Consider the following 121896-nt stretch of genomic DNA (forward strand, 5'->3'; position numbering starts at 1 on the left):
CCTATCTCTTCTTTGGTTCCCAAACTGAAAAATAAATGGGTATGGATTCAATCATGCAGAACCTCATTTGTTGGTAGGAGTCATCAAAGTTCAGTGGCTGTTTATGGGTCAATGATTCCAAGCCACCATTTTTTTCCCTACATACTACAATTGCCCTCTCCCACAAAGATGCTCCATTGAGGAGCCTTGCACATTCATTTCTCAACATGTGCATTTTTGCACATAAATGCAGGTTTTGCAGCAAATGATGTTTTGGGACTGTCTTTGTTAGACCAGTGTTGCTTTGGTGCTCGTATTTTTGCTGTTAACTTCTCCCCGGAGCACTGTTTGCAAATGGAAAGCTTGTTCTGATTTCTGAGAAAAAGTACTGAAAAACTGCATGGCCCATGGGTGAGGGAAGAGATTGTAAGAGAAGGAATAAACACATGGCACAGACAAATGTTGGCAATGAGCTTATGGAGCTGACATGGACACTGTGACCCTTCCATCTTCTCTGGTACCAGTTCCCTGTTGTCCATTTTCACAAATCCAGAATAATTACTAGAAGTTAAAACAAGTTAGTAAGATTCAAATGAGGAAATGGTGTTTTATGGGTAATAATCATGAACTCTGGTCATCAGCAGCAATCAGAATCACTTACAGAACTGTGTCTTTCTCCAGCTCCTCATCCATGGGCAGCGTGTGCGCCTCCGTGCCTTTGTGGCCAAGAAACCAAGCTGCAACAGGCTTGTAGCAGGGTGCATGGGGTGTAGAGAATGCTGTGCTGAACAGACCGCAGGAGCCATAAATGTGACCCATAAGGGCCTCCCTAAAGGACAGCTGTGTAAGTAAGAATTGGGGACTTCCTGGAGGTACCATCAATAAGGAAATATTCGACAAACTGGCAGCAACTTGTCACCTGAACAGGTAAAAATAGTATGGAAAACAGAAAATATCCTCAGATAGTAGGGATTATCAGCTCCTGTTGGGTATTTACCTGTAAGAAAGGAAAATAGTGAGGGGAAAGTAAAATTGTCTCTAGGAGAGTAGGGAACATCACCTGTAGGTTACCACAGGAGAAAAAGAGAAATCATCAGCATTTCTTGGCTACTACAAAAATAACTCACTTTCCATCCAAAGTTGAGTCTTTTTTCTCTGCGAACCTCCTCTGCTGCACAAAATTTTCTTTTTACCTTCAAGATTCTCTATACAAATCAAACTTTCACTCTGGCCCTGAGCTCCATCTTTGAGTTGAGACTTTGTTATCTTACTGGTCTCACTCCTGGGCTCACTTCTGTGGTCAGACCTCACTGACCTTTTTCTGGGGTCAGTCAGACATCACTTCTGGCATCTTTTTATTGGCACTTGGTACCTGCAGCAGTTTTGAGTATATATATATATATGTACACACACACAAATATAAGTAATCATTCATAAGTATATTTGCTACTTTACTACTTCTAAGTTTGTGGTAACCTGTAATATTGAGAGAGAAAGACAGAATTGCATTCCTGGTAATAATTCATGTTAGCTTGATACCTACTTGCTTCATTCATCTTAGCTGTGCTTGATAGTTGGAATTTGTAATAACCTGTGACAGAGAAATCTGAGAGAGCCTACGTGCCCTTGTGTATTACAGCAGCTTACAAACTCCCTGCTGTAATCTCCATAGAGGCTGGATAATCCTTTAGGTCATGACACCCCAAGGTGTCCACACCTGGAGCTGAGTCTGGCTCTTTCTGCTCCTTGCTGTGGTTGACTGCCTCAGCAAGTGGCAGCAGGCAGGCCTAATGGCCAACATGTCCTCTTTTGTTCCTCTTTTGTTCATGTTCCCCTTTTGCCTTTGCTGTCTGTAACTTCCCCCTCCATGGCAATAAAGAAGCAGAGCAGGGCACGCATCCCTGCTGTCCTGCCTTGTTTTATCTTGTGAGCTCTTTGTGCCACTTAGGACAACACCGTAAAGCACTCTATTGCAGATAAAATACGACTGCCTGATACCACTCCATCCCAGTCACAGCAGTCCCTGCTAACTGCCTTTCTGTGAACGTGGCATAAATTCAAGTCCTGAAAAGAGCTTAGGACTGAAGAATTTCTGGCCTGCTTGCAGCTTTGTGCATGTATTTCATGCCACCAGCTCAACGCAGCAGTCATGTGCATCATTCCCCGCTCCCTCCCCCGCTGCTGGGGTGTTAGGAGAAATAATTCTCACTCTGTGGCTGCGAAAGATAACACAAAAAGCTCAGGAACACATGAACCAGGCAACCCCCACCATCTCCATCCCACATACACTGACACTGTGCTGCAGGTTACCTGCAGTACCACCTGCCATATGGATCACTGCTCCATTTCCTAAGGATGCTTGCGGGCATGATTTACAAGAGGCAGGGATTGTTCTTGTTCTGCCTGTTCTCATCTATGCTCAAGTGTGTATCGGTGACGTTTTCATTTTTTTCTGCATGCTGGGCCGTGGAAGAAACAAGCTGTTTCCTGATTATAGGGATCTGAGCTACATGCATATTATTCTCTGTTACACAATGAGTTTGATTACTAACATTCTGGAAATTGCAGACTCCTCTTCTGGCAAAACCAATTCTTTTCTGTAATCTCACAGCATGAGCATGGCTGTCATCTGAAAATCATTTTCCCAGGATTGCATTTTATCATTTCGTGCTACGGTTTTCTTCCTCTCTTAAATCAGCTTTTATCTGTCTTTTTCACAAGATTTAGCCGGGTGCATGCTGGAAAGCCTCAACCAGGGCATCGGTCTGTTGCTCTCAGTATTAAGTATGTTCCTGTTAGCAACAACTGCTGTGACACGTGGGAGCCCTGACTCTGGACCAGGTTCCCACTGAACTTGTGACTCCAGAAAGTGATAAGCTACACTGTAGGAGTTTACAGCTGAAGTGTGTGTAATAGGTATATAGGAAACAAATGAATATAAGGATTATATGTAATATGGTAAAGGGGGAAACACAAATAAGACAGTTCTAGTGAACATGGCAGAGCGTGCTCTTGACGTAGGAGCAGCCAAATGGGTCAGGGTTGTAGAGGGAGAGATAACATTGCTTTGTAGAGGTGTGCAGCATGCTACCTTCAGATTTATTGACCTTTTTTGTGCCTGTGCTGTGCTAAATAGTGGAAAGAAGAGCACAGGTGGTACAGGGAGTTTTAAACCCCATAGGAAGTTCGGGAAAAAGGAGGTACTTGGATGAAGACAGCTGGTATCTGAGTAAAAGCTGCAGGATAATATTTAATAAAGTCCAATCTGGGGCCACCAGGTTCAAAAGAACCGTGGAGCATTCACAGATGGTCCAGCAGAGGATTACTAAGGTGATCAGGGTCTATAGCACACAGCCTAGGAGGAGAGTTCAAAGAGGCTAAGGGCTAAGTTACCCTTGCTTAAGGCAGCCTACCACTGCCTGAAGGGCTGCTGCAGAGACCTTTGGGCCAATCTCTTCTTGGCAATGCCAGGCAATAGAAGCAGGGACAACAGCCAGGAGTTGTGGCCTGTGACTTTTGGGTGGAACATAAAAACTTCACCAGGAGAGTAGTGCAACACTATCAGTGCAGTTCTGCAGAGAGGGGATTCCCTGATCCTTGGAGATTTTCAGCACTTGGCTAGACAGCATCAAGGTCTGGCTTTGGTACCAGTCCTGCTCTGAGCAAGAGGCTGGTCCAGAGGTCCCTACCAGCTAACACATCTAAAATTGCAGCCTTGTCTGAGTTTTCTATCTCTTCTCTCATACCTTTATTACTGAATAAATGAAGAGTAGGGACTGATCCCTGCTTCCATGGATGAGGGACACAGTCTCCTACCTCCCCTGTTTTGGACTTGTTTCTTCTGGAGCAGGCTAGCTGCTTATCTGTCACGTAGCACTGGACCCCATGTGTCATCTGGGTCCCATACAGTGCCTCTAAAACATACAACATGGTTACTGTTTGTGGAAGATTTTTGCAGTCCTAAGTGCATGCAGTAACATGAAGGCAGCATTGAAGCACATAGTGCTGTAGAGTGGCAAGGGGGCACGTGGAGCTATGTGAAAGCCTGCTAAAATGGTGTTGAAGGATTGTACAGGAAAATAGGAGACAAATAAAGTGCAGTCATGTCCATGGGCCCTTTAGGAAATGATCTTCCTTTGAACTGTCCATTAAACCATCCCCAGGCATCACCTGGGAAAGAGCTGGTTGCAGTTGTCCAGACCAGAGCCAGGAGGGAGCTGGTGGTAGAGCAGAGGGGTCATCAGAGAGCTTTTGTGCTGGAGCTCCCTCTGCTCTTCTGGAAAGACCTAGTATTTTAAACTTGCCCTAAGTATCTTTCCTTACTCATCTAAAGGGTCTGGCACCACCAGTGACATCTCTCTGGGTCGGCAGGACACTTTCTTAGGGCATAGGAAGAGGCAAGATGGCTCTCCATTACCTGTTGGAGGAGGTGTGGGAAGGGCAATGGAGGAGTATGAGCCAGACAAAAACATATCTGAGTGTCTGTGAAATTCAAACTTCAAGCTCCAGACTCTGCAACAGGCAGATCTGCCCTGGCAGAGAACCCAAATCTTCCACCTTCATTTCGTGATGAACCAAAGTCTGCTGCTCAGACGAGTTGTTTCCAGACACCTGCCTGTGCCAGCCAGGCCACCAGCCAACAGTAAACCCATGGAGCTGAGAGAAAACTCTTTCTTCTGACTGAGATTTGCCTCCAAGGGATGGAGGAGAAAATACAAGGATGTGTGGGTGGCAGGTAACACTTTTAGATGGAGAATTGGGATGCCGGAGTCTGCAGGACTGCCTGAAGTGAAGAAAAGCTTATAGGATGAGCAAGCTCTGGCAGCAGCTACAGACAGACAGGTGTAGGATAAACACTGGATTGAATTAAGGGGAGGAAATCTCTATCGATGAATGTGGGCTGATTTGTCTTCTGAGTAAAGCTGGGTCTCTGTGGGGACACAAGAAGAATACAGGGGAATGACAATACTTAGGGCTGTGCGACACCCGAGCATGCGTGGTGCAAGTAACAGATTTCTACGTCTGATTGCTGTGAATAAACACCTCTCTCATCAACCTGGTGTTATTTATTCCCTTTCAGGAAAGCAGGGTGAGAGAGAAGGGGAGATAGATAACAGATATTGGTATTCAGGAGCAGAGTGAGAATTTTAGTGCGTGCCTGCAAGTCAGGAGGCAAAACTCAATATAAATGCTAAGCATTGCATGCTCTTATGATGATGATTGCATAAATATGCATTGTGGCTGCTGGCGTGTGGAGTCTGTCTGATCATCCTAGTGCTTTGCCATAGTCTGGATGTACAAGAAAGAGCTGTCAGGAGCCAGTCAGAGACTCCCCCAGCAAGAGAAGCAGCCAAGGCTCGGATGGCTGCAATCTGGCGTTTCAACAGAGCTGAAGTCACATCTGGCTGAGATCTCTCAGTGCAGAGGATATTCCTCTCCCTCCTCATGCACTGGGAAATGAGAATCCAGGGCTTTTTCTCTATTCCCACTGGTGGTGGGGGAAAAAAGGGCTGGGCAAGGCTGGGGAAGTCAGCTGAAAGTCCTACCAGCAGAAGCTGTGGTTGGAGCTGATGGAGATGGGCTCTCCAGAGATGACTGTACAGCTCTACTTGGGCAGCTCCTCCAGTAGAAAGATTCAAGACAGACTTGCATCTATTCCTTCTGCTCTCCTTGACAACCTGCCCAAAGCTTTCCTTTGCTCAGCACAAGTGTGTGGCTGGTCCATTGGCTGCCCTCACACTTCTTGTAGTACCTGCCCAGAGGCCAGATCACCAAGTCAGCCCCAGCTCTAGGCTGGTTGTACAGTGCCAACAGTATGACAGCACTGATCTGAATTCATCCTTGAATGACACTATGTGGAATAAGTATTGATAATGAAGTGCTGCTTGTTCCTTTGCTTACCAGCAGTCTGTTCTTGACTATTACTGCTCAAGGAGCATTATCTATGCAGTAAATTATTGATGAATGCAGCTCTGTGGAAATACAAAACTGCTGTCTATCATTCTGCTGAATAAACAGTGGTACTTGGAGCACCTGCAGCAAACCATGTCTCCCTGATTCAAACAAAGGGAGGGGAAAAGTAGTCAGATGCTCTTCCCCTGGATGGCTGCAGAGGCATAGACGTACCTTGTTTCTCAAATCTATTAGATTTTACTAGGGACCACATACAATTTAAGAAGTGTAAAAAGTTCCCAGCAGATATTGGAATCCTTATCTTGCAATGAGAAGACAGGTGGGTTAGAACGAGGGTGCTCCCTTCAAGTTCAGTGTTGAATCCTCAACCTCTTCAATAGGCACAGGAAAGATTTTTGTTCAGGAGGGAGGTACAGATGGAGCCTCCTTTGTATAGAAACTGTACATTTGTTTAAGAAAACAATCTCATAGGAAAAGGCAAAAAGCATCTGCTAATTAATGCAAAGCTGCCCCTTCTAGAAGCATGCACTCCAGGCACCTAAATAATTCATTACACAGCATTACTGCCTGCGTGACTAATAGCGTTGTGGGTGATGCTTTTTTTTAACACTGCTTTCTTTTGTTACTCTGCAAAGCTGAGCAACGAAAGACTATGGAACATCTTCAGAGACTGAATTCTGCATTCCAGGTATGACTTTGTCAGGGAAATTGTTTTTTTTTCTCACCGTGGCACTGATTGGAAAGATGTATGCTTGTATCACCCACAAAAATGGACAGAATCACACGCTGATTGGAGAGAAATGCTGGAGCAGGAATAACTTTTTGTATGCATTGTGCATTGTGTTTCTATTTAATACTTCTATTTGGCATATTCTTCTCAGTGATCATTGTATCTGGTCAGCTTGGAGCCTAACTTAAGGTGTATTTAAGGTTTATATAATATCAGTCCTTCACTGACTCTGAAACGTGCATGTTTTACTGATGCCTTGGACTGACAGGCTCTAACAGCATCCTCAGAGCATGTTCTGAGCACAGGCAGCTCAGGCAAATCAGGAAGGTTGCTCTGGGGTCCTCAGACTCAACAGTGAGTACAAACACCCAGAGAGAGCCAAACTCAGCATTCCCAGTAACTGAGTGCACTAGGCAGGACTGGCTTAAGCAGTGCTACAGGCACCTGTGCTGCTCCAGCCCTCCTGGGCCATAGGGATGCCCGTAGTTGCTCCAGGCCGAGGTGGAGGGATGGAAGCTTTCTAGAGTGCCTGTCCAGCCTGTGAATGCTGGTGAAGTGTGCTTTTTGCTGATTGCAGATTGACTCTGTCAGTATGATTCCTGCTGTCTGGAGGAAGAAACAGCTTAGGACAAGGGAAGGAAATATGAGCTATGGTCAGGGATTGGAATCTCCACCTTCTTCAATAATAGGGAAAGAGGCAGTAGCTCTCAAAATGGAAAGATGTTTTCTGAGAGAGGAGGAAAGCTGGCACCCACCGAGAAGGAGAGGTGGCTGTAGGCTGGGCAGCCTGTGCAGAGGGGGATGTGGCACAGCAGAACAAGCAGTGCTATCTCTTTCTTCAGCACCCAAAGGGTTTGTAGTTAGGCAACAAATTCTTCTCTTGCTGCCTTGGGACTGGAGTCTTGGTACTGGGGGGTGCTTGCGGGGGTTCTGGGTGAGGGAGAGGGGATGATGTATCTGCCTCTATTCCTGGCTGTGCTCCAGCTTGGGATGGTCCAGCCCAGCCCAAGAGGGCTGCTCCTGCTTCTTGTCTGCCTCCAGTGCTGCTGGGATGAACCCCAAGTGCACCCTCAGCTCAAGGTGCCTGTTACAGGAAGCTGAGACCTGTGGTCCCATAGGACCCACAGCAAGAGCTCTCTGGATGGGTTTGCCTAGGCTTCACTATGATACATGGGAATTGCTGCCTTCCTTTCTGCACAATCCATTGCTCAGACGTACAGCAAGCACTGCTACCAACCTCCACCCTTTGCCATCCTCCCCTGCTCAGACAGGCTCCCAAACACATCACCCCTCCTGTCTAGACCAGTAACTGGATGACAAGCATGTCTATATCCAACTCGACAGCCAAAATCTTGATCCCCCTGCTCTGAGTGCCTTTCAGATAGACTGTCTCTATCAGAGAGGTGTGATGGAGGTTTCATCCTGGATGTGACCAGAGGGTTGCTTTTGGGTAGCCAAAAACATTGTCCCACATTTATACTTTGTACACACCAGATCCAAAATTTAACCAGATCCATAGCATTTTTAAAGCAGTTTGCCTTCCTTGTACAAACTTCTCACCAGCTGCAAACTGTGTTTGTCTCCACAATAGCTGTATTTCTAAGGAGCCTGAAATTACCATAATTTGTTTCCCAGTACAGAGAAAGCCCAGGGTTTATTTCCTGGCTTTTGTTTTCCTTCATTATTTAACAGCAAAGATGCCACTGTATCCAGATGACTGAACAGTAGCCAAGCAGATTTGCATTTTATTAAATAGTAGAGTTAGGCTGCAAACAGCACAAGAGAAGAAACTCAGCTGTCACAATTTCTCCAAGTCAGGTGACAGGATCCATCCCAAGGTGCCAATGCAGAGCTGGATTTCTGGACTGCTGGAATTGTAAACTCAGTGTGGATTTAAGAAAACCACTGTATTTCTAGATAAAATTGTCCAGAACTGTAGGCTCACATTAACATACTTATTATTCAGGGGGTTGAAGCTAGATGATCATTGTGATCCTTTTCAACTCAGGACATTCTATGTTTCTATAATTAATAAATGATCTTTAAGCAAATCAAATGGAATCTTTTTCAGCAATGTTACATTTCTTCTATTGTCAGGAGCTGGAAAATAAGGGCTACAATTCAATGGGTGTAGAGAAGCTTAAGCAGGTAATGGAGAAGTACTTGAATCTACATAACACAGTAAGTGAGCAACAGTGTTAAATGCCTGAAAAACAAGAGCCCAGTTTGTTAAAACCTGGTTCTGCTCTATGGATCTAATCCTGCGGGCAGGAGAGATATTCAACAGCCTCTGTGCTGTAGAAGCTGGTGGATTTATCCAGAAATCCTACACAGTAACATTCAAAAATATGTACAATGGAAAGGCTATAATTGAAGCATATTGTTTGTGTCCATAGGGGCCATTTTTTGTGATGGTGGAAAGATGGAAAGAAGGCTGTTTGCTTTGAGTGAAACAAGAACACGTTGAAAGACAGTTCATGAAAATAGACCAAGTTGAGAAAGAGGAATTCAGGGGGATGGCTTTGGGGATCTTTAACTTTCTTTTTCTTTAATCTGGAGAACTTAGTCAACCAGGAAGAGGAATAGGAACCACAGCTTTGGAAATCAATCAGTGGGTTTTAAGTTATGTGTCAGTGGGGTTTATGTTATGTGATACTGAGGCAGTATTAAATGACATTCAAACAAGTATTATATAGGTCCATGTTAATACACTTGATTGCAACAATCAGACTTTGTGAAGGCCAGAGGCAAAGGTCAACCTCACTGGAAGAAAAGATGATGTGAAATAATTGATTTGTCTGAGTTATATGGGGTAAGCAAAGAGTTCATCCTGAGTGAAGCACAGTGACTCTTAATTCTTCGTATCCTGAACGAAATGCAGTCTACACTGTGCTCAGCCTAAAGGAGATCTCATAAAGCTTGCCTTTAATCTCAGCAAGGTGTTTGAGTTCCTTAGAGGTGTCAGAGGTTAAACACTTATTGAGTTCAGGCTTGGCAGCAGCACCTTGTCATTCCATGGAATATGGGGACTGCATTGACCTCCCTTGCTGTTTAGAAGACCATTAAGAAGTCCAGCTTCTTACTTAGAGCCTGCAACGGTAAGCACTGGTGAGCATGGCTGCTTTTTTTACCAGTCCCCCTTCAGCATCAGCACACTGCTCTCCCTCTTTTCTGTGTCACTTTCCACACCATTGCACCTCTCTGGCCTTGACAGCAATAATAGACCTATATCATACTTCTTCCACAATCACCCAGTAGAAAATTGTATCGTTAAATAAGTTATTCTCTTTTTGTTATAATCTTAATTTTAATTAGCCACATCTTTAGTTTTATAGAAGAGGAGGCTGAGTGTAGTCAAGCACTGGGAGAAGCTGCCTAGGCAAATGGTAAATCCCTTATCTCTGGAGCTATTGAAGAGACATGCAGGTGTGGCACTAAGGGACATGATTTAGTGATGGGAGTCTCTAAGCCAGTTTGACAGTTGGATTTGATGATCTTGAAAGTCTTTTCTAATGTAAATGATTCTATGATTCCATTTTATGATATGCTTAGGTGCTTATTTAGCTTGAAGATGAACATAAATGGTACTGCAGGGTTGCATTACGGTGAGTGAACATGAAAGGCAGCTAATGATTGTTGAGAATCTGTCTCCAAAATATTTGGTACCTAGAAATGCTCGTTGCAACTGATTGACTACACATCTTAGCCAGGTGGCTCCCAAAATTCCTCATGCCTGGCCACTCACTCGTTTATCCTGCGGGTGATTATGGGGGAAATGTGTTACATCTCCTAGAGAGACAAATTGTTTTGATTTCAGAATATTACAGAAGCATCTTTCAACTAAGGCATAATACATATGTATACATTACACACAGTGTGGAGGTCAAACTCTTGCAATAAATTACTAGTCACACAGCCTGCTGAAGTGGTTTGATCCCAATCCCTGGGGCCATCTATGCAGTCTCAGGGAAGCCAACTAGAAATAAGTTTAATCCCACTCCTTTTCACTTTGTCAGGTGAAAAAGTAGGGTGGCACCCAATGTGATAAAATGTCCGTTAACCACTGAGTAAGGTACAGAACAGTTTGCTGTTGCAATAAAATATTTATAACTGCTCATGTTGTTAAAGGAAACATACACTTTTGTGCACCTTTTGTCATTAACAAGTCATTGTGAATGTTTCACACTTTATTGCCAGGTACTACTAAGATATACAGTGAGTACCAACAAAGGGCTGCACATTTTAAGTGGTCGTACTGCAAACAAAAGCAATTAAGCTTTTGGGAAGCTTAACATTGTTCATTTGTAAACAGGAGTAAAGGTGGGACCTTTGCCAAACAGGAGGTTAGCTAAGTGAGATGATAAATCAATCAACCTTGCAGTACAAGTCCTTGTGGAGCTACACTGAAGGGGACATTTCAGCAGACGCTTTAATGCAGCTGGGTTTTGGTGACAGATAAGGTTAAAAGAAACTAGGGTCTACCTGTACTTAGTGATGCTCTTGCTGACACAAATGCTGCCAAGAACACTGAAACACTGATTTATGATCTGAGTAGCGTCACCCCCAAAAGCTCGGGCAGCTCAAGCCATTTTCTTTCCAAGGTTCAGATGGGGCCATGCTTGAATGGCAGGTGTGTAATTCCCAACAACCCATGGGATTTGGCCTTCCTGTGAGTTAACCGTGCGTGGGACAGTTTGTGTCTTGCTTTGATGGCTGATACTGGCCCTGCTGGTTGTTTGAAAACCAATGGTTCGCACATATTTGTTGATTTTATTGGTACTCTGGGTTCTGCCTTTGCAAATTGCTGAGCAGCTTTGTGAAGCTGATGTGTGCCTTCAGCTCTCACTGCTGTAATCGCTGGTCCTTTGATAACGAGTATCTACAACATGAATTAGCCATCTGCTAAACACTGCCCCATTATGTTTGTGCCAAATCCCTGCATCCTTGTTTGTCCAAACCTGCCTTTGAGGCAGTTTCTTGGCTCTTTCTTTTGTTTTTAGGACTGTGTCCATATTTGGCTTATGTCCTCTGCGGGAGAATTCCCAAGGTAAGCATTTACGTTTCAAACACAGTGCAAAAACAGGTGAAAAGGTCTTTCGTGTTGCTCAGATTAAATGCTAATAAAAGTCTTGTGAATTGGCTTTCTTATCTTTTTTCCTGTACGGTTGGCAGGCTAAGTGATGCTCGTTGAACAGCCCAGCTCTGGTGAGGATCACCCATTCTATTGTTGCTCTGGTTTCTTTGTGTTCACCCTAAAACTGGAGGCATAACAGCTGCAGAGACATGCAACCAGATGAAAAATTTCCTTTTTCATGAGGAAGCCGACTTATGGTGCTTACTGTCTGTGCACGCTTCTTTGAGAAACCCTATGGCAGTACCTGGCCAGTTTAACTTGTTCCTCCACTGCCCACTGCCTTTTTTATGCTACTCACCAGCAGTGAGCTATAAAGCTCTCAGTTGCTTGTCACTTTTCTGAGAGCTGAAGGATTGGACTCAAAGCAAAACACGTCCCACGGTGTTGAGAGCTTTAGGATTTCAAATCCCTCTGCTTTTGGCTGTTTTCATGGAGTGTTTTCTCAAAATGCCGCTTTGCTGCCATCATAATCATTTGGGTTATTTTCTTTAAAATCGGAAGGTGGGAGGAGGAGGGGGAGTTTTATCATCTCCTTGGACAAGTTTCAAAATGCAACTAGCAGGAGCAGACTGTACGAGACAACTTACGCCTGGAAGAGGTTGCTGAGGCCCAGGGGAGTCTGTGCAAGCTGGGTTGATTCTCAGTGTGTGTTTATAGGAGGGATGCTTGAGACCTCTTCAGTCTGAACGAAAAGGGTGATAAGTGTAACAGAAAAGTACCTTGCTGAGTCTTTCCCAGCACCAGTGAAGAAGTGCTACCCATCATAGAATCACAGAATCATTTGGGTTGGACACTTAACTGGGCTGTTCTGTCAATCAGTGTGAAATATTTTGGAGGCAGATTCTCAACAAGCTTTAGCTGTCTTTCATGCTCACTTATCATCAATGGCTGGGGTGCATTCCAGTGCTATCATTTATGCCTAACTTCAAGTTGAATAAACACCCAAGTCTATCACTGAATCATGGAATCATAGAATATTTTAGGTTGGAAAAAGGTCTTCAAGATCATTAAGTCCAATCATCAACTTGACTTACTGAGTCCCACCTCTAAGCCATGCTTCTTAGTGCCATGTCCACACAACTCTTAAATACCTCCAGGGAGAGGAACTCCACCACTGTCCTGCACAGCCTGTTCCAATGCTTGACCACAGTCTCCACGAAGAAATTCTTCTTATTTTTCAATCTAAACCTCCCATGAAGCAATCTGAGACCATTTCTTCAAGTCCTATTACTTGTAACCTGAGAAAAGAAACCAACACTCCTCCTCATACCCTTCTTTTGGAAGGTTGGTGGAGAACCTGTAGAGAAGCATATTAGGGCTCTGTTCAGGTTGGTCACTGTTTCTCCAGGTCCCCAGGTCTCACTTAAAGACCCAAGGACAAAGTTTCTTGCACTATTGGGTAGATTGGTGCTCAGGCATCTCCTACACCTCTTGGGAGCTCTGAGGGTGCAGGTTGCCTTGAGGGACAGCCTGGAAAGCAGAGTCCTAATTTGTTGCAGAACCTCATTTGATGATCTTTTTTTCCCAGAACATGGGAACAGCTGCCTAAGGCTAAAAGTCTGCCAAGGGGTCATCTTGAGTGCACTGTTCTCTCTGCTGTTGTGACTTGAGTGGAGATTGAGTTATACGGGTAAAAAATAAAAATAAAATACATTCCTGAGCTGCACTGTCATTTGAGAAGCAGGGATGTGGGCAGGAGACTGAGGATGGGAGGCTCTGTCACACCTTTACAGCATCCGTGCCCATTGAAAGAGCTTAACTTGTTCTTATTTATTCAACTCTGTGTTTCCTTTCAACAGACACAAAAACAGAAAAGAAAATAGCTCTGGAGACTGCACCTTCCCGTGAGCACATCTTTTATTAAATTTCCTTCTCATTCTCTCATTCTTTGTAGTGGAATTATTATGGCTCCATTAGAACAGTGATTTCCACCTCCAGCCATGACTCGACAGCTTTAGTAATAGGTAACAATTTTGCTGATCTTTAAAACCAGCAGGAACTTTGTTCAAGATAACGTGCATCCAATCTACCCTCCCTGTTTCCAAGCCTGCAGCCATTCCATGTTGCTGCAGCTCCACCAGCAGTAGTGGCAGTAGCCTGGAGTTTGAACGTGTCCTTTGATGGTGGAAGCAGGAGCAGTATTCAATTTTTCATGTTTTTTTTTTCTCTCTTTGAAGGATTCCATATAGTACAAGCACAGCTAGGTTTTCTACAAGGGAGAGGGGGAGTTTAGAAACACATCAAGGCTGGGTTGAAAGGGCATTAGCACTGTTGTACTGGACTGGATTTCTGATTGCTCTGGCCAACACTGGCAGCTAACCCAGCTAAAAGGGTTGTGAGGAACCTGTGCTGCTCAGTGCCCTGCTCCTGTCAGCCAGACCTGCATCCTTGGCCATTCTCCAGCCACTTTATTTCTTCCTGACTGCATGCTGGCACTCGAAACTTCAAGAAATCACAGAAATATAGGAGCTTTGTCTCAAACTGCCAACTGGTTCTTTTTATCTCACTGGCAATTACGCAAGACAGAAATCTCAGAGTGATTAGTAACTGTATGATTTGTTCACATGTGAGTGATGTTGATGACAGCGTGAATCAAACAGTTTTCTAAATGATTTAGATGTGTACGTCTAGCCTTGGGCTGAGGAACCAGGGAATTCCTCTCGAAACCAATCTGCAAGAAAAAAACATGCATGTTCAGTTTGCTTTCTTTCCTGTGTCTGGGGCCATGGTGCAGGCATGGTGCAGCTCTTGTTAGCAAAAGCTCAGCAGATCCATGGCGCCATTTCAGGAAAGCACAAACAGCTGCTGAACACTGAGCTCAGTGGGAGCCATGCGGATGTGCTCCCTCGCTTTGATGGACTGAAGACACAGGAAGGTTTTTAAAATCTTTGGTCTTGGGAAGTCAATAGCAGAGCTCCTATTGATTTCAATGAGAAGAAAACCCTTCAAAGGGTAAGTAAATGACTATAATTCACCTCTACAGAGATCAGCAGCACTCTCACAAATTTGAAATGTGAGATGCTGAGCATCTCCAGCACTGCAGTGAGCTCTGTGGCACTTCGTCACGGTGTGCTTTATCACCAACACAGACCTTCCTCCTGCCTGTCTTCATCTGCCCCCAAGAGCAGAGCACGAGGAGTCACATCTCCTCCAGGTCACCTTGGGTTTCCATGGTGACTCTTTGAATACAACTGTCTTATCAATCGGAGCCTCTGTAACTTTCAGAAGCAACTATAAAATCTCTTCTAGTTTCTATAGCAACCATCTTTAAACCCATATATTTGCTTTCTCTTGTCTTAGCTGAATTGTTGGAAATAGAGAGAATTAACTGCTGGTGATATATTTCTTACATTCTTTTCCCTTAAGCTTTCATATACCATCAGCCAGAACAACACTTATGATGAGACTACAGTCCTTTTGTTTTACTTACTAAGGGATCCTCTTTGCTGCCTATGCAGAAGAATACCATGTCTTTTCAACCACCATTTTCATAAGGAATGTGCAAACTTGAAATCTGGAGAGTGTTTCCCTTCCAGTTCCAGCCCCCATGCCACTCTGTTCCCATGCGCTCAGAAGAACAAGTTGTGCTGCTTTGTTATCCTGGATCACTTCTCGTGAGGATGTGCCAGAGCAGTAAGCTCAGTGCAAAGTACAGTCATCACCTAACTGCAATGCTGTGACTTAGTCAAATATTATTATCTATACGATATGAGGAGTGTGCACAAGGTTAACGGCCCGTCTACACTGCAGGCCCAATAAATGTCAGAAAGGTTTGTGTTTTTTTTTCTTCCCCAGCCTAAATGTGGTAACTGCAGACAAAGCTGCTATCTCACGGTCTATGGTTTCATCCAGCAGATAGCAGGCAGACATAAAGCTATCCGAAATAGCTGACACTGACACAAAGACATCTACCACCTTCCTTCATCGTCTGACTATCAAATGCACTGCTACTAGGGTGGCACTTCTAGCATCCCACTGGAACATCATTTATTTTCTCCTGTTGGTTTTAATACCCTCTTCTCTTCCGGGTATGTAGCTGCACGTCCCAGCTGCACATCTTCCATGCAGCTGCTGCCAAGAACACAGTTTTCTTGTTTGTGCTGCTCCCTTTTCCACTGAACTGTGCCTGTCCAGGGCCCACTATGGTCTTTCCCTGAGATGAATGGCTCCAGTAGGAATGAAACTGGAGTTGTGGCTCCAGCACAGTCCTGCAGGGCAGGGCCAGGTCCTGCAGATGTGGCACTGGCTGTCCCCTCCTGTGACTCCCACTAGGGTCTGACCCAAGCAGCCTTGCACCCATCCAGATGCTAGACATCTGGAACCACATTCATTTAATAGGGCCTCGGGTACAAAAGCCCACTCAAACTCATCCTCTGGCCCTCAGTGTAACACTGCTGAGACAGCTGACGTCTCAGTGATGGTGACTTTTCCATGCTATTTCACAGGAAAAAAAGAGCAGAAACATGGGGACAGAAAGCTTGAACTCCTTTCCAGATTCCACATTTTCTGTGTCCTATTTTTCTTTCTGAAAGCAATTAAACTGTGGGATTTTGAAATAGGAAAGCACCTGTTGAAGCTCACCAATGCTTCTGGAGAAGTACCAATCAACTGTTTGACTTTTGATAGCAGTGGAACCAGGTTGCAATTAATGAATCTGTTACACTTCTGCAGGCGCACTGCTGAAGAATGCAGCAAAGAACTCAGTCTTTCAGTTTGGTAACAGGAGGCTGAAATGGACACCTGAAGACGGTCACAACAACAGGTATGCTCCAGAGGCAGGTAAGCAGTTTGCTAACTTCTGGAAGAAAGAGTGGAATGCATCTAAATTATACAATATTGGGTCATGCCCAGCACTGCGTAAGCCTTGTCCCACAGCCAGATGCACCTGGTGGGAGTTCACACTGTAGGGTTCCATGCTTTTCTGTGGGATGGTCCTCCCCTGAGACATCCCTGAAGGATTAGTCAGACTCGCACGCCTCAGGAATAAATGGGTACTGCAACTTCTGGAAGAAGAACTAAAATAAAGCTGAGCAGAGCTGCAGCATGGGACCAGGGGGCCACCTGCATGGCTGAGCAGGCCCAGACTGTCCATGAGGAGCATTGGTCCTGCCTTCTGGAAAGGGGACAGCTGGGAAGGGTCTGCCAGCTGAGTTCCTCATGTTCATCCCCTGCTCACCCGCAGAGCCCGGGGCTGCAGGAAGGTCTCTGCCCCACTCTGTAACACCAGGGACAACCTGGTGCCCCTGCATCTGAGAAGGGCAAGAGAAAATACCAGCAGCTGTCTTGCTCATGATAGGGTCCTGCAACAATCATGAGATCGATCAGATCTGGGCCGATGAGCTGGATGAAAACAGTATTTCCTGGATCATGGATTTCACTTATCTTAGCTGATTTATCTGTCTCCTTGCTTTCACACATGCACACAAATGCATGCAAGTCAGATGTGTCTCTGAAAATCAGGATATCTGTGGCAGTGTGTGCTACGTCACAGACCACAACCTTGCTGTTTGTGCAACAGCAGCCACAGAGCTCAGAGCCCATTGCACTGAAAGCAGAAACAAGAGACACATTGGAACAGGCTGTCCAGGGAGGTAGCAGGATCAGCATTCCTGGAGGTGCTCAGGAAAAGGGCAGGAGTGGTACTGAGTGACATGGTCTGGAACGACCACAGGTACTGGTTAACACAGCTAGAGAGAACGGCCTTGTAGAGCTGTTAGGGCTGGAATGATCAATCAATGAGTACGTGAACAAAAAGTGCTCTAGGAAGAACAGAAAATTATTTCCACAGCATCTGTCTGAGGAGAAGGGGCCACAGCTGAATGTTTGAACTGTGCGTAAACACTACATCTACGGTTGGAGATGTTGATAAATCAAATACATCCTGAGCAGGCCTGAGCTTCTTTTAGGCATAGTGGGGCTGTTCAGTGGGACAGAAGAATAAATGTGTACTCTGCAAGTAGAAAGACTGCACATAAGTGAGATGATTTATTTGCACAAAACAATATTGTTTTAAATGAAGCTCTGAACTCAATATTTTGATATTCATAAAGAATAAAACAGAAGTAATTTTACCACCACAGGAACACACTGTTTGGACTCAAAACCAACAATGGTTCCCAGGCTCCCCTTCTGAGCCCCAGGAGGTACCAGCAGGCATCTTCCCCACAAAAGGGGTTGTCAGCATAAAGCATTCATTTGCTGAAAACAAATAGACTGGCTCCAACAAACTGAAAAATGGTGGGAATGGGACTGAATCTGAAAGAAAAAGCTCATAACGAGTGTCTGGCCATTCTGGGATGCTTCTTCAGCCTGCCTTTTTTCCTAAAAGAAAATGAAAATACAGTTCATTTTATCTAAACTTGGAAATAAAAATCAGAAGCCTATTTTCTATTTGTAAAGTGACATCCCTGAGCAAGGAACACGTGCGTGAGGACAGTGAGGACAAACCTTCAGCTATGGCCAAACCAGCCCAGCCTTTTTTGCCTCTTTGGTCCAGGGCAGGCAGATGAGCTGAATCACACTTCGAAAGCACAACCCTCTTGGCAGAGCGATCCACTCAAGACTGCATTTCAGATGCATTATCAAACAAGAGCAGTAAGTTACAGCACAACAGATAAATATTTGATAAATGAGAGTTTTGTTTTAGGGTGTTAGTTGGAAAAATACCTCGGCTTTCCGAAGTCTGTGAAAGGAACATCAGAAAAATGCTGAGGAATATTTTGGCACTGCCATTTGTTTTTCAGCAGGCTCTTGCTGCCTATGGAGCCTATGCAGCAGGGTTGACCTGCAAGCTTGCCTGCTGGTGCTGGCACACAGTAGTACACAAGGAGTGAAGCATTTTCTCTGCTACAGACACGCACCCCCTTTTCAGGTTTCTCAGACCTCTGAGATGTCTGTGGAGCAGCTGGGATGATGTGTATGATGCAATTTACACCCATTTAAACTGCCTGTAGATATGCTATGGGTGTCTTCCCACACAAACTGTTTGAGGCACTCTGTTCATGCGTGCCTGAGCAAACGTGATAAGAGAAAATAAGGATTTTTAGGAGAAAATAAGGATTTAAACAAGCATGGTTCTGCTCCTGATTTGTGGCTGTGTATAACATAACCAATCTAATCAAAAATCCCCTCCTTTTCTCCATGTTAATCGCTTCTCTTCTCTTACATGTTCTCACCAGCTCATCCTTGGTTATGCTGTGGCTTCTGGTCAGCACAGCCCAGTTAGTCCCTGCGTAGTATTTCAAGTAAAACAATTTAATGGCCCATTAGCTAAATGCTGACAAGCCTACCTGGGATGCAGTAGGAGGTAAGGACCAAGCAAAATCTCAGTATTATCTCAGCTCAAAGGGACTCCTGCATTTTAGTGCAAGCAATTTACTGACATGGTAAATAGCTCAAACTGTGTGAAACCTACTTTAATGCTTTGTGGCATTAAAACGTTCCTGATGCAGGGATGTTACTTAGGTTTCAGTTGCTGGGTTTTGTGTCTGACCCCACAGAAAGCACTGCCTCTTTGCAATGTCACTAAGGGAAATAATTTTTAGTGACATGCTTTTGTGCATCAAATTCAGTAATACAGATCTATCCTCTCTATTGCTGCAAATAAGGGTCACTGGCAAGAACATAAGAAAGCCACATCATAAACAGTCTTACACAGTGCAATCTGAATGGTGTGAATATCCACAATGCACACAGGCCCACAGACAGCAGCTTTTCAGTGGAAACATGGTTACCGAATTATCAGGTCTGCTCACTGCTATGGCCCAGAGGTCACTGAAAATGGTTACTTCTCAAATCTCAACAACTGACATTGCTGATACCATTTTTACTCTAGACTCACCCAGCTACATCTTGTCCTACCCGGAGGTTCAGTTCCTGGCAACAAGCAGAGGGTTTCAGCATAAGCCATAGATGCAAAACGTTCCCAGCCGCTTCACAGAGTAGACAGAGTAGAAAGGTTCACTTTCCGAACATCCCTTGGGAGAATCCCTTTCCATCTCATTTCTCTGCAGGTCAATCCCAAGATGAGAGTCTGTATTCTGAGGTCTATCTTTAAAGCCACCCATCAGAGCTGGCAGTCTGGCACAGCGGTGTGAGAGACAGGCAGCATGAGATAGTGGTGCTGTGCCACGGTTCCTGGCAGAAGCCTGGGCACCCACCTGCTGCTCTGCTGTGGTAGATTCACAGTGAAACACAGAGGTTGCTGCCTTGCAGGATGGGTTCTGTAAACCCTAAATTATTTTGAACTTTCTTACTTTCTCATAAGCGCCTTACTATCTGAGAAGGAAGAATATGGTCAATCAACACTTAAAATTGACTTCCTTCAGCTAGAAGGACTAGAGACCAGATTTTAAAACTTCTCAAAATCTGAAAATGAGATGTTTTCCTCTGGGAAGCTTCAGCCAGCCAAGTTGAACACCCCATTGTCCCCAATGAAATGCTGATGTAGTCCCAAAGACAGCCCATTCACCTGGTGCTAGGAGGAGTACCTTGGGGCTACAGGTCATCCACTCAGACCAGAGACCCAGTGTTTAGAGGAAACCAGTGCTTAACTTTCATGCACAGGCAGAGGTTCTACTTTGTGCAGAATAAACAAAACAAACACGAATACACCTCTGGTTGAACATCAACAGATTAATACAGAATCATAGAATGAATCACAGAATGGCTTGGGTTGGAAGGAACCTCAAGGATCATCAAACTCCAACCCCCCTGCCGTGGTAGGGTGGGGGGGGAGGTTACATCTGGTAAGGCAGGACCCATTATCTATGCAGTACATATATCTGCTATTCCAGAGAGATCATCTCACTTTGACTTCATCGTTTTTGTGAAGCACATCCATCTAGAAAGCAAGATCTGTTATTTACTGCTTCTTTCACTTTTGCAACAGAACATCTCACTGAAGGGAAGACCCCCTGATCAAGTGTTAAAAGAGTACATTGAACGCTATTAGCAATGCCAGAAGAGTAAAAACAGTTTTAACAGTTGTAAAGATTTTGTATAATAAGAAATTTTAGAGAATGGTATAGCAAGTAAATATGAGAAGGCATATACAAAAATATTCTATCAAAAGGTTTTCAAAACCCTTCTGTACAGCAATCAAGTTTCCTTCCTTCAGATGGGAAAAAAGATTCAGATCTCTGCGATCACTAGCAGGCTAAGGCCAATAAATCTCAGTGCCAATAAGATTAACCTGATCAGCTAGCTACTCCTTGCACTGCTGAGTGTTGTTTCAGTACCCTGCAGCATGAAAGAAACCAAACACCCTCACCTCCCTGTTGCTGATGCTGAGATGAAAAAGGAAACAAGTGGCTTTCACATGTTTCTGGTAAAAGATCAATTGGAAAGCAAGATATTCACTAAATTAGAGGAAGGGAGAAGCAGAATATTTAAATCACTGATTTCTGCCTTCATTATCTTTTTTTCCCTACTTCAGACTAAAGCAGAAACAGCAAGTATTTAAATAAGCCATTTTAATCATTAGGGATCAACCGCTATTAGCTGCTGTGAAACGTGTTCCAGAAATCTGTGAAAAAACACATTTGTCTGTTCTCAGTACAGACTCCTTTTATAAAGGTTCATTAGAAGAAAAATAGAGCAGTACCTTCTCTAGAGGTAACAGAACGCATGATAATTCACTCCAGGGCCAGCAAAGCTGCTTTTTGTAGATCCAGGACTCAGAGTTCTGACAGAATTCTATTTAAAATGTCTTCACAAAGCATTTCTCTGATCAGGCTGTTTCCTGCTGTGGCATCCTACTGGTTTTGCAATGAAAGTTCTGGTATCTTAATGCTGCCAGAGCAACACCTTCCATTTCAGCAAGTAATGAACTAGCAGGCAGGAGCCTGTTAACCCTTGATGCTACCATTACACTGGCATCAGCAACACACTTCATCTTCCACACTTAAAGCTGGATTTTGAAATCTGACTACGTTTTTCTTTAGCTTTAGCAAAAGGATGGGGAAGAACCTAAGCGTTCCATTACGTAAGCTACCTACTGTACACAACCATCCAGCAGATCCTTATAGGTTAAAGATGTGCAGATAAGAGAAGGCTGTAACAGGGACCTGTGTTTTGATAATGCAGTTGCTTATTATCTGTGCTGAAAATTGGTCACTACCAGGTGAAGCTGCAGCATTGCTCCTGTTCCTGGCTGTGATTAGTCCTAGGGTCCAGCTAACAGTCCTCACTACAAGAAAAACGCTAGACATGAGCAAGACTGGCTGGCTCTAGAAAGTACCAGTCGTGTCCTGTGCTTCTATTCCCTCCTTCAGTAGCTCCAGTTTAAGAACAGGCCTCCCTTCCTCCTTTAGCTCTGTTGCTGCAGATAAAATGCTCCTGCTACACAAAGTCTTTTCAAAACCTACATGATTAGTGACACTGACCTTTCAGCACCCAGTATCATGTACTTACACATGGAGTCTGTGCTCCAATACACCAATACAGGTAGCATCTTTGGAATATGATTCCAAAAATAAAAACCCTTACCTCCCAACTTCAGGTGCCTGATTCCTTAACACAGTTGAGTCTGAAGCAGGATCCTCTGTGAATCTGTGATTACAGTTTTTAACTATGCTTATCGGGTAACGCTTTCAACTCCCTGCATAACTGTTCCCAAGAACACAGAGCCATTTAGGCTGGAAAAGACCTTCAAGATCACCAAGTCCAACGCCAACACAACCTCACAAGTGCCATCACTAAGCCACGCCGTTTCTACACTAAGTGTTGCCTTCTTTTTTTTAGAACTTGTGCAGGAACAGTCACAGCCTTCATTATCTGTCATCAACAGTGGAAAGGACAACATGTCACAAGTACCAAAAAACAGCTAAATCCCACAAGCCAGGAAATACCAGTAAAATGAACTTTATTTTAAAGCCCATTAAAAGGCTTCACAATAACACTAACAGAAATAGCATTTCCTTCATTTTAAGCACCCCACATGAAAAATGTATTGTTTAGCAAGAGACGAAACGTAAGCGTTCCTGCATGCTGCTAACACATTCCATCATCTTATTATCTGATAAATGCTTTGGACTGCAATAATCAAAAACCTTCGAACAGAAAAATTTATTCTGCAAAGTCCTTACGAACGGGACAGACACTGGCTTTACTGACATACCCAATCAGATGTCCAGATGAAAGAAAACTACCTTGGCATCTACAAATGCCTACGAAGGTCTCAAATACAACCTTTTGAAGGAGCAGTATATTTCAGAGCAAGTGCTTCTCTTCATCTTTAGTGATGCAAATGGTTAAATACTGCACAGAAGCTTAGTAGGAACTCACAATTCCACAGGAATCTGAAAGTTACCAAGGCAATTTTCCTTTTAGGATAGTCATGACCAACACTATTACTATTCTTTCCTCCCATAACACAACATATTCCAGACAAGTTTTAAGAAAAAATATAAATAGTTCCCAAAACAATGCATTCCCAATCCCGTGATCATGTACGACAGCAAAAATATCTTCTGTCATGGGATGAAATAACTTGCTGCAAGTGCAGTGGTTTAGTCCAAGTCCATGCTAACAGTGTTTTGATCACCTGGATGACATTCACCATTTTGTTGAGGCATGTCTGAATTTTTGTCATCTTCTCCCATGTCTTCAGTTTTATAATCGCCCTGTTCATCTAATGGGTTTTCTTCCTTAGGAGAGTCAACTTTTGGTTTTGGTTGTGTCACAATGGGCTCACAGATATTGTTCAACTCCTGAAAGAGAGAGGAGAAAAAGACGTGGTCAGAACAAGTGTCAAGGACAAATAAGCTTCACTAACATCAAGAGTCCTATGCCTAAAATGTTGTTTCAACCTGCTTCTTCATTTCCTGAGTCCAAAGTGATGAGTACACACTGTATTCTGAAATAAACTGATCTACTTCCTGAAGTTCTGTAAGCAAAAAAAAATTTTTTTAATTAATATGTGGCTGTGGTGTTTTCCCTTAAGACCACCTTGTACTTTCCAATAAAAACTCCAACTGCCTTTCAATATTAAGGTGACTGAAAGACATGTAAAACACCAATAGCTCCACAGAATTGTAAACAGCATAGCACAGCTCCTCTGCTTTCTGCTGAACCTCATTTAGTTTACAGTTTCTTACCCCCCTCTAAGAATATTGGAAAAGTAAGATGAAATATGAAAAGGAGTTTAGAGAAGAAGCAAACCAAGTCAGTCTGGCTCTCATTTTTTTTTTTTTTTTTTTTTTTTTAAAGTAATAGCCTCTAAAATTAATTTCTTTTGATATTTACCTGAAGCTTTGCCTTGATTTCAAAGGAACGCACAGCTGGATCCTGATCTAAGCTCTTCTTAGCCTGTGCACTCACAGCATTGTTCATCCACTCTATCACTTCGCTCACACACTTCTCTACTTTCATCATTTCCATTTCATCAATATGGATGTATTTTTCATCCTGCACAAATAAACTTTTTGTATTAGTTGATAAAGTCACAAAGTTGCATGAAGTTCCTGACAAGAATATCCCAATTTATCATCATCTTTACTAACTTTCAAAATAAATGGTTAGGCAAAGACTGAATCTGTTACAGCAAAAGATAAGAGAATGCAAAAATTGGAGTAAGTTTTCTGTTGTCCAATATTTAAATAGGAAATAGTTCACAGAAGGAACACAGACTTCACAAAGAAGTCTCCAAATAACACAATATTCTTAGCAAGGTTGCTTAAAACACCTTTCAGAAGAGCATTCCTTTAGATGCCACACAAGCAGTCAATTGTTAACAGAAGAAGGACCTGCACTACAACATGACCTGTGACTTAGGCTGAGAATTCAGAAGATGGATTCAATGTACTTGAAATATCTAATATCACTGAATGCAGTATGTTTAAGATTGTAGCAGTACTGAACAGTTTCAAGTCATAACGATATTCTCATAACGCAGAGCTTCAAATAGATACGATTTTCTCTTGTGAGCCTCAATCTCAAACTAAGTAATTTTGAGTGTTTTGAGCTGCCCTATTAAAACACTGAAGCTGATACCCAAGGACTAAGTTTACCAAAAGCAGGCATGCTGATCTAGAAAGTCATCTTTAAACAACAGTGCCAAAAAAGAAACGTTCATAGAAGTGCTGAATGCTTTAGTGAATCCTGAGTTACTTTTACAGTAAAGCTTCTCATCACTGCACAATATCCAGTTCTTCTGGGACTAAGAATAGAAGAGCACACCTCTGAAGAAACTAGATCACCTTTTAAAAGGTCAAGAATTAAACCACACAGTCTGACCTTCTGCCTTTTTGTCAAGTAATTATTATTTTTTTTTTTTTTTTTGCTTGAAAACATCCAGAAGTATCAAGCAACTAAAGATACAATGCACTGTGTGAGGTTTTGTTGACTACTGGGAAGCATTTGTGGTGTTAAATTTGTGACCTCTATAACAGTAGAGTATAACTCAAATATGGAACCTCTGCCAGCTGGTAGGCCTCAATGAAACCCTACCTGGTATTAAGCAAAAAACAGGTTCTTTGAGGCTACTTACTTTGTTCCTGAATTCCCCAGCTATTGCAGCATAATACTGGAGCCTGTGTCCCAGTTCTTCTAATAGCTTTGGTCGCTCCTCTGCTTCTTGATAGCGCATTTCAATCGGGGTACCTAATTTCTAGAGAAAGCAATTTCTGTGTGTTATACATTTCATTAATATTCATCAACGTTGTTTCTTGTGGTGCATTGGAAAGTTTGCTATTTGGGTTGTTTTGCATGCTAATGCACCTACCTTTAAATCCTCTAGTTTGTCTACGTACACCTGCTTAGCTTCGTCCTCGCCTTCTTCATACAGCCAGCCTTCTGTCTCTGTTAGGAGTGCAGAGAAGCCTTGCAGATCCTATGTGTCAATACAATTCAACATGTCAAACATCAAAACACGCTACAATTGATCGTGCTTCTCTTTAGTAATAGGGTACTGGTAAATACAAGACAAATCACATTTCTGTTGCAGCTTTCACCTAATTAAATCAACTAACTCACATCAGATTTTAACTGGGAGACGTGCGTCTACAACATTGGCAGCATCAGTAACTACTTGCCTGGATCTAGACCAACACTCAGGCTATGGTTTTAATTCATGTTTTTAGTTATGAATACAACACAGCTTCCCTTGCTATTCACAATCTTTATTTAGAAGCAAAACAGGATTTTGCTGTAAAAGGAGTCAAGGGAGTCAAGTCCTCAGGGATATGCACTACTTGCTAAACCTGAGAACTTCAGTTCTGCATCAGTATCAGTCATAAGCTGGAAACAGGCTAAAGGCTGGGCTTGCTCAGCCTGGAGAAGAGGATGTGGGAGACCCCTCACTGCAACCTTTCGGTATTTAAACAGGAGGGAAATCAGCTTTTTGCACAGGTACATATGACAAAACAAAGAGGAATGGTTTTAAATTAAAGGGAGGGAAATTTATATTAGACATCAGGAAGTTGTTTTTGTTTGTTTTTAACTGATTGGTGAGGTGCTGGAACAGGCTGCCCAGCGAGACTGTGGATGCCCCAACCCCTGAGGTGATTAAGGCCAGGCTGGATGCCTTGGGCAGCCTGATCTAGTACCTTCTTACCTAGTGGCTGGCAACCTTTCCTATGGCACAGATATTAAAGCCTGATAATCCTTGAGGCCCATCCAATCCAAACCATTCTATGATCATATACAAATGAATCTTAATCTATTCCTGCTTCCATGACAAGTATATGATGAGAAAAGTTAGACTAAGGAATACAGAATAGTTATTATCAGTGTTTTCAGGGAAGCTCCTGAACCTATAACCTACCTTTTCACAAACAAATTTCTCATATGGTCCAGACAATTTGTCCCTGAACTCATATACATATTCTTCCACTGCATTCTTTGCATCATTTCTTTCTTTTTCCAGTTTGTCTTGCATAATCATCTTACCCTGTGTGATCATGTAAAACATTTAATTAACACTTATGTTCAAACAAGTATTCTGTAAAGCACAGCTGCTATAAAACACAGAAGCAATATGAGCTACAGCTTCTGGCATTCTCAAAGCTGCAGTGGACTCACCTGAGAAGATGGTGCATCATTTTCTAGATTCTTATTCTACAGATCAGTGCTCTGATGTTATTGTTATAAACAGCACTTCAGCACAGTGCTTATTAGCATTCATCAGTTACATGTTAAAGTTGGAGTACAAACCCACTCAATTAGTTGAGTCTACACTCTAGGTTTATATAAAAGATCAGAGGTTGCTCTGAAAAGCAGAGCAATTGTTAATAACTGCAATGAAAAAAAGCAGTCCAAACCACACTAACTCACCTCTGTTTCAATATACATATTGAGGAGATCTTTTCCTAACTGCCAAACCAAGTTAGCTTCAATAGGCAGTTCCACATTCTTCACTTTTATCTTGGGTTTTTTGGCTTCTGGAGGCTGATCGCCTTTCTTTTCACTTGTCTAAGTTGGAGAGAAGAAAAATAAGATACATTCCTGACTGACGAATTAACGCTATGATAGAAACATCCATAGGGAAGAACGGAGATGGTGTTCTTGGAGAATCCTCAACATGTACTTGCAAGGCACCTGTCCTCTCAAGGAAGTCCGCCTGCTATCCTAGTCTGGCTACAGTATTTCACAGACAGTAGTGAGCAACAGGAAGGACGTTCCCCAGATTTATCATTTGCAGGTTTTCCAGAAGCACCCATCTATAGCTTAGCGCTTCACTGGTGATGCTGACAGCACCGAGATTTTAATCTAAAACAGTTTCTCATCTTACACAGATCAAAGAGCAAGCTACTAGCAATATCACACAGGCACATATTCCACACATTGATTATCTCCCTTTCAGTTTATAAATTCTCGACTCAAGCTTCTCTCAGCAGACCTAATGACTTTGGCCTCTAACAGTTGTTGAATAGATTGGAAATATCTCCTTTCCAAACAAATTAGCTGTACAACTCCACATAAAGAGAGGCAAGGGTAGAGAGACTTGCATCTAGCAGGAATTCTGCAAAATTTTTTATGAAAATCACCACAAGATACACAGATTATTTTTGACAATTAAAAAAAGGTACAAAAGTAGGAAAAAGGGTTTTGAGTACCAAGTTCTTCACTTTTCTCCTGGAATGTTAACAATTTTAAATGCCACCATCAGAGTATAACAATTTCAACAGAGTTAAAGGGTCACTCACTTTCTTGACATCTGGGATTTTGTTTTCTTCAGAGGGAGGTTCTGATGAAGGGGGAGACTGTGACGTTTGCTGACCATCAGTTTGTACCTGGGACTGTGTTCCAGCCTCACTGTTCTCTTGCTGGTTATTTTTCTGAAATGAAAGCCCAGGCACAAAGGATGTAGAAGGCATGTGCACTGGAATTTATTCGAAGTTATAGGGCACCACTTCTGACACACAATACTGTACCAAGTGCCCTACAAAGCATTCTGTGCACACGCAAACACACACGCTTTAACTAACTCTGTAAGAGTGCTACCAGTGCCAGGCTGGCAGCACAATACTCGCGTGTGTGCATTCCACCACCTTCTTTTACAAAAAGTGGCTTTGAATTTATCAAGTCATAGCTTTTTAAGGTTTTTTTTCTTCTTAAAAAAAAAAAAAATTAACAAAATCCACCATAAAAGTGCTGCATTATTCCCCATTGCTCCCCTTTCCTTCCATGCTGTAGAAAAGGATCCAATTTTCCCTTTCACAAGGTTTCAGAAGTTCTCTAATGCAGAGCATTAGGCACAATTCTTTTTGAGACTGAGAGCATGGAGGACTCCCAGTCTAAATCAAGTTCTCCTACCTGGAACACTGATAATTATGACTGTAAGCAATCCCACCCTCAAGGAAACCCACCTACTGCCACATCACATGATGCCTGATAATTGATTTTGAAATCCACACAATTTTTCAACATAATATTTATTTTCTCCTTTTCTTACAAAGGTATCTTACTAATAACTATGCACACCTCAAAATTAACCTCATTTTGCTTCCTTAGAAGGTACTTCTCTTCCCAAGTATGTACCAGCAGAACAGTTTCATCAGTAAGGATATTTACACACAAGAAAGGCCAACTCACATCACTTGAATTTTCAGCAGGCATCTGGTCCTGAGTTTCCAATTCAGTCTCAACACCGACATCCTCACTATCTTCACTTTTAACTGGTTCTACCATGGATGCAGTGGACACGCTGAAAATGCCATGAGTATTGACACGGACCTTCACTTTAACTTTAGACTTCTCTCCATCTTTCTGAGCTGCCACATTCTGGATAACATACCTACCTGAAGTCAAAAGAATCTATATTCACTGTGTGTAATAGACTAGGTAACATTACAGGACAGTAACACTATGGGACAGGAGAAATACTACCTTCTTTGATACAAGCACTTTCTAAATATTTGACCCTGCTAATAATATATGTGCTAACTGCATGATTCCCATATTAAATGAACACTGTGAAAAACAAAAGGGATGTTATTGTTCTACCAATCTTAGCTTCTAAATAGTGATGGAAAATGTTGATTTTCATCAGAGAGCAGATTCTCCTGTCACTAGTAACACAGAATCAATACAAAAAGTAAAAGCTCACTCTCCCTATGCTCGTGGTATCTGTGATACTATAATGGGATGAACAAAAACTAGAAAGATTTTGCCTAATTGAAATATTGTGGTGCATGCCTTTTTAGTTGTCCAACAGAGGAACAGGACTTCTAAAGGTGTAATAAAATAATAATGCAGTTTTGCCTTTCAGCTTCTAACATCCATATAAAGCCTGCCATTACCTTTCACTCTAGGGAGAACATATGAAGAGTGGGATTTCTGATACTCATTTAAGAGCAGGTATGTTTTTCTGCTCACTGCATGGTTCTGTGTACATCATCACAACAGTGACCTGGAGACCACTCTGCTTCCCTGATATTCTCACAGGCTGGATACACACATGCTCACATGCACTGCTTCATCAGTAGATCTGATCTTCCTGCATATCAGCTTTTATCAGCTTACTCTATAGGCCAAAGAATATAATCCCCTGCTGGGTAAATCCAATCATACTGAAGTTGTGATCTGCCCTCATTCAGTAGTCTCATCAGAACTCCTGACTCACTCATATGAGCTACTAACACTGTTCTGAGCAAAGACTTAATTGGTGAGTAAGCTGAAGCCAATCAGATTTTCAAAATCCATGCTTAGTTTGCTGCACAGAAGTTAGCCATCTCATTCGTTAAAGCCATAGAAATTTAACTGGCACAAATTGCATTACTGGCCTTTAAAGGCAGAGTCAACATGAAAGCAAGTCTGCTGTTTCTGTGACTACAAAATATTGTGCTGGTTTCTAAGAAATGGAATTTGAACTTTGTGACTTGCTGTGAACCAACCACAGAATTCACTTCAACACAGGGAAAGTTAACTCATTTTTTCTGTTGATAACGGGTACAGGTGACTTCATAGCATATGACATAGAAGCTGAAGCACTGGTAAATCAGATTGCAATGTTTTAGACCTATGTATTCTCCCAGTCATCTCAAGAATATTTATTAAGTTCATCTTTAACACGGCAATTCCAGTGTAACTCTCATCCAGGTATACAGTTAACCAACAGAACAGCTACACCATGAAATGCCTACCTGGTCAATAAATCAAGGGTAAGACAAAAAGAAAAAACCAACAAAAACAAAACAGAAAATAAATCATTTTTTTAGTAAGAGATTTTATCATTGCTTCCACCACCCTAAAAATACTGAGGTCTAAGTGCATAAGGATGCTTTAGTAGAAAAGAAAACATGGTAAGAAGTTCTCTCACAAAAATAGTCTCAATCTAGTTGTGGCTGTACTGTTACAGTTCCTTTCATTTCATCACTGGACTAAAACAACTTTTGAAGCTAATCAAATTTGGATTTTGTCCATCTATGGAATGAGATATTTGTTAACAACTGAGTCCTCCAGAGACTGAAAGCTACAGTAGTATAAATACTATTATTACAGAATTGATTTAAGACCAACACTGATATTAAACAATGTAAGACAGCAATATTTCCAGCACAATTACTTACCAATTTTTGACTCTGGATAGGGGACTCCATTAGGATCAGAATAAAAAGCTTCTAACTCAAATGGACCTTTCCTATAGAAGGTAAGAACTTTGGAGAAAGGTGCTGCATGATTTCTGCTGAATACCTCATGAACCCTACAATTAGAAGAAAACATCACTTAGCAGAATATAGAATCACTCAGGTTGGAAAAGACCTTAAAGATCATCAAGTCCAATATTTGAGGTGAAAGACTGATTTAGCATCAGAAATCTTCAAAGAAGCATCACTACGCATTGGCATATTTGCCCTCTTTAAAAATTCAAAGAGGCTTTGCAACCATACCACATAGATAGAATTACTGCTCTGTCCTGTAATCAGAAAAAATCCTAATCCTATTTTGAGTCTCAGAAGAAAAGTTCAGGTTTAGGTGGCAACTGGTGACAGACCATCAGTAGACTTCCAGCATTTGTTTTTCCTTCCAAAGTTTAGGGCTACTGTTGAGTCTGGAATTGCATAACTGAAATTATGATTTGCACCCTTCCTCACTTAGCCTCAAAAAGCAAATTACAGCCCCATTATTACCTTACTCATTTACCTTCTGTGGCTCATTTGAAAACCCGACACCGGATTATTATTCATTCCTTGATATGACAAAGACAGCCAGCTTTAATTATGTTCTTTGTCTAAGTTCTGTCTACTGTTACATGCCTGTCTGATTCTAATTCATTCTAATTCCCAACTTTTTTTTTTTTTTAAAAAAAAAACAACAACTCCCCTAACTACAGAAAGTTATTGTATCCCATCTACAAATTCCGTGTGAGAAAACAAAAGCTTCACCTAAAACATGAACCCACAGTTTGCTCTTGTAAGCCTGCGAGGGAACAAATAGGTTCTGCATTTCCATGAGATTAAAGACAAAAGAAAAATTTGAGCTGCAAAGAGCTTGTAGGGAAAAACAAAAAAACACACACACACACAAAAAAAAAACCAGGATGAAAAGTCCCCCCAGCACTCCAGACTCTCCAAAAGAGAATTTCAGACCTTTCAACATCCTAGAAAGGAAGAACAACTTCTTTCATGCATATCACCACTAATAACATAGGTCAGAGTCTTGAGGTGCTGCAATTGCAAGGAATTACTCTTAAGAAGCCCTAAGAGTTAAATCCTTGCTTCTGTTTTCAGCCAGATAAACAGTATCCATGCAAGTACACAATGTTTACATAGCGTACAACCTTCCTGCTGAAATAAGAATCTGGGTAGATGTCAGCAGAAACTAGCAACAGAAAAGCCAAAGAAGTGGTACTGGTACTTCCGGAACTTTTCTTGTTCACTTTATATTTCAAAACCTACCAAACAGATAAGAGTAATGCAAGACAACATTTGTTGGCAATTCAAAGTTATCTTTAAATTATTTTTATGTGTAAGGGTAATTATGACTAAAATCTTTAAACTCATGCCTTTACAACAGAATCTCCACCACCAACCCTCTCTGCTACATGATCTACAGACTTTCTGCATCAGAATGCCAAGATCCTACTTTAAATGCAACCCAGAACATTGCCCTTGAACTGAAAGGTCAAATGCTTCAGAGAACAGCAGTTTGAGCTACCTACCCTTCAGTGTCCTCTGCTTCAGTGTTCCACAACAGAGAGATTGGGAATGGTGTAGCATCTGTCACAGAGAATTCTCTCACTTTAAAAGCTGGAGAAAGAATTGCACACTAGAAGAAAAAACACACACTTTGCAGTTGCTTAACTACTCTGGTACTTGTCCCCGTGAAATTTAAACATCCGTAAACAAGAAAATGAGAACTGCAGTGACTAAAGTAGGTGAACTGCTTGATTTCAGTGCAGTGTAATAAGAAAAGAACTATACAAATATGTTCATATTGCTTGGGTTAGCACAACTTTCAGCATTATTCTTACTGCAGCTTGTGAAAAAGGCAGCAGTCTAAAGGAACAGTGGAAATGTAAAAGAACAGAAGCTCTGCATTACTTAGCCCTGAAAGAAGCCTTTGCTTTTTATGTCTTGCTTCTTCCCCTGCAGACAACTGACTGCCAGTAATGGAAAGCAATTGGTGAAATAGGATAAAGAAAAGTAAGTGAAATAAAAGAATGCACAGAGCAGAAAAGATGAGCAAATGAGTGGTTTGCCTGTAAAATGCAGTTCATTATGATCTGTAAAAACACCTTACGGATGGCAAGGGGGAAGGGAATAAAGTTAGTTTCATACTGACGTTAGAATCATACTTGATACCAGAAAATGCAAATATGTAGTGTTTTTGGCTCTTCCTTCATACATACTCTTGCACACTTTGTTGATAAAAACACTCCCAGCTTGTCTGTGATTATTAAATTTCTCTCATCAAATGGTTTGTTCTTCTGAAGAGTTGGCTGCTTAAGAACACACCCAACAGTTGGCACAATGGCATTTTAAACTACTGCACCAAAGAAGAGTCTGATTAGAAGACTCAGTGAACATGTTCTTTTGAATGCCTTTAAGGGAGCACTTCAGCTGTTTCTAAGGAAATGTAATTCTTCAGTTTTTCAAGTGCTGCCAGTACCGTACCTGCAGAGCACAGCCTCTAGCTATGGCTTCATCTGCATTCAGTGTTGTACTGACATCTTTGCCAAAGAATTTAGCAATCCTCTCTTTGACAGCAGGAATGCGGGTTGCTCCTCCAACAATCTCTACAGCAGTCACATCTTCCACTTTCAGTTGTGTTTGTTCCATTAACGAAAGCAGAGGCATCTCTATCCTTTGCAGCAGGTCAGCACACAATTCTTCAAACTGGGACCTAAGGAAAGAAGTGTGTTAAACCAAACCTGCCCATTACACCACTAAGATTTCATGGTTTGTTTTTTTTTCCTTAACTGATTCTGACTGGGTTTGTTAACTACGCTGTAAGGCAAAAAGCCTTAAATCTAAGTCCCTGTGAGTAGGCTGAATTGACAGCAGGAGACAAGGCAGTACACGAACAGCTGCATACAGATTTTTCTATGCTGCTATCAGGGTAGCACAGTAACATAAAGGTCCTGTTTGGGTAGGTGTTGTGTGTATGACTCTCAGCACAGGTTACAGATTAGAGAAAGCACTCATACTCCCTTTACAAAGAAGTTACTTTACCTGTAAATAACGGGAAAACAACCAACCACATGACCCACTCAGAAATTAAAGGACTGACTAGAAATGAAGCTGTGCCTGTGAGTACATTCCAGGCATAAATAAGTCACCATGGTACCATTTCTGTCCTTTCTTTCCTAATACCCACGGTTCAGTAAGAGCAACAGGGGAAAAAAAAATAAGACGCAACAATTCAAGTTTTCTTTTAAGAACAGTAGGAGATTTAGGTTACCTAAAATATGCTGCAGACCTAAATATATGCAAGCCAACCTCCCTGCCCTGCTTTGCAGGCATCAACCTGTGATTTTAAAACTGTGCCATTCTACAGAAAGAAACCAAGGTTCCTATATACACATTATTACACTGAAACACTGCTCTGGTAGCTGAGCATTGTATCTTAGCTTTAGTGGTTGTATTTCTAAGTTGGAATAACTATTCAACACCTGCACTTAAGTGTAGCACAGTTAAGTCTCAATTGAAATGGAAATAAACACTTGGTTATGCAGGTGCTTGGGGGCCATATATCTTAAGTATCTCCCATAGTGCTCACCTGTTCATTTTTCCAGATACATCAGTGTCATTCATGAAACACTCAATGTTTAGGGGAATGTCTGTGCTATTTGAACTCATTAGTTTCTTCAGCTTCTCACACTCCTGATACAGACGAAGAAGAGCTCGAACTTTTGATTTTGGATCCAGTTTGTACTTTGCTTTTATTTCTGCACAAAAGTAGTCTACTAGCTTTCCATCAAAGTTCCTTCCACCTAGGAAAGGGTCAAATGCTGTGCCCAGTACCTGGTTTGAAAGAACAAAATTATTCAGTCTAACACTCAACAGAAACCAAATAGAACAGAACTCATCCAATATTGGCAAGCCTTTGTTTCAAAAAAAGGTGGGGGACAAGCCAGCCTACAATTCTATGCACAGTCTTAGTATTTAAATCAGCCACATCTGTAAAATCAGCCACATCTTCCATTCTACAATGGAAGTAACTCTAAGTAAGTAGGTGACAAACCTGAGCATTCACAATTTTAATCCATCCACTTCACTTGGATGATAGTAGTTGCACTGTATACCTTACACTGATGCATTGCAAAGCCATCTCCAGTCTTTATCTAAAACCATACTAATGATGGATACTGAAAAATCTATACCTTCTATCTCTTTGCCACTTTCTATGTATGAGATTATTTCAGGATTTTAAAAATAAGACAGGTTTAAAGGCTAGCTTAGTGTCTCAAAGCCTTTTAATTTCAATTAATCTTAGTACCTTTAGCTTACTCTTGTTGAACGCGCAGGCAGATACTTGAAATGCAGAATGTCCCATATCAACAAATATGACTATTCGTGGCTTCTCTTCAGGAGCTGGAAGGTCTTGTTTATAAATTCCATAATTCAGAGCCACTGCATAAGCAAATATCAGATATCAGTGTAATCTCTATTGAGTCTCCATCTGTATGCCAACATGTCCTGTAAACATTAAGCTATAGGATCAAGAGCAACCAGACAAAACCACATATGCAAAGTCTTACCCACATGGAAGGTTGGATCCATTAACACATTGTAGGATCAGAGAAGCAAAAAACCTTCCTCAGTCATGTATATGCTCTATCCCTAAACGTGTAAGCATATGAGACCAAGAATCGATTAACCTGTTTTAAATACTGATCTATTTCAATCCATCTGTTTCTTAACAGTTCACCTTTTAGCTTCTCATAGTAATCAAGGATGCAGCATTTGAATTTACAAAGTAATATCTCCCAGGCATGAAGATTATATATGAGAATGCTATGAATGGTCAGAAGAGGCTATAAAATAGAAGAATTTCAATCTATGCACAGTACCAGGCAGGGACAGATTGCAAAGAGTACAACAGAAGCTAATGTGGCATGCAAGCATATGGTGGTCATGACAGAGGAAGAACATTACCGGTTTTGCTGCAGAATTCTGATCTGTAGCAGTGGCAGAGGTAGGTAGGAGTTTGATGCAATAATTGAAGAAAAACTGAATAGAGTTTCATCTACACAGTTACGTAGGAAAGTCTCCAATTTTGACGTGAGATAGAATACACAAGAACATGCATTTGTACATGATGAAGAAATCCCAAGCTGGAGGTCAGGCTACTGGTCAGATTATCAGGCAAGAGAATTATAGCATTAGCAAAGGTGCTAAGGAAGGCAGGAAACACATGCTCTCAAGAGCAATGTATTATAGTCACAGCGACAGCCTTATATTAGGAAGGAGGAGCTGGCATCCCTGGTCACAACAAAACTAAACTACCTAGAACAAGGACAGCTGGATTCCCACTGAGTTTTGAGATTTATGGATTCTAGTATCTAGTGAAGTTCCCCTACAGCTGGTGCGGGGTCTGGAGCACAGGGCTTATGAGGAGCGGCTGAAGGAGCTGGGATTGTTCAGTCTGGAGAAGAGGAGGCTCAGGGGAGACCTCACTGCTCTCTATAACTATGTGAAGGGAGGTTGCAGTGAGCTGGGGGTCGGCCTCTTCTCTTGTGATAGAGCTAGAGGTGACAGGACGAGAGGGAATGGCTTCAAGCTGCGCCAGGCAAGATTCAGGCTGGATGTTAGGAAATACTACTTTTCTGAAAGAGTGGTCAGGCTCTGGAATGGGCTGCCCGGGAGGTGGTGGAGTCACCCACCCTGGAGGTGTTCAAGGAACGTTTGCACATCGTGTTGTGTGACAGAGTTTAGCGAGAACTATTGGTGATAGTTGGATGGTTGGACTCTGTGATCTTGTAGGTCTTTTCCAACCTTGGTGTTTCTGTGATTCTGTGAGTAGGACTTCAATAAATCACAGCAGACTTTGTCCTTCATTAGAAAAAAAAAAACAAGCAAAATTTTCTTCTCTACCATACCTCAGAATTCCTTCTCCACAGATATTATCAAAGATCATAATATTTAAAACTAGAAAAAGCTGAACAGTACTTATTAGCCTTACAAGGTAAGAACAAGAAAATGAGAAATACTGTGTTACACTATATAGGAAAGCTGCTGGTGCTGCTAAGGAAATGGAAGGTTTGCATTTCTGTGAACAGTTCATCCTGTTGGTACAGTTTCTAAAGATCTGTACTTTACCATACAGAATATTTATCTGAAAATTGTTCTAGAAAAACATCTTGAAGGTACCACCTTACCAATACATGTTAAAGCTACTTAAATCCTTAATAAGCAATTCACTTAAAGGCATGAATCCAGGTGGATTTCACAGAAAACCCTTCTCAATTTATCTGACTAATGTGGGAAGAAGAAAGTTGATTGTTCTCTGGTACAATTCTTACCCACCTTTTCTCTCAGGAAACAAATGCTAATCATTAAGCCATTTAAAAACATGGAAAAATGCCCTCTCCCCAGATGCCAACAAGATGCATGAAGACTTGGGACATGAACACTTGAATCAAGAGACCAAAAGCTCTTGGTTGACTAATATGTTTTTAGAGCCTTGAAAACATTAGCAAAGAAGATCAATTGTCCAATTTTTCATTTTAAAACCACAAATATACTGACAAAAACTCTGAAATTAAGTGCTAACAATTAATCAGCAAATTTCCTTTAAGAGTGCCAGGAATTGTCTTCTCTTCCAGGACATCTGGATACTAAGAGAACAAGTAGTCCAGGCACATGTTGTAATGCCAAAGTACTCAGGGAGATATCTACCACTAAGGCTTCATCTCTTGCACACTTTAAGATAGAAGACATTAAAAAAGACTAAAATAAAGAAGTGTTTAGAACACTTGTTTAATGTCCTATTTTTTTTTAAAGCCAGCCCAGTTTCCCAGAGTAACTAGGTGCATCTGCTACCAGTACATAAAATTTGAAGAAACTGCTGTTTTACAAAACCTACCAGCTGTCATGTCATTCATTAATCTAAGACAGTTTAATCCAACAATCTGAGCTGCATCCAGAACCGATCTCCTTTCAGCATCAGTGAAAAATGATGGAACCTGAAGAAAGCAGGTGAGAGTAGGAAGTTAGCTTCAGAATATGAGACTACACGCCATCTATTTGAAAATGCTCACACAAGTTGCATCTATTCCTCATGTTTAAGGACAACATTCACTGCAAGCACTTTGTTGAACCAAGACTAAATATTCTACTTAGTCAAGCTGAGATGGAATTAAATGAGCATCAGTTATACAATCATACACTAGAAAGACGCAAATGTTATTTGTACACAAATTGTTAGGAACATGAATTACTGCTGCAAAATATGAGACTGGTTTTTAAGGAGAAAGAGACACAGAATAACCTCAGGCACCACTGGTAGATATTTACCAGCCAAGAAAGCAAAATAAAAATGCAGTGCTGCAATAGACGTGTGAGAGACACAAAGACAACAACGAAAAAGTTAATTAATTATCTGCTTTGGACAAAATTACTTTGGAGAAGAATTAGCAAGAGGTTCTGGAGGATTATGCTGTTGAAAATCTGCTGCAGATCTCTATCAGCTGCTTTGGACAGTGACCTGTGATATCCCTGCAGACTGAAACTAAATCATTAGAGGACATTAACTTTTCAGATTACTGAGTGGATAAACTCCTTTAAGGATAACAAACTAAAATATTTCTAGATACAACACGAGGTAGACCTGTTCCAAGAGTCAGTGAATGCACAGAGGCAGACGCCATTTTATATTTAGGCTTTGCAATGTAATGGTTTTTCTTGTTCTGTGGTCATTTTCTCGTGCAGTCATAAATTGAAAAATGAACTGAAGTTAATTAATTTCAGCTGCCAGATGGCAAATTCTGACAAATAAAGGTATCTTTAACAAGTAATTTAAGTGTTTAGTCATGGCATAAAATTATAGAATGGTACATATCTGGATCCCAAAGGTGTTCTTTGTGCCAGAGTTCAGACATTTCCCAAGAAAATGAGCTCATGCAGTGGCTCAGAGACTGAAATATGGAAGTGGCCCCGGGATTTCTTTAAGTCAGGAGCTTTGAAGTTAGTTAGGATTAATCCTTTTCTAAGTGCTTATCTGGTGTTTCTATTCATGTACAGTGAAAAAGAACAAAATGTCCTCAATAGCTGAAGTTTAAGGACAGTGTTCCTGTGCACTACAATTACTTACAGAAATAACACAGTCAGTTACTGGCTTTTTCAGGTTACTCTCTGCAGTCTCCTTCAATTTTGTCAACAACATCGCTGAAATCTGTTCTACACTGAAGATGTGCTCCTCATCCATGTACATGACCTGGATAGAAAGAAGCAGGAAAAGTAATTCCATTATATCAATGAAAAGAATTACTTACAGTTAATACGTTTTTTGGTACACTGTTCACTAACACTCTTTGAACCTTGACATGCTTAATTTGTTCTACAGTGAACTAGAATTTACAATTTCATTTGCCACAGAAGCAATAATCCCATTTTGAAATTAAGCACTGAGAACCATATGAACACTATGGACAAAAGTAACAGCTGACAGTTTACAACTTTGAGTGACTGAGTCTGAAACACAAATAAGACGTAGGCATATAGCATTACGTCAAAGCCAGTTGAAATAGCCCATTTCGTAATTGCTATCAACTACAGAAAAGTCCAGAATTACCTGCTATTTTCCCCTGACATTTTTATAAGCCTGCTAAACATTAGCAGTCTCTCTAGAGGGAAAGCTCAAACTACAATACAGATTATGCACATAAGCCAACTAAAAAGATACAGCTCAGAAAAAGTTCATTCTCATACTGTTTCCTTACCAAAAAGGGATTTTTGAATCACCAGTTTTCTGTGTAATAGCATAAATGCCAATGAAGTGAAGGAACACATTAAAATCGATTCTTAAAAGAGTAACTGATTTTCATCCGCAACATTTCATCAGGGAAAAAAATAAAAAATCAGAGCACTTTTGTTTTAGAAGAAAAACTGTTCTCTAACCAATTGTATGACATATTGAATCGATTACATTTTATTTTTACAGCAGTTAAATTGGAAAAAACATGACCAAAAAAATCTACTAATTTGTTCTGCAAACAGACTAAGAACAAATAAAAGATAAGTAACACTCTTCACTCGCTACTAGACTTCACTTACAGTAAAGCACTCCTACATGCACTTGAATTTCTGTCTGGAACGCATCTGTTATCACCAGTCACAGTCAGCACAACAAAAGGCACCCCCTCTTTTATAAAGCTTGACTTCTCTGTAAATCCCTTCATTACCAAAGCCTGATCTATGCCTAAAATTTGATAAATCAGTTCAAAGTATGAGAAAAGCATCAAGACACACCCTAACTAAGCTAGGGTCGTCACTACTGAAGCAGCAACAAGTGAATTTCACAAGCTTGGATATCAGTATTTTTGGTACAGGTCTGTAAATGAATTAACACTAAGGACACCTCTCGTAGGAAATGCTGACACTGCATAAGCAAACTACTGGTAGTGTAAGCAGGACTGGATCTGGAGTAGTTGTACAAGACGGGCAATTACTGTTGCAAACATCCTAGAAGACACCAGACAGTGCTCTAAAAACATGTCACTTATTTACAATCAAGGTTCTAATTTAGAGTTCATGCTACTTACTAGGCAGTATGTAACCAGGTGATTAGACTGTTACAGAGCATTCCACACAGGAGTGACAAAAAGGTTAATACTTAAAAGCAAATCCACACAACCTCCAGATCATCCTTGACTGTAATGTTTGACCTGGATGCACAATTTGGCAACAGAGAAGCTCAGACTTCAGCAATTATTGCAAACAAATGTTAATTTGATATTTAGTATGCATGACTTAAAAATGGAAGCTGGCTATTTGCACAAGGGCTCCTCTTCAACAGAATGGTTAAGGAAAACCTTTAGGCTACTTAAATGGAGCCTGAATTTTCTTGAGTAAAAGCTGAAACAAACTTTTCTGTGTAACTAGAAAATTGAAAATATCATGTTCCAAGCATACCTTTACTCCAACTCCACCATTCTTCATAGGAACCAAATCATAACTCAACTTTTCCTTTTCCTTCTGAACGAACGGATCATTAAATGCACGGCCATGGAATCTCTTGAAGTTAGATACTGTGTTATGGGCATGAGTGATTTGCTGTAAAGAAATACAAGACATTTACAAATCTATCCTTCATCAACCTGCAGTGTTCAGTGTTGCCCTGTATGCCCCAAGCATCAGTCACTATTCAATAAAACCGCTCATTTACTTGTCACATTTGTTACTATAATACCTGTAATTACTATCTGGTATTTTATAACAGCTCATCACTACAAAAAAAATTGGGTAAGAGAGCTACATGTCACAGAAGAGTATACATTAAGTACAGGCAGCACTATATGAGCATCTCTAAAACCTCCAAGCAATCAGGTGAGTAATATCACAGAATGGCCTGGGTTGGAAGGGACCACAAGGATCATGAATCTCCAACCCCCCTGCCACATGCAGGGACATCAACCTCCACATTTAATACTAGACCAGGCTGCCCAGGGCCCCATCCAACCTGGCCCTGAACACTTCCAGGGACGGGGCATCCACAACCTCTCTGGGCAGCCTGTTCCAGCACCTCACCACTCTCTCTGTAAAGAGCTTCCCCTGGTATCCAACCTAAATCTTCCCTCCCTCAACTTCAAACCATTTGCCCTTGTCCTGCCATAATATGATTTACAGTGCCTACTACTTTACTCATCTAATCTAGATGTGATTCAACTAATTAAAAGCTTCTTTTTCAGGTGTTTGCCAGGCCTGTAACTAGCACTCAATTCACCAGTAACCTCATCACCCCCAAGGCTTCACTTGAAGCACCACAATGAGCACGCACACACATACACACACCTGAATCTAGTTATCGGCATTCTAATCTAGTTATTGGCATTAGACTTCCCATTCATTTCAATACTTTTTCCCTGAGCTACTCTTAAAGAGGGCGAGCTGCCTCCTTGTGCTCACCTAGCAGTCACTCCAGTTCTTTACACCAGACCAAAAGGCACAAACAGCAGAGAGAAGCATGACATTACTTTGGTACCAGTTAGCTTGAAGTATATACTGAACTGCAGCACAAGAACCCCACAGAACCAAATGATCAAAGAGAAACATTATTAGGACTGCAATGCAGAACAGAAAGCAGACAGCTAGGCTATCCTAAAAGAGGTACAACAAGTATCTCAAAGTAGAATGAAACCTATCTGTTGGAGAGAAGCTGTGGAAGTAACTTTAGGCAGGCACCAACAGATTAAATGGTATTAAGTCAAATGATGAACATACTGAGGAACAACATGGAAGCAAAAATAATTTTTACGTAGCTGGCAGAGAAGCACAAACACTCTGGTGGCTTTTACGGCCTAATTTAGAATAACACTCACAGTCTCTTCCAAGGAACAATCTTCAGATATTTTTAGAGTAATTGTATGCCATTAGATCTGCAGCACATTTCAATATCTTCCTGCTTAGTCACAATTAAGGAAGCAGAGAATTATGGTCTGTTAACTAATAAACTGCTCTCATCTCCAGGCTACCAGGGTTACCTAAGGAAATAGACTCTCTGAAGATATACTCCAGCAGCAGCTCTCCAGGTCTCGAAGGACATCGACCCTGAGTACGATCATAAGCTCCTGCATACAGTCACATTGTTGACTGGTGAGTTTTTCACTTTATAAAAAAGTTCTTAATAAGTAACTTCAAATGAAACGGATGGTTGTACTCCTTCATTTAAGCATCTGCTACACTCTAAGGCACAGAAAACATAACTCAAGTTTTTCCACGTGAAGGAACTTCCACATCCAAGAAAGAAACAATGTGCCTGACGGGCAGTCAGCCAAAATGAACTGCCTCAGCAAGAGGAACAAATGCTCTGCATCTTTTAGCATTTAATGTACCACATGCTTTTCTTTTCTTGCAAAAACCATTCAGTTTCAACTGGTAGACAACCAAGCACAGAAGATGTAATATATCCACATAACCTAATGGTTGCTTCAAGTCATCTGAACTCACTGGCATTCATCCCAAACACAGTCCTTTAAACACAATTTCATACGTCACAATCTTTTTTCCTTTCAGCGTGCTTCAAGTTCTAGCATTTCATCAGCAAACAATACTAAGATACTCTCAAGAGCTTCCACATAGGATTTAGATCACTTCTATTTTGATAAATAACTCATTTTTGCACACAAGTGAATGTTGTTAGTTTCTGAATAAAAGCACATAGTAAGAAAACAAAAGAGATGCGAAAATGAAGTTTCTCTAAAGAAGGAACACAAATGCATGTAATGACTGTACTACTTCAAATATTAACCTTGAACCGAAGGAGTACATGTATTTGTGAATGTGTAAGCTATTCATATTCCCTCAGCTTCCAAAACTAAGGGAACTGTTACAGAGAAGGAAGTCTCTTCCAATGCGCTCTCCATGGAAACACACTGCAGTCCTTTCACCACAGATCTGCACAGCCCAGCAGAGCTGCAGGCTCCTCAGTCCCTTACCAGCTGTGGTTATGCAACAGATACAAGGCTTGACAATACCTGAGGATTTGTTTAACATCTATATTTAGCTATTCTGAAATGCTAAGAGGAGAGCTTAATTCTTGCGCATGAAAATACTACTTCAGTGAAGAAAACACTCAATGTTTCTTTATGTACCTATCAAACTGCTCAAGCAATAAAACCAAGTTATTTATACTATAAATGTTAAGCTTTTGAAAAATACACAGGCATTTATCTTCCAGCAAAAGCAAAGGCAGTGAGGTAGCTACACTGCTTTAGGAAACCTCAACTAACATTTCTCTTTCCCATCTAATTTTAAGCACCTCTACACAGCATTCAAACATTTTCCTTCAGATGCAGGAGAAAGCTATGGAGAAGCACCAAGAACACAAACCCGATGTTTAGGCCATCAAGAAAGGAGCGTGTTCTACTGGAAAATATCACCATTAAAGAAACAGCGAGCAGGGAAGTTCCAGCAGAACCACCCGCGTTCCTCCGAAAGCAGCGCAGCACTACAGCACATCATTTTTCTACCGTACAACACCCCGAGTTCAAAAGGACCCGTAGGGATCCTCCGACAGGTGTACCAACAACAGTTACCCGTTCCAACTCCAGCCCAGCGGCTCTCCACGCACCCCCGGCACCTGAGCCGCCGGGCCATCAGCCTCCCAATCACAGCCACCTATAAGGAACCCACCTGGTTTTTGGCCGAGACGCCGATAGCTCTGTTTTTGGAGCCGAACGAGACCACCGACCTGCAAAGCACAAGGGACTGCTGAGCGCGGCGTTGACGGCAGACTGCCCGCGTTCCAGCGGTGGCGGAGCTCCACCATCCCCCCCTCCAGCCCCGTTACCCTCCGCACAGCGTGGCCGTCCCGCTGGTACCGCCGCTCTCGGCCCCGAACTCCGAGCGGCAGACGCCCAGTTTCCATCCAAACCGCCCCGCTTCCGAGCTGCCTTTATTAAAGCCAGCTAAGTAATTTGAACGGCCGCACACCCCGAACCACGGAAAGGCGGCGGCCCCCCCGGAGCTCCCGCCCCGGTCCCCTCACTCACGGCGTGCAGCGGTCGCTGAACTCGTTGGCCACCGTCTCGATGCCGCCGGCCCGCGCCACTGCAATGTAGCAGCTCTGGAAACCCAAATCAAAGCCCACCACGGCCATGGCCGCCCCACCGCCGCGAACAGGCCCCCCCCCACCCGACCCACTGCCGGCACCACCGCCCCGGTCCCGCTGCCGGCGGATGGGCGCGCAGAGGCGGGCAGCCGGCGCCGCCGCTTTAAATATGACAATGAGGCGAAGTTTCCAGAAACTGCGGCAACCACTCACCGGCTCCACGTGCGGCTTCCGCTTCCGCCTTCGGCAGCGTTCTCGAACAATTCCGACCAATCAGCGGCGCCGGGGCCCCGTGACGTCAGCTGTTCTCATAGCGACTGCCGACGCCACCGACTCAGAAAGGAGAACGAGGAGAGGAGGCGGGAAAGGGGCGTGGCCACGCGGAAGGGGCGTGGCCAGATGTGAGAGGCGGGCGATAGGGAGCGCGGGCTGGGCGCGTTTCGCGGCTGTTGGGCGCGGCGGTTAATGGCTGTTGGGTGCGTGAGAGGAGAGCGTTTGTTGCTGCTCGCGTGGGTGCTGAGGCGCTGTTGTGCTGTGGGGGGCGCGAGCATTGGGCTGGCTCGGACTGGCGGGGGGAGGGCTGCCCTCGTTCCCATAACGGCGGTCCGCTGGGGTTTTAAGGGCATCACTAGGTGCGTTCCTGTGCTCGGCTCTCGGAGGGGTCTGTACCTTGCTGAGCCTGTATGTGTGGGAGAGGGGAAGAAAAGAGGTTGGCTGAAACAAAGTCCTTGTTGTAGCTCACTGGGAAGCTTATTTTTGTACAGCTGGGGATGCCTAATGATAGGTGTTTCCCCTCCTTGCTGCTAGAAAACTCTCAGGAATAGTCAAAAGTGGCAGAGCAGGTTAGGTGTGTGTGCTGCATCGCTTGCCCTGTTAAAAGAGGGTTTTATCTGTCTAGTGCCACGTCCTGCTGCAGATGAAGGTCTGCTATGTGCTGAGCTTGGGCTGTGTGTTCTGGGCGGGTCCCAGCCTCCAGCATTGCCCGTGGAAACACAGTGGGTATGCAGGTGAGATGTGTACTGTCAGCGTGCCTCCCTTACCTCCCTGTGCCAAAGGGAGAAGTGGGTGCATTCAGGGTTCTCAGTCCTCCTCTGTCAGAGGGGAAAGCAGTATTTTCACAGAATCACAGAATTGTAGGGGTTGGAAGGGACCTCCAGAGATCATCGAGTCCAACCCCCCCTGCCAAAGCAGGTTCCCTACACCAGGTCGCACAGGTAGGCATCCAGGCAGGTCTTGAACATCTCCAGAGAAGGAGATGTTTTGACCCTGCTTCCTTTCTGCTGTGCTGTAGCAACCTGTCTCTGCTGAAGATTTGCTTCCTAACGGAGTAATGCTCAGTTTTCTGTCAGGCCTCAGCCTTTCTTGAGTGTATTATTTGTGAGTTTTTTTTAGTCCACTAAAAATAATGCTTCTGTCAGAGGAGGTAGAGAGCTGAAAATCCTCTCGGGCTGTTTTGTGGCTGTTAGCTGAGGCTGTAATTTCTAACTTCAGAATAAGCTGACAGGATGGCCAAACCCCGAGTGCCTGTTCCTGATGCTGCTGCACTTGCTATTTTCAGCAAGAAGGTAGATTTCTTCAAAGTATTTCATTTGCTTAAATAACCTACTTTTTATTGGATAGCATGGAAATGCTGAAAACACTTCTGTCTTCCTCACAAATGTACTAATTCCTTGAATTTGTATGTTCTTGAATCCTGGATTGTACTTCTTTAGGGCTGGGTGAAAATCCAGTCATGTTATTAATAATTCATCTGTACATCAGCCACAGCCCTATCTGGCAAGAAGCTGTGTGCTAGTATTTTGAGTGATTGTTTTGAAAATCCTGCTGTGGTGAATGATAAACATACAGCATAACCACTAGTTTAAGCGTCGCCATAGATGAAAAAAGTAGATACCAAACATTCCTTTTGCTTTTTCATCCTTTGCTGTAAATTGTTTATCCTTGAAGAGAAATACGAAAATCTTGACTGTTTGCCCAGATTTGCAGCTGGTCTCTAAAGGGAGAAAAATGTTAAGCTCAACAGTGAATTTGGAAGTTGCTGGCACCATCTATCTATCCGATGGCTTAGCGCAGTGCTGTGTGGTGCAATAAGCGAGCTTCGGCTTCAGTGTGTTGGGATGCCAGTAAAAGAATGAAGTTTTTCTTGGCCTGGAGCAGAAGTGTGTATTGACACAGTCTTGGTATCTGTGCTGCTATAGAAGGGTGAGTGGTGCTGGGAAAGTAGGGGGGGATGTAAGAGGTGACCAAAACCTTAGTTCTTTCTTTTTCTTATGTGATTGTCTCCCCTTCCTACCTAGAGATAGTATGGGTTATGTAAGGACACTTTAACTGCCCTGGGGTAGGGGAGGATAATGCTGTAGTTAATTTTCTTTGGGGCTTACTTTTGTTGCAATGCTTGTGAGTTTAGGAACTGAGAATAACCAATGCTATGCCTTCTCTTTGTTAGATCAGCACTTGCTAAATGGCTGTGGGCTGGACGAGGAACATGCTTTACTGTTGTCCCCTGTTGTACCTCCAAAGCAAACTGGCATCGTAATGCTGCTGGAAGAGAAAGCTCCTGCTGTTGATATTATTGTTCAGTGAGACCTCGGACTCATACACATGGATACTCTGTCTGTATGTCAACCCTTGTGCTTTTGCAGTGTGCTAGCTTTTGCAGCTCGCTAGCAGACTATGGAAGTTGCTGACCAATGTTTTCATCTTTTAAAGGATGCCTTGCACAGACAGAATATTTTGGTAGGCTGATCAACATTCGTTTTACCTACGTAGATGCTTGGCTTATGGTAAGTGAGGTGAGTGGCTTGGTGAGTGTGGTATGTATTGTGGATTTTCCTTTGTTCCTCAGTTGTGTAGGTGCTCTTGTGGCTGTAACAGTTAAGGGTTTCTTTAAACATGTCCACACTCTAACTTGGAAAAAAACAATCTGGTCTTCATCAGCAGCGCAGACAATGTTTTAAAATAGTAGTTGATCAGGCCTTTAAAGAATTATTTTTGTATTCCATGCTGGATGTTCTGTGTTGTGGCATCTACCAGAACTAAAGGCACTGATGTGTGTTAAGAAACAGAATCTGATTTGGGAACAAGGTGATTTCATCTGTTACACAAGACCTAATGTTGGTAAACTTTCTTGTGTAGTTAGAATGACGTTACTGTATATACAAGGAATATTTCCATTATAAAGCATTACTCAAAGAAGACTAGCTAATGACCCTGTGGATGGCCAAAGTGCCACAGAACACAACACAGGAATCTGTTGAGTTCCTAGGATTTCTGCTGTGTTTCCAAGGGCCCAAAAAACTGAGGTGTACAAAGAGCAATGCCTTTACTGTCCCAGTACTGTTCCGTACATAATCTTCATATCTTAAATAAAACAGAAGACAGGAAAGGCCGTCCCAGCACAGGCAGGCAACATCTATACTTTCCACTAGAAGTAAAGAGGTATATCTGTATCATTTCTGTAGGGATTTCTTGTTTGTTTCACTTTCCATTTGTGGGCTGAGCTTGCCTCCAGCCCATGCTATTTCATTCTAATCTATTTGGAGGCTGCCTGCCCCAGCTTTACCATGGCTGTATCTGCAAGCAGTTGGCTCCTATGATAGTACTCAATGGACTTGCTGGTCAGTCTGAGCTTCTGCACCATTTCCATCTCTGTCCTTCAGAGAAGGCCTTTAATGCGAACCTGATGAGATGAGGGTTCTTTTCCTCTTGGGAGCAAAGTTGAGTTTTAAAAGGGTAAAGGTTACTTGAGATCATTACTTCTGCCAGAGACAAGCTGGTATTCCTATAAGGTCGTGGTTCTCCAGAAGTATGACATAGATACAGTAATTTCCCTTCCTGTACAATGCTGTGCTGCAGCTCTTTTTAACATTTCTTTTCATGTCACTGTGTTAATGGTGTTTGATATTCACTTTCATGTACATAAACACTTTGCAACTTGAGTGGAACAGATGAAAGTAATAAGTAAAATGCCGTGGGGATTTGCAAGCACATACATTTTCATATCAATATTACATTATAACATGAAATATATATGTATATTATTATATCATATACTCTGTACTAGGAAATGCCAAACATTAATTCAACTATATGAAGCAATAAGTAACCTATTATGCTTGTAAATAGCTAAGTGTTTTCATTTGGCCTTTTGCCTCTTCTGTATGTGAAGTATTCATGATAGTGTTCAGTTGCATTATCTTTGTTAATGCTTTGATCCACATACTTATGCTGGAGAAAGAAAGAATGAAGCAGATATGTCACCGAGGTGACAGTGTAATCAGCTTAAGGCACAGCCACCAATGGGTACTACCTTCTCAAGGCTGACAGCTGAGCTGCATTCCTCAGAGCATCCCTAGTGTGGGGAATATCCAATTCAAACAAAATGTCCAGCTTCTGGAGTAAGGTAAATAAACTTCACTGGAAACTCATGTGACTCCATGGCTCTGCCCACGTTTCAGCATACTTTAACACACAGCATAGCATGGATCCAAATCCCAGTGTAACCAAGGGGGTGATGCTTTATCTTCCTGACGCTCTGGGTGAGGTTTTAACACAAGAACAGCTTTATAGTCAGAATACACGGCTTTCTGTGATCTTTTCTTTTTCCCCTCAGTAAAACTTGGGTTAAAATGGAGCAGGCCTTTCTTCTGAGATCAATGTGAATGCTTTAAAACTGAAGTGATTGTAAATGTTTCATTTGATTGCTGGGAAACTACCATTAATGTCTCTTTGGATTTTTAAACAGTGAACCTAAAGAATGCAATGAAGGAGAAGGTAAATTAAAAGTTATAGTACCAAGGTTATTGTAAACTTTTCAGTCTTATTTATATATATATATAGATGTTTTTGTAGATATTTTCACTTATTCAACTGGATTGTCACAATGGAAAACGTGGAAACTTCAGGAAAAAGAACAATGAAACTATTTGCTTTGAACTTCAAACTTACTACAGTGTGGTAAGTGAATGCTTGAAGCTATACAATTGGGTTCAAAAGCATTCAAATAATAATAAGCCTTAAGTATTCATGAATCTCAAATACATTAACTTGAGTGATTGTCTGTTTGCATTGCCCTCATAATCTTTTATTTTCCTGTTGCTCGGACACAGTAAGTGTTTTGAGTGAGAGAGAAGATGATCAGATTATGGTGCAAAACAAATTTCATGTAGTGACCAGCTGCACATCACTAATGGGAAGGAGTGAAGTGTTGAACAGTTTTTATGTAAATACAGAAATGGATTGCATAAGCTCTCTTGTGTCTAAATGCAATTAATAAATGCTTTTGGAAATGTAAAAAAGATCGCAAAGCCAAGAGTCAGTGTGGATTGAAAACACCAAAGTTTCTGTCAACCACTCAGGAACTGAATGTTATTTCAAAAAATAGAAATGAAAGTGGATATAATGACAATTTGGGAGGGATGTTAATGAAGAAAAAGAAGCCAAGTTACTTACTTGATCTGATAGCAAACTATTACTACTTGATCTGATTGCAAACCATCTGGCAATATGCTGCCAAATCATTATGTATCCTTTGTATGACTCAGTGCTAATGAGCTGTGCAGGGATTATGCAGATTTCTTGTGCTTTTGGCTTTGGTAGAAGGTTTTAAAAATAACACTTGCAATATTAGTATGACATGTACTTGCTATGAATTTCTGACATTAATCCAAACTTTGTTTTTTCATTAGAAAATACCCCAACCACTTCAAAGGCAGTCCAAATTTTGATTTTTATGTGAACAAAAACAAGAAAACAGACAAATACCAGTATTCTTTATACTAACAAACAAAGTTAGTATAAGTAGTTAATTTTTCTGTTTTTTTAAGAGCTTACTGAACACATACTAAGTGGTGCAGAAGGGTAGATAACAAGGTACAACTACACTACAGTTTACAGTAAGCATGCTTGGAAAAAACATGTCTTTACTGCATCTGTAGTTAATCTTTCTGTGTAATAATCTTTCAAAGTGTGTGGGCATAGTACTGTGTGTGTCTACACTTAGACAAGTCCAACATTTTAATATATTTTTTTCCTAAGAATACACTATTAGATAGGCTATTTCTTTGCTGTCATTGTAACAAAGCATTGTAACAAATTTGTCATGAAGAAATGGACTACTGGAAGGTTTTCTTCCAGCATTTGTAGCATGTCTATGGCTATACTTAGAATATATACTTAGTCATATTCATAATGGCTAATTTATTCTATCTTAAGCATTCTATCACAGAAAACTGTTAGTATATTTCAAGAATCAACTCTTTGATAGGGTAGATAACAGCAGGACAAGGGGAAATGGTTTTAAGCTGAGGGAGGGAAGATTTAGGTTGGATGCCAGGGGGAAGTCCTTTACTATGAAAGTGGTGAGGTGCTGGAACAGGCTGCCCAGAGGGGTTGTGGAATGCCCCATGCCTGGAGGTGTTCAGGGCCAGGTTGGATGAGGCCCTGGGCAGCCTGGTCTAGTATTAAATGGGGAGGTTGGTGGCCCTGCATGTGGCAGGGGGGTTGGAGATTCATGATCCTTGAGGTCCCTTCCAACCTGGGCCATTCTGTGATTCATTGAATTTAAAACTTCAAATTGTCCTTATTTAAAAAATCCACTGAGTATTATGTATTGAAAGTTAAAAATCAGCACACTGAATAAATACTCTAACAGCTCTGACTGCTTTATTCCTCCATCAGAAAGATCTCGAAGGTGGTACATCCAGGACTTATGAAAATGATTTATTTATTTTTAATAGAATATGCTTGACTAAGAAATACTGAGTATATTCTGGACATCAAGAGGCTATCAAGGAGCTTCTTTATATGTTAAGTGAACAGAAGATTCAGTTATGAATCTGTGGTAAAGAGAAAGTAATAAATCCTTAGCTGTCAGAACGACTAGTAAGCATGAATGAAGTAATATTGGAGTTGGTCTCCTCTCACTGGTGACGGGTGATAGGATGAGGGGGAATGACCTCAAATTGCACCAGGGTAAGTTTAGGTTGGACATCAGGAAACAATTCTTTACGGAAGGGGTTGTGAAGCACTGGCATAGGCTGCCCGGGGAGGAGGTTGAGGTCACCATCCCTGGCTGTGTTTAAAAATCGCTTGGATGTGGTGCTCAGGGACGTGATTTAGCAGAGGGTTGTTAGGGTAGGATGGTTAGGTTGTGGTTGGACTTGATGATCTTTAAGTTCTTTTCCAACCTGAGCAATTGTATGATTTTGTGATTCTATTTGAAAAACTTCATCAGATCATCATACTAGAAATACAGATCTTAGAACAAGACTATTTCATATGATCTGGATGCTTATGTAAATATGATTTGTTACATGCAGTTTCTTGTATTTACTTTTACAGGTGATTTTTATGAAGATAGTTATGAAGATAGAGCAAAATTCAAAATGCAAGTGAGATGAATGCGTTTAACTCTCATTGATGATCTCCTGGTAGACTTTTCCAAAACAATAAACTCATCTGAATCTTTATAGTTATGGATGGCTGTCTTCCTTAAAATAAATAAATAATCCTTTGAGCATCGGTTGAATTCATGATTCAGTGGATGAAATATGGATTGTCATGCAAGAGATCTGATTTTCATAGTGTCACGTTAAAGTGCCTACAGTGTTTGGAACATGCTGAGAGATTCAAATTCTGTGAGCTCAAAAGGTGATGAAACTAAAGCAACAATGAACATAGGCAATGCTGGTGAATGGGTTTTGACAGCTTGTCTGACTCTACCCGAGCTATGCTAGTCTCATTTTACAGAGAATTCTAGCTGGGACAAAAGAAATATGAAATATTTGGCCCTTTCTGAAATTTACCACACTTACCAATCTTACTTGTAAGTCAGGCATGATGTACAGGAATGATTATTAGTAAGCATTTCGTAGTTTTGTTTGGTTTTCCCTTTCTCTCAAATCAGTAAACAACCTTGTCTATAGCTTGTGGACATTGGGGGGCACTATAGCCTCACTAAACAATTCAAATGCCTTCTATCTTAAATTTTGCTATGTTGGCTCAGCTTCTTTTCTCCGTGTAGTGTAACTATCTAAGGCAAGTGGAAAAACAAACAAACAAACGAAAAACCCAGAAGTAATAGCTATGTTTCTTTTCCTTCATTTATTTATTTTTGTTAGTAATTGTCTTGCTCTAAATAGCAGTGGATTTCTGACCAAGAACTGATGTTGCTTAGTTTAAGGAACTCTTTGTTTTGAGTGCTAATCTACAGATTCTCTGTGAATCTTTTTACAGCAAATGGGAAAATGTGCTTTGCATCCAATCTGTTTTTGTGTGTTTGTGTCCCAGCCATTTGTAATGAAGTTGTCCACTAATGTAAAAAGCACGTTTTAGACCTGTGTAGTTTATTCTCATTTACTTCAGTTTAAAATGATTTCTGAGTTAAGAAGTGTTTTTCCATTGGTGACATAGCTCACATGGATACTGCTATGTACTTCTGTGAATGAAAAATCTCCTCTAAGTAGTTTACTTTTTAGGACACAATTTAGTCTATCTAATTGGATTTTAATCTTCATGTTACAAAATTTATTACAGATTGGGAGATATTTGTATGTACACCACATTCAAGTTTAATGTATTACTGGTATAAGGTATACAAGTACCTCTTCTAGCTGCAGTATCTGTTTTTTTTTTTTTTTCCTTGGGTTAAATGTATTGTACAGAACAAAATATTCAAATTGTAGATAACTACAAGCATTTTTTATTAGTTTAATTTTGCCAATAGACAGATAATGCCTTTTGAAAACTGACTGGCCACATGGTTTTAACTAGTGTGGGACAGAATAAACAAATAAAAAGGAATACAACATTTGGATTAATCTTTTTTTTTTTTTTCTTCAGTTTATGGCTGTTTTTGAAACAAAAGTGCAGAACTAAGTTTTGCAGTTGTTTCAGAATGTCTAATAGCAGAGCAATGTCCAGTCAGTCTCCAAGCAGTGGCCACAATGGAAATCAGAACCACCTCCTCCTTTTCTTCCTCCAACCCAGATTTTTTTTGTGAAGAATGAGGTTACATGGTATGAAATATCTCCTTGGCCAGTTCAGGTCAGGGTTTGCAGCTGTGCTCCCTCCCAACTTCTTGCTCAGTGTTGGGATGTGCTGGGTGGAAGGATGGCAGCAGATGGGCTCCTATGAAGAAAGTTAACTCCATCCTGGCCAGACCCAGCACACCAAGTCTTTGTGGCTTTTTAGGTAAAATTCAACAAATCAGTTGTTTTCTGTACTCCAGTTACTGGGCTTGACTGTACATGTCATAGGAATTTTCTCATAAATTGTGATTTTTCTTTTGTATTTTTTGTAAATAGCGATTTATGTTAAGTCTTCTTACTACAGTTAAGCAGCATTGCATACTGGCAATGTCCACAAAACAATTTTTTTTTTTCCAGAGTCTTAATTGAGCTTTTTTTTTTTAATTAAATTTAGGACTGTATATTTTATTTCAGTAGGATTTTTTTTATGGTGTTGGCCTCAGTATTCTAAACATCCTTTGACTTTATCTCATCTTTGTCATTTATTTGATGGTGTTGTGCATAAGTGACCCTGCACTTGACATTCTGTGTTTTTTGTGCTTCAGTTCCACCTGGTTTTCTCAATCAAAAGCAGAATGATGTAGGTCTAAGTGAGCGGTTGCTCATGGACATAATCTAAAACAGCTTGAGGCTAAGCTGGTCTGCAGTAACTGTAGTTGCTCTGAAGTGACACCAGACTGTAATGGCTCCTAAGGGCCATTTCATAACTGAAAATTCCTGCAAGGAGTGCTCTGGTTCCTACTGTAAGTTTTGCTCAATAAGTCCCTTATCTGAGTAACTATCCCAGGCCTTGTTTCCCTTTACCTATGTCAGTAGGGTGACACAGATGCTCACCTTAAGTAAATATCAAGATGCAGAAGACCTTTCCAGGTTATTAAAACTATTTCTGTAGCAAAGAAGATGGTTTACTTATGTCAAGGGAAGATTATCAGGTGATGTAAGCCATCAGGATGTAGGTCATGGCTAGCAAACTTAGAATTGCCATGGAGACTTTCAAGGTGAGACTGAATCAGGCCCTGGGCAACCTGGTCTAGCTGTGGTGTGGAATTTTCCTTGCCACAACCTGTGACCACCTATTCTCTTGTGCACTTTTTGAGCAAAATCTCTAGATTTCCAACTAGGTAATTGCAGACAGCAATTAGTCTTACTTTAGTTTTCTTTTTCCCTTGTAGTTTGAACAAACTCTGTTACCTGACTTGCCTGATGCACAGTGTACTCCACGCCCTTAAGCAACTCAGCAGCCATCCATGGATTCACATTGCTTTATTAGCCTGTCTTAAGCTGGTAGGCCCCACATTATACAAAATGCTCTAGATGCTGCCTCCAAATAATGACTAGGGGTACTAATCACTTCTTTGGACCTGATGATTGCACCACTTATCAATGGAGCCTTTCGTACACTCAACCTTCATTACCACACGGAGGCACTGCTCATCATGTCTACAAGGACTCCCATGCCTCTTCCAGCTGAGCTCCGTGGCCAGTCAGACCCAGCCTTCTGGTATTAGATGAGGTTATTCTGACCCAGCTGCAGAATTCTGCATTTGTTTTTCTTGAACTACACAAGGCACTCCGTTTTAAAGCTTGTCTAAGGCCTCTTGAATGGCAGCTTTCTCTCCAGGGTTTTGACTGTTACCCAGCAAACTGAAGGTGCACCCCCTCAGGAATTGTTTGTGACTGGAAAGGCCAGCAGCTGCCTGTGTAGCCCAGAGTTATCAGTGTGAAGGTAACTGCTGTATTTTGTCATTTTATGTGATGCAGCTTCACATACCAGGGCAGAATGTAACACTAGGATGTCACTGTCAAAAGCGCTTCTGAGATCTATGAGGTTTGGACTCCTCCTGTTACCTTACTCTATGTGATAGTAATCCAAAGAAGTGCAGCCGGAATTTGTATTCTGCTAAGATCACCACATGATCTTACTCTACGTGAAAATACTCTACATGGGAAAATATTCCTGGCTGCTAATGATCATGGAAAAATTGTTCTTCTACACGCTGTTCCTCTGTATCAATCCAAGAAACTCAGCAGGTGTTTTAAACTGTATGTGCCAGAATGTTATGAGTGTGTCCGTTCCTATAGAATGACATTGGTACTTAAGTTACTCAACTGGAGATGAGATTCCTCTCAAGTATCATCTCTAGTGTCAAGTTCTTAAGATAAAAATGAAGTATTTATGGAACAGTGTAGCTGCAAAGGTCCATAAGAAAACCATGCCTAACCTAGTTACGCAAAATGTAAAATGCAGTGACTTACCTGCTAGCAAGTAAGCTTTTCCAACCCTGCTTGTTCTGTGGCATGATTATTGTGCACATCCAAGTTGGCTCATAGGAAAGTTATTTCAGTTAAAGAAACTAGCTCCTATATTCCTGCCATTCCTTGTGGTGATCTGAGCAGAATACAAACTCCTGCTGCATTTCTTTGGATTACTATCATTGAAAATCGTGAGATAGACAAACCCCAAAGTCTCTGGCATTATCATCTTGCAGGATGGATTTTTCCTGGACTTAAATCTACTTTGGATATTGCACGCTCTTTGGACATCTCTGGATGTTACTATGCCTGCTTGTCTGTCCTACTGCCAGGAAGTCTTATTATTCTTTTTTTTTGCTGCCATGTTGGAATGGCATAGCAACTCTTGACTTTGTTCCTGAACTGTCATAGTTGGCAGTGCAAAAGTAGTAAAGTAATACAAAAATATGTGGAAGACATCTGTGAAGAGCATGACATGTTGAGGCAGTAATCCCAGTAGCTAATGCAGTTTAGTCAATGCTTGAATGAATACCATTATTTACAGCCCATCAAAATAGCAGAAAAGTTGCTATAAGAATCAGAAGATATTATTTGACTATGTACTGCAACATTCCTTCAGCAATTCACCTTGTTTTCCCCTTTGCCACTACGACTTTGTGCACAGTGGAAACAGGAAGCAATTCTACTCTTTGTTTTCCTGAAGGAATACGAGAAGGGGCGTGTAGTCGATATGGCCACTAAGCTATTCAAAATAAATGGATGCATTCTGTTTCTACGTGGTTTTGCTCACTTAAATCCCCCAATGTTCAACTATATTTTTGCTCTTTCAATTGAAGAAGTAATATTTTTGTATATTAATAAAAAAAAAGATTATCAAGTAATTTAGGACTAATGTTTTCTATTTTCAATAGCTGTACTTCAGCAGGGAAAATACAGTGAGCTCAGATATGCTTGGTACAGGCAATTTTGTGTCAGATGGAAGCAGCAGGAGACAAAATAGGAAAGAGTATGAAGTCTGACAGTTCTGTTAGGCAAGCTGTTCATTTGACCAAAGGAGTGGGCAGTATGCCCATGGCATATAATCAAGGCTGAAAAGCTTCAGTCCTCTATACTTGCCTATGGAATTATTACCCTTGTTTCTCCTTGACTGTGTGCAATATAAAGACAGATGCATAAATCATCTTGCTCTCATCACCCAACAGTCTCAAGAAATCAAAATAATACATTTTCCCCACAATTTTAACATGACAGCAATTTGTCAGCAGATACAGATTCTTAAAGAGTTTATACTATAGCTCTTCAAAAATATTGGACTAAAATAATTTATAATTGAATCATCATGTCAATGTCTTATGGGATAAAAACATTTCAAATAGTTAGTTCTGAAGCTAAGTAAATTTCTAATTAAATTATTCAATTTAAAAAATAATCTTATGAAGTAAAACCAAAGGCAGCAGAGATTCCAAAAGTTGAGGGGTACAGGTGACTGTAGCCAACGTGGTGACTCTGGAGGAAGAATAAAAAAGCCACAGAGCACTTCTGAGGACATTCTGAAATACAGTTAGTTAAATTTAATGGCTGAAAAAATGTGCGAGAAAGATAAAGTACAAAATAATTTTAATATGTCTAACTTTATTTATGTGTATCTGATGTGATTTCTTTGAGATTTACGTTCTCCTCAGTTAATCTCAACGATGGGACAGCATCAGTGTTACAGTTGAGTTATTTACTGACATATGTAATGCTATCAGGAAGGAAAGCTTAGTGTTGCTCTGAACTTCTGTATTCCTTACCAGAACGTACATTATTTTCATCCCTTCTGAGATGGAAATTCCCAGCGGAGTGGTTACGAATAAACTGAGTTTATATGCACAGTAGAATTGAAGAAGAAGATTTATTTCTTCCTCCTCCCAACCCTGAACATAAAATTTAAAACATTGAAGTGATCTTCTTCTTAACAGTTGGATAATATTACAATTCATGTGTGACTTCTATTTTTGAGTGAGGGTATTAGTGAAATTTCTCTTCTACTTGTGAGAAACCAAAACATTGATAACATCTGGACAGAAGATTTTTTTCTTATTGTCTTGCTGAGCAGGAAAACATCAAAAAGTGGGAAGTATCACATTTAACCCAAATGCGGGCATGATTTCTGTGACAGGTATAAAGAAAACCAACAGAGAAAAAGGAATAGGAGAAAGGGCAGGAAACACTTCTGGAATTTATAAAGAAAAACAGTCAACTGAGATACACGTGATCTGCAGGAGGATTTACACATTTTATATATATTGTTATGGATTTAGAAATGGAAGGATGACTGAACACGTTCTTTTCCTAGTAATGAGCATGTGCATATAATCAGACAGAGAGACATCCCATGAAGGTGTCTGTTTCTTTTGCATAAGAATAATTATTCTTGAAGCCAGGCACTCAATCAGCAACAAGAAATTGTTCTGTAAGGCAAATAACGAATTGGATTTGCTCACTCTTGTGTCCTGTTTTCCCTTTCTCTTCAATATCCTGTAATATAAGGTGGATATGCAAATAGATTAAGCAAGTCTATTCCCCCAAGAAAGTCTGCCTGTTATATTTCTATTGATATATAAAGGGAAGTGTGATGTCTTCTGCTAAGTTACAGCGACATAGATGAACTTGCAGTGAGAGAACATTTATCACGGTGAAAAGTTTTCCATTCATCTTCAAAATCACTTCTCTGGCTTACTTAAGTTGCCCTATTGAATGCTTGATCTGTCAGAAAAGTAATGCAGTAAATGTAAAAGATACAGACTTTCTAGGAAAAGTTCAGGTTAGCTGTTGGGCTTACTGGTTTGAAAATAGAAAAGTTTATGGTTTACAAGTGAGATCAACATTTACTGAATAATTGGGTTGGTAGGAGGGGAGTGTGAGTGATGGAAATCTTCTGTATTTGATAGGAAAATGTGTATACACACACCTGACTGGAATTCATGACTGTAAGTACCCAGTATGAGAAATATTTCTTAGAATCATAATGTCCCAAGTTAGCACGGACCCAAGAAGATCACTGGGTCTGGCTCCTGGCTCCAAAAAGAACCACCCCAAATCCAATTTCTATGTTGTTCAAGCGCTCCCTGAGCTCTGGCAGCTCGGGGCTGTGCCCACTGCCCTGGGCAGCCCGTTCCATGCCCACCACCATCTGGTGAAAAACTTTTCCCTGACCCCCAGCTGCCCCTCCTGACGCTGCTCCATGTATCCTTGTTCCAGTCGCTGTCACCAGAGCGGAGATCAGCGCTGTCCCTCTGCTCCCTCTGAGGAGCTGTGTGCTGCCATGAGGTTTCCCCTCAGACTTCTCCCTAGAGGCACTGGGTGTCACACTCAAAATTGTGTTTGAAGGCAAAGAGAAACCATGCCTTACATGTAAGTGAAGCCAATCATTTCTTGTTTAGTATAAATGAAATGCAAATAATCTTATCATTATTATTACAAATCTGATTGTTACAGAAGGAGAAATAACACTGCTTGTTCTCTACTCCTTTTCCTACTGTTAAGCTCACCTTTCTGTTGCTCCTCTGGGTCTGAAGGCTGGCAGTTCCTTTCTGATGGGAGGCTTGTCCAGCAAGCTGTCAGCCTGTGGAGTTCTTCACAGGAATATGTTTGTGCTGGTGGCTTCTTTATCCTCACTCCACAATCCGCAGGGGGTCATTTTTTGTTTGTGAACAAGTTTCGATATTTTTTATCTTTCTTCATTGATCTGCAGCTGAACAAAGATAGGCAATTGTAAAATTGGTCTTGGGCACTTGTTCTATTAGGAAAGGCTGTCTCAGTGAAACAAAATGAAATAGCGGTGCAGGCAGGTCGAGAAAGTGCATGTGGAGCAATACTGACTGGCAGCAGCCCCAAGGCCTTGCATATTCGATATATGACTGGAGGTCTGTTCCTGGTGAGGACAGTGCAAGAGCCATCTTGTTACATGGATAATTATGAAATGGCTGCCTGAAGGTTTACAGAATCACAGTTGTAGGTGTCGGAAGGGACCTCTGGAGATCACCCAGCCCAGCCCAGCAGGTTCACTGCTGCAGGTTGCACAGGAAGGCATCCAGGTGGGTTTTCAATATCTCTGGAGAAGGAGACTCCACCACCTGCAGGCAGCCTGTTCCATCACTCTGCTCCTGTTTGGTAATGGCATGAGGTTTGTTTTAGAGATGTATCGGGCAACTTGCTAATTTGGACCATGATCCTCTATGAGTGCTGAATATCGTTTGATTGAGATTTAGATTTGTTAATGAGAGATGAAGCTAATAATAATTAAAAAAACATAAACATTTTGTTTAACAAACAAGCCTTTTTGGAGGATTTTCTATGGAAATTTTCCAGTTTCTTAATGTAGCACTAAGAATTAAAGACACCATGAACTGCTTTTGGTAACAGATGCTTGACGTTTGACGATGGCTATGGGAAGCTATACTTACTAGGAGGGGTTTAGGTTTCCGTGTCGGGTATTCAGCCCGTAACCCTGAACGGGGATTTGTTAGCGATTCGTTAGCGAGGCGGATCCACTGTAGCCCGCCAGAGGGCGCCGCGGCCGCACTCCGCCTCCCCTTCGCCTCCTCCCGGCGCTGGCGCCCGGTCCTGCCGGGCCCTGGTGGGGGTGGGAGGGGAGGAGGGAGCTGGCGGCGGTACCGCCACCCGCCGGAGGCCGCTCGCCCGCGCTCCTGCGGCAGAGGCGGGCAGCGGGCGCTCCGCGCCCCGCTCCTCCTCCCTCCGCCCCGAGCGGCTCGGCGGCCCTCGCCAAGATGTCTCGGGATCCCGGCCGCAGCCGCTGGCTCCTTTTGGCCGCTTGCGCCCACATCTTCTTCCTCCTCCCGCCGCTCCGCACCCGGGGTGAGTGTGCGGGGCCCTAGGCGGGACGGCGCGGCGGGGCGAAGGGAGGGAAGCCGGGGCGCGGAAGCGAGAAAGGGGCGCGGGACGCAGCCGGACGCGGGGGACATGGCGGAGTCGCGGCGGCTTCCTTGCCCCGTCGTCCCGCCCCGTGTGGAGGAGGTGCCCCTTCCCCTGAACTTTGTTGTGGGCCGGGCGTGGGAGCGGCACCCGTCTGCCCGTGCTACGGGTTGGCTTCGGAAGCGCCGCGGGGCCGCTCGTCCTCGTGTTGGAGATAGCGCCGAGAGCGGGCGGTGGGGGAACGCCGCGCGGTTCAGTGTCAACGTGAAGGAAAAATAAAGCTTCGTACCGGCACATCCGTTTTCCAGCAAAGTAAAGGGTGATGTTTGGCTTTTTGGCTGCAAAACATTTTTCGTTTTACCCACGCAGACTGAGTTTTGGAGTCCTGATACCTTATTGCTCTTCCTAACGCTGCATCTCACTCTTAGAGCAAGTAGTTTTGCTCCGGTGCTATAGCACACATAACTTCTGACTGTCAGAGGACAGCAGCTTCAATTTTCCCTGTGCATTTATGTATAGATGTGTTTTTTGTGGATACTTACAGCTAGAAGGCAGAAGTCTAACAGCTTGGATTCTTGCTTTAGTTGATCTTATTATAAAATCCATCCACCTGAAGCTTTTTTGTAGTGTCAGGGCTTTCCTCTGCTTTAAAAATACTTAATTTTCAAATTCTCCCTTTAATAAATACCATATGTTTTTCAGCTGGCAAATTTGCAAAACTATCAACTTTGTCCATGGAAAAGTAATAATTTGGACTGCATTTCACAGAAGAGAAGCAGCGTGTCTGTTAGCAGTTAAGCCGTTGTAGAAAATCCAGCTTGCAGGTGGCAGCTTGCAGAACGGGAAAATGTATTCAGATGATTTTGTTTGTATAGTATTCAGACAATTGGAAGGAATAGTGATGATGCCTTTTCTTTCACAGCTTTTCTTGGTCACCTTTTATAATGATACATGTGTATGCAGTGCTCACTGGCTTTTCAGTGGTTCACAGTGATGAATTCAGCTGCCTTCTTCATGAGCTTAAAGAAATACAGTAAAAAAACAAATTGAGTTGCTTTTATTTTATGAAAGGCTTCAGATGTGGATATTTGTTGCATCACCTCCTCTACTCCCTCCCCTTGCTTTCTCTCTAGTCTTCACTTTACCTGGCTCCATCAGGGTCTTTGATGTTGTTAAGGCAGCATCAATGAAGAAGTGTTACAAAAACTTGCATGTAAATGCACGTAGCTAATTTATTTTGCCTCCTAAGGCTCTTGTGCTGTCTAATTGTGGAAGATCCTATCTCTTTGACTAACAGTGGCAGTGCAGATTTTCTCTGGAATCATGTCAATTGGTAGACTTATGTTCTTTGAAAATTAAGGCATGGGGAAACCATGAACCCCCAAACAAAACAAAAATAGGCTTTTCATTAAATTATAATTTGAAGTGCAGGGAGAATGTTTTAAGTATTCTGTTTATTGAGCACAACATATTTGACTGCAGGTTGTTACTGTGATTTCTGTAGAATCATATAAATGGCCTGGGTTGAAAAGGACCACAATAATCATCTAGTTTCAACCCCCTGCTATGTGCAGGGTTGCCAACCACCAGACCAGGCTGCCCAGAGCCACATCCAGCCTGGCCTTGAATGCCTCCAGGGATGGAGCATCCACAACCTTCTTGGGCATCCTGTTCCAGTGGAACATTTGTTGTATAGAAGTCATAAAATCGTATCTCTGTAGCTCATTTAAGTCAACCCACAGCCTGGTGGGATGGTTGGAATGACTCTGGGTTCGGACAGACCTGAATCAAACCATCAAAGAGGAAGATGCCAGGCACGTGGTCTTTGTGCTGAAATGGATTTTGTCTATGGAATCAAAGGAAATAACTCCGTTTTTAACATCTTTTCCATATATAATCGTAGATACCTGAAAACTGCTTATGCTTAAAGGGGCACTGTGCTGAAAAAGGAGATTACTTCTGCATTTATAATATGATTTTGTAACATTATAGTTACACAATGTATTGCATTTTAGTGCTACAATACTTACTTGCACTTTCCTAGTTGTTGGCACATATTCCTGCAGTTCAGCTGCTGAACAACAAACGGTTGGATTTTTTCTTCCTTTCATCTTCCCCCCGCCCCCCATTATAGTGCCATAAACAAGTCTCCTAACTCACCAAAATTCCAGCTGAAGTAATGGGACAGTTGAGAACAGTAATTCGCAATTGAAGCTGCTTATATTTCATTCTCTGATTAAACTTCTAGTTTTTGTGGAAATTGATTCAGAAATGTTGTCCAGCTTTTTCAGTTGATTTTATCCCTACTTCCAAAGGAAATAAATATAAGATTGATGAAAAGAAAGAGCTTTAAAATCTGCCTAAAATTTCTTTGCTTTCTTACTTTGCCTCAGTTCATGAGCAACTGGCAGTTGACATGTTCAGCTTCTGGCTGCTTTTGCCAGTATGAATAGCTGTGTGTGCTAACAGACATCAGTGTGCACAGTGCATTAAATTGCCAAGTGAGAAATACAACCTTGCGATACTCAGTGTCTTGCTGATTTGTTTTGTTCTCCTCAGATAGCTTTGCTTGTGAGCAGTTGTACAGTTTATACCGTAGCCTTTTTCATTGCGGTGGTGGCCACAGAGTCTGAACTTTTACCAGGTAATCAGTTTCTTCTTGTTAATAGATTTTGTATGCTCTTGGATAAGTCAGTGGCCCACTTGAGGTTTGTCTTGCACCAACAAACTCAAAGGGATTGGAGGACGTTCTGACTTTGGCAGACAAACCTGCAGCTGCAGAGATTGGTGCCCTTCATAGGGAAGTCTGTGCTGAAAGAAATACCCGTTTTTCTGAACTAGTAGTGATATTTGGAAAAGTTACTGTTTTGTTGTGTTGTTTTGTTTTTTTTTTAACATGGCATCTCAAATCTCCCAGACATAGGTTGTCACTCCTTGTGCTTGTGTAATGTATGCAAAATGAGAAAACATGCTTTCCACAGTGTTTGCAGTTTGTGTGTTACACAAGTTAGTGTGGTACTGCCTGCATGCATGTAGTTGGGATTGGAAAGTGGGTGGATGGATTTGTCTTAGAGAGGGTCATTGACTCCTAGGCACTGTGTTTCCAGACTACCTGTGTTGGTAAGCATTACACCAGCTGGTCTTAAGAATCTTGTTTACACTTCACCCTTTTTCTAGTAAATCTCTGGAAGAGGATAGTTCTTTCCAGGCTGATAGATCAGATTGCGTAGCCAGAACACTTCATCTTGGTAGACTTGTTACCCCACAGGTGCTTACCTGTGTAGTTCTGAAGACTGCTTTGCTCATATTAAATTATATTGTGTGAGCATAATGGATTTGCTGATAAGGTTGTAGAGGGACTGTGGCAAACTCATTGCTAAATAAAATCATATGCTCTGCCAGAATGAAAAGTGTAGTTGCTGTTGAAGAATCCTGAGGCTTCATGGTGGCAGTCTGATCAGTGAATGGTTCCTCAGTAGTTTAAAAATAATCAGAACAGTTCTTGTCTCATCTTCAAAATGTATCAGCTTGGGAAAAAATTACATGTACTCTTACATTTAACATAAAAGATAAAGAATCGTTTCAATATGTTTATACATTGGAAAAGAGTGGGAAGCTGTGTGTCTGGAACCACTGAGAGTAAGAATAATGGCACATGGAGAAACGGAACCTTCATCACTGTCAGATTTCAGCTTAATAAATGGTATGTATCAGTGTTGACATTTCCTTATATGTAAGGACAGCTACAGCCAAAAACATTTTTAGCCAGGCTTATTCGTTCTGTTGCCCCTTCAACAGTACAGAAAGATGGATGTGGGAAGTGGTCCAGGACTGCTGGTTGATTTCCAAGGTTCACCTGCTGCAAGCTCAAGAGTGGTCCATTCCCACATACAGGGTGGCAGACAGAGATGGCAAGAAGCCCACATGGATGAGAAAGTTCCTGGTAAAACTCAAAAAGGAACTGTGCAAGAGGTAGAAATAAGGTCAGGTCACCATGGGAATATAGGGACGCTGTGTGTGCAGTGATTTGCTTAGGAAGGCAAAAGCCCAGCTGAAGGTGAAGGGTGTGGAAGACAAGAAGGGCTTCTACAGTGTATCCACAGCAAAAGTGACAATAGGGAAAAAGTGGGCTTGCTACTGAATGGGTGATGTGAAATGGTGAGAATGGGTGTGGAAGAGAATGAGGAACTCAAAATCTTCTTCTCCTTGGTCTCTACTGTTAAGACCTTCTGTTAGCAGTGCCAGGGCTGTGATAAAACTTGTGGGAGGGTCTGGAGCAAGGGAGACTTAAGGAGAAGTACCAGTTTAGGGGAATATATAAGCAAATGGAACATACAGAAATCATGGGGTGTGGTGGGAGGCATCTGCTAATGCTGACAGAGCTTGACATTCTCACTGCATGGCAGCTCTGGATAGATGGCCACTTCTTGACTAGAAGAGAGCAGATATCATGCTTGTCTTGAAGAAGGTCAAGAATCTGTGTTGCTTTAGTGAAAGGGATGGAGCAAATAATCCCAGGAACCATTTCCAAACACATGAAGGACAATAAGTTTTTTATTATTTATCTGTGTCCTAGGAAATACTGTTAGTAGATAATGTTAGTAGATAATGGACAGTCTATTCCAGTTTATCGTGCTTCGACTGGTGCAGTTGGACTGTGTGATCATTGGAGGTCCTCTCCAACCTCAGGTATTCAGTGGATCTGTGATGCAAAGATGAAGTTGGTTGTTAAAATAAGAAAAGGAACCTTTTCTTACAATTATGGGCTCTCAAAAAATAATAGGAATAGCTCTTTTTTTTCAGGGTTATCTGAATATTGTTTGTTCTGTTTCAAGGATAGAGGACATTAATATTTTATAAACTCTAGAAGCTGTGTGACATGGGTTATTTAATATTATGGTGAGAGGCAGCATCTCCTGTCAATCATGGCTGTTTCAGGTCTCTGTATGCCATGCCTCAGATATGTAATAAAACCTGAATGTTGTGAAAATTCTGCTTATGTGCAGCTCTGCAAATAAGCCAAATTTATGGGGTGATTATTCTTCATGCTAATATTGTGTAATCAGTACATTTCCCAAAATAAGGGTGTTTTGTTTTGTTCTTGTAATTCGGATTGTGTCTAGTAGAACATGTGGATCTGCTTTGTGTGAGGGAAGGTGATGACCATGCTGTCAGCAAGGGGTATAATAGTAAGATTGAAATATTTGCTGTGCCCTTTTGAAATAGAAGTACAAAATATTCCATGAATATTTTGACACACACAGCCCCTATTTGTACACTGTTTTCTTCTTCCTGGCTAGATGTTGTCTTGAAATTTGCCTGTGGTTAATGCAAGTCTACCATATTACACAACTCCAAGGTATTTAATGAAATTCAGTCCCCGGTTGGAAGAGCAGAGTCTTGTAGGTAACCAGAGATGGAGCATCACAGGCTTTGAACAACTTCTCCCTTTCCTATGTTTCTGTTTTGCAGTCTAAGGAATTGAGATTTGCTAGTAATTCACTTTGAAATCAGTTTCAAATGGTAAATAATTTAAAACTGCAGTGTAGCACTTTGTTTTAACGTGCTGTGTTTTTCTCAGTTTTTAAGATAATTATGTACTTGATCATGATTAATAGGACCTTTAGTTCCTTTCAAGTGATGGCGATTAGCGTTAATTTGCGTATCTTTAGTAAGTTTAAGAAAAAGAATCCTTATGAAGAATCTTAGGTTTTCTTATTTAAAATAGAATTACTGCTTTGCAAATGAGCAAACTGAGACAAATTGCTGAGACTGCATCAGCAGGAAAGGAACCAAAAAATTATAAAACCTTTTCTTACGATTTTTTGTCTAATGCAATCCAAAAATATATGCACAGGGTGGTGTCAGTATGAAAGGTTTTAGATGATACTAGGTTTGTGTAAATTAGCTCTTTTGGGTCTCTTTTAAATATTTGTTTGGATCTTGAGACATCAGCAGCTGAACTTGTTCAGAGAGAGCATTCAAGATGCAAAATAACCATCTTCAAATTTGACACAGTTTTACCTCAGTGATATCGTATCTGTGATTCCATTTTGATAATATGAACTTCAGCCTAAAGACAGAGGAATACAGATTCCTCCGTGTGACAGCACATTATGCTGGTGTTAGGTGAATGAATGACTGAACTGAACAGATGTGTTTTTTCTTTTTTTTTATATGGGATTTACCTAACCAAGATAAATTGGCTTCACATCAGAGTGACTTCTTTTCCTAACGATGCATAGGAATAGAATTGCCAGGTATTAAAAACACAGATTCTTACAGAATATTCATTAAGGTTATCATCAAAATAGTATCATTTAATGTAAAAATAATAATAATAATAACAATAATAATTTTGCTTCAGAGCTTTGTCACGTATGAAAACAAGCTCCTATAATTTGAAAAAAAATGTCTGCTTTTTCTTTCAGGTTTTGCGTTAAGTGCAGTTCTTGAAGATGCAGAAGATAAAGCTGAAGTACCAGTGCTGCAGGTAATAGATTTTAATTGCCAAAGCAGAAACATATTACAGCCGTTATAAATTCATCTATAAATGTGCAGAGCAAAAAAGTTTACATCCATGACATGGATTAGTTTGATCAGTAACTTCAGTGATATGAACTGCCGCTTGACATCCTTCTGGTGTGTCAGACTTCTTAAGATACTTTTTGTGGGACACACATTGTATATGTTACACTAGTCTTCCAGCACTGCTAGCATCTTATCTCATGGACTCTCAGTACTACTGGAATAAACTTACCACCTTTGATTCTTCCTGACATTGCGTTTTCTGATTTATGTTGACATTTTTGTTAAGATAATTAGGTTGTTTGTTTTTTATTTGTGATGATGTGGAACAGAATAATAATTGAGAAAAGTTATTTTGTTTTTCCAAGATCAGCAGAGGAGTCCATTAGAAAATTGTAGGTAAAAAAAAAAACACATCCAACCAAACTTTGCTGTTTTGTGTAGCTTCTACAGGCAGATAGTGCTGTTTCCTCTAACTAGAATCATTTTGAACACGTAACTGTTATTACTTCAGGGATGGTTTTCCTTTCTTCTCCATTTTTGTTAAATATGCTGTGCAGTGAAAGGAATATGGCTGTCCAATTGGCTGAATGACTTTTTGCTACCCATATTGCATCTTAAGTAAAGCTTGCATATGAAATTTTAGATTAATAGATTAGAAGAATGAATAGTCAGAAGTAGTCCTACTGTTCAGTTGAAGAGCTTAAGGGGAATTGTGTGTGCGTGCATTCCTTTAACAAGCTTCTACATACAAGTTTTTATATGTATAAAATACACATATGCACATGTGTACATTTGTAGCAGATGTGTGTATACATAAACAAGATTTAAAGAGGAAAAATCAGAAATAGTGGAACTAATAAAAAGTTAGAATCTAGAAAAGCCATTTAAATCTAGATTTGACCTAAATTTGATCTTGCATCAAATGCAATAGTAGTATGGTCAGGGATGTGTTTTTAAATTTGCTCTTAATGATGATTGCTGAATCTACAGTAGTTTACATGACTTAAAAAGATCCCCATTGCAAATTCATGATCTGCTATCATATATCTGAGAGCCTGGATAACGTAATCCTGTTTTCATTACTTACATGTTTCTCTCTGTGAAATGCCAATGCTTCTCATTCCAGTTTGAGAGGAGCTGCATACTAGGGAAAACGCATCTGGAAGGGTGAGAATTGTGAAAGTGACTTGGATTTCTACTGGTTGCCTCAATTCAACATTAAGGTGTAATTACCACTTGAATAAAATGTTAAGGGTGCTTAGGGTCTTTCAGTAGCATTTGGTGTCTAATGTGTGTCTGGCGTATAAATTTATGTAATTAATTATTTTAATGCTGACTCATTTGAATACATAGATTTCCGTGCTTAGAATGAAAGGCCTTTCTGAACCCAACTGCGAGGGATTGGATTGTTACTTTTTTATTTCAGAGTGGAATGTGTGTAAGTCCTATGTATAGTAAGTTTACCTCATGGCTTCCAGAGATGACCAGACTTTCAGTTTGCTCTGGCCTGGATTCTGTTGCTGTGTGTTGCTGAGGGAGCAATTTTTTTTTGTTTTTTTTTTTTTTCTCCTATGTCTTTTCTGGGAGGTAATCTGAGAAATTTACTTTGGTTTGTATGTTACCTTAGTTACTGCTCTGCTCATAGATTACAATGTGTATGTAGTTGCTTTTCTGATTATATATCAGTGTAAAATCAGATCTGGACAAAGGAAAAATCATCTGATGCAAGCAGAACTAAAAGGGTTAAATGGATTGGCATTAAAAAAAAAAAAAGAAAAAACAAGCTTCTAAACAGTAATTGTCACAAGGATAGGAAAACTTTATTAAGGCTTACTCCTGGAGAGTGCTAAGTACAATATTTCTCTATGTGAAGGACTCAAAACACTTGAACTAAGATAAATCTTAAGAACATCCTTATGCAATTAATAAAGACAGTTTTGGTTTCACATTCAGACGAACAGAAGCACTGAGGTGCTAGCAGGAAGGCACAGGAAGGCAATAAAAGGAGACTCTCCTTCCTACAATTTCTGTAGGAAGTGTAAAGCTATTTCTCTAGTCTGATATTTCTCCCCCAAGTCATCAGTTCTTAAACAATACGTTTCTACCCAGTGTTACTGAGAAGCTCAATGTACTCTAGAGATATTTTTTATGTCTTTGTTTCCCAGTTTCTGATACAAGGGCAATGCCAATGTTGCCAGTCCTTAAACACTATTAAAATTGTGTGACAAATGGACCAGTATGTAATGCCTGACCTGAGTAAATCCCAACCTTTTCATATTTACTGTTTTGACATAAATTGCTGTTTGGGTTTTTCTGAAGAGTGATGCTTCGATGGATGTTTGATAGTGCATCACACATGAGTAGAAGTGTTTTTTTATACACACATGTATATATTGTACAGTTTCTTATTCCAAACTTTGTGCTTTGATCACAAAAGATATATATATATACATATATAATTATGTGTATACACATATTATTTAATGTGTATATATATACACATTAAAAAAAAAAAGCTGAAATTGTTAGTGTTAAAAGCTCCAATATAAACTGAGTCATGGATAAGAGTTCTCTCACTATTTTTTTCTGCTTTTCCTCTTCTAGAAGTCTGAAAAACGTGGAACAGTGAGTAAAAGGAACAAGGGTAAGTAAAATTGTTTTGTGCAAACTTGTTCTAAGCCAGTACTGAAGTTCATGCATCCCATTTGTTTTTTCGGTCTGTTTTTAATGTGGCTGTCTTTTTTGTATAAATAAAATAAATAAAATTCAGCCATGCTTTGAAAAGTAACTGTGAACAGTGACTAAATGCTCAACAGCATTATTAGTGAGTTGCTGATTCCCAAATATGTTTTTCCTCACTTGCACAGCCTCATCAGACATATGCTTCTTGATCTGCATTTGTATTTGAAATTTTAGTGCAGTTAAGTTTATTTTCTCAAAATGTGCACTTGCACTATGAAATTCATGCATAACTTTGTGTAGTACACAGGTTTTTTAAAATCAATTTTCATGCTAAAAATGTGATATGAAACTGAGTGCTATGAAATCTGCCAGGTTCTCATGGTAATTGTAGTAACTGGAACCACTACAAATTACTTGTTACAACCAGAAGCAAGTTTTAAAGAAAGATGTCAAACACTAACAGCATTCTGAATAGTGAAATAAATTTGAACTGCAGTGGTACTTCTCACTCATGCAAGGTTGAACGCCTAGATGATCTTGTTTGATCACGTTTCTGTTGTAGCAGCTTCTGAGAATTTGGGAGTTCATTCTGACATCAAAGATGACCACCAGGAACATTTATCATGCTTGTACTGGAGTTGGTAATAGAACTCTTAATGGTACTGAGAAGTTTTGGGTTTTTTGGTTGGTTGGTTTTGTGTTGGACTTCTTTGGATTTGATTCCAAGCGGTGTCCCTAGTGCAGATAACTACATGGAAAATAATTAAATCCTTTATCCCAGTGATCTCCCATTTTACATTGAAAAGTCAGGGCCTTTTAATAGAAGGTTTTTTATTCTGTTTTTCAGATTGCCTTTCCTTATGTGGTGTCCGACAAAATCCCTTTCCTATTTCTCTATGCTCTTTTGTCTCTTTCGGTTAAATCTCATAGCACAGCCACACAGCCAGGTTGTTGCCGTTTGGTTCTCATTGTGGTTTTTTATCACTCCTTACAGACTTCTTCTGTCTCACTTCATAAAACATCCAGGGATGCATTGACAGGCTTTTTTTGTTTTGTTTTGTTTTTGCTTTTGCCATAACTTTTAATATAATCTGTGTTTTCACAGCTTTTTATGTAATGCCATTTCTTAGGAAACTTATACTTAAAAGGACTATAATAAAGCATTAGTGATGTATCTACTATCATCTGTGGTTTGTTGGTTTTTTTGTTGTGGTTGTTTCATTTTGTTTTGCTTAAAAGCAGACGAAGGTATTTTATGTATTAGGTAACAAATTTTAGGTATGTGTTGCAACAGTAGGTTGTGGAAGCAGACAATATTGGTAGTTTCAATTAAGGACAAATCTGTAAAGAGATGGAAAGAGAAGCAGCCAGTTATTTATCTTCCAGCATTTCCTAATGCAGTAGTTGTGCATGCTGGTAGGGTACGAGCAGCACTGTGTAAGTGAAGATTGTGCACTCTTCCCACATCATGTTTCTTATCATTGCTGTTGAAGACAATAAGCTGGACTTGATGGACTTGATGCATCATTACCTGTGTTCTCTATCTTTTTTAAATGGAGACCCTACCTCTTCCTAAGAGAGGTTTTTTTCTAATTTGTATGTTGTCAAGCAGTTCTGTGGATACTGTAAAATAAAAGGACTTGGGACATTGTTTTTTTTTTCTTGATGGTTCTTAACTTCTGTGATTTTTTCATTCATCTTTTTCAAACTGTTGTACAAGAAAATTCTGTTTTCTTATAAATAAGCTCTACCTTTTGTGCCAAGGAAGCAAAGTTACTATCTATAGTCTTCCTTTCAGAGATGTTAAAGGTCTTTGGAAATGTCCTTAGCCTAGACTTTGCAGACAAGTATCAAAATACTGATGTTTTAGTCACTGAGAAGACAAGTGTGTAATATGGTTGAACTTTGTGTTCTCATGGTCAGCATGTGATGCTGCTTTCTGGATTGGCTGGTGCTCCGTGAGCTTCTTGCACAGATGTGTTACAGCCCAACCATAAGACCACTGCCAGTGTTGCATCACCATTGCCACACCTTGGCAAAAAGTTTTGCCCATCAGATGGGCATATAGGTACTTCAGTGGTGGGTACATTTGACCCCAAGTGATAGCCTACATAGCTGACCAGCACTATTTTCAGTTTTTAGTGTATCTGAATAACAAAAGCAAGTCTGTTCTGGAGGTAAGACTATTTTGAGTAAGTGTAGCAATTACTCATCTGTCATATGCTGAAATGTGATAGTTGGATCCTGGGAGTAACACTTCTTGCTGAAAATTTTGCAGTTGCATGAGTTTAATATACATCATGATTTCTGAGAACATACATAACATTTTGTTGGTGTGTGTGGACAGAGTAGATAATTGAGCACATTTATTGAATACGTATCACTGTTTCAATAAAGTAGATGGCATTAGTATTGAAAATCAGTGGAGCTAATTACAGTATAGGGTCAAGACAGCGGAGTGGAAAGATCATTGGGTAAGCAGCATGTTGATTGGAACTACTGTACTGACTTCAGTTTCTTTGGGAACTCAAGGCAGCATTTAACTTGAGTGTTGGAACAGGCGTCCCGTTCACTGCAGGGAAGTTGGACTAGATGGCCCTCAGAGGTCCCTTCCAACTCTAAGAATTCTATGATTCTATGTTGCACAGAGTCAGTGCATACTCTAAAGTGCACGTTGCTGATAACGGGTTGTTAAAAGCTCGCTAACACTCCATTCCACTCAGCAATGAGATATAGCTATATTAAGACACAGAAGGTTTCAACCTTCCTGCTTCCTAATTTCGTTTTTTTTTCCTCTGTGAACTCAACCTGCTTTTCCAATCAGAGAGCATTTGAGATCATCAAAGATATTTTCCAGATATGGAAAAGCCTTAGGAAAACAAAAGAAGAAGACAATGAAATAAACCTAGTGCATCAGAGACTGCTGGTTACTAATCTTCCAAAAGACTCTGCTCTTTGTTTTGCTTGGTTGACTACTTCTCAACCTGAGAAACAATTTATGTGTACGATAAACAGTTTTAAATTATACATGCTTTCCACTGGTACTTTAATACTGTAATATATTTCCTCTTAGAAAAAGTGTCTGTAGAGAGGGAACTATTTCTGTGGGTTTCAAGCACTAATACAAAATTGGGTGTTAGATTACTCTTAGAAAGAATTCTGCTGTGGGATATCACAGCTGTTGAATGCACTGTAAGTGAAACTGAAGGTAATTAAGCTGTTTGCATATCTGTAAGTGTTCTGATACTACAGCAGTAATTGTATACTGTCTAGTTGTTGCTTTTTGTCTCGGGATATTCTTAATGTTCTACATGTAGATTTAACCCTTTGGCACTCAGTAGCATCAATTAAGTGTAATTTTAACTTTTGCACTGATTTTAATTTCTGCATAGGTAATTCAGTAGATTTAGTGCTAGTTAGTAATTGGTATTCATATGATTTTATTGTGAAGGTTTTTTTAAGTAGTTTATAGAGTGAGTCAGAGTATGAGGGAATGCTACACGGGCAAAAAAACCTGAAATCTAAGCGTAGCTGTATGTCAGTGCTTATGATGTCTGCACAATTTTATACTTTCAGTGTTTATCTTGGAGAATAAATTACTAAATGGAGTGAAAAAGATATTGAGGAAAAGCAGAAAAACATTTAGCTGACAACTTTGTGCTGTCATAGGTCTAACGTGGCTAATATTATTGTGTGCTTAAGTTTCTTTGTTGCTTCAGAGCTCATCCTCATGTCATGCTTTTTATAAGTTAATCTTTTAAAGGGACTGTTTTAGATTTGTGTGTGTGTGTTAAATGATGTCTTTTTACTATTTCATGAAATATTTGTGTAACTAAAGAAATTGCTTCCTTTATAATAAATTCCCCCACACATACCTGGGTTTTCAGTGCCCCAGGAGCAAAACTGAAAATAACTACTTTTATCTTGAAATCTTTTTATTTTCTGGTTCACAGAATTAAAAGAAATTATCTTTGTCATCCAGAGTCAAAGCAATTCCTTTCATTCCAAAAGAGCAGAAGATCTAAAAAGAGATATTTTAAAACAGACTGCAGATCTTGGAAAGGTACGTTTAGATTATACAGATTGTATTTCGTTATGTATGTTTCTTCTGTGTATTGGCAAAAGAAAGAAAGAAAAGCTTTTATATTTCACCCTTTTCTGACCTACTGTATTCCTGTTGTTGTCTTCTGTATGCTTGTATAAAAACTGTTTCAATGATTATTCGCTGATTTAATACCATAATTTATCACTAAATAATTTTAATTTGAACTATACATTTTTGTAGAAATTTTAAGGTGCTTTCTTTACGAAGTGAACAACATAATCACTTTGACAATACTTGGAATAATTTTTAGGTAAGCACATCATTTTACTAAGAGCAAATGAAGATGCTGTGATGTAGATCCTGTTAGAATTTTATTGCACATCTGTAGCATTGTGGCAGTAGAGCAGCAACATCACAGAATTGCAGGGGTTGGAAGGGACCTCTAGAGATCATCAAGTCCAACCCCCCTGCTAAAGCAAGCACCCTACTATAGGTTGCACAGTTGGGCATCCAGGCAGGTCTTGAATATCTCCATAGAAGGAGACCCCACAGCCTCTCTGGGCAGCCTGTTCCAGTGCTCCACCATCCTTACTGTAAAGAATTCTTCCCATATTGGTACGGAACTTCCTATGTTCAAGTTTCAGGCCATTGCTCCTTGTCTTCTCACTACACACCACTGAGAAGATCCTGGCCTCATCCATTTGCCTCCCACCTCCCTTTAGATATTTATAAACATTAATCAGATCTCCCCTGTCTCCCCTCAGACTTCTTTTCCCAAGGATGAACAGACCCAGGTTACTCAGCCTTTCCTCACATGGGAGATGCTCCAGGCCCTTTATAATGTTTGTGACCCTCCACTGGGCTCCTTCTTGGAGATCCCTGTCTTTTTTAAACTGGGAAGCCCAGAACTGGACACAATACTCCAGATGTGGCCTCACCAGGAAAGTAAAAAACAAGAATGTAAGAAAAAGATTTTTGAGAATGATGCTGTATAGTATTGAAAAGTAAAAATGAATAGCACTTACTTTCATATCAGCAATGGATGATGGGATGTATAAACTGCTTTACAGAAGCATGCAGTATTTTTACCATTAGACTTGCTTTTACCATTAGATTTGCTACACTTGAGCAAAATCATGTATTTTGTACCATTTCATAGAAATGTTTGAGATTTTGACTGGTTCTTTTGAACACATACCTGTGCAACCTGTTGTAGAGTACCTGCCTGTTTCTGAGTTCAACTACCACTGTAGAGATTATTAATATCAGTTTAAGTGGTACAAGTACATTCATAAATGTGGAAGTGTACATAGAACACCTCCACACTGCTTGAGGCGATGCCTGTGTCACTTATGTCTTCACTGAATTTTTGTTCATATTGTCTCTTCATACTTGTTTCCAGTTCAGAGTCTTTAAGTGTTTTGGCTAGGATAAGAACAGGTGACAAATGTTTGGAACATCCTATTGTTGTGTTATTGCTTATTTATTATCTATTATTCGATGTATAATCAGATGCCAGCTGGCCTGTGCCATTGGTCTGCACATCAGAAGTTCTGTTTCTTTGTTATCTGACAGGTTCGTGCTTCCAAAAGGTTCTATTTTTCTGTTTCCGGCTCTCTTTGACCATATCTGTTTGTAGCATCTGCCTCTATAACCTGGTGAAGCCTCTTGGTGCCTATCTCAGCTTTACTGTGCCTTTGAATCATGGCCACAATATCTGTTGTTGATTTGCCAATTGCTGTTGAGTATGGCTTTAACTGCTTTAAGAATCTGCTGCTTTTAATTGCCTAGGCTATACTGACAATAGCATTGCACTGTTTCAATGCACTGAAATATTTCCTTGCTTAAGTGTTGAGGAAGGGGAGGAAAAGAGACTGAATAGCTTGCTTGAATTTTAATATGTGTATTCACCATATTCCTGTCTGAAATGATCTGTCTCTAAATTGCTCTTTCTCACGTTTTGGTCGTCTGCAGGAAACAATTTTCAGAGGTTTTATAGAAGGTATCTTTTCTATGTTTCTTAATTTACCAGTGGGACATGCAGCCCTTTTATGGGTGGATTAATATTTTCTAAAGTTCTCACTAACTCTACTTCCACATCTGTTTTCAGATTCTTGGGAGAAGCTAAGTGAAGCTGTGTTGTCCAAAAATGTCCTTAAATATTTCTCTGTTCTGCAATACACTATGAGTTCGGACATCTGCATCTCACCTGAAAGAAATTCTAAATACTACAACATGGAAACAGTTTTCAGAGTTATTTCCATTTGCTTTGGGCTGTGTTAGTACTTTCCACATTTTATTCCTTGTTAAATGTGTTCCACAAATGAACAGGCATACTTTCCTACAGACCTGTGTCAAACTCTACAGCTAGAATATTTGAATGATTGTTGAGTATTGAAGTAGGTCTGAACTATTCAGTGTTTTACTTCTCTATAAAGCATAGTAAATCTGTGGTTATAAAATCTAATGGACGTAATTCCTGATCATTGCAACTTAGTTGTTTAATCTGTACATTTAGAAAATCAGCATATTTAGAAGAATATAGTCTTAATTTGCTTGAGACCTTTTAAAATAAATGCCATCAATGCAGTGCAATCTGTACTGCCTCTGTTGTTTCAACATACAGATTTCTTGCTCAAATTTTAGGTTCTATTCTGAAAAGCTTTGCTCTTGCTCTCCCTTCTTAATGGCTTCCCATCCCATGGAAGCTTATTCCAGCTGAGACTAGTCAGTCTTTTGAGATCTTGTAGTTTTAATGAGGTTTAATGGATTATATTTAAGTGAAGAGTTGTATTACATTCAGTCCTGCCCGGTAGAAAAATTTGTCCTTATGGGTAGGTTTTCCTCAATATCAACATGAATCTTGTTTTTATTAGAACAGATCTGTTTTATACATCTCTTCAAATTATTTTATTTCCCAATGTTATTAGATCAATTGTTTTATGGTTTGGTCAAGTGTTAGCATATAGATCCATTTCCTTCCTATGAATGGCTTCCAGCTGTAAGGATTTATCTATGTCAAGTAAACCCTTCACTGTCACAAAATGTACCTGTCACATTCATTCTTAGAATGTTTCTTATAGTTCTTCTAGTAAATATGTCCTTTTTTTTGTAAGAATTACGATACTCATTTGAACGTGGGGGCAAGACCTCTGAATATTGTTCAAAACTCAGTAATTACAAGAATGAAGTTAATTAGCTTTTTATATTGTCCAGTTCAAAAAGTCAGTTGCCACCTCTGCTAGCAAGTGTTAATGGAAGACTCCAGACTTCCTTTTGATCTTTGAAATGTGAAGCCCAGTCTAGTATAAAAATCTATTTAGTTAGAAATGGTTTATGTTTATAGCCTTCTTTTTGTGGATTGTAGATTAATAGGCAAACGTTTTGAACTTGATTTTATATATGTGTATTTTATATTTTATATTTTTATATTATGTATATTTTATATATTTTATATATATATTTTATATATTTGATTATTTATTTATGTGTGTATATATATATATATGTGATATATATATATATCCTCCCCCGGTTTCAGTGGTTTTTGTGAGTCTTCTCATGTCCTGGTAGTCTGAATAATGATATTCAAGTTTTCATCTACAAGATTGGAAACATGTTGATGTCAACGCATTTCATGGTAGAGAAAAACATAGACATATTTATAAACTCTACTGAGTTTATAAGTGAGTGTTTGAGTGACTGTTTTTCAGTTTGCTGCAGGAGACCTGTCTGTACTAGCATTTGAGGGAAATATTGTAGTGTTGTGACCATAAGGCAAATGAAACAAAACTTGATGTCTGCTGAATCAAGTAAATTCTTTTTGAATCACAAAAACCTCAGCAGACTTCTTATTAATTTTCTATTGCTGGAACTCTAGGCAGCATGCAAGCAATTTCCAACCTTGTAATAAGCATGCTGAAATTTACTCCAGTTACTGTTGAAGAATGGCTTTTTAAAATAAAATAAAAAAAAAGCAATGGCTACCATCATCTTTCCCACGTGAAAAGCTTGCAGTGATGATTATTGTTCCTTCAGATAAATATATTGTTGCAGAAATCTTTATTTTGATGACAAACTAGATGTAAAATAAGTCCTTATGCAATAAACTGCCTAAAATGTGTTTTCAGATACAAATATTTATTGCATCTGTTTTCCCAGACACTGAGTAGCTGGATGTAGCATGTGGGCACTCAGGAATCAGTGCTTTGGTTGTACATTTAAGTGCACTTGGCTGGCAGCAAAGTTGTGTTTTGAGGACTGCAATATAATATACAATAGGAAAATGAATAACATTACTTTCTGTCTCATTGAAGTTTTTTCTTCTCTGTGCCTTGCACCTCAAGTTATAGTCAGAAGCACTTTGCTTTAATTTGCAGTTGGTACCTTCTTGTGATTGGCTAAATGCTTCCATCTTTCCTTTAATATAAGACCATCTGAAGGCAGATGCATACACATCATTTTCCTCTTGATTTATGAAAACTGAGTACTGCTGTGGCCTTTTCCTGAACCCTTTGAAATGGCTTATAAAGTCTGAAGCAAGCCTGGTGCTTTTTCAAAATGGTAATCAGGCATCTGAGCATGGAACAGAAGTAGAGATGAGGATGATTTTTAATTTTTAGATTCAAGAATCAGAATTTATGTTTCCAGCTCTCTTGCTGATTTACTGTGAAAACTGAGCATGTCACTGGCATCCCTGTTACTGTAATTGTATAAGCAGTACTAAATTATTTTAAAGATGCATTTTATACTGTGATTTTATGTCATACGTGATTTTAAAGCAGGAGGCTGTGTCAGTGCTTTTAAATTGGTTGGAGACCTGACTCCTTTAGTCATGCATTGCTTAGTTTTTATTCAGCACTTGCAGCTGTAGTGTGTGGCAGCTGTTGCAGCCCTCAGTGTGCTGATACCACAGGTGACATTTGGCCATAAGTGTTCTGCACTTTATTTCAAGCCTCTAGGTATTCCCTTCATAGCATGATGTTTTATGATAAGGAGATGAGCATGATGTGTTCCTTAATTGATTACATGGGGTCTGTGCAAAATATTTTACTTCTAGCGTATTAGCTTCGTATCTAATAGAGAATTAGGAAATCATGAATTGTAAGAAGCATTTAGGTCACCTTGTTTCAAAACACTGAAAGTCATTTATTCTGCAGGCCCGCATGCTGGTAAAAGTAATGAAGAACCCAGTAGGCAATCCAGAATAGTTTTATTATTATTATTATTATTATTATTACTATTATTTTAAGATTAATTGGTGCTTCAGAAAAAGAAGTGTATATTATTTATGTTTAACAAGAGTATTTTTATTTTCGTTAAAGGAATTACCAACTGTGCTGCTTATTCATCAGATGGACAGGCATGAAGGTGCATGGACCATATTACCACTAATGAGAGAGTAAGTGTAATCAATGCTGGTTATTTTCAGATATTTTTAAGATTTTTTTTCCAAAAACAACAGTTTTTAGATCAGAGCTGCTAACTTCTCTTTTCACTTACTTGCTTCTTCTTCTTATTTTTTTTTCAAAGCAATTTTCTGTTAAGCTTCATTAAATCAAAGGAGTATGTTCTAGACATAATACCAGCTACCAAAGAAATAATATAATGTAACTGAACAACTACCTGCCTCAAATAGTTATGGGTTTTAAAATTATTAGAAAAATAAAGTAGTCAACAGAAAACCATTTTAAAATGTGTATATTTTCCTATTTGCTCACAGTGTAAGGTCTGTGAGAAGTATTTCAGAACCTTAGACTTTTCAGTACTTGACTGAATGAAGAGGATTTAAAAAAAAGGAAAAAAAAGGTAGTAAATAATATCTGTATTTAGTTTGTATCTTTTGTTGCTCACTGTGTTCCGAAGAGGTAAGACTCGTCTGCAGAGGAAAGATGTAGGTTTTAATGTATTTTTAGAAGCTTTTTTTCATCTTAGTATGGTTGGAGGACAGAATTTCAAATGTCTTTTCTTAGCATATGCAAATTGCTCTGAGGAAGACTTGCTGCATTTATGTGGTAGGAAGCTGCAAATAGTCAGGAAGCAATGACTTTTATTTCTGAAAGTTCTGAAGCTTCAGGGTGCTAAAAACTGAGCAGTTAGGGAAATTTAAACCTTGCATAAAAATTGCCTTTAAAAGCAATTTCAGTGATTCTGCAGCCTCTTGAGGTTTAGTTTAGTTAATATTATTGTTCCTCTGATGTGCCTTCATTGCATCAGATTGATAACAGGACAGGATTTTCACACCCTTCTCTTTTCTGCTTTCCATTGCTTTCTTTATGTGCAGAAATATGAAAATGGTGATTATGTAGTGGCCATGTTTAATGTATATATAAATTGTGAGAAGGTGCAGAAGGAGAATTGAAGTAAATTGAGAAACTGGAAGATGATGTTCCAACTATGTCATCTATTTTTTTTCCCTTTCTTAGCTCTTCTTTCAGTGACCTAATGTCTCCTCTTTTGAATTACGTCCCAGTGCAAAAGTTTACACGTATAGCTCTTAGAAGAGAGCAAAACCTAAAAGCAAAAATACAGATACTCTTCTGTGTGATAAAGTAAAAGAAATTTCATCAGGAATCGAAAAAAGAATCTTAATTGGAGGATTTTCATCTTAAAGAGAATTCTGGAATATCAAGTTTATTGTGTCTGTTTCTTATACCACTGTTGACAGAACAAACACATATGAGAAATACATTTGTGTTTTGTGGCTAATAACACCTAGATTTTTTTGACGTAAAGAAGAGAAAGAGGAGAGATTCAAGGGGGTCAACCCATTTTGCAAGTTCTATCTGTGCATCAAAGCCTTCAGTCTTTACTGGGCACTGAGTACTGTGAACATTTAAGAGTATGACGGTATTAGATGCTCATTCAGGTACTCGTTTGGCATGTTTTACAAGGAATCCCTTGGAAATGCTGAATTAAATAGGCTTTCCCAGTTGATGATAATTTATTTGTTGCCTGAATGACAGCGTTGCCCTGGACTTCAGTGGTGAGAAGACAATTATATGCTTTTGCAAACTGAAAGGATAAACGAATCATGTGTTCTTCTAATTATTATAGTTAAGCAAATTGAGTATCATAAACAGAAAGCAGTGAATAGCATTGCAAGACACAGAAGAAAGGTAGTTTTTGTTAAATTGTGGAAGAATTCAAACAGGATAGCAGATAAATAAAAGATGAGAATTTCCTGAAGGAGTAAGGAAATCAGTATCAAGATTAGTGTTGGCTTTGAGGAAGGTGGAGAATCCCTTCAATCTGTGTAGTATAACTGTATTAAAAGAGCTAATGAATGTCTTAAGTTGGGGACAGTTATGATCATATCAAGCAGTCATGACAAAGGATGTCATTAGGCAGTTTCAGGTTTGTTGCAGTGTTAGATGCCCAATAGCAAGGCTCCTTGGGAGATAGCTGAGGTACAGAGGGGATGGTAATTGGAACTGCTGTGTACATGCTTCTGAATTCATAGATGGCTGTACTAGTAGTGCATATACTTCTTTCTTTTTTTTTTTTTTGAGTAGGCATTCTTTATGTATGTCTGTTCCTTTCTTTCTAGAATAACTAGTGCTATAAAAATAGGTAGCAGCAGAGGCAGTATCTTTATCCATTCACTGCAGTGTTCAGGTATGTAATTCTACGTTAATAGTAACAGTTATGTGTGTGTAAATGAATATTTAATTGCAAAGTACTTATTTTTGAGGAATGGGGATTGAATCTATCATTCAATTCATAAGCCAGTAAAGCATAGTAAATGATAATTTCTTTTGTTAGTTTCTCTGTTGCCTACGGTAGGAACTCCTCATGGATTTTCTTCTGTGAAGAAGATACAAGAATACAAGTTGTAAAGCTGCTAGAAATACTTAGAAGATTTGACACCTCTAAGGTGAAGTAAAAAAGTAGATATTTAACTTTCTTTTAATGCGCTTTAATAGATTTTTAGATGAAACAGAGGGGAGGAATCATTTTACTTTTAAGTACAGAAATACGGAGTTCCATGTTATGAAACATTCTACACTGACAAGAATTTTTAAACACCGCTTTATGGCTTACAGCTCCAGGCATTGGAAAATACATGTCCAAACAGGTGCTGAGGCTGAGAGCGAGCAAGGTATTTAACATGCAGAACCATGAGAACGTGTATAGCTTTTGAAAAACTGCTAAAATTGAGCAGAAAAAAATAATGCCTTTGTGTGTATCCCAGAAATGATGTAGCAACAGTAAAAAGATGGATATAATCTACGCTGTGTTCTCCTCCCCTTTTCCTGTCATAATTTTTGATCATCATCAAGTAGAATGACTGTAACTAGTCTGTCTCTGATCTAATATGGTATCATATTTATTTGCGTTCTCCTTCTGAGCTGTATTAGTGGTGAGAGGAGAGAAAAACATACATGTTTGAAAAGGAAGAACAACAAAAGACTTACAGAACAAATGAAAAATGCAGTCACCAAGGCGCAAAGTAAATTTGATAAGCCAACTAATAAGAAAGCTGCTAATACTTAGAGTTCTCAATGCTCAGAAAAGAAAAAACATGTTAATGTCCTTTTGCCTGAAATAGAGGAAGCCAAAAGCTCTGAGAAATGTGCTTTGCTTCCTTATTGTTACTTTGACTGAGTATTGAACTCTGCTTCAGGTCTCAGTGTAGAATATTTGCTTCTATTTCAGGCTTATGACTTTATCATATCTTCATACAATTCTTTCCTAAAGTAGTAACAATAGTAATTGAAATATCTTTCTCTTTCTAAACACACAGTTTTCAAAATGACGTATTGAGTATTTTTAAGCTGTTGGAATATCCAGTTATTTCTGTTTCAGAAAACACCTAATTGATGTTTTCTGAACAGAAACAGAAGATCTGTTCTAAACGCTGTTCCGTGCCAGTTTTAATATCTCCTATGCAGTATGTGCAAATCCTTTTACAACAGCAAGTTATGTTTTACCCTGCTTTAAAATGAAAATAAAATGTTCTGCTTTTGTACAGAGCAGTGGTCATTTTAGTGTGACAGTCCGTAACCAATTCCTTATATAAAATAATATCCATTGTTTACATAACTTAAGATGAGCTAGACTAGGGTGAGCTCATTCATAATTCATTCTTCCATGTCAGCAGTCTGCATAATAAAAAGCTGGTATACATTAATCACAATAAAAGGTCCAAAAGGGGGTGTGTGAATAGCTGATGAATCTGCAGCTTTTCAGTCTCAATATGTAGAGTTTAGTAACAGAACTATTGAGAGTGATATGAATGTGAATGAAAATAGATGTGTTGAAGCACCATAAGAGAGCATGGAGGAATGGTAAGAGTACCTGTATTGATAACCAAGGACATTGCTAACTGCAATAAAGCTAATAAACGTTGAGGAATATCTGATTTACATAAAGACCACAAAGCCAGCACTCAGATGATGAGCTGTGTCTGAACACAAGGAAACACTTCTTAGTGTGAAGATAATGAAGCACAAGTTGAGCAGGGAATATGTGGATCCTCTTCCATGAGGATCTTAAAAAGCTGCTTGGATGTGGGCCTGGGCATCCTGCCCTGGGTGTCCCTGCCTGAGTAGAAGGCTCCCTTCCAACCTCAACTAATACTAAGGTGATACTAAGGCTCCACAGCCAATTGATTCAATCTGTGCTTTCATAATGAGAAGCAACAGCAAGGTTAAACCAAATTGTATTTGCCTCTCCTTTCATCCTAATGGAATGAGAAGCTGCAGCCCCAAAGGCATGCAGAATGATGGGCTGATGAGCAGCATGACTTAATAGGTATTGATAGTAAAATGTCTAAATAAGCAGTTTGTATTGGAGAATCTTATCAACTCAGAAGGCAGAGCAAGGATGTACAGGCTGAAATCACCTGTCTGCTGTCTTAGGCACAAGTCTTGGGCAGATGAATTTGGCACTGTTGTCATGGTGCTTGTGAGCAAGTAGATACAAGGTGGAATCATGTTGCTTTGCAACTAGTTATCTGGCTGTTAATAATCTGTACTGCAACAAATCCTTTTTTCTTCTTTAATCAACCTTTCCTGACTGTATGCAATTTGATTCCTCTCATTCCTTGTGTAAGTTACTTTATGAGTTCCTTAGCGTACAGTTGATTTCATCTTGTAAAGGCGTGTTCTGCGTATCAGTTTAGTAAATAAGCAATGTTGTGAGCAAACAAACCGAGCACTAAACTGGAATGCCTTCACTGTGTTTATTTGAGCCTTAATTTTGCTAGAAACTATACTCTGTGAAAGCCTGAGAAGGGTGTATGTGTGCATTTAATATGCTGTATTTTATATAGAGAGGAAAATAAGGTTATTTTGAAATTAATAAATTGTTATGATGTAACTGAATTAGAGTACTGAATTAGAGTAAAGATAAAGGATTTCACTTTGTAGCACAGCAGAATGACTGTCATGAAAACATTAATATTTATTACTTATTTCTGAAATCAAAGAGTGCTTGTGTTTTGAATGTTTCAAAATCTTCAGGACTCTGGAAGGTTTCAAAATTCTTTTGCATAAAAGCTTCTAAAGAATTACTTTGAATTTTTTCTAGGCAGTCACCTCTGTGCATAAAAAGTAATGTTTGCCTGTTCTCTTTCATCTCCCAACATTTTGTTTTTAAATCATTCCACTGAACACTACTGAATCCTTCCAGTGAAGGAATAAGAAAACAGGCTCTGTTAGGATTGAAGACATAAATGAAAGGAAGAGTAAATAAGAACCAGTTAGCATCTCCTACGAAACTGATTTTTAAAAACTAGTGGAAAAAGTCTTCATCCTTCTATTTTTCATCTATTGGATAGTGTCAGTTTAAATGTGGCTGTTTCTTCAACTGTTTCCTGAACAGCACCGAGCCTGAGGAAACATATGAGGATTATGGAAGCAAACAACATTTGTTGCCTTAAGAAGTAACTAGTCAAGTGCAAGCTATATTCAGTTTGGTTTTATTGAGACTAATTGATCAAAGTAGAGAAGGGAAGTGTGCAGAATCTGGGGGAAGGCACTCAATACCTCACACACACATGCATACATGTGCTAACCATGTTATACTTGCATTGGTCCCTTGGAAAGCCAGGATTCTTGTTAAGGATTGACTCTATTGTCTTCAACTCATAGCTGCTGTGTGGGGCCAAGCCACAGGCTGGGCACACCACAGGATCCTTGCAGAGATAGAGTTCTTGTAGCAGGCAGCATTCCATAGTTTTGGCTTGATGTATGTGGCAAGACTGGTATCCCCAGCAGCTCCTGTCTTTTTATTGCCTTCTAGACAGCCAGGTGGATGCTAGAATGTCCTGTAGGGCAGTCATGCCTATGTAGTCCTGCCAGTTGATTTTGGCTGGAGGAGTTTGCTGATGTATGCAGGCTTCCCTTGTCCTGTTTACTGTCAGTCATTCTTCCTCATTGGCTCTGGGGAATTACAAAATGTAGCGCAATTTAAATAGCAGGCATTTGTTTGGAGGTAGGAGAGTGGCTGCTGAGAAGGGGGATCCGATAGCTGTTAGACATTTTTGGTGAGGATGAATGTTGGGACTGTGCCTTTACTTGAACATTTTCCCTTTAGTCGCAATTCTGTATAAACTTTATTTGCTCTGTGTTAAGCTTGTGCTAGTGCTGGTTAGATATTTTTTGTTGTTGCTTACAGCAGCCAGTTTAAAGAAGGGGAAATATCAAATATGGTGGGAGTATGGAGAAAGAGAATCTTTTGTGAAAAGTTGTGCGCTTGAATGATTTAATATAGCCATTAGGGTGACTGAGTTATGTTTCATCAGTTGTACTCATAGGCATGAAAAGAAAATTTTAATACATATATTTATGCTCATAACAGTCCTTTTTTTGCAAAAATACAGAGCTGTATTTATTCTATATCCATTCCAACCAGAAATATTAGGAGAACTTATACTAATGCTAAAGAAATATTTTTTAAGTTTCTTAAATATTTTCAGATACGGCAGGATCAGTGGTAAATTCTTAAACACATTAAAAACTCTAATAAAGACAATACTTGGTGGGTTCTTTTTTTTTTTTTTGCTTTTTTTTTTTTTTTCTTTGCTTGTTTGTTTGTTTTTGTGGGGTTTTGTATTTTTTTTTTTTTTTTTTTTTTTTGGCTTTACAAATGCATACTGGAGAACATCTTAACTGTTTTGAAGATAAAGGTATTTAAATGTCTTTGCTTTTTAGGTTCCCTAGTAGAGAAGCATCTAGACAGATGGAAATTTGAAATGAATTTATAGGAAGTTTCTGAAAGCAGTGCAGTGCTTTTAACTGATCTGCCTGATCAGTAGTCAGTTTGTGTGGTCAAAGCCTGGAACAGATGGCACAGGGAGGCAGCTTGGTCTGGCTGACCCAGCTTGAGCAGGGTGACTGGACATGGTGACCTCTAGAGGTCCCTTTCAACCTCAACCATTCCGTGGTTCTAATTTGAACAGGTGGAATCCAGAGTGAAAATAGTGTGCTTCTGAACTTAGAGAACTGCTTTTAGTTTCATTTCTTATCAAGTACAATTTTTGTCTGTATTATTGTGAACTATGTACACCCCTTGTTTCTGTTTTCAGATTTGCGTTATTCAGAATGAGTGCAGTCATCATCTTTGCTAAAAGGATGCTGTAGATGAACAAAATTGTTTCATATGTTCCTTTACAGGAGTGGTTTTTAGGTAAAGCATTACATGATGAAGAATCTACAATAATTCACCACTATGCCTTTGCTGAAAATCCTACAGTCTTCAAATTTCCAGATTTTGCTGCTGGTTGGGCACTTAGTATTCCACTCATTAACAAGTAAGAATTGAATTTTTAATTACTTCTGAATTGTTTGTTTATAGCAATGAAGTTTAGAATTGATAGTTTTTCTAGAAGCTATTATTACTTTAATGTGTTATGATTTCAAACATAATACTTTCTTAATACTTTTATGTAAAAGATGTACGTATGCCTACAGTGTACAGGAAGGTAAATATGCCAGGTTAAATTCAGATTTTAATTTTGAGCTGTCTTTGATACTGATTGCAGCTGAAATCCACTGAAAACATTGTGCCAAACTGTTCTCATCTTTTGCAGATAAAACCTTTCTTCTTAGGCAGGAAATATGTGTCGAAATGTATGTGCTGAGAACTGATATTAACATCATCACTGTGTGCAAAAAAAAGAACAACACAAAAACAAACAAAAAGATTGGAAAAAGAAATACAAGTTGTTTTTTGAGGCAATATATGCAGAATATATCTTTTCTTTTCTTGTAAATAGCTGGTCAGAAGTACTGGCCACACTTTGCCACATACAGGAATGATTGATTTTTTTTTTTTTTTTATATGCTTTCTGAAGAGAGTAAATGTCTTCATCTTTAATTGTACAGGCTTGCAACTAAGTTGAAAAGTGAACCACTCAAGTCAGACTTTACAATAGATTTAAAACATGAGGTAAGCAGTGTTCTGTACTTCCAACGTAAGTAAAAAAGAAAAAAAGCTATGAAATCTATATATTTGAGTACTGATAAATTCATAATGAAAATAAGAGATTGCTAAAAATTTTGAATGCAGTAACATGTTTAGTTTCTTTCCCTTGCTTTAAGAATATAATAATATAATACTTTAAAATTATGTTTCAAGCATAGAAGAATTCATGATAAAACTGCATTTATAGCATGTATGGTTGTATACAGTGAGGTATCTTCAAAGATTTGTTTTGTAGAGAGGCAGAGTGGCTTCTAATTTGTAAAACACTGGCACAAATAATATCTCAGACAATGGCAAGCCTCATTTACTTTCTAAATCAGATTCTTAGAATTAGGTGTGATGAACTTGGGCTGAAGTAGCTTCAGGAGTCGAAACTGTGTCAACAATTGCAGTGTGATAGTTTAGAAATTTCATTGCCTTTGGCTGCTAATGGTTTTAAAAGGTAGCTACTGGAGAATAGATGAGTTGGCTGAAGGGAATATGAAAGGAAGGAAAAGGGATCTGAAAAAAGGTCATTGCTACCTTCTCTGCTGCTTTTTTGTATTTTCTGCCTTCAAAATGTTTGGGCAGCCCAGGGTTTAGTATTTGTCACCAGATTGAACCATGGAGCAAGAATAGGATGAGTCTGGAGTAAGATTGCTAATTTGGACCTGAAATGTTGAATTAGTGTAATTTTTTTATACTCTCCTAAAAGTCAGCTATAAATTTTGGCTCTGGCCCAGATGGAAAGAAAATTAAACTACTGTTGCTCTTCCAGATCTTTATAATAGTTAGAAGGCTTTTCAATTCCAACACAAATCTATACTGCATTTTATAGAGTATAAATCAGTAGCATATTTAAATGAATTTGATTTTGTGCCAATGCTGTTCTTTCATATAGTTTTCCCTCCTTGACTCATGTATTTCTCAAAAGCAATTGAACCCCACTCAACTTCCATTTTGTTATATGAAACAGCAATAAGCTGTTTCTTTCCTAAATTCAGTCCTTTCTTTCCTAAATTCAAGACTAAATTCACACTGTTAATCCTGTTTCTGTAACTTACCTCAGAGTCACTTGGATATTCCTAATATTCTAGTCTACTTCAGCACTCACAAAGCCTTTGCACATACTGTCATCAGAAAAAGTCATTAGCAGACTTTTCTTTTATGTGCCACACATTAATTCATGAAAAACAATTGATCACTTGGCTTGAAAAATTATTTCCATCCCCTTCTTATTCTGTTAACAGTTCTTTGCATATATTTCTTTTCAGATTTATTGCCGTTGATAACCTGCTTCAGCTCTGTAGTTATTCTTTCTGCAGACTCGCAGCTCCCTGGAGACAGTTCCATTCCCACTCATTTATTTTATAAATCACCATCTTCTCCTTCTTAAATCATTTTTATCTTGCTACAGCCTTCTTATATGAATCAAGATTGACTACAAATCAAAGAGTATAATCTGCGATCTTTAGTGATTGTGTATACTGTTTAAATTCATGAAGGATTATAAATGTTTTAAGACCTATTTTAGTTTGACAAGTCCCAATAATGTGCTCCTTTAGTCCTTGGTGTTTTACTGTGCATTGTGTCAGTTTTTTCACCCTGTTGCTTTCCTAAGTCCTTATTTCTTATATCCATAACATTTATATCCCTTTCCACTTTGCAAATATGGTCATGCTGTTGTTCATTTGCAGATTTCTTATTAGACATTTTGTAATTGCATGCATGGTATATGTCCTGATATTCAAAACTGGAAGCAAATAATAGATTTTTTTGGCATATGTAACATTAGATTTAATCTAGAGCTAAAACTGTCTTCAACTTTTTATTTTATGTATGTTTCCATTGGTTTAGGAGCAGTCTGTTATCTTGTTCAATAACCAAAAGGGCAGTCTATTCTTACTTCTGAAATATGATGGTTCCACACTAGTCTAAGGATTTTCATTCAAAAATGCATTATTCAGTGGGAAATTTTAGCATGTTATAAACTTTCATGAATAGTTAATATTAATTTACAATTCTTAAATGTTCTTTGTGCAGCAGAAGCATTGCTTTTTTGTTGGTTCACATGATAAATGTTCATTATGACTAGCTTAGGTTTGGATCAGTGGAATTACTGGAAGGTGTTTTTAAATCCTATCTCCTGTTGTTATGTAGTCTTCCAGCTACAAGATGGGATCTAGAACCATTTACATCCTGTAATGTGACTGTAGTGGGAAGGCAGAAAGATAACTTTGGAGATGTGGTAAACAGCAGGCAAGAAACATACACAAGTGTGTATGTGTTATGTGTTGTTTCCATGGTCCTCCTCTACTCCAGCCACCATTAATGGCTGAACTGCTACTTGTGCTTTCATCTTCTTCCATACAGAGGGGCCCATTCCTTTAGTACTCTGTCAAACTTACCTATAATGCTAAAGTTATATGCGTTTCCAAAGCATTACTAAAACAGCAAAGAGACAGACCACTTAACAATAGTGAAGCTTAGAGAAATAAGAATTTGCAAACTACAGGGCTGCCATTGACCTAGAGTGATTTAACAATTCACTGCCAACTGAGCACTGGTAGTTTACAGCTCCCAGTCATCTGCATCCCTTCAATTACAAGGAAGAATACAGTAATTTAAGTTGTAGAACTGTAAAGTAAAGGCTAGTAATTTGAACTGGTGATGATCTGAGTGCATTTGTATTATGGCAATTACAAGCAGCAACTTCTAAAAAAATCCATCAGTTACTTGCGCTAGTATGTTATTGTACCCTAGTTGTTTGCTATCCAAAACTTGTTAAATCTAGAAGCTTAATTCTCAAGAATATGATTTTGTTCTCAAACCTGCCTCTAGTGCAAGCTGCGCATGTAATGATCTGGCAGTTTTGTTTTATTCCTGCTAAGTTCCCAAAAAGCTGTGTGTAGGTTTTAGGGTTTGTTTGTTTGTTTTCTGAGGATGTTGAGTTTGCTGAACATGAGTCGTTAATGTGTCCTTGCTGCTAAGGAAGCTAACAGTATTTTTGACTGCATTAGGCAAAGCACTGCCAGCAGATCAAGGGAGATGATCCTTCCATTCTACTCAGTGTTGGTGAGGCTACTTCTAGAGCACAGTTCTGGGGCTTCCAGTGCAAGAGACCAGGACGTACTGGAAAGGGTCCAATGAAAGGCCACCAAGATGATGAAACTACTAGAACTCCTCTTCTGTGGGGAAAGGCTGAGAGAGCCGGGACTGCTCTGCTCTGAGGAGGCTCATAGTGATCTCAATTTCCATAAATACCTGAAGGAACAGCGTTAAGAGTCCAGAACAAGGCTCTTTTCAGTGTTAGTCTGGCTTAATGCCAGGATGAGGCAATAGGCACAAACTGACACGCAGGAAGTTCCCTCTGAACACCAGGAGACACTTGTGTCCTGTGCAAATGGCAGAGCACAGTTGCAGATTGCCAAGAGATGCTGTGGAGTTTCCTTCTTAGAGATATTCTAAAGCCCCCACCCTGCTGTGGGTGTCCTTGCTTGAGCAGGATGTTCCTTTTCCACCTCAGCCATCCTGTAACTCTGACTGTTGGTCAGACTGAGATCAGAAGTCTGTGTCTGGTTTGATGACATGGGCATGACCTGGGCACATCTGGACCATACATAATGCTCTTCTTAGCTTGCACCAAGTTCTTCCCAAACACTGGGCAGGAGGAAATATTTTACTCTCTTGATAACAACTTAATGACTGAAATGAGGATCTGCTTTCTAGCCACTACATTGCATGAGGATATTTAAAACCAATGATTTTTACTTCCCAAGTAGGCATAAAACAGTGAAAAGGAGATCATTTTCATTGTCTTTTCTGTGTGCTGGGTCTGGTCCCGTATTTCAGTGAAACACATACTTACTTTTCATGCAAGAATTATTGGGAATATTTGTAAAAAAAACATTGGAAACAGAAAGTAGAAACCAGGATGGATTTTTCCTGCCTTGAAGGAGACCCGTTACAGGGTAGAGTGGGGTTAGAGTCAAGCTCCATTTTGCTATGCTGTTAATTCCACAAATTTTAATTCTTGCACAGTAATTCAGTTTCATGAGGTAGTGTGGAGTGTCTTTCACTGAATATTTATGATTTGTTGGCATAGGGTCCCTTCTGAAAACTAAAAGCTGTAATTTTGGAATTAGTTAAGAGGAAGCAAACCGGGGTCCCAGAGTTCCTGCATTGTGAGCTCACGCAGCTCTCATACCACGTGGAGGATTTTTCCACATCCTTGACCTATTTTTGAGACTAAGAATTCAGAGTTGGGAGTGTACATCTGCAGGTCAGAAGCTTTGAATAGCCATACTTAATGAGGTGCTCTCTTCTGCCTTTCAGAAACTTCTTTTTCTTTTAGAAACTCTAACAAATTTTTGAACGGTTTTGTATGATGTGAAGTTATTCTTTTAAGTGGTCTGGGAGACACCCAGTCTGTAACTATTCTTTGTGTATTTTTAATCAGGTAAAGTTATAAGCAGTCCAAAAGATTTGCAATAGAAATGTTGAGCAAGTCTGTATAGACTGAAATATTATAAATTTTATTACTAATGAAATGAATGTAAACGCAAAGAGTTGCTTCGCCTTCTTCATACATCACTGATTCGATTCTTCCCCTTTCTCTGAACGTTTCTGCAGGGATTTTTTTGGTTCTTGAATTTAAAATGGACAAGAATCTAGTGTAGTGTAGAATACCCGTTACATTATCCTTCAATGTATTTTACATTTTCTGAGTTTCATTGCTGATTTCAAGCACTTTAAATTATCAGCAGAGAATGCATCTATTTTGGAAAGTTGAGAAGTGCTCCATATTCCTATGGAACTAGACCTACCTATTCCAAATCGTGAAAGTAGTTTGAAAAGAGCAATAAAGTTTAATTCAAAGGAAGGTGCAAATATTAATTCTACTTTTTCTTACAAAAGGAAAAGATTGGTTCTTTTGACATACTTGAATAAATGAAACTAACTAAATCCTTCAAAACTTGAGTATCTATAGAATTTCTGTTACAGCAAAAAATAATTAGATGTTAGCTGTGAGCAGAAGGTAAGGTATCCAGCTATTAAATCAACTAGGACACACATCATCTGAGTCATCTGATATTTTCCATTTTCTCTTTTGATTTTATCTTGTAGTATGATTTCTTTGCAAGCCTTGAGAATGCTAATCCAGTTTTCATTACTGATATAAATGTCTTCCATTTTGTTAGATTGCCCTGTATATTTGGCAGAAAGGGGATGGACCACATCTTACTCCAGTGCCTGAATTCTGTACAGGTGATGTGAACTCAGATAGGGTTGATCAGTGTGCAACAACATTCAGTAACTTTCTTCCACTTTGTGTAAGTACCTCATTTTAAATATCACTTGCTTAGTAAAGGAACAGTTCTTAATAAATTAGTAACATTGGTTTTAAAATATCTCAAACAGTGAAAGAATATTTTCTAATAAACAAAAAAAAAAGGTTTGTTGTGGTAGGTATTTATAGTTATTTTCAGACTTCTAGGGCACAGGATATTTCCTGACAAACAAATATCATATATACTTTAATTGGTCTTTTTACCACAGTGGTTGAGCAGCTTATGATCTCTAAAATAATTCTCTGTATATTTCTCTGGGATACTGAAGTACAGATTTTCTTTTTCCACAGATGGGAAATTTAATCTTGTTTAGGCTAAAGATAAAATGTAACACAGCATTAATATAAAGCCTATTGCTTCCATCTCTAGGAGAATGCATTTGTGATGTCATGGGTTAACTCATCAGAGGCGAATAAGTGTTCGATGATTCTAGGACAGCAAAGTTCTAGATTATCTGGTTTCCAAAAGGGAAACCAATAGGTTGATTAAACAATTTTATTTTAGAGATGAGGAAATTCAGATTTGTAGTGTGTAGACTTCAAGTTTCTTTTTATGAATATCAGAGAAGTGTTAAGTTTCTCATAGTGATTAGTTTAATTTCAAAGAAGTTAAGGAAACTTCTTTTTTCAGATGAATCATTCTTAATGCAACAGTTCATTGTCTTTTTCTAACAATAGGTGTTTAGTTCATGTTAGAATATTTTATCAATGAAAAAAGTTAATGTTATTTTAGGAATTTAAAACCAATTTTTGCCAAGAGACAAAAATTTAGTTTCAAATGCATTACTAATATCCTATTCTACTTGATATGCTGTACAATGAAAAGATATCTTCTGTTCTATTACATATATGGACATACCTATCCTATAAATTTGTTAAAGCCAGAGCCTGCAATTTCATTTTTGTTCTATCCAAATAGGGAGAGCCAGTAAAAAAGGAAGATGTCTTTGTTGCTGTAAAAACATGTCGGAAATTTCATGGAGACAGAAGTAAGTTGTTGGTTAGTCAAGTTAGTAGTTCTGTACAGTATAGTTTATGAAATTAATATTTAGAAAACAAGCTGATACGTGCTGTCTGTGCACCTCTTGGACCAAATATTTGCAAAATCCACTGGGAAGCACGAAAACTTCAGAGTTCCTCAGGTGGGTTGCAGAATGTTTAAGGCAAAGTTATTTGGTGTTTCATCGTTAGCGATTGGTTGACAATATTAAAATGGAGTATCTGAACTGAACATTTGCATAAACTTAGTTTATATGGTGGAAATTGGAGCTGTAGTGATATTAGCAATATTAATATTGCTACTCTTAACACCCTTCAGTGTGCTCCCCTGGATAGTCTGTTTAGTTCTGTTCCTTGTATTAGCAATGGCCCATGTGACTGCTTCAGAAATTAGAGCAAGCTGAAAGCTCTGTCCTCTGGTACTACCTTGTGTATTGCCCTTCACCCCAATAAAAGATAGTTTGTGCTCTTATATTGCTTTAATCACTTTTAGCAGTGATGAGAGCAGGCTTTTTATAGTGCTTGAAATAGGATATTTTCTTTCTTGTAAAAATCTGGTCAACATAATACTTTGTCAAAGTCTGGATCAGTAATCTGTCAAGTGTACAATGCTGTAGTGTTTAATTTGGAAATGGATGTTCTACAGCATAGTTAACATGATAATATGACCATGACATCCATGGCAAAAACAATAATCAAACAACCAACCAACTAGCAAAGCTCCACCAAATCAGTTCAGTGGGTTTTACCTTTTTTCTGAGAGACAAGGAAAATAAAGATATGGAGATACCCAGCTTCACATAATATATAATAAAGCTCAGCTTTATTATATATATGTTATATATATATAATATATATAATGTTATAATATGTATTTATATATATATATAAATATATATGTTATATATCAGTGTATATAACAGTTTGTGGACTTGGGATTTTCCTTTCCAGTTTAACAATATATATTCTGCCTACTTGGTGCCACCTTAACAGTCCATTCCAGTTAACTTCTAGACATTTTGTTAATAAAGAAATTGTAAATAGATTTATTTCCATTGATATATTTGAATTATGTGTGTCCTTGAATACTACAGGCATGTAATAGCATTGGCATACTTTGCTCATATGTTTAATTTAAAGTGACTATTATTATTAAAAAAAAAAAAAAAGGCTAATACTGGTACTATTTTGGTAGGGTGGGGGGGGGGGGGGGGAGATTGCCACATCTTATGTCAGAGGATAGGAAAAAGATTAAAGCTCCTTTTGTAACTAAATCCCTGTTTGCTAATGTGTCCGAAATGGTAGATTCTGCCATTTTACGATTTAGATGATTTTCCAAGTGTTGTTTTTTCCTTCAGGATAAGATTTATGTAGTTCTTTTCTTGGTGTTGTTACTGCACTTGGTGAAGGCCCTATTCCACTATTTTATACTAGTCTTTTGGAGATCTTCAGCAAGTAGCTTTTGACAGAACAAAATTGACTGTCCTGTAATTGGAGTTCACTGAAGACTTCTCCTTTCTGGATCCATGTTTAATTTCTTGTATTAATATTAATCTTGTATTAAACAAAACAAAACTAGAAAGTCAAAAAGAAAAATAAAGCTTCAAAAAGATAGCATAATAATCTTCCAAGAAGCAGCAGTTAAAGACTGAGGAAAATTCTTGAACTTTCCTCACAGTTTCCAGTGTTATGCAATAGAGGATAATCTTACTCAAGATTTTGAAAGATTAGTGGATGCCAGCTTCAGAGAGCTCCTTTTACCTGGTAAGTCATTTTTTATTGTATGCCAAAATCTACATTAGTGCAGCAGGAAGGTTTAGTATTTGATGTGCAAAAGCAGTTCAAGAATTGATTTCAGATAGAGCTCTCCCAACACATACAATGAATGGTAATATAGGAAGATTTCAGGGCAAGAACAGTGTTCTAAAAGTGGCACACTCAGATAAAGAGCTTGGAACTGACCTGTTAATCTCTCTGTAGTGTGGAGTTATGCCTGCCGTGTGATCATTAGTATTACTAGATAATAACTATTTGTATCAGTAGTTGGTCAGAAATTTTCAGATTTCTGTTCTTTGTTTAGAAAACGAGCTGTTAGAAATTGGAAATGATTGAGGGATTCAGTTTAGGCATTAGTCTGGATGGTGACATTTCCATTAAAACTAGGAAGGAAAAGAGAACAGTGCTTGAGCTTTTAGCTCCCTTATTAGGCCATTTAACTGTGGTGAGACTGAGGTCTCTGCTTCACTGAACTCTTTTTTCAGTCATGCAAACAAGGGGGGGGATTCCACCAAGGAAGCTGAGAGGCTCAATCTCCAGTAGTAAATAGTCCTTTGTATTTGTACTGAGGTTTAGTTCCTTGGCTGGGGAAGAGTAAAAATGCCCTTACAGGTGTGTTTCTGCTACCAGGTGAAGATTGGAAGCATGGTGTATTTCTGTGATACTTCTAATTTGGTGGCTTGGTTTCTGGAAACTTTCTGCTTTTGTTCTTGCAAGAAACAATTTTTTTGAAATGGAACTTTTTCACAAAATTCGAAAATCATTTCTTGCCAACTTGTTTTTTTATTCTAATTGGAAAAAAAAAAATTACATGGTATTTTCTGCCAATTAATGCATGATTATGCAGTATTTACATGATCTGATACAATTTTTAGTACACAGGAGAAGAAGAGTATTGTGAAATTCCTGAATTTGCACTTCAGAACTCCCCTGTAACATTGCATGAACATATTTTTTTGTACATAATTCCCTATGGATTTTTAATTCAAAAAATTGCTTGCAATTTTATGTAAAACCTTTGAAAGCAGTACTATCTACACATTGTTACAGAAGTAGAATTGCATTTTTCTTCCAAATTTACAACTTTTTCTATTAGTGAGTTGTGTTCTTACTACTCTATCCTACCAGGCACCCTTTAATTCATTTTAACCCAGCTGAGAGTTGATCAATCAGGAATCCTACATTTAACCCTTATGTGATGGGATTAGAGGGAAGCAAGCAACTAGGTGGGCAGCAGGCATTTAAGTGAAGAGCAGTTCCAGCAGGGGGCTAAAATCAGTTATTCACGGACATCAAAGTTAAATAGCAGCAAAAGGAATTCATGTAAATATTTCCTCCTAGTAGGAATATAATTTTTTGAGTGTGAGGAATAACTTAAATTTTACCTCTGAAAAACGTGTAGGATTTGGGTCTTTAGCAACCATAGATAACCATAGATATAGATATAGATAACGAGCTGCTGCTAATGAGATTTGGTGGGTGGTGTCAAAATGCACAGGGCAAAATGAACGAGGAGAACAAAATGCATGTTGTTTTAGAGTGGCTGCTCACCTTAGGCTTGCCCACTTCATTTTTAAAGTGAAAGAAAGATCATTGATATTAATCTGATCGTTTTCTTCCAAACATCCTGCAGGTGTGCCTACCATTCTGCTTGCTGGTGGGTTTTCTTTTTCTTTTAATGTTACTCATAATTTATTAACTTCAGAAAATACAATAGTTCTAGTTAGAAGGAACTTAGAAATTTCATCTAGTCCAACTGTCTGACCGTTTGGGGCTGACACTGTTGAAACATTTGTAGAGTAATCACTAGAATTCTGTATATCTACTTGAAGTATTTACGATATTCATGTCAAATGGCAAACTAATAAGAAAAGGATTGCTCTTATAGACAAGTGTTAAACAGTCCTCCTTTGAATAGAATCTCCAAGGGCTACAAGCTGATTGTGTGATATCAGAAATGTTCTTCTGTGAATGTGACTCTGGAGACAGGTGCTTTTGAGCATTAACATTGCATTGCTGACAAACACTGTGTATATGGCACGAGTGAGGCATTTCAAAAGATGCATTTGGTCTGTTCATGATTCAGAATATTTTGTATGCTGTGCAGTTGGATGTGTTGTTTCTAAAATGTAACGTTTTCAATAATGGAAGAGTGATTGATCTCTAACAGATGTGTGATACAAGTCCAACATAGCAAGGGTAAGAATAATGAATTCCATACTTTCGAATACAAATGTGAACATCACAGTCCTCAGTGTCATGTGAATGAAACTACAGACATATTTTACAGAAATTTTGTTATAGCATAGATAAAATTGTCCTGGCTGGCTTTCATGAAAATGTAAATCGGTTTCCTTAAATACTGTAGGAAAGAAAAAAGAGTGAATGTTTACAGCCATCATGCTGTACTTGAAACATTATTTTCATGACAGTGTGATTGAATGTGTCGGTTAACAGGGACATAAACATTTCAGTTCAGCAGTTACTTATATTTCAATGTCAACAACTGTTTTGCAGTACCAGTTGTAAAGCAGACTTGGGAAAGAGAAGCTGCACTTATTGAATACTACAGTGATTACAGAGACATCTCCATTCCTACTGTAGATTTAGGTGTACCGAATACTGAAAGAGGTAAGTTGTGACTTACCTCTTGTTGGCAGTTTGTCCCAAGTAACTGTGTAGAGGTTGTATGTTTTCAGGACAATGCATGTATTTCATGTATATTTATTTCAGTAACACTTTCCTGCATCTAAAACTAAAAGAATACTACTTTCACACAGGAAAAGGTTGGAGAGTACAGATCACCTATGATTATTGTATTTTTTGAGTAGAAAACTGAATACTTGTAAATATAATAAAAAGGCATGCAGATTTACTGAAAGAGACAGGAATTGGTGTTATGATGCTGGGCCTAAGATTAATTGCTGTAGTACGTCATGGATTTGTGACAGAAGGCCTCAGACCAAATGGTTACTGAATGTGAACTACTTTCTATATGGTATTCAAACATTGTATGCTTGTATCTAATATGCCTGTATTTAGGCACAAAAACTAAATGTTAACTTTGGAAGTTTTTTTCTTTCTTTATGACAAATGTGAGTTTAGAGTGCTCATTTGCTTTGTGTTCGAATAGAGAAAAAAAGGGCTGTGATATGATGGCTTCAGGTTTTTGGGTTTCTTCTTCCATTGCTTTTAGGCATATTGTATGACCTTTAAGCATTGTCGTGTAACTCTAGGACCTTTGGTCTACTGGCCTTCTGAACAAAGTAAACTGTTCTGAATTTGCTCCAGTATTGGTTTTGCATCTTTTGTGGAATGTTATACAGAAATCTTGGATTTAATTTTGTAAATACTTGTGTATCAGTCTGCATTAAGTTTGTATTTTCACAAAATTAGCAAAGCCAGGATTTCCTTATCTCTTAAGCAGCAAGTTAGTATTATTTTTTTTTTCCAAAATATTTTAACTGAAAGTAGCTTCAATTATAATATTTCATCCTTCCTTTTAATGCTTGTTTAGTAACCCTAGTATTGATAGCAATACACAATACTGATCTGTAATCTAGATGCTTAAAGACTGTTTTCAGTTGGATTTTTCTGAGGTGTAAAAAAGATTCCATATAAATCTGAAGTTGTTTTTTTTTATAATTTTAAATGTTTTTATAATGCTGCTCATTATAAAGACTTTTCACCTTTTAAAATCTACTAAAGGGTTTTACCTTTCAGTTTCACTGTAATCTTACATTGAGTGTTAAGATCTCTCTTTAGAGGAAGTTATCAGAACCTGAGCTGCAGCACAGTAGATCAATGCAGGCATGAATGGTGACGTGCAAGCAATAGACCTGATGCATTATGAAGTATTCAGGAAATATCTCAGAGTACTTTGCAGAAGGAATATCTATCATCATCTCTTCATTTTTTTTTAGTGTCAGAAATTAAGAGTAGCAGTTTGCCCTGAGTTGTCCAACAGGTTAATAGGGTAACTAGAATGTAGCTTGTTTTCCAGGTTTTCATTATTCAAAGACTGTTCATATTAAAGCGTGCTTCAAAATTTTGTTCTTGCATAGAAAGCAGTGACCATTTATGCAAACACCATTCAGTGTAATGAAGCAGATAATTTAAGCTTGTATCTCAGATATTTTTCTAGTCAATACCAAGATGTTTTAGTCCAGTGAGCACTCTTTTAATTCAGTAATGATTGACTTTTATGAAATGTCATGATATTTAAATGTATATGTTCTGTTATTCCTCTCCCTCTAGGTCACTGTGGGAAAACTTTTGCCATTTTGGAAAGGTATTTGAATCATAGCTCTCCCAGAACTCCATGGTTAGTCATAGTGGATGATGACACACTGATAAGGTACAAGTTACAGTATTTCAGGGATTACTGCTGTTGATGTTGGTAGGAATTTTAGCAATATTTGTCTCTTTTCCTGTATTTAAGATATACAGCTTTTTCATTTGTTATATTTAGCTTTATATAGTTTCCAGGAATAAAATTATCACTTTTTGCTCAGCATTCCTGGATTGATATTTTAAAAAGTGTAAACTTGTGATTTAATAAAAGCTATGCATAGTGTTACTATCTAATCCTGTAGTCTCAATATGATAAGGTCACCTGCTGTGATTCTTCAGCGTAGGCATGTATGAGTTGATTGGTTTTAGTAATTTGCAGTCCACTTTTTCAGCTTATGTTCCTTGCATAAAAGAGTCAGAAGGTTACATGGTCATTTGTGAGAGCCACCCAGGACTGTATTCAGGGACTTGACTTTGTTAGGAAATGGGATTCCATTTACCTGAAAACTGACACTGCAGTATAAGAAAAACAAGGCACGTTGATCAGCAATCAGGATCAGTGGTTCAAGGAATACTTCACATTAAATTGCAAAAAAAGGAGAATTTGGAAGAGGCTGTAACTGTACAAAAAGCAGTGTTTGTAATAATTAAAACTTGTTTTATTGTCTCCTGATGCCTGGGCTAAAATGATTATTTGCAAAGTTCTTATTATAATTTGAGGGGAAAAAAAAGTTACACGTTTTCTTCATGGGACTGAATTGAGAAAAACATATTTTAACTAATTGATTTAACTAATTGATTGATTTGAGCAAACGCAGCAGTCATATCTCATAGTAAATAGTCCATTGTAAATTTCTGTTTAAAAGTTTGTATCTCTGCTTTCTGTGGAATGTTTGGATTTTCTCCGATCATGTTTTTGCTGTTTACTAGAATACCATTTAGGCTAGCAGTGTCATTTTTGAAATAAATGTCTTTACAGTTCAATTTTTTTCTCTTTGATGGATTTTCCTCTTTCAGTATCTCCAGACTCCGAAAACTGCTCAGCTGCTATGACCCAAATGAACCAGTATTTCTTGGAGAGCGTTATGGTTACGGCTTGGGAACAGGAGGATATAGTTATATCACTGGAGGAGGAGGGTAATTCGTTTCAGCTCCTGCTGAGATCTACATTAGTTCCTGGTTTGAATGCTAATGTTTTGAATTACAGTACAAATCAGTTGCAGCAGAATCAGTAAAGTTTCCTAGTACAATTAAAAAGCAGTGATGCTCAAAGACCCAAATGTTTGTTACAATAAGTTGTGCAGCTCAGCAGGAACAGATTTGTAGAGCAAGACCCAAATGTTTGTTACAATAAGTTGTGCAGCTCAGCAGGAACAGATTTGTAGAGCAAAGTGGTTGGTGCTGAGGACCACGCATGTTTAAGGGGGTTTGTTTTGGTTTGATTGTTCCTGTGAACTTGTGTGCCCGTTACCAATTATCAGCACCACATGTTGTTTTGATGCACATCATGCTGCATTGATTCATCTGACAGAATTCATTCTGCGCACACACAGAACATCTGTGTGATTCAAAGTATTGTCAGCAGAGACTGCTGGGATGTTTCCCTAAAAGAGTTTGCTTCTGATCTGAACTGTGGTGGAGTTTAAGGAGAACCTAAAGAAGCGCATTGAATGATACAGATACAGCTCTTTTCTTGTTCTTTGTCTTTATCCAAGCATGGGTAAAAAGTAAAACCGTTGTTGATTTTTGAAATTCATGCAGTCATTTATGGAGAGATAAATGAGGAAGGAATCTTATATTCTTTCCTGGTAAAAAGTCTTCTAGAAAGTGCATTGTGGGTTAAGCTCATGCATGAGAAATATGGACCACTGTGATTGTGTGTAGAAATTGGTTTAAATTAACATTTATGTGGTATTTCAGTTTGGCTTGTATTACACTGAGAACCATTGTAAGAAGCATCTTGTGTGTCTAAAGCAAGTCGTGTCTTTTGCTTGCCCTTAGCATCATTTCATGTGAAAATTAATGGCTAAATAAGGAAGGACTGAATAAAATAAAAAATGAATTAAGCTCCCTAATTGTTTTGCTTAGTTCCATAAAATCTTGTTTAAATAGTGTATATTCTTGAGCTAAGAAATATACCTTGCATCTTGTTGGTCATAAAGTGAATGAACTCATGAAGCTGTGTAGCAGATTTGAAGCTTGAATTTCCGGAGTGTGATCTGTAATAGTTAGAGCACCCTGTACTGGACTAACTGAATGATGTAAAAAAACAGTCGTGGAATACTCTACAATATTCCCTCAGCTGCTGAATTTAAGACAGCATCATGCTTCTGGTCTATTGGAGGCTTATTTTAGTGATAATAACCTACAGGCTCCAGGCTCTTGTTAGATGAGCAAGAAAGAAAAAAGAAGCCTTTCATATAGCTTCAAGGAACATTTTTTCTTTATGGAGAGAACTCAGTATAGCAAAGGATTCAGGGAATGACAGTTGAGGTTTAGAGTTCTTCTTTTTTTGTTTATATGAGAGCTAACTAGAAAATATATTAGAATAAGATAGAAGCGAATATCCCTTTAAAATCCTGATGAAATGTAGGAGTAATTGTCAGTGGTAAAAAATGTAGGCTAGCTAAGTAATGGTTGGAATAGCAGCATAATTAGTTTTCATTATGTGGAGTAATTATCTTTCAGAAAATGCCTTTTGCATTACTTACCAGTAATGACAAATCCTCAAATTCCAGATAAGTTGCATTGGAGAGCTATGTGTTGTCTTGCAACTTTACATCAGTTAGCAACTTTTAATCATTTTAAGTCATTTTGTTACTTTAGTACTTATTGCACATTGCTTTTTGTTTGCTTTTTTTTGTTTTTTTTCTCCTCCTCAGGATGGTTTTCAGCAGAACAGCTGTTCAGAGGCTGCTTGCTAGTAAGTGCCGGTGTTACAGCATGGATGCACCTGATGATATGGTCCTGGGGATGTGTTTCAGTGGCTTAGGAATCCCTATAACACACAGCCCACTATTCCATCAGGTCAGAAAGTTGTTTTTACTAGTGCTTAAAACATGTTTTGTTTTTTTAATGGTATGCATAAAATAAGACTCATAAATATTACCAAGTGGACCAATGTGTAATAATCATAACAAAAATGCTGCTACAACAACTCACTTCTCTCTGGAACATTTGACCAGCAATTCAAAGCATGAATTATTACATGTACAGTAATTGTTTACAAGTTTATAGCAGTTCATAGGATATTTCATTTACTCTGTAACAGAGGTGAGCCCTTTGAAAAACAAATAGAATGAGATGCCACATGCTTTGAATACTTGTGGTATGTCATGGAATCATAGAATGGTTTGGGTTAGAAGGGACATTTAAGACCATCTAGTTCCAACCCCATGCTATAGGCAGGGACACCTCCCTCTAGACCAGGTTGCTCAAAGCCCCATCCAGCCTGGCCTTGAATGCTTCCAGGAAGGGGGTATGCACAGCCTAACTGGGAAAAAAAAAAAGCTCAGAAAACTAAACAAAACACAACACAGAAAATTTTTTTTCTTCAGGAAACAGAGACTTGATAGTGACATTTTTCAGGGAATTTATTTTCTCTGCTTACTCCAATCACAGAATCACAGAATGGCCCGGGTTGGAAGGGACCTCAAGGATCATGAATCTCCAACCCCCCCACCACATGCAGGGCCACCAACCTCCCCATTTAATAACAGACCAGGCTGCCCAGGTTCCCATCCAATCTGGCCTTGAACACCTCCAGGGACGGGGCATCCACAGCCTCTCTGGGCAGCCTGTTCCAGCACCTCACCACTCTGTAAAGAGCTTCCCCCTGGTATCCAACCTAAATCTTTTCTGCTTCAACTTAAAACCATTTCCCCTTGTCCTGCTGTTACCTGTCCTTTCAAAGAGTTGATTCCCCTCCTGTTTATAGGCTCCCTTTAGGTACTGGAATTTTTCTACTGATTCAGCATTTATTATTCTGAATCCACTTATTACTGAATCTATATGAATATATGTAGAAATGTTCCTCCAGCTGTTGCTTTGATGGCAGATTCAGAGGAATGGTACAAATATCTTCTGATAAGTTGATCTATGCCAACACAAGGGAAAAATAGGTCACAAATCACAATTTTCCTGTTAAGTGTATCTCCAGTTAGGGAGAATGGGATTGGAATAGATTTGAATCTGCTGTCAAGAATAGTTAACAATGTATCTGTAACATGACAATGGAAAACAGAATGCACCAAGTCCCAGTGAGGTATGCTGAGTCATGGAACAAATAAATAATTTTCTTTCCTCCCATGGTACAAGAGTGAAGAAGCACTTGTGATTTTTCCAAACTGTGTAAACCCTTCTTTTAAAAAATCAGCATTTAAGTCAATATAGTGCCGGATGTTTTTCAGATGTTCATCTTGCTTAAAATTTGGAAAGATTGGTGTAGTTAAATATAAACTAAGATTAAGTTGAAAGGCTGCTTGAAAATTAGTAGAGTACCGAGTAATTCAAAGCAGCTGCCAGGGTCAGAGAGGAAGTTAGGTAACTAAATTAGCAGTGTTCCCCACATTGACATTTTTTCCTGATTACATTTACTGTTTAGAGGAATGGGAAGACCAGGATGCTCCATTCAGAATTTTAATTCCCTGACCACATAAGAAGAAATATACTGATTTCTTTTTCTGCTTTATTTTATCATCACTTCTTTCAGCATAAATATGAAAGAAAGCAAGTAATGCATCTTAATCAGCAAAATTATAAAATAATTTGCTTGTGGAAGTTTGGGGGGTTTCCTGTACAGGGGTTTTATTTTATTTTTTCAAATGAGAGATTGAAAAACTAGAGCTCATCTCACAGATGTGTAGGAGTGGCACTTAAAGAACAAAACAAAGCACTTATTTGTAATCCTTAATAATGTGCACTTGATTACTGATTCACTTAGAAAGTGAAACCCTAGTGGTTTGCGGAGAATTACACTTGAATTGTAATTCATTTTTACCATCTCTTACAACAAATCCTAATTTAGTGTGCCTTTAACAAAGATGAAGTCTGAGAAAAGAACTCCAGTTTTGAGTTTTGAGTGTGCTGATTTCCACTGTTCTGTGACAAATATTGTTAAAGCAAAGAAGCCAGAACTGGATTTTTGTGGCAACTAGAAAATTATTTTGGGGGTCCTTCTTGGTCGTACAACTGGATTTCTTTTTTTAATAAACAGTCTGTGTGTTAAAAACACATACTCAGATTTCTTAATGTCAGCATTTTCTTTACTGATTTTGTGCCTGGAGCGTATAGGAAAGGGCTGGAAGAATGCTGCCCATAGAATTCATTACTTGAGCCATCAAGAGGCTGAAATGTACAGTATTCAGTCAGTTATGAGCTTAGGCATCAAATCATTGATTCAGTGTCCTAATCACCCAATTTTCTTCTTTTGTCTTGTACCTAAAGAAAAAATGAATGCATCTTCCCACATATTAAAAAATATTTACTAACACGAAGTGCTTCCTGAATAAAGTTCTGAATGTCTTTAGTGCATTTCTCTAAAAAAAAAAAAGTTATTTTACCACAGATCACTGCAGAGCGGGCTTTTTTTATATAGAGATGCACTTACATGCCATTAAATTGTCAGATGAGATGAAACATGCTTGGCACATTAGAATTGAGCTGCATCATGAGAGTTTGTTGTAATTCAGTCTCTTCTGATACAACCCAATAAAGAATAATGCAGTTTTCTGGCACCATAATATTTCTTGCCTTTAGTAGTCTTTCCCTGTCATAAAACTGCATACATTCCAGCAGCTGTATTTGGGATCCTACAGTCACAGTGCCAGGGTTAGCATCTCTCAGGAGGAGAAGAAAGACAATACTGCATACAATGATTTTCTTATTATTGGACACAAACAGTGCTGCTCACTGCTTGCATTCATAGGTGGTGGCCATTTCACCCTGAGAAATAGGACACAGTTAATTCCAGTGTGCTTCATAGCATGACGACTGCAGTGCACAAGATCTAAACTAATGCCTATAATTTTGCAGAATGATATAAAATAACCTCTGTTGTTACCCTGTATGTTTTTATATTTGTTGTGATACAGAGGCCACTGAATGGCGGTACTCTCTGATTATATACTTCTTCCTTAGAAGCTTGTGGTAGCAAGAGTAATGGGAGGATGTTGGACTAGATGATCTTGTAGGTCCTTTCCAACCTTGAGATTCTATGATTCCTTGTTGAGTACAAATGGCTTTGGTTTGTTCTTCCTTCTTAGGCACGGCCAATGGACTACCCCAAAGACTACCTTTCTCACCAGATTCCAGTGTCATTTCACAAACACTGGAATATTGATCCAGTGAAGGTGTATTTCACATGGCTGGCACCAAACACAGAAGAGGCACTTAATGGAAAGAAAGTTGAATTTAACAGAGAGGACTTATAAGAAGGAGAAGAATTAAAGTATCGATTAATGTACTGCAGGTGAGAGGCAGTCACTACTGTGATTTTTATGTTGTTCTTATACTGATGATCTTTTTGTGACATAGCAGAGAATGTTTTGTTCCCGTTACTTCAGAGCAGTGGATGAAGGCTTGTAATCAACTTTTGGATTGTTTTGTTATGCTTGGTTTCTTTTTAAATATCTTAGAGCTTTATACATCCGTGAACTTGCCACACATTCAAACACACACTACAACTTTGTCTGCATTCTGTTTTGGTCTGTGAATGCTACAGCATCCATTCGCATTTCCTTCATTTGCTCTTGCAAAAGCTGCAGTTCTTTATTTGGGAGCTTAGTGTTGAATATCTGTTAAATGCCTGTTGAACATCGTGTCTGATTGACCTTCAGGAAACAGTTCTCTAAACTGTTCTGAAGAGGTTTCTGGTGAATGAGAGAGGAGACAGGACTTTATTTCTGGGACCAGGAGCTGGATTGTTTGAAAGCTTTGTGCTCCTTTGTGCTCATTTCAATTGGAAACTGGAGGTTCCTGGTGGACCAAGTTGAGCTGCTCGTGTACCTTTAAGCTCATCAGAATTTCTGACAATGTCACCTTCTAAAGAACTGGGATTTCCGAAGCGGCCACGGGAGGTCACTGTAGCTCCTCTAGAAACCTAAATCGTGGTGTAACTCTTTGGCAAGTATAAATGGGACTTAAGGATTTTTGAAGATCTGTCACTTCACTGTTGCTGATGTGTGTTTCCATAGTACATGGATGCCAGCTTTAAAAAGTTTGCAGTGTTCCTAATTTATATCATCAAGATAAGTAATTTTGTGCTTACAGTATGTAAAAAGTGATTCATATTTAATTGTTCTTCATTGTTTTCTTTGAGTAATTCCGTTTTGTAGAAATGTTTGTACAAAAACTGGCTTCAGTGTGTTTTAAACTAATTTTTATACTGCAAAACTTTTAAGGGAACAGTATATGACACTTGTATGCTGTTACTTAACTTCACTTGGTATATTGTAACCAAATACAGGGTCTTAAAGCCATACTGCTGAGGTCATTTGTGGTTTTGCTTTGGTTTTTGGTAGGTTAGAAATTGGTTCCATTCCAAAGTAATGCAATACTTGCTCGTATGTCCAAATAGGGGAGCCACTGATTCCAGTTACTGAAGTTGTAGAAACACTTGTTTGTGAATGTAGCTTGTGGTATTTTAAGCATTTGAATAGCAAGCACATATTCCTAACAGATTCACGTACTGATTACATAGGAGAGATCCACGTTATGTATTTTTTTCTTTTTTTCTTCCCACTATCAGTGCCTTAAACAGTAGACATTTACTGATACCAGGGCTGTGTTCTCTGGCACCGTGGATGTATTGTCAATTGTGTTTACTGTTTAGAACTGTGAGAGCTGAAAGCGGAATAAAAGCATTCTTGTCTAACCTTTTGTGCCTTCTTCCTCCTTGCAAAAAGCAGAGTATGGGATTCTTCAGACCCTTTGTCATAAGTTTATCAGCTGAATGATATTCTGTGGTCAGTTGTGCTAAAAAAATGTTTAAACAGTTTGGGTTTTTTTTGTTTTCATATTCTGACCTTACGTGCTTCCCTTTGAAGTTAATTTTCTTCCCTATTTTTGTGCAAATTAAAAATGCTTTTCTGTTGGAGTCCTCATGAAATTGGGAATCTTAGTGATATCACAAAATTCTCTGCACAATTATGCTATCATTGTGTTCTCCAAAGGTCTTTCCATATAGTCCAATCAACTCCTGCCTCAAACTGGTGATATTTCATATCTTCCTGGGCCCTGTAGAGGATGAATAGTCAGGCAAAGCTGACAGTCTTTGGATCCACACTGTGTTGCACTTGTATGCTTCTGTCTTACTTAAAGATTGGTATTCGTTCACTGCTTAGCTACACAAACTAATTCATCTGATGTGATAAATACATTAGCAACTCATAAACTTCATTTCATTTTCTGTTGCTGTTAGCTCTGAGCTTTGTTGCAATGATTCCAGACGTATTACCAAGCATGAAAACTGTGATTCCAGTCTTCGTGGTTTTGAAGACAATGAAGCAGTAATTTGCTGAGCATCCCATCCCCAACACTTTCTGATTTTTGAGATGTAAGTAATAATGTGCAGACAGCAATATGACAAAAGTGACCTTTTATCCCAAGAACTAAATGTAGTTGTTTTTTTTTCTTCTTTTTCAAGCAGAGGAACCCAGTTTCTGAAAACAAAATGTGAAACCTTCTGTATTGAGTTTAGTTTTAGTAGACTCAACAAGACTGTTACTATTGGAAATCTAAAGATAAAACTGGGCTGTAATGAGCCTGAACAGTAGTACTGCTTTTCAGGAAAACCAAGAGGAATGTAAGTGTTATAACGTCAAAGAAAAGCAAGAGAAATGAAATTCACAAACTGCTTTTATAGCAGACATTAAAATGGAGCTGCAGAGTTGATTACATGAAGTTCTAGAACTGTGTTGTGAAAAGAAACAAACAAAAACAACTTGGAATCATTATTAACTGTTTGCTTTGAATGTGTTCATAACACACAAAAAAAACCCAAACATTGGTTAAGCTATTTATTTCATGGAATTCTCTTTGATAGTTTGTGTTCAGGAGCCCAAAACAATCTATCTTGAAATATTGATGTACTTAACATAGCAGGAAAAGATGAGTGATGAAGAGTTTGAGTTCCACCATGGACTGAATTTGAGAATGAGGGCTATGAATTCGATGTTTCATAGCATTGCAGGCTGGTTGAGGTTGGAAAGTGCCTCTGAAGAACATCTGATCCACTGCCCTGCACCCAGAGCAGGCTGCCCAGGGCCACGTCCAGGCTGCTTTGGAAGGTCTCTAAGGAGGAGACCCTGCTGCCTCTGGGCAGCCTGTGCCAGTGCTGTATGACTGCACAGCATAGAAGTGCTCCTGGTGTTCAGATGGAACCGCCTGTTTTCCAGCTTGTACCCATGGCTTTTTGTCCCAGCCTCCAAGAAAAAGAGCCTGGCCCACACTCACTGCATCTCTCCCTTCAAGTATTTTTGGTATTGGTGGGGTTACTCCCTTGAGCCTCTTGTTCTGCAGGCTGAATGGTCCCACATCTCTCAGCCTTCCTCATAGGATGTTCCAGTCCTATCATCACCGCGGTAGCCCCACATTAAGACCCTTCCCAGCACATCCAGACCTTTCTGTACTAGGAGGCCTAAAGCTGGACACGCAGTATAGTGGACAAGTGGACACAATACTCCAAGTGCAGCCTCACCATTGTTGAGCAGAGAGGGAGGATTGCTTCTCTTGACCTACTGATAACGCTTTGCCTAATGCAGCCAAGAATACCATTAGTCTTCTGAGTAGCACAGGCACACTGTTGACTGATATTCAACTCTGTGCCCACCAGGACCCCCAGGACCTTTTCTGCAGAGCTGCTATCCAGCTGGGTGCCCCCAGTCTGTATCAGTGCCTGGGGATATTCCTGCCCAGGAGCAGGGCTCTGCACTTCCTGTTGAACTTCATAAGATTTTTGTCAGCCCACCTCTCCCACCTGTCAAGTCATTGCAGCAAATGCTGCCTTTGATCTTCACGTTCCCCACAAGCCTCTCCTTTCATTTGCATTTAGAAACAAATTTGGCTGAGTTTATCAAAGAGATTTCTCTGAGGTATCTTTCACGTGGAGCAGGTCAGGAGCACTGCTCTGGGTGCTATGCTTTGATTCAACCCACCTGGCAGTCCCGTGGCTTCCTCCTGCCCTTCATGCAGCAGTTCTCAGTGTTTCTCTTATCCTGATACACCAAGTCACCATTTGTTCTCTCTCTTCCCGTTACAGTTTGTTTACACAGTAATCTTCCTGTTAATGGATTATAAATTAAACAAAATGCTTCTATCTTATAAATGCTAGCTCTGGAATTACTTCACACTTAATAAACAGTGAAGTACATTTCTAAAACAACAAAATGTGGACAGTCATCCCATAATCACCAAGTTGCTTCTTGTGAGGAACTCTAATCCATTGTCTGACAATGACTGGAAGTCCTATCAGAGTAAGGTATGATTTTGTTTTGCAAGAGCTGACCTGTCCCTGCCGTGGCTTGCCACTTGTACACTAAGTGGTGTAATTAGCACTTCAACAAAAGCTCATTTTAGAAGCATGCAGGTACCCTGCCCATCTTTCAGAATCTGATACAACATTTCATGTTCTTCCAGCATCCTGGTAGCCACTGTTAGTGAGAGTCAGTGATCCTTTGACCTTTGCTTGTAATTGAACTGCTACATTCTTAAAATCTTTTTCCTTGCTTGAATGATCGTCCTGGAATGTCAGGTGGGTAATGATGGGTAGGATAGAAGTCGTAGAAATGCAGGAAGTAAAGGAAAGAGATACTGGGGTCAAGCTGTAAAAATATAACATGGTCTATGCAACTTTCATACTCTCACCTTCACTTGTGCTCAGATTTTAGGTCGTGTTACATTGGTCTCACCAAGCCTTTCTGAGAAGTTTCCATTGTACATATCAGCACTACCACGATGGGCTGTGGATTTACCTTAACTGCAGACAGCCTCCTGCAGCAATCCATTGCTTGCTTCCTTGTGCATAAATTTACCCTCACTCTGCAACCTCTGCAGAGCTCAGACTCCAAGCAGAGGTGAGTCATCTCCCACCCTGACATCCACCAGCCCCGAGGCAAGGTCCCAAAACAGCACAAGTTACTGTCAGTTTCAAGCAACACAGTGAATGCAGCTCATGGTTCCACAGGCAAACAACAAAAACGCTGTCCTTGGGAAGCACCATTCAAGAGCCACAACACAGTGCTCCAATCACTGAAGGCAAGGTTGTACTGCAGAACCATCCAACCGAACAGATCCCAACAGGGGACACTGTGGCTGGGCTTGTTAAATTTTCACTGCCTCCATGAGGCATGAAGAGACATTGAATGGAAACTTTAAAAGCAGTGGGATGACTCGGGTTCTTACTGCCCCTTGAGATGTTTGCTTGTCAGCATTCATTTAAGTAGAAAGCATCATACTTTTGGGATAAAAAGTAACACATTCCAGAGCTTGTTCACTTTTTGTGTCTAGAGGTAGTGAGAAACGGTGCCAAGAGGGACCGGTGAGAACACAGAGTTCTGTTTTGTTCAGCAGAACATTAAGAGCCTGCAAGGATCTATCTGAAAAGGCACAAGAGAGGCTGAGGTGTCCAATAATGAGTAATACAGAGAAGGTAAGCAGAGAAGGTTTTTTCACTCTCATAACACAGCTTTGAGGAGGTGTACAACATACTTGTCAGAGAAGTTTCAAAACAGGCGAGTTCTTTTTCAGAGCACAAAACCAAACTGCCAGACCTGACAGCACGGGCTGTGCACAGACTGAAAACTACAAATGGATTTGGAAAGGAACTGTGCTAAATCCCAGAAGGTCTCCAAAGGGCCTATAAACACAGTGGTTTCAAAAAGCATCCTCAAGCTAAGGCTCTGAGTCTGGGCTGAACGGACCTTTGTCTTCCCTGTGACTCTGTGTAATGTCTTTTTGCACAGAGTGCAGTTTGAAGGGAAAGCTGGGGGTTTGTGGTTTCTACTGGTGATGGCTGTGTACTTCAGTCTCTGTGTATTCAGAGCATCAGAGCATCTTATGGTTGTCTAAGTAAGGAGCCATCTCAAAGATGAGCAGAGTATCTGTCAACTCCCTGTTTTCCTCTGCCATGTCAGTGCTTGGGGAGTTCGGGAAAGAAAACTGTTGTCATGGTTTGGCTGATGGGCCATTCATGCATTCAAACTTAAGTGCTAATTTACCACCACTTGTGTGCCCAGGAACATCCCAAAGGAAAAGATCCCAAAGCTCAGGCTCTGCAGAGCAGCCAGGTTATCTTTGGTGAGTGTGGTTTTAGAATTTCAGAGAAACTGAGCAGCTTTTCATGCCAGGAAGTGAGCAAGCTTTGGAGTTGATATGTTGACAGTATGGGACCAACCTGTCAGTAGGCTCATCGTCAGGAGGACTGATCGCTCTGGGAAAGAGTCTCAGCCGCCTCTAACCCCCGCACTACAAGCAGGTGTTATGATTTGATCTAGGAATCATCCTTGAAGACAAAGTGCTTGAGATCAATCTGCTCCAAAGTCTAACTAGAAATGCCAAGTATTCCACTGCAGGGCAGAGCTAAACCTGTGTTCTTTCAAAATCCTGCATTTGATAGGAATAATTCATGCCTCCCTCTCATTTGGCTGACTTCCAGTTCCCTCAGAAAACATATCACAGCTCAGCAATCCTACACCTGGCCCAAACTGTTGTGTTCAGCAGCTCTCCTGGTGCAGCAGGGAGAAATCCAAGGCACGTAATTCAGGATTCTCCTGAGAGATGCCTGGTGTCTGTTAAAGGAGCTTTCTTTAGGTTTCCAGACACAGCTGCTCATGACCTTGTAATAGCCACGGTTTCTGCTGTGCACATACTACAAATGATTTTAAATGATGGCAGGTTATCCCTAGAAAACTAGTTCATCAGTTGGATGCCCCTTCAGACATGTGAAGCTTTTCCTGTGCTTATGACAATTGTTGCATTGCCTCCTACGCTACTAACCCTAACCAGGTCAGGACCAAATAACTGCACGTATACACCAATATGATGAACAGCAAGATGGCGTTTATTACACGTGAAACCAAGCTTATATACCCTATGTGCCTCGTCTACGCCCCTAAAGCATGTGCCATACATCAATCATAGAGCTTGGGAGGTCCTGCCACGTCACATCCCGAGGGGTGTCTTGCAGTCTCCTACTACATCTCCCCCTCTCCAAGCTCAATAAAGCCTTACGCGTTCCATCGCGATCCGCCAAATAATCCTAACCTAACAACCTATTAACCTAATGATCCTAATGTCCTAAACGTGGTTTCTACATAAAACGATATATTGCATTCTTAGACTATGCTGATTCGTTCGTCTTAGCATTCGCCATTCGAGTCATTCGTCTCAGCATATGCCTTACCTATATATATAATATGACTACAAGTATGACTACAAACCAAACGCTAAGCATATTAATGTTAGACCTAATACAACTACAACTGAATACAGAATATCCCCGTTGAATATCCCCGTTGCTATAGGGAACCACCCAAGAAGCACTTCCCAACAGTGGTGTTCTCCATCCTTCTTTACTCTCTCTAGGACGTGATGTATCTCTCTCTTGTCATGGTGAACAGTGATGAAGGTTTTCTGTCCACTGTCTCTGATCCATTTTAGCAGTTGGTACAGGTCATCATGTTGCAAGAGCTTCCTTACCAAAGCAAGATTCATCCCAATTGGAGCAGGTGATAGGTCTTTAATCAGTGTGTAATTAGCCTGCAATAACTCACCCTCTTATTCTCTGTGTGTTTTGCACACCATGACCTGGCTTTGCAGATTGAAGGGAATGGGCAAATAACATTTTAAATCACACATTTAGTTGAAACCAAATGTTCTTGAACACCTGTAACAGGTGAGCATTTCATTGGCTCCAGACAGCGTTAACCACACTTCTGGCAGGCCAGGCTCTTCTCCAGTGGTGCACAGTGATGGGACAAGGAGCAATAGCCTAGAACTTGAACATAGGAAGTTTTGTACCAACACATGGAAAGGACCTGTCTGGACCCCTACCTGTGTGACCTATAGTAAGGTTTTTGCTCTAGCAGGGGGCTGCACTCAAGATTTCTTCCAACCCCCTGCAATTCTGTGATTCTGTGGCTACAGACAGAGCTGTATGTGCTGTTTCTGGGTGAGCAGATCTTTCCTAATTTGTTTCCCCCTGAGAGTGCTCTTGCTATGTCACAAGAAAGCAGCACTCTGCTTTTACACACTCAGAATCACAGAGCAGGCCAGGTATCCCTGCAGGTCACCTTGTCCAACCTCTGCTCTAGCAAGGACACCAGAGCAGGGTGCCCAGGGCCATGTCCAGACAGTTTTGGAAGATCTCCAAGGAGGAGACTCTGCAGTCTCTGGGCAGCCTGTGTCGGTGCTCTGTCCCTGCACAGCACAGTAGTGCTCCTGGTGTTCAGAGGGAAATGCTTTTGTGCCTGATTTGTGCCCATGGCCTCTGGTCCTGGCTCTGGGCATCACTGACAGAACCTGGCTCCACCTAATCTGCATCTTCCCATCAGATACTGACACATATTGATAAGGTCCACCCTGAGCCTCTGAGTGCGACAAGTGTATTATAAACATCAGCTCAGCCTGTTCTCTGCAAATAAATATCAATCAAGGCAATCAGATTTATATATATGAAAATCTACATGATAGTGTCAGTCACAAAGTCATGAAACTTAATGTTTTGAAACCCACTACTGGTAATTCTAACTGTTAACAGCTTTTGAAAAGGAAGAGATCAAAATAGATCAAAATAGCCTTTTCCAAGGCTAAAAATAGAGAGGTATTCCTCTTGATTCAGTGTTGAGATGCAAAGCCAAGGTGAACAGTTTGCTTTCTGCTACAAAGAAAGAGGATGGATGGAAGCTGTAGCATCAGCTAGGAGGAAGGCAGGGCTGCCTGACAGCTTATCTTACATGATGAATGGAAGTCTGTTTGCTATGGTGAGCACTGTATCTGTCTATTTTGTGGCCTATGGAAAAATAAAAGCAGGTTCTGAGGCTGGCTTTGCTTGGAGGATGCAGTGCACACACACCCACCTAAGCTCAGACTTACGTATTTGGGATAAAACTGAGAGATACTTCTTCGCTCAATTCTCAAAGTCCACGCAAATGAAGCCTGTGCCCAGATGGAAATTTCTGTGGATACCTGGACAGCAGGACTTCACTCTTAGTGGGATGATGGCAATGAGCACACCAACCAGATCCACTTCAGGACATGCTCTTGAAGCCTCTTTCATGAATGTGGATACTTCTGTGAGCAGGTTTTACCTGTAGTCCTTGGAGTTAATTGTTAAAGATTCTTTTATCACATAATGGAAAGCAGAATGTGTATGGCCTGGTGCTTTCAGAGAGTCTTTTTTCTCTCCAAATATCACTCAAGCTCATACACACCTGTCTATCCACGTTAATCAGCCTTTCATGTGAATGAAGTGGATTTCAGAACAGTCACTTCGGTTTCCTGCTTGTTTCAATAATCTGAAGAAGAGCAGAGATTTGTTCTGAAGTTCTATATTCAAAAGAATTTCCTTCAAAAAGTTTGAAAGAGTTAGAATGGCACTTAAGGGAGAACGATTCTTTTGAAAGATCATTGTTTTCCTGGGGAGAATTCCCCTTTTGCACAGTCAAACTGACTCATGGTGTTTTATGTACTGTTGTGTTTGCTTTCAGTTTGCAGGCTTTTAGGATCCTGGCTCAATTCCCCTGTATTTTCTCTTATGGGACAGGGTGTTGGCCTCAGTGCCCATCCAGGACATGCAACATGAAATATGTAGCTGTGAGAGCAGTGAGACAAAATGCAAATGATCCAAGCATCTTGGCTGTGCAAAAATGATCAAGTTTGAGCCTTTGCCTTTGTAAAACAGCACCCAAAAATCTTTTGTAGTATTCAGCGTTGTGTCAATGCTGCGTTGATTTGCCCAGTGCTTTCCTGCTCTTTTCTGTGTCCTGCCTGTTTGTGTCCTTATTGTAATTGCACTCTTGAGGGAAGCCCTCAAGAAGTGCCACAGTGAATCAATACTGCATAGGGCCTGGTGCTAGGGAGGCAGATTTCATTAGCAACAGCCATCACTTGCAATGCATTTTTCCCTTGTTACTCCAGACATATCCAAAAGTGTCAGTGCCCAATGACTAGGTCTCTGTAGGCATTAGCCCAAGCACTTGGAAAATAGAGCTGACCCAGCTATTACAAGCCTCAGTGAAGGTTCTTGGTGACAAAATTCCCAGGGCTGTTCCAAGCAGACAGAAGAAAGGAAAAACAACTTTGTACCACAAGATGTTAAAGTCAGCGGCCTGCATCAACATGCTGCTGAGCCGTAGTACAACCCATTGGGCTGATGGGGTCCTTGGGTTACATCCACATGGGATTCATTGCAGGATGTGCTGTGCCTCTGTTGTTCTTTGCCCACAGTCATCATCATAGAATCATATGAATCACAGAATGGCCTGGGTTGAAAAGGACCTCAAAGATCATCTCGTTTCAACCCCCTGCTATGTGCAGGGTCACCAACCAGCAGACCAGGCTGCCCAGAGCCACATCCAGCCTGGCCTTGAATGCCTCCAGGGATGGGGCATCCACAGCCTCCTTGGGCAACCTGTTCTAGTCCTCTGTGTGAAAAACTTCCTCCTAATATCTAACCTAAACCTCCCCTGTCTCAGTTTAAAACCATTCCCCCTTGTCCTATCACTATCCACCCTCATAAAGATTCATACCCCCTCCAGTTTATATGCTCCTTTCAAATATTGGAAGGAATGGCAACAGCTGCTTTTAAATAACATGTATTAGCTTGTGTGCTTTTCCATTTCTTTTGAAGATATGGATCTCTCTTAAAGTGATTTGTAGAGATGTTCAGAACAGAGCTTGGTTGAAGCTGTTTAGGACCCACATGCTGTCCTCCATTTGAATCAGAACAAGGATGCAGAAGCCAATACCCTGACCCGGGTTTCTATCCTTAACATTTTTCTATTTTTTCCCTTCTTTAAAGGTGTCAACTTCCTGTTGAGCTCTTTTAACAGATATGAGACCTATAAGGCTTTGACCATAGGCACAAATTCTGGAAGGAAATTCATCCGCAGGCAAGTGGAATCATGAGCAGATGCTTGAAAACAGGAGTCTAAATGTAAGAAAAGCTGTAACAGATGCCTCCCATTTTCTGCAGGACAGAGCAGGCCGCTTTAAGGGGAAATGGTACTGAACGTATCATGAAGAACGTGGCATTTTTAAGCAGTGTGTGTTGAAGTATTTCCAGCAGTCATCAGAAACACAGAAACAAAAGATACAAAAGATACCCTACAGCTCCAAATCTGACCAATCATTAATTACATCCTCTTCAATCATCCATCATTGGTTTCTATTTTGATAAAATTGCTGCAAATATTTATTTCACTGCGGTCTGAAAAGTGGTTCAGTTCACCAGTTATTTATGGCCTTGCATTCATAAGCAATTAAATCTAACCTTTCAAAATGTGTGGTATAAGCTGTCTGAGAGCTATTCTAACAGTTTAAATTCAGCGTGATCATAGGCCACCAGAAAGACCTCTGGCAATCTTATTACAGAACTGCACATCATTCTTGCAGGTAAATATAACAGCTGGGTTATTTGGGTTACTGACCTGCCAACCTTCCATGCACTTACTGCTGAGTGCAGTGAAAAAAAGAGGGCATGATCGTCCTTCTCATCTGTGCAGACTGAGACAAAGATCAGCCCAAGCACGATGCACCTCTGCATTGTTTCCCAGTAACTCAGTAGTTATATTTAATATTAAGGTAATAGGGAAAATTCTACGACAATAGAACCATGTTGGTAAGCAATCTCATTAATCTTGTGTAGGCTCATTTGTCCAACAGACATCAGCCTCTGGAGTCCTGGGGAATCACTCAGCAGTTTTTCCCTCAGCACAGCTACTGCAGCAAAGCAAGCTCCCGGCTTCTTAAATTATTCATGCAGCAATTAAAGGATTTGAGATCTTTCCTTCCCTCCATCTTTACCTCTCTCTTTTCTCTTAAAATTACTAATTGTACTTAGCAGTGTTCTTCAGCAGAGACCTTAAAATGCATCACAGCAACAAAATGTGTTATCCCACCAACCCTTCTGCACTATGAGCTGAGAGGAGAAGTTGGTTCATCCCCTCTCCAGTTCTCTGTAAACAGTCAGGAAATTTCAAATAGACCATTTATAAACAGCCAAAGGGCTGTTTATAATCTGCTGGGACAATGTTTTGCTTTTGTCCCACTAAATTTCCTGACTGTGTAGTACTATATAGAGCCCTACAATTGAGTTACCCTTGACTTGAGTCAAATGGTTTCTTGGTGTGTGCCCTGTGTGAACCCCTAAGGTGACAGATCTGCTGAGGTAGTGGCACACTGGTTTGGAAGCTGATCCCACATTTCTGTGAATAAAGGAGAACCAACATGAACCTGTATCCTGCTCTTAGGAATTACTTCAAGCCCCCAAGCAAGTTCCCTGCCATTTAATTTAATTTGGGTAGAAGCAGCTCAGTTGTTGGCCCAGCCAACCCTCACTGCCAGCAGGAAGGTGCACTCAGGAGGCTGACCAGACACCAGTCTCATTGCCTTACTCCAGGGGCACAGTGCTGTGCATTCTGCTCAGAACAAAAAATATACATGGAGTACTTGAAGCTTTTGGCTTCCAGTAATCTTGGGAACCTCTGTCTCATTGCACACAGTCATGGTGCTCCTTCTCAGATTCTCACCTTCTGTTTCCAGTCTGATGTCTGACTGTCCTGCTGTGTGAAAGGGCTGGGCTTGTCAGGCACAAAGGAGCTCAGCACTTTTCTCTCCTTGCTTCTTTCTCTCCTTCCCATTTTTTATCTCAAGGCAAAGATTCATCTTGTACAGGATTTCCCTTCTCCTAAGAGCCGTTCTGCAGCTCTCCCCAGAAAGCACAAACCTGTTATCTCCAACCATGGCAACAGAGCACTGTGAAGATACGAAGAAAACACTTTCCATAGGTGCATGTCACAGCTCCAGTTGAATCCCTATTTCAATGGGGGTTTGCAACGGCTTTGTGGATACAGCCAGCTGATGAATTTCTGAGCTGGAAAAAGGGCTCAGTGTAGCTGTTGGCCAGGCCAGCCCTCCCTGTCACACAGAATGAAAGGGTGGCTGTTGGGTAGAAAAAGCACAAACTTGTATTTGTGTCTTGCATAAGACATCATCCTGAATCATTGTGCAAAGCTCTTCTTACTCAAGTGAGGTGAAGTTAATCCTGCATTGTACTAGCCCAGCAGGCAGAATGACACACAAATACACAAGTATTCAGGTGCATTTGTTCCTGATACCTTGAAGAGACTAAAAAAAACCCCACCAAAATAAAACAGAACAAAACACTCAAGGACTCAATCTGTGCCCAAATATCTCTCTTCTTCAACTTCTACAAGCTGGTCTCTTGAAAAAATATTTATCTCCCCTTGCAAAACTTTTGCTCCCTTGCACTTTTAGACAGTGAGGTTTACAGCAGCACTGTATTTTTCCAGTTCAGGTATGCCTCACCTTCATGTGCACTCCAAGATTCTTTTGTCTAACCCATCTTGTACAGTGAGCTCCACCCTAAAAGACTGAAAGCTTTTAAATTAAAAGAGGCCATCTGAATAGAAATTTGAATATTCACCGAATCACAAAATGTCCAGGGTTGTAAGGGGCCTCAAGGATCATGAATCTCCAGCCCCCCCACCACATGCAGGGCCACCAACCTCCCCATTTAATACTAGACCAGGCTGCCCAGGGCCCCATCCAATCTGGCCTTGAACACCTCCTGGGACAAAGCATCCACAGCCTCTCTGGGCAGCCTGTTCCAGCACTTCACCATTTCTCTGTAAAGAGCTTCTCCCTGACATCCAACCTAAACCTTCCCTCCCTCAACTTGAAACCATTTCCCCTGGTCCTGCAGTTATCAACCCTTTCAAAGAGTTTATTCCCTTCCTGTTTGTAGGCTCCCTTTAGGTACTGAAAGGCTGCAATGAGGTCACCGCACAGCCTTCTTTTCTCCAGGCTGAACAAGCCCAGCTCCCTCAGCCTATCTTCATAGGGGAGGTGCTCCAGTCCCCTGATCATCTTCGTGGCCCTCCTCTGGACCCTCTCCAACAGCTCCCTGTCTTTCTTGTACTGGGGGCTCCAGACCTGGACACAGTACTCCAGATGGGGCCTCACAAGAGCAGAGTAGAGGGGGACAATCACCTCCCTGTCCCTGCTGGCCACCCCTCTTCTGATGGAGCTCAGGATACCATTTGCCTTCCGAGCTGCAAGAGCACACTGCTGGCTCGTGTTCAGTTTTTCATCCATCAAGACCCCCAGGTCCTTCTCCGCAGGGCTGCTCTCAAGGACCGCTCCTTCCAGTCTGTATGGATGCCTGGGATTCCTCCGGCCCAAGTGCAAAACTCTGCACTTTGCCATGTTGAACCTCATTAGGTTCACCCGGGCCCACCTTTCAAGTCTTTTGATGACCCTCTGAATGGCATCCCTTTCTTCTACCATGTCAACCACACCTCTCAGCTTGGTGTCATAAAATTCAAAAATGAAAAATATTCAGCAGCTATGCCAGGGAGACTGAAATAGAAATACTTCTGTTTTGTTTTGTTACGCATGTGTGTAGCTACACGACACATAACTTCCCCTAGCCATCCTCAAAGCTATGCTGAAGGGCAGGTTCTAGTTCCCAGCTGGCTCTGCATCTGAAGGCGATAATGCTCTTCCCTCTGGTTCCAAAGCAAATCCCCTGTCTGTGTAAAGCCTGCCTGTCTGATCTTCAGTGCCGTCTCTTGGCTCCTTTTCACAGATCTTCAGCTTCATGCTGCAATCTGCTACTCACTCTTCTTTTGGTCTTTGAAACCTTCTCTTCTAGTGCAGGAAGGATACATTTCCAAAAAAAGACCATCTGTCCCAGCCTGGAGCAGGTTGCTCCCCAGCCATTCATCCCACAGGAAAATGGATCAACAAGTTGTCTCTCATGCCTGTTCCACAGACGCTTAAAAATGCTACAAATAAGGTTGAAGCAAAGCCCACTGCCCACAGCACTTGTGAGCTAGAGGGGCAGCTTTGGCTTCCTGAGAGTCCTGGAGGGAGCCTGAGTGTTAGGACAAGGCACTCCTTTGGCTTTGGGGACAGCCCAGGATTTTCCATTGACCAGATTTTGGTACAGAGCAGACCACAAATTTTCTCTTCCATTTACACAATCAAAATTATCTTACTTTTTATTTTAGTACACACTACAGGGCCTAGGAGAACTCAATTTTTAATATTTTTTTAATCTTATTCTGATACTTTGTGAATTCCAAACTCTACTTCTTTTTCTCTACATGCTCAATTTATTTTCTGTTCTTTTTGAGGTGAATATTTACTTGATTCTGTAATACTCACCCACAATTACAAACCGGAGCCTTGATTTTACAAGCATGTCTCTTGCTTGAGATGTCCACTCCAAATGCTATTCATGTTTTTGACTTAAAGAAATGGCAAGTTCTTTCCACTCTCAAGACCTTCAGCCCACCTTCCCACTTGGCTGAAAGAAACAGCTCCCTCATTTCTCAGCATATACCTCAGAATATTTTTGTTTCCCAGGAGGTTCTTTACTGATCTGGTTTTGAAGAACCAGAGATCAATATTCAGTCTGCCTGTCAGTGAGTATCAAACAAAGAAGAGTAGGGAAGAACCAAACCAGGAGTCGTTCTTTGTTGCTTATCTCCATGGATTCGATTTTTTCACCTCAGAATATAAAAAAGGAGTGGGAGTGGGTGATTGACTGAGGTATATCTGAGTTGATTAAGTAGACCTTCAGATATTGTTAATGCAGAAGTATCCCTGGGTAACAGAGTAGATGTGCTAAAGTAGCTGGGGCTTCCAGGACAGCTAGAATTGACAATCCGTTTTGAGAATGTTAAGTGGAAATTGTCCTGGATTTTATAAAAGAGCTGCAACAAGATCCTCACCTTCACCCTTCCTGGAAAGGGAGAATAAGGGCCATCAATTACCCTGAAAGCAAATGTTCAACCAAAATAAGCATGATCTTCTGGCAGCCTCTCAGACCGTGCTCACTATCTTCATCTCCCAGGACTGACTCAGCAAGTCGTGCCCTGTGCATTAAATGCCTTTTGCATTTCTTTCTGCCCTGATATAATGGGACTCTTTTCTGCTCTTTACCTTTTGACTGTG

The 121896-nt window shown here is 39.9% G+C and overlaps 2 protein-coding genes and 1 long non-coding RNA gene across 14 annotated transcripts; 2 read left to right on the forward strand and 1 right to left on the reverse strand.

Moving 5' to 3' along the window:
* Positions 1-22603: 22603 nt before the first annotated feature.
* On the reverse strand, positions 22604-44483 carry HSPH1 (heat shock protein family H (Hsp110) member 1). 2 transcript variants are annotated; one of them, XM_042867406.1, is made up of 18 exons: positions 44353-44483; positions 43994-44051; positions 40775-40915; positions 38955-39077; positions 37728-37827; positions 35139-35272; positions 34419-34663; positions 33314-33542; positions 32359-32465; positions 30767-30900; positions 28791-28996; positions 27902-28033; positions 27030-27167; positions 26521-26646; positions 25480-25587; positions 25246-25365; positions 24003-24164; positions 22604-23467 (listed from the first exon to the last, which is right to left on the reverse strand). In XM_042867406.1, the coding sequence occupies exons 1-18, from the start codon at positions 44457-44459 to the stop codon at positions 23267-23269; spliced, it is 2571 nt and encodes an 856-aa protein (XP_042723340.1). In that variant the 5' UTR covers positions 44460-44483; the 3' UTR covers positions 22604-23266. The 2 variants fall into 2 exon arrangements, with proteins under 2 accessions (XP_042723340.1, XP_042723341.1); XM_042867407.1 differs by lacking the exon at positions 27902-28033.
* A 280-nt stretch (positions 44484-44763) lies between these two features.
* Positions 44764-52257, forward strand: LOC122178312. 10 transcript variants are annotated; one of them, XR_006178279.1, is made up of 7 exons: positions 44806-44887; positions 45310-45418; positions 45903-45976; positions 46858-47027; positions 47121-47194; positions 49251-49367; positions 51753-52257. It is a non-coding gene; the product is annotated as an uncharacterized LOC122178312 (long non-coding RNA). The 10 variants fall into 10 exon arrangements; XR_006178282.1 differs by lacking the exon at positions 45903-45976 and having other exon boundaries at positions 44764-44812; XR_006178280.1 differs by lacking the exon at positions 45903-45976 and having other exon boundaries at positions 47121-47203.
* Positions 52258-60417: 8160 nt separating this feature from the next.
* On the forward strand, positions 60418-107569 carry B3GLCT (beta 3-glucosyltransferase). Of its 2 annotated transcripts, none has more exons than XM_042867798.1 (15): positions 60418-60553; positions 67042-67103; positions 69746-69785; positions 73777-73886; positions 79193-79269; positions 81633-81744; positions 86489-86625; positions 87200-87263; positions 92480-92611; positions 93548-93617; positions 97921-98034; positions 99661-99760; positions 100714-100833; positions 102579-102723; positions 105960-107569. In XM_042867798.1, exons 1-15 carry the CDS (start codon positions 60466-60468, stop codon positions 106125-106127), a joined length of 1539 nt encoding a protein of 512 aa, XP_042723732.1. In that variant the 5' UTR covers positions 60418-60465; the 3' UTR covers positions 106128-107569. The 2 variants fall into 2 exon arrangements, with proteins under 2 accessions (XP_042723732.1, XP_042723733.1); XM_042867799.1 differs by having other exon boundaries at positions 81654-81744.
* Positions 107570-121896: the final 14327 nt, after the last annotated feature.

Source organism: Lagopus leucura, unplaced genomic scaffold (assembly GCF_019238085.1).
Source record: "Lagopus leucura isolate 7727_CA_CO unplaced genomic scaffold, USGS_WTPT01 Super-Scaffold_100001, whole genome shotgun sequence".
Classification (NCBI taxonomy): Eukaryota; Metazoa; Chordata; class Aves; order Galliformes; family Phasianidae; genus Lagopus; species Lagopus leucura.

Bases quoted from the DNA above. Each gene is read 5' to 3' on its own strand.
- HSPH1 (XM_042867406.1), bottom strand. From the start codon at position 44,459: ATGGCCGTGGTGGGCTTTGATTTGGGTTTCCAGAGCTGCTACATTGCA. The intron at 35,273-37,727 runs GTAGGTTTTGTA...TTGCTTATGCAG, and splicing joins AATGAATGACATGACAGCTG to TGGCTCTGAATTATGGAATT. The intron at 34,664-35,138 runs GTACTAAGATTA...CTTTCAAACCAG, and splicing joins TCAACAAGAGTAAGCTAAAG to GTACTGGGCACAGCATTTGA.
- B3GLCT (XM_042867798.1), top strand. From the start codon at position 60,466: ATGTCTCGGGATCCCGGCCGCAGCCGCTGGCTCCTTTTGGCCGCTTGC. The intron at 87,264-92,479 runs GTAAGCAGTGTT...CCATTTTGTTAG, and splicing joins CAATAGATTTAAAACATGAG to ATTGCCCTGTATATTTGGCA. The intron at 93,618-97,920 runs GTAAGTTGTTGG...ACTGTTTTGCAG, and splicing joins GAAATTTCATGGAGACAGAA to TACCAGTTGTAAAGCAGACT.